Raw genomic sequence first — 138,021 nt, 5'->3', positions numbered from 1 at the left:
AGAACATCCCCTTTGTTTTTCCCCTGTGTGCTCAGGCTAGCTGGCCTTCAATTTGCTGGGATCCCTACCTCCTGTAGGGGTGCTACACAGACATCTCTACTGTGTGATTGTTTTTTTGGTTTTTTTTTTTTTAACATATGGGAATGAGGAATTGAACTCTGGTCTTTATGTTTATATAACTACAGCCATCTCCTCAGCAGCCCCCCTTTTTTGAAACAAAAAACCAAAACAACAAAAACATATATTCTCGTGTATATTTGTACATCTGTGGAGATATGAGGACAACTTGAAGGAATGGGTCCTTTTTCCTACGCTAGGCGTTGAACTCAGGAGTGTCGTGCTTAGCAGCAAACATCTTTACCCAAGTCAGCACCCCTTTCTCTTTTTGTGGTACTTTGGATTGAAACATAACCTTGAGCATGCCCAGGATGAGCCTTCCCACAGTGAGCCACATCCATAACCCCTAACTGGCCTAACCACTGACCTGCATTCCAGCCCTCTTTATTTTTATGAGACAAGGTCTCACTATGTTAACCCGGGCTGCTTTCGAACTTGGAATCCATGCTGGGTGTGGTGGTGCTTTAATCCCACCACCTGGGAGTCAGTGGCAGGTCCATCTCTATTTGAAGGCAGCCTGGTCTACAAAGCAAGTTCCAGGCCAGCTCCAGCTGCACAGTGAGAGACCCTGTCTCAGAGAGAGGGAGGAAAAACAAACAAAAAACCAAAAAAAAACCCACAGACACACAAAGAAACTTGGTCCTCAGCCTCCCAGGTGCTGAGGTTACAAACCTGTGTCACTACATGCAGCTTCTTGTGGGTGTTTGCAGCCTTCCGCACACAGGCAGAAAGACAAGACAGGTCTAGAGGGTGCATGCGAGACCTTAAAACTCCAAGTACTGTTCAGGATCCCTCTGTTTCGAAGTATCCTGGGTGCCAGCTTTGGGAAGAGAAGGACATTAGAGAGCTAGAAGATCCTTCGGATGGTGGAGGAAAGGGAGTTTGGGCAGGTAGTCAGGGTCTTCCGATGATGTGGGTGGGGCTGAGTTGTAGGTGACAGCCTCGGCTTGGGAGTGTGGGCCTAGCCCTCGCGGTGTGGCAGGGCTCATCCAGGCTCACCTGATACCCTCCATCAGCTCTGCTACATTGCCTCTGATGATGAAGTGTGTAGAGGAGAAGAATGGCGTGGCCAAACACATCAGCCGCTTCATCCTTCCCATCGGCGCCACGGTCAACATGGATGGGGCCGCCCTGTTCCAGTGTGTGGCCGCGGTGTTCATTGCTCAGCTAAATGGCGTGTCCCTTGACTTCGTGAAGATCATCACCATCTTGTGAGTGCAGCAGAGCTGTGACAGGAGCCCCGCCCCCCTCCTTCCCCTCCCGGATGCAGCTCTCTCACTTCTCTTCCCTCCCCAGGGTCACAGCTACTGCATCCAGTGTGGGGGCGGCAGGCATCCCTGCGGGGGGCGTCCTCACACTCGCCATCATCTTAGAAGCTGTCAGCCTCCCTGTGAAGGACATCTCCTTGATCTTGGCTGTCGACTGGCTAGTGTGAGTGGGGCCTTGGGAGTTTGGGGGGCGGGGCTGAGGAGTATCCTGGGAAAGGGGGTAAGGACTTCTGAGCATCGGAAGAAAGACATGAGACAGGTCTAGAGGGAGCATGGGGGGACCCTAATTCTTCTGTTCTGGTGGTGGTGCACACCTTTAATCCCAGCACTTGGGAGGCAGAGGCACGTGGATTTCTGAGTTCAAGTCCAGCCTGTTCTAAAGAGAGTTTCAGGATGGCCAAGGCTGCAAAGAGAAACCTTGTCTCAAAAACAAAACAAAGCAAAAATAATGATATTAATTTATGTATTATTATGTGTACATGACAGGGGATGAGATATGTTTCATGATATGGTTGGTTTTCCCCGTTCACTTTTTGTGTGGATTCTGGAGCTCGGTCTCAAGCCTCCAGTCTTGTACAACAAGCACTTTTACCTGCTGAACCATCTTGCCTTGTTGTTGTTGTTACTGTTGCTTTGGGGTGTTTTGTTTGAGACTGGATCTCATTATGTAACCCTGACTGCTCTGGTACTTGCTGTGTAGTCCAGGCAAGCCTCCAACGCATCGTCCTGCTTCAGACTTCAGGGTACTAGAAATACATGTGTGAGCCACTATGCTTGGCCAACCTTTGGGGTTTCATAAGGAACCCCAGAAAATGAGCCATCGTACTTTGCAATCGTGACTCCTAGGACAGGCGGACATGCCTTAAGCTCAGTCTGTCATAACCTTGTGATCTTAATCTTCTTGTGTCTCAATTTCCCCATCTGTACAATGGGAAAAGAGTGAAGTACGTACTACACAAGTCTAAGGCTCTGAATTTGCATCCCTGACACCCATGTACACCCTGGGCCTGACAGAGACAGCTCATTGGCTAGCCAATCTGCCCAACTGATGTGATCGTTTCAACTTAGTGAGAGACGCCATCTCAGAAAATAAGGATGTCAGGTGTGGTGGTGCATGCCTTTAAATTCCAGCATTCAGGAGGCAAAGAGAGGGAGGAGAATCTCTGCATTTGAAGCCAGCCTGGTCTACATAGTGAGTTCCAGGACAGTTATGTAGAGAGACCCTGTTTTACAGAAAACTTTCCTAGTGGAAGAAGCCAGGCCGGCTGGGCCCTGCCCTCCTTCCTCTTCCTTCCCTCTCACTTTGTTACTGCTTGCGCCCTTTTAGGGACAGGTCCTGTACCATCCTCAATGTGGAAGGTGACGCCTTTGGGGCAGGACTGCTTCAAAGTTATGTAGATCGTACCAAGACGCCGAGCTCTGAGCCTGAATTGATCCAGGTGAAGAATGAAATGCCTCTGAATCCACTGCCTCTCGCCACAGAGGAGGGGAACCCCCTTCTCAAACAGTACCGGGGACCTGCCGGGGACGCTGCCTCCTGTGAGAAGGAGTCTGTCATGTGAATTCCAGGACTTCCTATGCTTTGGTGGCATCGCATTGGAAGTGGGGAACATGAGGGCTGGAGAAGGGACTGGTGTGGACTCGGATGGACTGTTTACACAGTCCGTGAGCTCTAGGGGTCCCTCTCCTTCCTGGAATGGGTATTGGGAGCCTCCTTGCTGGGGTATATGTGCTTTATATGAATGTGTCCACAGATCTTCCCCCCATATCACCCAGAGCCATCCAGCCTACCTGTCAACCGCGTAGCGTTCTCTATCCTTTAAAGACAAATGTATTGTGATGTAGTGGCCGTAGGTGTGTGTGTGTGTGTGTGTGCGCGCGCGCGCGCACGTGCGTGTGCGTGAGTTCTCTGACCTTCCCAAGTAGTCCCTCCATGACAACAAGCACTCTCCCACAAGTCCTGAGGGAAAGCCAAAGATGAATATGTCACTCCAGACACATTTTTTAAGCAATAAAATGGTGTCAAGTGTATGGGATGAGGTGTTCTAAGAATCTGACTAATACCAGGTGTGCTGACACACATCTTCAGTTTCAGCATTTGGGAAGCAAGTTCTAGGTTCTTACCTGGGAAAGGACACAGGAAGAAGAATCAGGAGCTAAAGACCAGCCTGGACTATGACATTGTCTCAGAAAAAATAAATAAATAACTAAATTTTTAGCTAGACATAGTGGCACACTATGAATCCTAGCAACTCACAACTGCCTGTCACCCCAGTTCCAGGGATTTGGATCCCTTGCTGGACGCATATGCAGGCAAAACACCAGTGTATAAATTTATTCTAAAACTATATTTTGACTAAACACACTAAGCATTTCAATGCCAAAGGTAAGTTTAGGCTTCACTGAATGAACCCCAGCGATCATGTAGCCGGTGAGATGGTTTAGAGGGTGTAGGGACTCGTTGCAAAGACAGGAACCTGAGTTCCATCCCTGGGACCCACCAGGTTAAAGAACAGAACACATTCCTGCAAGCCACACACCATCCCAATGTGTATACACAAATACTATGTAAAATACATGGCTTAAGAGGACTGGCTGCTCTTCAGAGAACTGGTTCCATCTCCAGCACCCACATGGCAGCTCACAACTGTAAGGGGTGGAAAGTTAAGAGCACTTGTGCTTTCAGGACGCACGTGCTGGCTCCCTAGGGGATCGGTTGTCCTCTTCTGACCTCCATGGGTACCAAGCGCTTCTGTGGTGCACATGCAATCATGAAGGCAATGCATTCTTTACATATATTACTTTATGTATAAAGGAATCAGTTTAAACATGTAAGTGGGGCTGGAGAGATGGCTCCGCAGTTAAGAGAACTGGCTGCTGCTCTTCTAGAGGGCCCATATTCCATACCTAGCTATACAAGATGTTTCATAACCATCTGTCACTCCAGTTCCAGATAATGTGAGCTTGGTCCCTGGATCCCAGTGAAGGTGGGAGAGAATCGGCTTCACAAAGTTCTCTTCTAATCTTCAGTATCGGCTACAGTATTTTTTTTTAATATTCTTGAGACAAGGTCTCACTGTGTACGCCTGACTAACTTTGAGCTCACAGAAATCCCCTGTCTCTCTCCTGAATGATGGAATTAAAGGCAAGCACCACTATACTTAAAATTTTGTTGTTTTAAGTCACCATTGATCCTGGCTTGCTGACAGCAGACTACAGCCTCTTGCATAAAATGAATAATGTATTACCTTTGGGAAAATGAGTGAGCCTGTGCTTAGAAAAATGAGTGCATTTTGTTCTCTCTGTGTTCTGCTTACAAATCTTGTACAGGGCCTGTGGGTGTGTGGCTCAGTGGTAGAGCCCCTGCCTATAATCCTCCAGTGAGGGGCTGGGGCGTGGCTCAGTGGTAGAGCCCCTGCCTATAATCCTCCAGTGAGGGGCTGGGGTGTGGCTCAGTGGTAGAGCCATTCTAATATGCACAAGGTTGTTGGCTTCATCCCCACCATTGGGGATGTGCATCTTGTACAATTTCTAAAAAGTTCATACATACACCACTGTGACTTCCTGCTGCTCTCACTATCCAAATATTTTCCATACAATAATTGACTCTTTTAGGATTCTTCTCTTCCTTCCTTCCTTCCCTCCCCCCCTTCTCTCTCTTTTAAGTCAGGGTCTCTCTATGTAGCCCTGGCTGGTCTTGAACTAGCAGAGGTCTTCCTGTTTTTGCTCCCTAGGTGCTGGGATAAATGTGTGTGCCACCAAGCCTGGTTTAGGATTGTTTTTTTCTTTTTAAACAGGTTTTGCCTGCATACATGTCTGTGTACTGTGTGTGTGTGTGTGTGTGTGTGTGGTGTCTGTAGAGGCCAAAAGAAGGTAACAAATCCCTTAAAACGAGTCATAGACGGTAGTGAGCCACCATGTGGGTGCTGAGAATTGAATCCCAATCATCTGGAAGAGCAGCCAGTGCCCTTAAATGCTGGGCCATCTGTAAAGTCCTAGATCAGTTTTTGGTTTTTCAAGACAGGGTTTCTCTGTGTAGCTTTCAAGTCTGCCTGGTTCTGTAGAACAGGCTGGCCTCGAACTCACAGAGATCTGCCTGCCTCTGCTTCCCAAGTACTGGTATTAAAGGTGTATGCCACCACTGCCTGGCCTTGTTTTAGGATTTTTGAGTTATGTTTCCTATGTATCCCACGCTGACCTCAAACAAAGCAATCCTTCTGCCTTAGCATCCCCCAGTGGTGGAATTAAAGGTATTGACCAGTCACCTGACTTTGATTCGCTCTTTTATTCTTCTTTCTCTTGGAAACCCCAAATCTGCTATGTCACTTAGAGTCTTCCTATGTTTTGGTGATACTCACCTATTTAACCCATGCTGGCCTGAAGCTCTGGATCCTATGGCCTCAGCCTTGGCTGCCTGGATTACAGGTGTGTGCCACATGCCCAGCTGTGCTGCTGTTAAGGATTGTGTGTGTGCAGGCTGTGAGCTCTGCTGCAGTCTGGCACCTGTTTCAATGGGGTCCTGATCTCTGCAGTCTAGTGTGTTAGACATAGCTGCTGTCCTTCCTGTTGTAGGTCACTGTTGATTTATTCCATTTTCCTGGATCTTCTGCCAACCTGGGTCTTAGGATGGAGGAATCTTTGTGTGTGTGTATATATGTGTGGTTTTTCTTTTTTCTTTTTTTTTAAGATTTTATTATGTATACAGTATTCTGTCTGCATGTACACCTGCAAATCAGAAGAGGGCACCAGATCTCATAGATGGTTGTGAGCCACCATGTGGTTGCTGGGTCTTGAACTCAAGACCCTGAAAGAGCAGACAATGCTCTTAACCTCTGAGCCATCTCTCCAGCCCCTATGTGTGATTTTTCAAGACAGGGTTTCTCTGTGGTACAACTCTGGCTGTCCTGGAACTTACTTTGTAGACCAGGCTGGCCTCAAACTCAGAGATCCCCCTGCCTCTGTCTCCCAAGTGCTGGGTTTAAAGGCGTGCGCCATCACCACCCAGTTAGGATGGAGGAGTCTTGAGTCTCTTCAGCATGATTTTTGTTACTCCCCATGGTCATTATGGTTCAGACCTGACTCCATGCCCCATCCTGAGGTATACACAAACATTACTAATGAGTTTGATGTTGGGTCCTTATGAAACTGGGCTTTTTAAATGCTCTTTGTTATGTCCTAACCCTTATTGTGTTGTAATGAAAGCGTAAGAGCATTTTAACAGAGGTGGGTGTAGTGCATGCGCCTGTAATCCCAGCACACGAGAAGCAGAAGGATCCTCAGTATACGGGAACACAGGGCTACAAAGGGAGAGCTACTGAAAGAAATGCTAGCACTTGGAAGACTGAGCCAGGAGGATTGCTGTGAGTTTGAGGCCAGCCTTGGCTATAGAGTTAGACTCTGTCTCAAAACAAAATGAAACAAACAAACAAAAAATATGGGGAAGCGGGGAGAGGGTGTGACTGGAGAGATGGCTCAGTGATTAAGAACACTGGCTGCTCCTGTATAGGACTTGGGTTTGGTTCCCACCACCCACAGCACAGCTCACAAACACCAGTAAATCCAATTCCAAGGGATCTGCCTCAATTCTGGCCTCCATAGGCACCACACACACATACATACACATAACACCCCCACACATAAAATCTTTATAAGGTCAAAATAACAACTTAGGGCCAGTGAAATAGCTCAGTGGGTTCTGGCACTTACTGCTAAGACTGATAATCTGAGTTCAATTCCCAGGATCCACAGAATGAAGAAGAGAAGCAACTCCTGCTTATTGTCCTCTGACCACAACCTACCCTCCCAACTCACTCCGGGGGGAGAGAGAGAGAATACACACACATGGTAGTATATGCCTAGAATTCCAGTACTGTACTGAGGGGGTAGGAGTGCTAGGCCTCACATAGTGAGTTCTAGGCTAGCCTATGCTACATCAGACCTTGCCTCAGAAGAGGGGCAGACCTACGTAGGTGGAGGATATAGCTCTGATGGTAGACTCCTTGCTTAGCACGCGTGTGATCATGGGTTCATTCCCAAGACTCAATTCTATGATATGGTTGGACAATAACTTTACATCAGTGGTTTCAAACTGTTCTAGCACAGGCGGCTGTTTGTTTGTTTTGGAGAGGGGCGGAAGGGAGATAGGTTCTGGCAATGTAACCCAGGTTGGTTCTGAACTTTCCATCCTCTTGCCTCAACCTCCTGAGTGCTAGGACTGCCGATATCCACTACCATGCTTGGCTCAGTGGGTTTCCTTCCTTCTTCCTCCCCCCCCCCCCCCCAGACAGCGTCCCGTTTAACCCAAGCTTTCTTGGCACTATGTAGCTGAGACTGACCTTGAATTTCTGGTCCTCCCGTCTCCACCTTCTGAGTGCTTGGGTTACAGTCATGCGACACTGTACCCAGTTTGATGCGGCACTGGGGACCAAACCCAGGGCATTGTGTATTCTAGGCAAACTTTCACATTTCATACTCAAGCTACCACACACCACATTCTCTTGCTCTCAAAAGAACTCCATACCTGATTCCTATCACCTCCCACACTGGCCGCTTCCCTGGTCCACCTGACCCCTCAACTATCTGAAATAAGGCAGTTGGCTTCTGAGACTCCCAACCTCAGGGCTCTCCTGGTTGAACTGTTCCCCATATGTCCACAAGAGGGCATCAGTTCCCACTTCTGGGAGCTCCCATTCTCGGCTCAGCGGTGTTCCAGTCAGGCGCTCCTCATAGCTTTGGAGACCTTTACAGGATCCCCCATCAGGAACTTCCGTAGCCTACGTAGTCCACCCATCAACCCGCACTCACTCCAGTCACACCGGTCTCTCTCTTTGCTCCGTTTGGTTTTGGAGACAAGGTCTCACTCCATAGTCCTGGCTAGCCTGGAACTTCAGGTCCTAGCCTTCCTCCAGCTTTTCTTAGTTCTTTCTTTAATTTTTTTCCCCCTTCTTCTGAGACAGGGTTTCTCTGTTACTTTGGAGCCTGTCCTGGAACTAGCTCTTCTAGACCAGGCTGGCCTTGAACTCACAGAGATTTGCCTGCCTCTGCCTCCCGAGTGCTGGGATTAAAGGCATGCGCCACCACCACCCGGCTTTCTTTAATTTTTTTTCAGAAGCCAGTCCGTGGTGTGTGTGTGTGTATGTGTGCATGCATGTTTGTGGGCATGTGCATGTAGGTATGTGTGAGTGTGTCAATTTTCTCCCCCCACTATGTGTGGTCTGGGGGTCGAACTCGGGCTTGGTGGCAAGCACTCTGACCCAGTCTTGCCTACTAGTTATTTCTTGCTCATGCCAGGCTGGCTCTTGTTCCAGAGCCCTTTCTCTGGCTGTTCCTTCCCCTAGACACCTTTGGCCCAAATCTCTACTTGGATCTTTCTTCAGCACTTTTGAATCTTTTCTCAAATGTCACCTCAGCAAGGTCTTCTCTCAGGATATTTAATCACTTACCCGCCCATCACCTACTCTAGTTACTTAGTTTTTGTTTTATTTTTTTACACTCAACAGTTGATTTCTGTGCATGTGGCATGCATGCAGAGGTCAAAGGACAAATCCCATTTCTCTCCTTCTGGTCCTGTTCTGTTTTAGTTTTCTGAGACAGGGTCTTGCTTTGTTACCTAGCTGAGAACCCAATATGTAGCCCAGGCTGGCCTGGAATTTTCTATGTAGCTGGGGTTGCCTTTGAGTTCCTGCTTCTCCTGCCTCTACCTCCTTAAGTGCTGGGGGTTGACCCTAAGGCCTCCTGCATGCTAAGCAAACCCACTGTGACTCCACTGCTGACTATAGTCCCAGCCAAAGGCTAGTCATTTTTAATGTGTAAATGTGTGCTCCCCCACCCCACCCTACCCGTTCTTGATATTAGGAGGTTGTTTGATAGTGGTACCCACTAAATTAGTAGCTCCAGATGTGTTGAAAAATGTTCTGGCGGTCAATTGCCAAGTGCCGTGGGCAACAAGATTTTCTGATGTAATGGGCAGGCCTTGGCCAAGTATCTAATGAAAGCTGACACAAGCTTCCCTCATTTTACATGGGTGTTGCATTTCCTGGAAAATCCAGAGGTAGTTAGAGCCTCACAGAGGACCTTGTGTTTACACTGGTGACTTCAATGTGGGGCTTAGATCAACAGTACTTCTGCCTGCAAGGAAAGCTAACATTTAATTGATCTGATCTGCATGTATAGATTATTAAAATGTAGAAATAATTCCTCTTCTGGCTGGTAATTAACTGGTAAAGTAGTAAATTTACATATTCTTTATTGATTTCCTGGGAAAGGAATGAATGTTTCTTCACCATGTGGGAGCTGGGGGTCCGACTCAGGCTGTCAGACTTGGCAGCAGGTTTTTACCTGCTGAACCTTCTAGCTGCCATCATCATCATCATCATTTTATTGTGAGGGAGAGGGTTTACTCAGTGTGACCTCAGGATATCCCTCAACAGTTTCTTTACCCAGCCAAGTGTGGTGGCACACTCCCAGTACTCAGGAGGCAGAGGCAGGTAGCTCTCTGAGTTCGAGACCAGCCTGGTCTACAGAGTGAGTTCCAGGACAGCCAGGGCTACACAGAGAAACCCTGTCTCAAAAACAAATAACAACAACAAAACAAAAACAAACCAGCTCCATGACCAGAGCAATGTGGGGAGAAAGGGTTCATTTCCTCTGATAACTCTCAGGTCACAGTCTGTCACTGAAGGAGGTCCACACAGGAACAAAGAGGTAGAACTGAAGAAGAGACCAAGAAGCCCTGCTTACTGGTTGTTCAGCCTGCCTGCCTTCCTTTCTTCCTGCCTTCCTTTCTTTTTTCCTTCTTTCCTTTTTCAGTCTTTGTTTGTTTATTTTGTCTTTTGAGACAGGGTTTCTCTGTGTAGCCCTGGCTGTTCTGGAACTCACTCTGTAGACCAGGCTGTGCTCAGATTCAGAGATCCTCCTGCCTCTGCCTCTGGAGTGCTGGAACTAAAGGAGTGCACCACTATGCCTGGACAAATAGTTTTGTTTTTATGTTTGTTTGTTTTGAGATAGGATTTCTCTGTGTAGCTTTGGAGCCTGTCCTGGAACTAGCTCTGTAGGCCAGGCTGGCCTTGAATTTACAGAGATCTGCCCGCCTCTGCCTCCCAAGTGCTGGGATTAAAGATGTGTGCTACCACTGCCCGGCAGTTTTGTTTTTTTGTTTTGTTTTGTTTTTGAGACGTGGTCACTTGTAGGCCAGGCTGGCCTTGAACTCCTGCTTCTCCTGCTGAGGTTGTAGGTACAAACCACCACTGCTGGTGGTTTCATTTAGTTTGGTTGAGATGGGGTCTTGCATTGTTGAAGGTTGGCCTTTAACTCCTGGGCTGGAAATACTCCAGCCTCAGCCTCCTAACTAGCTGAGATAGCAAATGCACACAGCTGTGCCAGCTTCCTGTGCGTCACTAGTTATAATGCTATTATCAGTCTGTGGTACAGGTGATCAAGCTTAGGGCCTGTGCACGCTAGATAAACCTGGGGTCTACATCCCTAGCTTTTCTTTTTTAAATCAGGACCAGAGTGCGGGGGCATATCTCTATAATCCCAGCACCTGGAACACTGAGAATTATATAAATTGCAGGCTAGCCTGGGATCCATAGCAAACCTGGGATCCATCCTTTACCTTGGGTCAAGGAACAACAACAAAAATCCTCCGTTGGACCAGACATTTTGGTACATACCTGCAATCCCAGCCAGCACTCCAGAGACGGAGACAGGAGTATCAAAAGTTTGAAACCAGCCTAGGTTACTAAGTTAGACCCTGTCTCAAACCCCTGCTCTTCCCAATAAAATAAATGGGGGGGGGTTGGAGAAGGCACAACCAGGAAGCGTGTGTAGGAAATCCTCAAAGCAAGAAAACAAAAGACTCTATTCATCTTTTATTTTTTAATTTTAAAGTAATATAAATTAAGCATTATTTAACCATATACAGTTGGTAGTAGTGATTTGAACATAAATTTACATGTATAATTAAATAAGGAAAGCTATTATTTTTAACCTGTTAAATGGCACAACTACCACAAGGTCCCACTTGGGTACTATTTCTAGAGCGAGACATAAAATGGGCTTTGAAATGATGACCTGAATTCAAATCTCCTATTGGCTGGCCACTTCCTAAACTATCTGGTCATGGATAAATAACTGTCATTTTGGCCTCAGTTATCCTGCCTGAAAAATGGATGGAATAGCAGCTGTCAATTCAGGGAGTAGAAGTGAGGATGAATCCATTCGTGTGTATGCCTGGGCCCCAATAAGCTCTCCTTAACTATGAGCTATGGCGAAGGTTCACCCCTCTGGCAAGTGGGGGAACAGGGGCCGAGAACTGAAAGAGGTAATAAATATGTCAGCCAGGATCCCAAACCAGAGCCCTGTTAGTCTTCCCGGTGCACGAAAGGGCTAGAAGCAGCAGATACATCACGCAGAGTTCTCTAAGAAAAGTGCCATATTCAAGGAGGAGAGGAGGTGGTCAGTGCTGTCCCACCACCTAGAGCCATTCCAAGAAAACCAGAGATGATGGCAGGACAGACGCGCCCTCTGGTGGAGGAAACAAAGACTACAGCAAAGGATTCTGCGGATTCTAGACACCAAAGGAGGCATTCACAAAACAGGCTGAAAGCAAGACTGTGCAACTGGTCCTGGGCCTCCTAAGTTGTGTGTGGTAGCCTGAGGCTGGCTGGTCTGTCCTCCGGACCTCACTCTGCAAGGGTCTAGGGCTCTTGGAACACAATAGGGCAAAGATTATGTGAAGCCTTGACGATGGGCTCTGATCCCTGGGCTTTTTCATCAAAGGCCACTTTCCTCCATTACTAGGATAGAGTAGGAGGTCTCCACACTCACCCCAGCTCAGGGCTCAAGAATATGTATGTTGCTTCAATCTTCGGCAGGGTTCTGCTTCCTGCCAAAGTCAGACTTTTCCTGCGGGCTCCCTAAAGTCTTCCTTGGGCAGTTCACCTTTTTTTTTTCTCCAGTGCACAGCCTCACCGCTCAATCAAATAAGCTTGTCCTGACCCACAGGGCCTCCAAAGGCAGAGAACTGCTTTCTGTAAATTACCTCTCCCCTAGCCCGAGATGCAAGCACCAGGGTTTCAGCCACCTGTCAAACTTAAGAGTGCAGGGTTGGGGTACTCCGGGTTCTCGATGACGCCAGGCCCGAACTTGAGCTCCAGAAAGCGGCGGTAGTTGTTAGGGGCCTGCGCCATGAAGCCGGCGAAGGGCAGGGGGACTAGCGGCTGCAGGAAGTGCTCTGGGAACTCCACATCCTGCCGGTGGTCCAGCCACGTGTCCTTCGTCATGACCCCGTTGCGGGGGTAGAAGGGCCACAGGTCAACGTGCAGGTGGTTGCTCTCACTGAACTGCACTCGGAAGAAGTCGCCCTCCACTGCTTTCTCCCACACGAAGCCGCGTTCGTCCACTACCGACCCAGCCTCAGCGCCCCGCAGCTGCTCGCAGTTACCCACGTCCTCCAGGTAGATGCCCAGGTCTACGTCGTAGTCCCAAGGGATAATGTCACCGTGGCGTGCTGCACCCAGCAACGAGCCGCCCTCCAGCCAGTATCGCACGCCTGCAGCCTCCAGCACACCCACCACATAGCGTGCAGTCTCTCGCAGCGCACGCAGGCAGCAGGGTGGTGTCCAGCGGCCTTCGTACAGATAGGAAGGTGTGTCGCCCGCTACAGTGCCGAAGCAGCGTGCGCTCTCCTTGCTGCAGCCAAACCACTCGAGCCGCCCGCCCTCCCAGCTCACCAGACGGATACCCAGAGCACGCAGCAACGCCGCCCTCCGCGAGCGCCCCTCGCGATCTGCCTTCCAGCGTGCGTGGGCCGTACCCAGAGGGGGCTGGCGCGCCGCGGCGAAGGTCAAATCCAGTAGCTGCACTGTCCAGCCCCGTAGAGCAGTCTGCAAGAAGAGGCTGGTGGCCAGAGGCCGCGCCAAGGGCACCGAGAGATTGAAGAGGTCGCGGGAGCGCAGTAGCAGCACAGCGTCGCCATCCAGGGCGTCACAGCGCGGTGCGCCCGGTGCTGGACCATAGCGCGCGGTCCACTCCCGCAGGCTGACGTTCAGTGCCAGGCACCGCGCTGGGTTGGCGGTGGCAACCGGGGCAGCTACCATGCGCGCGCTGCTCCCCCGGAGCGCCTCCACCATACGCTCCAGGTGGGTTGGAGACTCGGCCCGCACTCCATCAGGGACCAGGGCCACGAACTCGGTGGCTACATATGTCTCTGGGCGCGAGGCCGCAGCTGGCCGGTCCAGGGCTGGCTGGAGCAGCGCCAAGCGAACGTTGGGGATGCGAGGCAAGGCCAGGGGTGGGTAAGGGAGTGTGTCAGCCGCCACTACCACAGGCTGGGCTGGGTCCTGCTGCAGGAAGGAATCCACCAGCTCTGGCACCGCGTTGTCAAAGGCCTCAAACTCCCGAATCAGGACAGTTACACGGGGTCCAGTGGCAGGAGTCCGACGGGGGCCCCGTGCCCGGGAATTTCTGGGCTGATGTTGTAGCCACGACACGTAAAAGAAGACTAAGAGGTTGAGGATGATGGCGGCTGCCAGGGCAGCCCAGCAGCGGGTGAGCCGCATGGGGCCCGATGTCAGACTCTAGCGGGGACGTCCAGGACATCCTGGGGAGATAGAATAAAAAGGGAGGCTGGTGCAGGTTGTCAGCAGCCCCATCCCTCAAACCCTCAGCCCTTCTTCCTGGATCCGATCTCAGGACTTCCTAAGCCCTCCAGGACTTCCTCAGTGAACAGCTGATCTTTCTGCAGCTACCTCCCAGTGTTGAGTCTACTACAGGTGTGGGACACCACATAGTTGTAAATGTACCACGGAGCTGTGTGTGCAAGACTGGTTAAGATGATCCATTTGATGTTATGTATATTTGATCACCATTTTAAAAAGCCGTAGTACATTGTGTAATCCAGCCCTCAGAAAGCAAAAGCAGGAGGATGGGGAGCTCAAGGCGAGCATGGGCTGCATAGCGAGACTTTCTGTCTCAAGAAACAAAACAAAAATCCAAGAAGAGGAAGAGGAGGAAAGAAGCAGCGGCTTGCTGCCCTTTACCCCAGCACTCAGGCAGAGGCAGGTGGATCCCCAGGAGTTCAAAGCCAGTCTGGTCTACATAGTGAGTTCCAGGACAACCAGGGCTCGGGCCCTGTTTTTGTTTTTGTTTTAAAGATTTATTTATTTATTAAGTATCAGTGTTCTGTCTGCATGTATATCTGCAGGGCAGAAGAGGGCACCAGATCTCATTATATGGATGGTAGTGAGCCACCATGTGGTTGCTAGGAATTGAACTCAGGACCTCTGGAAGAGCAGCCAGTGCTCTTAACCTGTGAGCCATCTCTCCAGCCCCCAGGCCCTGATTTTTTTTTTTTAAATTTTATTTTAAAGAGGGCTGGGGGCTTAGCTTAGGAATAGAAGCCTAGCCTAGAATTCACCATCAAGTAGCCTGCTCTCCTAAGGTGTGGCCTTTAGTGGCATAATTGCATAGCATAAAAATGTTTCATTCCCAATACAATAAGGAAGCGGGGGGCAATCAAACAAACACACATCAGGGCTGGAGAGATGGTTCAGCAGTGAAGAGCACTGGCTGCTTTTCTAGAGCACTGGAATTCAAATCCCAGCACTCTGGAGCTGTTCACAACTGTCTGTAACTCCAGTGCCAGGGGCTCTGATGTCCTTTTCTAGAGCACTGGAATTCAAATCCCAGCACTCTGGAGCTGTTCACAACTGTCTGTAACTCCAGTGCCAGGGGCTCTGATGTCCTTTTCTAGAGCACTGGAATTCAAATCCCAGCACTCTGGAGCTGTTCACAGCTGTCTGTAACTCCAGTGCCAGGGGCTCTGATGTCCTTTTCTGGCCTCCGTGGGTACCAGGCATGCAGGTAGTTAGTACACAGACATGCACGCAGGCAAAACACTTGTACATTTAAATAAAAATAAAGTGAGGAAACTGAAGCACAGAGAGGTGAAGTCACTTGTTCCAAAGTCACACAGCAGAGAAGAAGGACATGGGATTTGATGCAAGAAGTTAGTCCGAGAATCCTGCTTCAATTCAGTAAACCAGAGGGCACAGTGGCACTTGCCTTTAATCTCAGCATTTCAGAGGCAGAAACAAGAGGATCTCTATGAGTTTGAGGCCAGTCTGGTGTGCACAATGAGACCGTGTCTCAAAAACTGAAACACCCTAATAAACTGTTTTGCTTTGTTGAGATGGGATCTCACTGTGTACTGAAGGCTGGCTTTGAACTAAGAAACTCTTGCTCATCTGACTGCTCGGATTATAGACACAGGCCACTATGTCCACCCAACTCAGTTTTTTTTTTTCAATCAATCACATAGCCCAACTCTTCCACTACATCTCTTCCAGAGCTCAAAAGGCTGAATATGGCACATAAAGTTAGCATATTAAGTGGGTACTTAACCAAGTGCTCTGTGCCAGGCTGTTTGTTTTTGAGACAGGGGCTTAATGTGGGCTAGGCTGACCCTGAACAAGGCATACAGCTGAGGATGCCTCTACCTACCAAGGGCTGGGCTGGGATTACAGGCATGTGCTACCATCTTCCACAAGCACTCTATCAGCTAAACTATGCCCTGAGCCCGAACCCCAATCCCAGGCCCTGTGTTCAGAGCTCTGTGTTCAGCAGGCCTGAGAAGATAGGCAAACTAAAACCACTTAGGTACCAGCAGGGGGCATGAGTGAGTAACACAGGACCTTGCCTGGGAAAAGTGGTCAGGGAAGGGAGAACTAAGCTGAGATCTTATTGGCTTTCCATTTCTTCCCCTGAACATTTTACATGCTAGAAGTCATGTTAAATGTGTGTCATCCCAGCTCATGGGAGGTGGAGGCAAGAGGATTAAAAATTCAAGGTCATCCTTGGCTACTGCTTGAGTTGGAGGCCAGTCTGAGCTCCGTGAGACTGTCAGAAAAATTCCAAACCAACAACAATGACAAAACAGTGCACAAAGTCTGGTGTGATGGCCCAGCAGGTAAAAGTGCCTGACACTAAGTCTGACCTGAATTTGACCTCCAGGACCCACACAATAGAAGGAACAAATCAACACCAGCAAGCTACCCTCTGACCTCTACACATGCCCATGCACACAATAAATAAATAAGTGAAAATTTTAAAGTGTACGTAAGTATATCATTTGGATGTGGCCTGAGCCTTGTCACCCAGGTAGGTACAAAAAAAGGAGGTCTATTCAGGAATGCCTTTAAGGACACAAAAAGGGTAGTATCTATGTGATTCTCGTGCCATCAAGGGGACTTCTTACCTCCCTAGGTATCAGACTGAGGGTGATCAAGGATGGTGGCTCCACCTTGAGTCATCTGTCTGCTGCGGGGCGAACCAGAAAACAATCAATGAGCCAACTCCATGAAACAAAGTGCAATTTCATCCTACCCACAAAAGAAGTCAAGGACTCTCTTTACTGTTTCAAATCCATAAGCTGGGTCACAACTTCAGTTGTCTCAGGAGTAGGGTGGGTGGGTGGAAGGTGTGTCAGATATCAGTTGTAAACTATAACTATCCCTCTTCCATGGTGGTGTCCCAAGGAAGGGCAGAAATGACCGGCAGTAACTGTTACCATGACAACCTCTTCCCTAGACACATGCATCCTTTGTAGTAATCCTAAAACATCCCCTCTCTTTCTGGATCACTATAAGGTGGGAGATTGCCCTGCTATAGTAGCCAGGGCATGGCTTTGACTGTTTCTCATCTCCCTGGAAATGGCTCAGTCCCTGTAACCATAGCAACTGTCCCACAGCAGCACTTCTCTAAATAAAAACACCTGGTTGGTTTGTCCATGAACCTCCCATATGAGAAGGGGCCATGGTTACCATGGAAATGCCAACTGGGTTGCTGGAGGAGGGGTGGGGCAGAGGCATTCTTAGAGGAATATCTTTGGGGGCTGAGTTCTTTTCTACCTGAGCACTAGGTGAGGAGAGGTTGCCATGGTAACTGATGAGGATAGGGTCAGAAGAACCACCAGGGACTTAGGTTACCTTAGCAACCTCCTCCTGGTGCAAAGATAGTAGGTTGGGGGCTCCACATATGCAAAATGGGAGGGGGTTGGAAAAGACCTCCAGGTTGGAAAGGGTTGCTATGACAACAGACTTGGTCAGGACTTAGGACAGATCCCACCCGAAATCACCCCAGGTCGTCTATTTTTTTCCTCTTAATGAGTGAAAGTGGTGGGGGGTGGTATTTGCATCTGGAGCAGGCTAGGGCTCTGACATTGGGGAGAAAGAAGGCAGAAAGAAAGAAGTCCCGTTCTGTCTCACTCCTCCAAGAGCGACAATTGCGAGGGGCTCTAGGTCCTTTGCCTAAGTTGAGGCAGCCCCTACTCCTCCCCTGTCAGCATCCCAGAACGCACACACCACCGGGTTCGACCCCGGGTGGGCGAGGCTCGCACCCAACCCTGTGCTCGCCTCCGCTCCCCTCTCCCGTCGAGAGCGCGCGCGCGCACGCGAGGTGGGGGTGTGTATGTGTGAAGCTGCGCGTCCGCGCAGGCGCGAGGCAGAACGGGCGCGCGGGCCGGCCCCGGGGCCTCCATGATGGAGGAGCGAGCGGCCGCCGCGGTCGCCTCGGCCGCCTCCTCCTGTCGCCCTCTGGGCTCGGGCACGGCTCCCAACCCGACAGCGGCGGCCCCGGCCTCCAGCCCTGCTCCTGGGCCCGGCCCGGTAGGTAAAGGAGGTGGCGGTGGAGGCAGTCCGGGCCCCACAGCGGGTCCGGAGCCCCTCAGCCTGCCTGGGATCCTGCATTTTATCCAACACGAGTGGGCACGCTTCGAAGCCGAAAAGGCCCGCTGGGAGGCCGAACGCGCCGAGCTGCAGGTGAGCGCTGCCGCCGCCCTCCCGCGCCCCGCGCCCCCCGCCCCGGCCCTCCCCGGCCCGGCCTCGCCTCACCCGCCGCCGCCGCCGCCGCCGCCGCCATCTTGAAGCAATGGCCGCCGGGACGGCCGGGAGGGGGCGGGCGGGGACGGCGACGGGCCGGCGGCAGGGTCCCCGGGGCCTCGGCGACCGGGCCCGGCCGAAGGAGTTGAGCTGGGCCGAGGCGGCAGGGAGCCGCGCGTGGGAGCGTCGGGCCCAAGCCTAGGAGTGCCTGAGCGACGCGAATCGGGGTCCTTGGGGACAGGGTGCTGAGAAAGTGGATGGGGTCTGGGCGAATAAAAATGCCTCGCATCCGGATCCTAACCAGATGCTAGCTGTCAGGATGGGATGGACGAGGTGACTTTTGGCGCGACACATGCTTGACATCCACTGGGTGCCGGGAGTGAAGAGAGAAAGTCTGAGAGCTGGGATGGGTACCTTGGGGGAGTGTCTGGCCTGAAGGAATTGAAAAGTGACTGAAGGTGGGAGGAAGCTTTATGGGAGGTGTCCCAGGATGAAGTATGTAGCCTCTTGTTCAAGAAGGACACTTTGGGGATGTGTGGGTACCATGTAGGGAAGGGATCATTTGGGTGGAATCACGGAGAGCGCAGAGGACTTATTCTAGGAATCTCTAGGAGAACTTGAGAGTGGGGAGCAGTAGTTTGGGGGCTTGGAGGGAGTAGAGTGATGGTTCTGGTTTGAAGATGTGAGGATGTTAGGTAGTTCTCCTGAACTGGAGAGGCATCTGTTGGATATATACAGTGTGAAGACAAGAGCACCTGTAATGGACAGAGGAACGGGATATGAGTTAGGGGGAAGGCAGCATGAGGGGGAACCCCATGAGAGAAGTGTTTGTGAGAGGTCCTGAAAAGGGTTTGTGGAGAAGAAATGTGCCAGGTGATGGTTCACCGAATAGGAGTTGGGCTGGGCTCTGTGACCTTGAACAAGGTACTGCTTGTGGTTAGTGGTCTTTCAGATCCAGGAATCAGAAAGGTGAACACTTCAAGTCCTTCAGGGATGGGCCACCAAGAGTCAAACGGTTCCTAGGCTGGGATGTTATTAGCAGAAATAGTCAGTACTTGGCTTCTGGCAAACGATTTTTGTGTTTGCAAAGTGCTTGTTCCTGTCTAATTGAAGTAGGGCCCCAAATAAGGGATTGATTCAAATTTTGTCCATGGGATGAACTAAGAGAACATCCTACTTTTCTCCCTTCCTTTGCTAATGGTAGCTGAGGTTGTGGTGGGGAAAGTCCTTATATAAGAGCTCCTCATGTTGTGCCCAATGCTATAACGAAGGCTCTTTCCCAGCACACATTTCATCAGATCTTCTCAATACCCCATTATGTAGGCAGGGCCAATGTCATTACCTCACTCAGCAATAATGACAGCAACTGCTATTTATTCTGGGCATATTATGTGCTGGACACTGTATTAAGTACTATGATACGTGCTATCACAATTTTTGTAGCATTCTGAGAGGGGAAATGGTATCCCTTCTTTTCTTTTTCAACAAGCGGAGGAGGGATGGGGTTTTGAGAAGGCGAATACTGCGGATCACAGCAGTGAGTGGCAGTGCTGATCTTTCCTTTCTCCCATACTCAGTACAGGTGAGGAAAGTCTCCAGGGGAGCTTAGAGGCCTCAGCAGGTCACCCAAGCCATCGTAGCAAAGTGAGGACTGAATCTTGACCTCCAGCACTTGACATGGGCACAACTGACAGCATCCACTATAACAAACATCCTGTCCCCTTGCTGTATAGCCCAAGCTCAACTAAAGCTTACTATCCTCCTGCCTCAACTTGCTAAGTGTTGGGATTACAGATGTATGTTACCTCTTAATGAGAGGTGTGTGTGTCTGTCCCTGCAGTTTTGTGGAACTCATGAAGAGCATCATCACTTTGTACTTTTGTTACATTAAGTCAAACATTAGTGTGTGTGTATATGTGTGTGTGTGTGTGTGTGTACACACATGCACAGAATAAATGGGAATGTGCTTATAAACTATTTTGTGACTTTCCATAAGTCATACATTTAAGTCTCCTTTTCCTATCAGCATAGAGAGCTCTATTTTGATAATGGCATAGCATTCCCTTGGGTATTATACCATAGCTTACTTATTTTGATCCTTGTCAATGGATGTTTAGGATTATTTCCACCTTTCCAACCCTGTCAGAAATATCTCTGAGGCCTCAAGAGACAGTTCAGTTGGTAAAGCACTTGCTGAGCAAAGGAGTTGAGTTTGATCCTCCAGTACCCATGTAAAAGGCAGGCATGGTGACATAGACTTATAATCCGGTAGTGGAGAAATAGAGACGATTCCTGGGACTCACTAACTAGTTAGCCTTCCCACTAAGAGCTCCAGGCTAATGAAAGGGCCTGTCTAAAAAAAAAAAAAAAAAAAAAAAACAGGGTAGAGGGTGTCTAAGGAATGGTGCTTCTAGATACATGCATGCATTCGTAGACACACACACACACACACACAATATAGCTTTGATAACTGACTGAGTTTATGCTGTATGAATGTGTTTTGCTTCAAGATAGGGTCTCACTATGTAGCTTGGGCTTTCCTGAAACTTACTGTGTAGACCAGGCTAGCTTTGAACACACAGAGATCTGCCTGCCTCTGCCTCTGAGTCCTGGGATTAAAGGCATGCACTGCCTCACCTGCCAAATTTTATTTTTAAGTTTAAAAATTAAGTTTGTTTATTGTGGAGGTCAGATGACAAATCGCAGGAGTTGATTTTCTCCTTTGACCATGTGGCTTCTGAGATGGAACTCAGGCAGCAGACTTGGCAGTTGGCATCTTTAGTCGAATCATCCTTGGCTCATGCAACTCTTTCCATTTATTTATTTTAAATATTTATCTGTCTGTCTATTTATTTATTTTTGAGGAAGAGTCTTGCTGTGTGGCTGTGGCAGTATTAGAACTTCATATGTAGATCAAGCTAGCCTTAAACTCACAGAAATACCCCCCCTCACACACATCAACACACACCTCTAGCTCCTGAGTGCTGGAATTAAAAGCACTTGGTACTAACCACATTTGGCCCCTTTTTATTTTTGAGTCAGGTCTTATTCTGTAGCCATAATGGCCTCGAACTCACAATCCTTGTGTCTCAGCCTCTGGAGTGCTGGAATTACAGGTCTGGACCATTACAGGAATAGTCCCATTCTTTGTAGTGGGTGTACATCAACATGTCTGACAAGCAACATCGCTTCTCACTCGCCTTTCTTCCATTCAGCACTCAGACTTTCTGAAGGGCAACTTCCATAAGAACCTTCATGATGGGGCAGTATTGGTACCGAGGAGCTGGCCCTGGCTGTTTATGATACAATGTCCAGGACACAGGTGGGAAAAACAGAGTTCTCAGGAGCAGATGATATGGCCCCTCAGAAACTTCTAGACCAACAGAAGAGGCTGCTTTATTCAGGAGACTGCAGAGAACTGTCTGTACTCTTGCATTTGGTTGTGGGACTCTGCTATGTGCTTCTGAGAGGGGAGCCCTTGGGGAGAGATCTAAACCTGCTGTTCTTGCAATGGAGAGAGTAGATGAGGCTCCAGGGAGAAAGTGTGCAGTTCCCTCCTTCACTCAGCCTCTTGGGCACTCTGGGATCCAGTGAAAGCTCTCCCTGTCAGGAGCTGTGTGAGCTGTCGGCTCCACACCACATACTGAATGGGAGCTTGAGGATGGGAAGATGTGCAGCAGGAGTGGCTCTGAGTTCCAGGAGGATGCTGCCTTAGAGGAGCAACCTGGGAGAGATGGCAGCCCCAAGTCAGAGCTCAGGGTGTTGGGGCCCTATGACTGGAGGGTGTGGCACTTCTAGCTCTCAGCTCCCCTGCTGCTTTCATGTAGGAGACTGACAGGCCGGTGCCAACATTTCCCATTTTTGGTGGGATTCCACCAATCTAAGACACTTCAGCCACATCTTCCTGATTCTCCTTCCTCTCTTCTCTACCAGAGGAACTGGGAAGAGGACAGTAAACCAAGAGGGTGCTGGTGAGGCCCCTACTCAGCTAGTCTCAGTTCTTCTGGGTTTTTATTTATTTATGTGTTTGCTGAGATTACAGGCATTAATGTTACCATGCCCAATTTTATGTGGTGCTGGATATCAAATTTAGGGCTTCATGCATGCTAGGCCAGCACTCTGATATCCTCAGCCCTGTTCCAGGGTTTTGTGGTGTGTTGTTTTTTTTTGGGGGGGGGTGCCTCCTCCTTGAGCTTTGCTAAATTCACACTTGGTTCTCCACATTGTAGCTGTAATGCCTTTGGTACACGCCTTGTTATAGCTTTCTTCTGTGGCCTCCCTGTGCTCTTCCGGTAGACATCATGTTCATCTCTGTGGCCCATGATGTTTACTAACTGTCTCCCATTTTGTTCACTAACCCTAATTCACATTCTGTTGTACCCTTGCTGTACTTTTAAGAGTACCTTTAGTTTGCCTTGCCCTGTTGTCTGTCTTCTGCCTTCTGCTCCCTTACCTAACTTCTGATCAGCCTCAGTCCTCTGTTAACTCTGGGTAAAAAAAACGGAGATGAGGGAGAGCAAGCCTGGGCACAGGGACAGGGAAGATAGATCAAGGACCCTGCTAGCCCTGAGGAGAATGAGCAGCTTGAGTAGGCATTTGAGCACTCCCTGGAGGAACCGGGCAGGTCAGCCTGTGAGCTTTTGGGGGAGCCCTGGAAGCACTTCAAAACTGATGTGCAGGAAGACAGCCATCCTCAAGGGCCTGGCCTCTCAAGCCTTTCTCTCCCTGATGGGTCTTGGTTCAAGGATTAGGTCCCTTTGACTAGCTGGAATTTTGAATTAGTGGCAGGGAGAGAAAAATGAAGAGAGGCAAAGGAAAGGACTGATGTGGCAGCCCTCATTGCAGATTAGAGCTGCATACAAGGGACCGTGCCCATGGTGCTCTATTCTCTTAAAAGAGGAAGGCTCAATGAACTACTTAGTATCTGCAGCAAATCAGTGGCAGAGCCAGGTCTCAAGCTGCTTTGGACTAAAACAGTGGAGCCATTCTGGGAAAGCCAGAAAGAGCCCCATGCTCTGAACTTTGGTAGAAGGGCTTCCAGAACATGATTGGGACTGCCTCAAAGACTGTTGGCTCAATGTCTCTAAATGGTCTGTTGACAGACTGGAGTTGACTAGGGCAGCCCAACTAGCAGTCAGGGAGGAGAGGGTGGCAGGAACCATACGCCATGTCTGTGACACATCTCCTCATGCCCTGGGCAGCATAAAGCTTCAAACTGCTTCTGCATTGCAGCGGGAGCTGAGCCCAGCCTCCTACTCTTGTCCCTGAGTGCCAGAAGTAGCTTCCTACGCCTCCCAGCAACAGATGCTCTGAAGGAATAGTGGGATACCACCTCCACCAGCAACCATAGGGACAGCAGCTTATGGGGGAGGGGGGAATTCAGGGCTGTTAATGCTTAACACCCCCAACACATCCCTGACTTAACTCCTCAGAAGGCCACGGTCAAGTCAGGCTGGGCTATCCCTGTTTGAACTTCATGGCTTAAAAATGGCTCCTCAACTTTTTTCTTTTCTTTTTTAAAGGTAAAGTCTTATCTGAGGCCACACTGGACTTGAACTCATAGCAATCCCTCTGCCTCAGCCTCCCAAGTGCTGAGATTGTAGATGGAGTTCTTTTATGGGTGATACACCTAGAGATTCTGGAGGAAGACTCAGCTTGACCCCACTTCTTATTGAATCCTGGCATCCGTGGGGGAGAGGCTGAAGCTGTGCCTGAATGGGGAGGGAGACACAGCATCAGTGACCCTTAGCCCCTGCTGTCCTCCTTTCTCTTCTGTCCCAGGCTCAGGTGGCTTTCCTTCAGGGTGAGAGGAAAGGCCAAGAGAATCTAAAGACAGACCTGGTGCGGCGGATCAAGATGCTGGAGTATGCGCTGAAGCAGGAGAGGTGAGCCCTGCCACTGCCAGAGAGGTCACTGTTCCAGATAGGGTGGCAGGCTGCTAGCTCACTCCTGCCAGCAAAGGAAATTTCTCCACCTTCCTCTTCCCATCATTCCTAAGAGTGGGTGAAGCAGATTGTAGTGGGTGGGATTCAGATGCCAGCAGCAGCTTTAGGGGCTATGGCAAACCTACTGTGTGCGCCAATTCTGAACAGCTGCTACCTTGCTTATTCTTGCCATAGTCTGATGGTGTTGCTGGCCATGGTTCTGGGAAGGAACTGAGGCTTCAGGAGGAGGGTAACTGAAAATCTTAGAGCTGGTGCCTGTGGGGCAGGGAGTGCCTAAAGAAAGCCCTGGAACATGGGCTTTCTGAGGTGGTCTCTTTCCCTGTCTGCTCTTCTCTACTCATTTGTTATTTACTCTTTTAGGGCCAAGTATCATAAACTGAAGTTCGGGACAGACCTGAATCAGGGGGAGAAGAAGGCAGATCTGTCAGAACAAGGTACCCGCCCTTGCATCCTCCCTTGGCCACCTCCCCGGCACAGCAGCTGCTTGGCATAGAGAAGCTGCAGATGGCCTGTGCTTTCTTATTTTGCTCCATGAAAAGCAGCAGTGGCCATAGGGTTGCAGTGGGGTTTAGTTATATCCTCAGTGTCTCTCCTTCCCTATCAGTCCTGTGTCAGACACTGTGTTCAGCCCTACCCGTCTGCCATCCTGTTGTCCTCAGGGACATTATGGGTGCCCCAGCAGCTCCTGCCTCCTCCTGTTAGGAAAGTGAGTGGGACTATTTGTGGCATGCTGTGGAAAGTGTAGGAAGGCCATCATCGAAGAGCTGGTGTTTGCACTGGGCTGTCATTCAGTCATTTATCTTCAAAATTTGATATGTGATGTGCTGGCTTCCTGTCATAGAACAGGGCACAACAGAGAGCAGAATAGATGTGGTTCTGTTCTGTAGGCACTGGTGGCTTAAGCTTCTGGAAGGAGGGATCAGATGCCCATGGGAGTAAGGGGATGTTTTCAGGTGAGGCACTAGTACTTAGTCAGTGTAGGTAGACCCTGAGACAAGGGCACCAGCATGCTTGACTGTGCTGGTGATGCTGAGAGCTTGGTCCAGGGCTCTGTAAAGGCCTTGCCTGCAGGGCTAAGAAAGGTTATCAGCTATTGCCATGTTTCTCCTACTGAGATAATAGCCCTTGATTGGTGTGGCCCAGGCATGTAGCACGGCCTTACAGATACCCAGTGGATACCTGATAAGCAATTCACAGAACAGGTTTCCCAGCCAGCCTCACCTCATCATGAGAAGTGAAAGCTGTAGCATGGAAGGCAGGCTCATAGACGCTCAGAGCTGCTCCAGGAAGTGCAACCAGACTGCCCACTCCTTGCATAAGAAAGCAGCAGCCAGCCATGCATGTGGAGGCACAGCTCTGCTATTATAGGGGGTGGTGGTGGTTGGCAGTGGCCAGTCAAGAGCCTAGCAGTGAGAAGAACTTCCAAAAGGGGAGTCACTCTGAATGGGAGAGTGGGTGGAGCACACTCAGGAAGTGGGGACAAGGCCTGTGATGGTGGCAGATTCGGACTTGATGGGAGAGGATGGAAGGGTAACAGAAAAGTGTCCGTGTCTTGACTGCGACGCCCTCCTCTTTTCTCTCTCTAGTCTCCAATGGCCCTGTGGAGTCAGTCACACTGGAGAACAGCCCATTGGTGTGGAAGGAGGGGCGACAGCTTCTGCGACAGTGAGTGAGGGGGAGGGGTGGGACAGGATGGGGCACGAAACACACAGCATACTTGGCTCAGAAGATAAACCCAAGGAATCCACAGTCTTTCCTGTCCCCACTGGGACATGAACTATCAGGATCCCACCCAGCCAGATCTGGAATGACCCGTCAGCCCATGGGAACTAGAGGGTAGGCTTGTAGCAGGGGGCACCCTCCCACATCCTGAACTTGACCCTGCATGCCTCTCTGACATTTCCTTTTAAAAGAATAATGTTGGGAAAAATTCTTTTTCAAAGAGTGGAATTAAAGTATAATAGTATTAGTATCTGGGTGCTGTGGGTTCAACCCAAGACCTCAGAGAAGGTAAGCCCTGTTGACTTGCCCTCTGAGAGGTGAGCTGTCCTGCCTCCTCAGAGAAGAGAGGCCCCAAACAGAATCAGTGGGCCACCAGCCTCCAGCCAAGACAGTATTTTTGTTACTTTAAAAATTTTAGCATTTTAGGATACTTGAGAAGTAAATAGTCCCATTTCTGAGGAAATGTGACCCTGTACATATTGGCATCTCCACCATCAGCCCCAACACTTGGAGAGGTGCCCTGAGTCACGAATGGAGTGCTCTGTGCTGTGTTAAGAGCTGCGACTCTCCTTTTACTGTTCGTAGGCTTTGTAATGCTTTGACTTATTATCAAATCCTCCATATAGATTAGCTAGGTTACGTAATGTTAAAAATTTCATGGGTAGAGTGTGGCTTAAGGGTTGAGTCCTTACTTACTGTAGGGAAGGTCCTGGAGCCCATCCCCAGCACCACAGAAATCACCACCATGTAATAGGCACCCTTCTGGAAAGCCAAAGGTCTCGAGAGCCAATCCATTGTGAGACTTAGGACTTGTGACAGACCTCGGGAAGCTGACCTTGACTGCCTTCAACTCAGTCTTTGCAAACCACTGCTAACGTAAATGGGCACAAATAACCCCAGAAGACTGTGAAACAAATATAAGGAGAGCCAATCACAGTGTCTGTACTGTGTAACTGCTAGCTTGCCCCTGATTCACTGGTACAGAGACCATTGAATAAATGCATGGAGGGCCTCCAGTGGGTTCCCAGGCAGTCATCTCTAGAGCTCACCTTCCAGATTGCCAGGCTTCTCTACCTCTCTTGTCCTTTGGGAGATAAGAGCCTGGGCCACACACAGAGATGAGACAAGCAAAGGAGGGTGCAGGCACCCAAAGGGGCCTCTAGCAGAGCAGCGAGGCAGTATTGCCCCTTAACTTTGGGAGCTGCAGATACCCATGATTGACTTTTTGATCTTTTTCTCTTCTTTTTCTTTTTCCTTTAGGCCAGTCTCAGCTGGCTTCAGTTTTTTAAGTTGCAGAAGTAATAAATGCTCAGGTATAGAAGTAAGTAGAACAATCCACAGCGCTCTCTTGCAGGCTGCAGATGTAGTGCAGCGGTAGAGCGCTTGCCTCGCATGCTCAAGGCCCTGGGGTCCATCCTCAGTACCGCAGATAAAAACAGTGTACTTTTGTGTCCTGGATCCTTCCCTGCAGAGGTCACTGTTGCTCAGTTATGTCTGTCTTCTAGGCATCCCAGAAGCAAGCACAAGTGTGTGTCTGTGTGTGATGAAAGCATACACACACCTTCACACTCTTTTTTCCATTTTTATAAAACCTGGAATCACACGGAGCATGGTACATACACCATGTTCGCTGTGCTGCTGATCATAGCCATCTCTCTGTGGCTCTCTGCCTTTGTCACCTTCTGCCTAGCGTCCCTCAATGGACATCTGGCTTTTCCTGCACGTGGGCTCTCCCCTACATGTTGGGGACACCGTGTGCCATAGCAGCGTGCATGGGGACCAAGGCTTCCATTGAGAAGTATCAGAAGCCAGGCTGTTGCTCAGGGGTTGCTTCTGAAAAATTGCCGTCTGCTCTTTGGTGGCCCCTCGGAAGGCTGCTGGGTTCTGTGTGGCATGTGTTTCCTGACTTGGCTCTGCTTCCACAGGTACCTGGAAGAGGTGGGCTACACAGATACCATCTTGGACATGAGGTCCAAGCGAGTGCGTTCCCTTCTGGGCCGTTCAGTGGAACTCAATGGGGCCACTGAGCCTATCGAGGGGGCACCCAGGGCTTCGCCAGGCCCCGGGGGACTTAGTGGTGGCGAGTCTCTGCTGGTAAAACAGATCGAGGAACAGATCAAGAGGTGAGACCCTGAGCAGGAATGTTATTCTTCCTTCCCCTGAGAAAGGCTGAGCAGTAAGTCAGCTGTTTCCAGCTATTCTGCCAGCCCTTCTAGATTATGTTGTGGGCTCCACCATTGCTAGGCTTTCCCTTTAGGTTGTCACACAGTCTTTTTTCCTAGCTGAGGATATACCTCGGGTGGTTTGGTTGCAGAGGGAAACATGTGAGGCCTCTACCCTTGTCTTAGAGGGCTCATTTTGTTCATCTTCCCATCAGTAGTTGGTATTCATCAGGAGCAGTAACATCATCATTAGGTGATGCTAAGTGCTATGAAGAATGTGAAGAGAGTGACAGGAGATTGCCAGGTACTGTGGCACACCCCTGTGGTCCCAGCTGCTCAGGAGGCAGAGGCAGGAGATTGTTTGAGCTCAGGGGGTTGTGACAGAAGTAGTGTCCTGCTTGGTAGCTGGGAGGGAGGGCCACTTTGTAGAGGTAGCATTTGGCCAGAGAGTAGCAGGAAAGAGTGCTCTCCAGGCAAGGGAAGTACTGAGAGCCAGATTCTGAGACAGAAAGGGCTTGATGTGTGTGGGAAGCAGGAGACCTGTGTGGCATGACTGCTGCAGTAAACACATGAGCCTTGTGGCCTGTGGTCTGTGGTGAGGCCAGATCTCAGGAGGCAGATCACGGAGTGCCTCCCAGGCCATGATAAACAGTGGATGCTTACCCACAGGGCTGTGGGAAGTCAGTGGTTTCTAGCAGAGGTATATCATCTGACATCGTAGTCTGCTTTGAGGAGAGATTGCGGAAGCAGGGAGGCCAGGTGGGGGCTTACCATGGGGTCTAGGCCAGAGCTAATGGACTTTAGCAATGGACAGGTAAGAAATGGGCTCTTGTAAAGGACTTAGGGGGAGGAAGAGGAAAAGAAGTCTGAGGAATGGATTGGTACCTTCTGAAGTCAGGAACCTGGGCGGAGGAGAGGGGACAGCAGGAGTTGATGCAGTTGTGCAGTTGTGTTGAGGGTAAAGTATCTGTGTGCCCCACATCAAGAGGCCACATGTAGCTTGGAGCCCTAAACGTCTCTCTAGTTTACAACACACTGATGTTTGGGGAGGGATCTAACTGTGGACCCGGAGGACTCTTAAGTCTAGAGATTGGTGAGGAGAGCTGAAGGAGGAAGCAGTAGTCAGAGAGGAGGCAGAGGTGCATGTGGAAGGAGGAAGTCCTCAAAGGAAAGTGTTCTGGGATGGCCAGAAAGGGTATGCTAAATTGATCTCTGTAGAAAGTAGTAACTGTGTCCTGGCAGTTGACAACTCTGGTGTGACAGTGGACAGCAGGGGAAGGGTGGATACCTGTAAGGAAGGGATGGCATTCAAGTCTGTCTATTCTGCCTGCACTTGGTATTGGGGTCTGGCTTCCCTGGGAGCCAGGAGGCAGAGAAGGAATGCTACCTATATGATGGGACAAGGCTCTCCCATGTCCATGTTAGTTGATAGCAAAGAGTTGGAAGTGTCTGAGTGTTGCAGAGTGGCTACTGCTTGGGCTTATTAGGGGAGGGGCATTGAGCAGCGATGTCTTCTTACCCAGCTCATGTCTGACTTGGCCAGATGTAGGACAGGCATATCCAGGGGTGCTCTGTCAATTAAAGTTGGAATTCAGTGGGTGGGGGGCATAGCTTTAGGTCTGTACAAGGACCCCAGGGATGATAGTGCACGACAGAGGCTGAATAAGAGGCTGTGCATGCTCAAAGCCAAGGCTTCTTGGGGCTTAGGAGCTCAGCTATGTCTGGGATCTTATCTCTGGCCTCTTGTCACCTGACAGGACTGACATCTCTGTTTCCCTTTCTCGGCAGAAACGCAGCAGGCAAAGATGGCAAGGAGCGCCTGGGTGGCTCAGTACTGGAACAGATCCCCTTCCTGCAGAATTGCGAGGATGAGGATAGCGATGAGGATGATGAGCTAGACAGTGTTCAACACAAGAAGCAGCGTGTGAGGGTGAGTCTTCCACTGCTGTCCTAGCCTCTGCCCCGGGCCTTCCCTGGCCCCAGATAATGCCCCATCCTACCTTTCCATTTATGATTCTGCAGGACAGCTCAGTGCCCTCACCCATGCAAGGCTGCTTCCCTTCAACTAACCTGTCCCCAATCCTAAGTGAAATGTTTTTACCTGTGACTCTTGCTTTCTATCACCGTGTCCTGAAAAGGGTGTGAAGCACAGGCTCTCAGTAAAAAATTGTGAATGAGTAAATGTGCCTGGGTGAGGTCTGGGGAGTCAGTATGATCTTGGGGGTTCTGGTCTGCTGTTGTGGTCAGAGCCCTTGCCTGTGGACAGTGACTTTGATGTAGCATCCTGACCTTTTCGGCATGTCCTCACATCTTCCTCCCAGCACCCAGTATGGTCCTGTGCTGTTTCCAGGATTCTGTCCTTGGTTGTGATATAGCCTTAGTTGCCCATTAACATCTGCTAAACCCTTCACAATCCAGCTCTGGGTTGTGGGACAAGATAGAAAGAGGATTTATTAAATGGCTTACAGAATGTGGTCCCACTTGTCCAACAATGACTATCTACCAATGGAAGTTTCAAGAATCCAGTATGCCTGGCAGTGGTGGCACATGCCTTTACTCCAAGTTCTCGGAAGACAGAGGCAGGCAGATCTCAAGGCCATTCTGGTCTACAAAGCAAGTTCCAGGACAGCCATGGCAATTACACAGAGAAACCCTGTTTCGAGAAACTTAAAAAAAAGAAAGAAAGGAAAAAAAGAAAGAAAAAAAGAGAATCCAGTAGTTTCTCTGTCCACTAGACTGGATGTCTCAGCTGGTCTTCAGTATATGCCAGAATCCTGAAGAAGTAGACTCTAATGCCAGTGAAGGAATGAACTTGGTAGTGAGGGCCAGCAGGTAGAGAGCAAGCTGCTTCTTCCATGTCCTTGTTTGTTATAGGCACCAGCAGGTGTGATCTAGATTTAAAGGTGGATCTTCCCACCTCAAAAGATCCAAATTCAAAGTAGATCTTTGATGTGGGATTCCCCTTTGTATGCTGTGATTACCATTAATGAATAAAGAAAACTGTCTTGAGCCCATGATAGGGCAGAACTTAGGTAGGCAGGGAAAACTAAACTGAATGCTGGGAAAAAGAAGGGTGGAGTCAGAGAGAAGCCATGTAGGCCCACCAGAGACAGACAGCCACATGGCGATACACAGATTAATGGAGGTGGGTTAAATTAATATGTAAGAGTTAGCCAATAAGAAACGAGAGCTAATGGGCCAAGCAGTGATTTAAATAATATAGTTTCTGTGTGATTATTTTGGTTCTGGGCAGCTAGGACGAACAAGCGGCCTTCCTGCAGCAGATCTTCCTACTTCAGATGATTTTAATTAAGAAAACCACTCACAGGTGTGCCCAGCTGCTTGGGTTTTAGGTAATTCCAGATGTAGTCAGTTGACAACAAGAGCAGCCATCATAGTTTGCTTTTTGGTTTTTTTGACAGTTTCTCTGTGTAGTCCTGGCTGTCCTTGAGCTTGTGACCAGGATGGCCTGGAACTTAGAGATCCTCCTGCCTTTGCCTCCCGAGTGCTGTGATTGAAGGCTTGTACCACCATGTCTAGTTTGTGTTATTGAGACGATGGGCCTGAACTTGCTGATAAACTTCCAGGCTAGCTAACTAGCCAGCCTCAGAAACGCTGTCTCCTCTCTCCAGCACTTCATTGCAAGTACCCACTGCCATACCTGCCTTTTTTCTGGGCGCTGGGGATGGAACTTGGTCCTGAGGCTTGTTTGGCAGGCAATCAACTGAGCTATCTCCCCAGCCTCTCAGGACTCTTCTGAGCCTGGATGGCGCTTTTTCTAACAACCAGGCCTCACAGCAGAAATGATTCTTCACTTTATTTTGTTTTTGTGTTCTGTGGTTTTGATGCTCAAATTCATGGTCTCACATATGCCAGGCAAGCACTCTGTGCCCAAGCTTCATCCCAGCCCTTTTGTTTCCTTTTGAGACAGAGTTTCATACTGCAATTGAGGCTAGTCTAGTCTTGGCCACCTTCTGCCTTGCTCAACTTCTGAGTACTAAATCAGGCATGAGCGTCACCTCCATCTTCCCCCTCACTGTTGTATACCAAGAGGCCTGTGCATTTCACTGTCTTGTCCCCCATGCCCTGTGGGCTCCCTGGTATGGATGCATGAGAGTTGTTAGTTCTAGATTCAGACCCTCTGGATGACCACCTTGGAGAATCAGCTGTGTCCTGGGGCTCCACAGACTGTTGGTGCTGCCCATTTTGGTGCCCAGTTTGAATTTGGGGGCCTGGGGTAATGGGCTTCATTCTTTATAGCTTATTCCTACACATATAGGATAGGAAGAAGGGTAGTAGTTTGGGTCACTGTTCACAGGATTGTGGATTAAAATGAAGCCATGTCTGTAAACTTCTGTGAGACACTAGTTCTTGCTCAAGCACACAGCTGAGTGACAAGGGTGTATTATCACTGTTAGTTTTATGCCCAGAGTGGAAATAGAGATTCTGTTCATCCCCTTGCAATTGTATGTCTCTGTATACCCCCAGGGCTTTTATCATATGACTTCCTGAGAGCCATGTGCTGGGGAGGGGCTCAGCAAAGCTGAGGAGAGGTGAGAGTGCCCAGTGCTGGCGGTAGAGGAGGGCCCTCTGCAGTCTCCAGATCTAGGCTTTGGGAAATGAGCTGATGGCTTGCCTTTTCCCAAGAACCAGCTGGGTTTGATCTCTGAACTCCAGCTCCTTTTCCCACTTCTTCCCCTACCCTAGCTCCCATCCAAGGCCCTAGTGCCTGAAATGGAGGATGAGGATGAGGAAGATGACTCGGAAGATGCCATCAATGAGTTTGATTTCCTGGGCTCAGGAGAAGATGGGGAGGGGTCTCCAGATCCTCGACGTTGTGCTGCAGAGGGGAACCCCCATGAGCTGGGTGAGCCGGAGACTGACTGACAGGCCTGGCTAAGACAGGATCTGACCCTGCATGCTTCAGGTGCTTCCTGTCCAGGGGCCCGGGCGGATATACTTCCTGAGGTGGGTCAAGGATAGCTGAAGCCCCAAGCCAGGTCCAGGTCCTTACCCTTCCCTGGAAAGTCCCTTTGAGCTGTATTCAAGTGTCCCTGCCAGAAGTCAGCCTGGTCCTCACAGCAAGTGTCCAGGGCCTTTCTAGCTCAAGTAGGGGGCAGGATGGAAACTGATGGTGGAGAGGGAGGATGGGGCTGTGTCTCTTCCTGCCTTGTGACTCCTGACTAGACGGGCCTTGGGGGTCTGTGCCTAGGGTAGAGAGATGCCTCCCATCTCTCACTGGGTCCCTGACAGTCTATTTCCTCAGTCTGTGTCCAGCAGCAGTGGGGTGGGCTTCCCTAAAAGATGGGGTAGAACTGGTGGGCGATTCTTGTTTATGCCTCTTTCATGCAGAAAGCCGTCGGGTCACACTCCAGGGAATTCTTGCTGACCTCCGGGATGTGGACGGGCTGCCCCCCAAAGTGACTGTTCCACCTCCTGGCACACCCCAGCCCCGGCCTCATGAAGGTAATCTCCAGCCCCATGTGCCAGTACCTTGGGGTCCCATGACAGAGGGGGTGCTGCAGAGCTAAGCCCGGGGTCTCTGTGTCCACAGAGGTAAGGCCCAGTCTCCAGTCTGCAGCCTACCTGTCCCAAAAGGTTGTCTGTCTGTCTGTTTCCCTCTCTTTTTGTCTGTCCTCCCCTGTCTGTCTGTCTGTCCATCCCTGTCTTCCTTTCCAGCTACGATTCTTGATCCTGTCTTCCTGCCTCTCTTCCTTGCTCCTCATCCTTTCTGCCTCTCTCTGCCTTTCTTTCTCTCCCTGGCCCTGTCTGCCCCACCTACCCCTCCCCCCTACCAGGTTCCTTTGGCTTCTCCTCAGACGTCTTCATCATGGACACTATCGGGGGCGGGGAGGTGAGCCTGGGGGACTTGGCAGATCTCACCGTCACCAATGACAACGACCTCAGCTGTGATGTAAGTTTTTGGGGTGCCCCATCAGTTCTTAGCTCTGAGCATGTTGCAGGTCTGGGTTCTGTCCCTTTCATGTGAGGACTGTGAGAAGTCATTCCATACCCCAGCAGGAGACCTCAACACACCATGCCTTACAGAGGGGTACCTGGCACTTAGGTGCAAGCTCTGAAAGACACAGGAGTTTCTTCATTTCATGCCTTCTTAGGTGATGTGGGGAGATGATTGCCAGCCATGCTTCCCACTCAGGGCCTCTATTTTGAGTGGAACAGGGGCTAGAATAAAGGGGCCTCATGACTGGTATTCTGTGCTGTGCACCTTGGTCACTGGGACTTTCTGTGGTGGGTTTGAATGCGCTTTTCAGGGCAGAAGATCAGGTTGCTGGCTCCAGTGAGGTTGGAGGCTAGTGTAGAACGCAGAAGTGAGGCTGGGTAGGGTCTACTGGTAGCATACTGCAGGGTTCCTCAACCTGCCCCACGGGTGCTTCAGGGAGTGGGGAACCCACTTGAGCACAAATCCTCCAGTTCCTAATAATCATGGTAGAAATGCCAGCTGAGCCCAGGTGAAGGGGGTCTGATGGTGCTGAGGCTTCCTTGACAGCTCGGTGTCTCCCAAACCTGGCCGTCCCCTCGCAGTGAGCAGCTTCACCTTGTAGGACCCATGCTCTCAGAGCATCTCTCCTGGGACATGATGGCTCTGCTTCCCTGTCAGGGACTGTCAAGACTTGTTCCCTAGGGCTTTATAGCTTAGAGACCTATCTGCAGTTACTCTGACCTTCCCCTAATCTCAGCCTCCTTAGAGAGGCCAAGACCTCTCTAAGGTTCTACAACCTCATGTGGCTTCCCATTTTTCTGGAGCTTTTGCTTAGGATGAAACAAATTGTAAGTTTCTGAATGGAACCCACTGTTCTGCCTGCCAGTGACCTTGCTGGCTTTCTCTTGTGCAACACACTTGGTGTGTATCCTAGCCTTGCTGCCTCCTGCCTCAGGGCCTTTACACACACAGCTCTTTCTTCAGTCCCTTTCCTTTACCTGGTGCTAGTTAAATCCTGCTTGGTCACTACCTCACCAGGGCCTCTTGATCCCTACAGAGGAGGCTAGGCTGCCTTGGTGTCCCTGCCTCAGGCTCAGAGTTCCTGGTTCTGTGTATTTAGGACCTGTCTGTCTCTCTGAGGGACCTCTGAACTGTGAAGCCCCAAAGAATTAGGCTTCCTGACCCCTTCAGAGCCTTCCATGTTGCTGAGACCTGCTGAGTGTGAAGGGCTCTTCTGGCCTGCAGAAGGGAGATCAGACTGGGGCTAGTCAGTTCAGTCTGAAAGGAGTGGTGTCAGTGTCTCTATGAGTGCTGGGATATACAAGAGGACACTGAGGCAGCTTCCCATCCCCAGCTGTCTGACAGCAAAGACGCCTTCAAGAAGACATGGAACCCCAAGTTTACCCTCCGCTCACACTACGATGGCATCCGCTCGCTGGCCTTCCACCACAGCCAGTCAGCACTACTCACTGCCTCTGAGGATGGCACACTTAAACTGTGGAACCTACAGAAGGCAGTTACAGCCAAGAAGTAAGGATGCTACCCTGGAAGGGGCAGGGCCTTAGGACCTGGGGTCTCAGTGACGGGCTCTTCTTTTTCCCTCAGAAACGCTGCACTGGACGTGGAGCCGATTCATGCTTTCCGTGCTCACAGGTAGGGAGGCGCCTGAGCCTGTTGTAAGCCCTGCATTCCAGCAGCATGGGCTAAGCTGCTACCTGCTACCCTGGAGACCTGGAACAGCAGTTTCTGTCCTGGTCCCTCTGTACAGTGGACCCTCAGCACATCCCTTACTCAGGGACATGTTCATTCCCACTGAGGTTTCACTAAGGCCCTTCTGAGCAGTAAAGAAAGAAAGTAGGAGACAGACAGCTTTCCCAGATGGCTCAACCAGAGCGTAGATGCAAAATTTCTTTGACATCCTTAAAAAATACCTAGGAAAGGAGACTGATGAGATGGCTCGGTGGTTAAAGGTACCTGCTACTAAGCTTGACAACCTAAGTTTGATCTCTACAGTCCATCTGGTGAGAAGAGAGAACCAACTCCAGAAAATTGTATTCTGGCCAGGCGGTGGTGGCGCACGCCTTTAACCCTAGCACTCCTAGCACTCGGGAGGCAGAGGCAGATGGATCTCTGTGAGTTTGAGGCCAGACTGCTCTATAAGAGCTAGTTCCAGGACAGGCTCCAAAGCTACAGAGAAACCCTGTCTCCAAAAAAAAAAAAAAAAAAAAAAGCATCACAAAATTGTATTCTGACCTCCACATGCACAATGTTATATGTGACAATAAATAAATTTAAACTATTTTTAAAAGTAGGTAGGAGAAGCTGAGTACTGGTGGTACACGCCTTTAATCCCAGCACTCGGGAGGCAGGGACAGGCAGGTCTCTGAGTTTGAGGCCAGCCTGCGCTACAGAGTGAGTACAGGACAACCTCTAAAACTTTGAAACCCTGTCTCAAACAAAACAAAACAAAACAAAAAAAATAGCTAGGCGAACTGGGCATTGTGGCACAGGCCTTTAGTGCTAGCACTCGGGAGGCAGAGGCAGGTGGATCTCTGAGTTTTAGGCCAGCCTGGTCTGCAGAGTGAGTTCTAGGACTACATAGAAAAACCTTGTCTCAAAAACAAATAGCTAGGAGAAACCCTCAAGCTTCTATGAGCAAGGAAGGCCTGAGCCATATCTTCCTTCCATCACCTACCCTTGCACCCTGCAGGGGCCCTGTGCTGGCAGTCACCATGGGCAGCAACAGTGAGTACTGTTACAGCGGTGGGGCTGATGCCCGCATCCACAGCTGGAAGATTCCTGACCTCAATATGGACCCATATGATGGCTACGGTGAGGACAGATCCTTTCCACCCCCATCTCATGTCACAACCCTGGGGAACAACTGTATAGAGCTCCCAATCTGATTTAGCATTAGTGGGTAGGGCAGAGGGAGATGAGGCAGGAGTGGTAGTGGTGAGGGGAAGGTTGGGCTACAACTGAGAATCAGCATGACCTGGCCTTTTGAGGGAAGCAGAGGCAAGGGAGCCTAAGTCAGGGCCCCAGTGGATTGGACAGCTTGGTAGACTCTGTTCTTGGGGACCAGCCAAGGTCTTATCATGGGTCAGTGGAGGAGTTTATTAGGAGCAGAGGAAATGAGTTGAGAGGCATCAGTGGGACCATATGGCAGGGAGTTTGGGCTTTACTTTTAGCTCTTTAAGAGCTAAATAGAGGAGCTAGGAGCTGGTGGCACGTGCCTTTAATCCCAGCATTCAGGAGGTTGAGGCAGGTGGATCTCTGAGTTGGAGGCCAGCCTGATCTACAAAAGCTAGTTCCAAGACAGCCAAGACTGTTTCACAGAGAAACCCTGTCTCAAAAAACAATGAACAAAAATGTCTTTCACTAGGAGAAGTGAACACCAAATCCCGTCTCTAAGTAAGAAGCTATTTGCAATTGATTCCTACTGAGAAAGGGAAAGTGAGTCTCTCTGATCAGTGTCACTGGGTGTATCAGTCACACTCCAGGGCAGGCCCCATGCCCAGGAATAGTTGGACAGCACAAAATAAACTCCATGTTGTTAGGGTTGATTTTTTTTTTTTGTTTGTTTGTTTTGTTTCTTTTTGGCAATTTTTGCTTTTTTTATCCTCTGTCTTTAGTTTAACTATTTTGATTTTGTTTCTTTTTTTTCTGTTTTTTTTTTTTCTTTCTTTTATTTTTTGAGAGAGAAAGAACATGAAGTTGGGTGGATAAGGAGGTCGGAGAATCTGGGAAGAGTTGGGGAGGAAAAGAATGTGATCACTGGAAGAGCAGCCAATGCTCTTAACTACTCTCCAGGGCTGGAGTTTAATAAAAGACATTCTTTTTTTTTTTTTTTTTTTTTTAATGATACAGAGTGTCTTACCCACTGAGCCATTTCTCAAGCCCCACCTCCACCCCATTTTTTTGTTTTTGTTATTTTGACTGGGTTCAATTCCTAGCATCCATATGGCAGTTCACAACTATCTGTAACTCCAGTTCCAGGGTACCTGACACCTTCATACAGACATACATGCAAGCAAAACACCAATGCATATAAAATAAGGCTAAGTAATTTGAAAGAAAGAAAGCAACTCTAGGTCTGCATGCTTAAAAATGTTTGGTTTGGTTTGGGCGTCTCTTGTGTAGCCTTGGCTGACTTGGAATTCACTCTCTAGACCAAGCTGGGCTCAAACTCAGAGATCCACTTGCCTCTCCCTCCTGAATGCTGGGGTTAGAGTGCACCTCCATTGCTTGGCCATAAAAGTTTTTAAAATTTTTAAGTAGTTAATTTTTTTGTTTTCTTGGTTTTTTGTTTTTGTTTTTTCAAGACAAGGTTTCTCTGTATAGCTTTGGAGCCTGTTCTGGCACTCGCTCTGTAGACCAGGCTGGCCTCAAGCTCACAGAGATCTTCTTGCCTCTGCCCCTTGAGTGTTGGGTTTTAAAGGCCATGTGCCATCACTGCTTGGCTAATTTTTTTTTTCCTAAGTGAAAAGGTACCCAGAGTTTCTTGTACTCAGTGCCTTTGCCCTACTCACTGATACCTGTTTTACTCTTTTTTACATGTATTTGTGTGTGTTATAGAGGGTTGTGAGCCACCATTTGGGAACCAAGGTTGTGAACCAAGCCTGACATAAGAGCTCTTACCCAATGAGCCATTTCTCCAGCCCCACTTCCACCACTTACCTTTTTTTTTTTTTTTTTTTTTTTGAGACGAGATTTTTCTGTGTAGTCCTGGCTGTCCTGGAACTGGCTTTGTAGATCAGACTGGCCTCGAAACTCAGAGATCTGCTTGCCTCTGCCACCCCATTTTTTAGAGACAGGGTCTCACTGTGTTGTCCTGTCCATATTGAAAATCTCTATGTAGACCAGGTTGTCCTCCAGCTCATAGAAATCCTCTTGCCTTTGCCTTCCCAGTGCTGCTTTACTTTTGAATATTGTGGCAGAGTGTGGAGTTGTGTTTACCGTCAAGGTAACAGTTATCTGGGAAGGTCAAGGGTCAGTCTTAAGTGAACTGCCCATACTTCAGGTGTCAGCTGGACTTGACCCAGAACTGTGTTGAGTCCAACAGCTTATGAGGCTACAGAAGGGCCTTTGAGCAGCAGGGGCTGTGAGAAACTAGCAAGAAAGGACATTCCAGGGCTAAAGGGGGACCGACCTTGGTCAGCAGAGACAGCACTGCCCCTCTTGCTCCACTGGTGCCCTGAGCTGCTGACCTTGGCCCAGGGGAGACAGTGAACTCGGAAGCTTCATTTTCTAAGCTGTTGAGCTGCTTCCTGAGATGAGGAATCTGCCCAGGTGAGCTCATTGGCAGTGGGCAGCCACCCAGGTCCCATCAGAACTGCAGGCCCTGGGCTGTCTGGTGGGGCTGACATCACTAATAGCCTATTTCCTCCTGGCCTGCCCAGACCCAAGCGTGCTGAGCCACGTCCTGGAAGGCCATGGGGATGCTGTGTGGGGTCTGGCTTTCAATCCCACCTCCCACCGCCTGGCATCTTGCTCCGCTGATGGCACCGTCCGCATCTGGGATCCCAGCAGCAGTAGTCCAAACTGCCTCTGTACCTTCCCCATGTCTGGAGGTGAGCATTGAGCCCAGTGTCTCACAAACAGGATGCAGAGCTTGGAGTGGCTCCAGAGGAGGGCCTCAAGCCACAGGGCAGGCCTGGCCCGTTAAGTAGCCTTTTCTCCCCTGTACTCTCAGAACACGGGATCCCCACCTCAGTGGCCTTCACCAGCACCGAGTCTGCCCATGTCGTGGCCTCCTTTCGTTCTGGTGACACCGTTCTTTATGACTTGGAAGCTGGCAGTGCCCTCCTCACATTGGAGTCCCGAGGGAGCAGCGGTGAGGGCTCTTGGCCAGGCAGGCCAACGGGACTGCGATTTGAATGCCCATAGGACCCCAGTTCCTCCTGTAGCTTTGGGGACCTAGCCATCAGTGAGATCAGAATGTTACCCATGTGCCCTCTGGGGCCACAAGCAGGAAGGAAATAAGGCTCAGTGGTGGCCAGCCAGTTTGACATAGCGGGCTGGGTAGCATGTCCCCAATTGCAGAAGTGGCCTACTCCTCCTTCCTCTGTCCCAGTCCTCTTGTTTTCCTCCTCAGTCCCCTCCCATCTCCCCACTTACTTTCCAGGCCCAACACAGATCAACCAGGTGGTGAGTCACCCAAATCAGCCCCTCACCATTACTGCGCACGACGATAGGGGCATCCGATTCCTGGACAATCGGACAGGTGAGGCCCAGCCTTAGTTGTCCCCTCACTGTGTTTTTGGGAACACATTTGGATTGCCAAATCCTGATATTTATATTATAGGCTGTCAACCCCAACCCCCCAGCTTCACCTTCCCAGATAAGGCCAGTAGAGGGAGGCCACTGCCAGCCACCCTCTGTCCCTTCCTCCAGGTAAATCTGTGCACTCCATGGTTGCCCACCTGGACGCAGTCACCTGCCTAGCCGTGGACCCCAATGGCGTGTTCTTGATGTCAGGAAGTAAGTTGGGCCTCTTTTGCTGTTCCTTCCTCAGGAGGGTTGGAGGCAAGGAGAAGGGGCTACAGCCATGGCAGGCAACTCCCCTCCTGTACTAGAAGTTCCTGCCTCATCTTCATCGACTGCCCTTGGTATTCCTGCCTGGGGATTTGTCCTATGTTGCAGATGTATGGTGATGGACCCAGATTCCCTTGGAGTTTGAGCACTTGGTCCCTCTCTGCTTTCAGATATGACTCAGCAGCCGTCTCTTCTAGAATGGTAGACGGGTCCCTCAGACCAGTGTCAGCTGTGATGAGTGTGTGCACATGTGCTTGCAGATGTGCAAGTGGTGGTGGAGGCTGTGAGCAGATCACAGCTCGCTTTGCCTGATGTTGCCATGTGCTGGCTGAACAGCCACACCGCAGACCTGCTCCCTGCCAGTGGTATCAGACCCAGCCGTGGTACAGATAAGCTTAAGATCTGAGACACTGCTTTCTGGGCTGAGTCCTTCTACCTGGGCTGACTTGAGGAGCAGAGCCTCAAGCTAGTCATGCCCTCTCATGCCCAGCAAAGTCCCTAGCCCAGCCAGTCTCAATTCCCTGCAGTCATCAGGCCTTATAGGCTGCTTGCGTCAGGCCCTCCTTGGCCATCCCTCTACCTGGAAGGCTTCCCCTCCTTGAACTGATATCTTTTCGCCTATCACCTGGAATTAGTTTCTTCTGTTTTCTTTCTTCCCTGCTATGCTAGGAATAGAACCCAGGACCTTGGGCTGGCCAGGCCAGTGTGCAGCCTCTGAGCCACACCCTACCACTTTAAGCTGTTCTTGCTCAGTGTCCCTACAGGTGGGAGAGCTGCCTGTTTATGTGCATCATTCCTCCCAGGGTTTCTACATATACTTGGCAGTTAGCAGGGTTAGCAGGATGGTGACAGAAGGGTTACCCTTAGGCAGAGCCATGGGAGGAAGGAGGCTAAACTGCCTCCACCTCAAGGCCTTTACATGAGGCCAGGTGAAGGGTTCAAAACCCAAGTCTGAGCTCAGGCTTGGTAACAGCCTCTTCTGCTCTATGCCTGTGCAGGCCATGACTGTTCTCTGCGCTTATGGAGCCTAGACAACAAGACATGTGTGCAGGAGATCACGGCCCACCGCAAGAAGCATGAGGAGGCCATCCATGCGGTGGCCTGCCATCCCAGCAAGGCACTTATCGCCAGTGCTGGTGCTGACGCCCTAGCTAAGGTGTTCGTATGATCCCACCTGGCCTCGCCCTGGCTACACAGTGGCAGGGAGCGGGGCCAGGCCAGTGGGGCTGAGGTAAGGGCCAGAGGCCATTTGTGCAGAATGCACAAACCCAACATCCTTGCCCCCAGAAAATACCCCCATTTGCCTGTCAGTTTGAGTTGTGCCAAAGCCCGCAGTCCTGTAAAAATGAGACTTCCCTGAGAAAATAGGAGGAATGGGGGCTAGAGTGGGACTCTAGCCTAACCAGCTGCTTTCCCTCTCTCTGCAGGCAGCCCCAAGCCTCCCTTGAGAAGCTCAGAGTCTCGGCCTCTTTCATCTTCCTGGAGCCTGGTGGTGCTAATGGCCCTTTCCCCAGGAATCGCCTTCGAGGATGGCCTCTGGGATTTGTGCTCATGCCCCAGTCCTAACTCCTGATACAGCTGTCCTCCTGAGTTCGGCACAGCCAGGGCTGGGTGTCCTTGGGGATCTGTTTTTTTCTAAGACAATAGAAGGTGCCAGGCTCTAACCTAGAGTGCCACCCCTCCCCCGCCCATCAGATGAAGGGCTGCGCTGAAAGGGGTCTCCTGTGGCCCTCATATGTGGACCCCAGGCTGTCCTCTTGGACCTCAGTCCCTTCCTTCTGCTTTCCAACACTAACAAGTATCTGGGGCCAGGTCTTCTGGAAAGGCCTCCACTCCTCTGGGGCATGCTCCCAGCCACAAGCCCTCCTTGAGATACAGAGGGTGGAGTGGGCCCCTGGCCCCTAGCTCACTGTCTATCTGTATAAATGGGATTTTAATGGCATCCACCCCACGTTATCACTGTGTGATAGTCTGTCAGTCTCCTTCCAACTCCACACTTTTGCCTCTATTTATTTCACTCTTTATTTGGGTTCTACCTTGTGCCCTTGGTTCCCCCTTCAGGTTCCTGTTTATAAGCCCCATCCCTTTTGCCCCCAACTTGTATGTGAAAAAAAACTGTCTCAATAAACCCTTTGGAGTAAGATAGATTCCCCAGGCCATCTTTCAAGAGGGTAGGGGACTTTGGGGGAGGGTCACTCTCTCTTCCTTGGCTGAATGGAATCTGGGGAGAGAGAGATATGATGGGATTGGGGTTCTGTCATAGAACAGGGTGGGGGTGGAGCTGGGTGGCACACCAGTGGAAGGGCAGAAGTGGAACATGGGACTGAATCTCTGTGATCCCCTCCTTTTTGTCACTAAACATGTCTTTCCTGGGGGCAGTAAGCTGGTGAACAGATGCTATATTGTGGCAATAAACAATTTAGTTGAAGATCCCATGCTTGCTCAGGAACTAAGAACTAAAGCCCCTTTCCTACCCCATACCCAGTAGTGGACTGACAGAACAGGAAGGGTGTTGGTAGACCAGCAACCTAGGCAGGGTGTAGAGCACATGCAGGGATCTAGTCCTCATAGCAATGCAGTGTCCTCGTCCCTTTCCCTGGGTTTAATGTCAGCTTGTAGGGGTTAGGGCCTTGTCCTCTCACCATCTTCCTAGGCTCAGAAAGTGGGGGAGGGCTGGGAGTCCATACTGTAGTGGAAGAGAATGAGGTCTGCTCAAGGCTGTCAGGCTGAGACTCCAGCCGGTGGGCAGAGCACACCCTGCACCCACTACCTGCGAGCCCCTCTACAAAGGTCATGGGTAAAAGGGGCTGTAAGTCCAGGTCCAGAGGTAGGCCCGTGATCATGCTGGGGACATGCCCGTCTAGGAGAAGGCGCAGGTGGGTGTTTGATTTTTAGGTGACATTCAAGTGGCCAAGCTGTGAGCTCCACGTGGCCTTGCGGCCTCCCCCCCCTCCTTCCCTTTGGGCTCTTTGCAGCTTCCCCAGGTGGTAGTTTGGGTTTTTACTCCAGCCTCAGACTTCCTTCCCCAACCCCTGTCCCCCGGATGTGGTGACAGCCAACACTGTACCGACCTCAGCTGCCCCCAGCAGCACTGAACCAGTAAGGGGGGGCTCTTGTGGACAAATCACCCCTCTCTAAAGCTCCAGCTTTCTGGATGTGAAAACTAACTGATCCCCTTGCCCGATTATTAGAATAGACATCAGAATTGCCCCTGATGGAATTGGGTTGATTACACAGGCCTGGCCACAGACTCTCAATAGATGTTAACTTTTTAAGTTTCCTGGTATTGCACTACTTATTTCGGAGAATGGTAGAGGTCAGAGGATAACCCAGAGGAGCTCATTCTCCTTTGATTATGTGAGTCTCCAGGACTGAACTCAGGTCAGTGAGTTTGACTTCAAATGCCTTTACCCACTGAGCCATCTCATTTCCAGATGCTGGATGTTTCCCTTAACACAATCAGCCAGAAACCCCTGAGTGACTTTGGTGTCTCCTTTTTTCTCTGCAAAATTTAAGGGCAGCCACATCAACTCTACCTTAGCTGTGTTCCAGGCACCTGTGTTCCATCTCTGGAATACAGCCTCATGACAGGGAAACTAAGGTTCACAGTGGTGAAGCCCATACTTCAAGTCACACAGCCAGGAAGATGTAGGTTAGGTCTCATGAGAGGTCTATGAAGTAGTTTTGACCTTTGGCATGTCACCTTGGTTGTGGTTTCAGGCTCTGTACCCATCTCAACTCACTGAAGACAGACCTGAGGCTTAAGCTCTCCCGTGTTTCAGTCTCCCACCTGTGTGCTGGGTGTATTGTTGGGACTTGGGGTGAGGGGAATAGGAACAAGAACAGGAAAGCCACAGGACTTGACACCGCTTTCCGACCCTTTCCCTGGGGTGGGCGCCGGATGCCGGTCAGCCTGACAGCTCCCTCTTTCAACGACCAAGCGCTGCCTCTCCCGCCCGCCTCGGTGGACTGCAGCGAAAAGTCAGCTTTTCAGACTGGAGAAAAGTGCCGAGAAAGCACTGACCCTTCCGCCCTCCTCCCACCCCAGCCACCAGATACCACTCCTCCCCACCCCCCAAACTCCCTGGTACAGGGTCCCGCCTTCCCCTTCCGCCCCAGGCCCCTAGATAAAGGCTCCGCCCTGTGACGTTACGGAGCCCCGTGCTGATTGGCTGGCTGCGCCATCGTTGCGGAGACTTCCTTCTGGGCCGCTGCTGCCGACTTAAACTTTGAAGGGGGAAAAAAAGAGCCACCGCGCTGTGCGACCCTCCCTTGCCCCCCACCCGCCCCGCCTCCGGTAATGGCCCTTCTCCGCCGCCCCTGACCCAACTTTTCTCCAATTTTCGCGACCTGTGAGATTCTCTTCTTTTAGCCCTGGCCCTGGGGACCCCCTCTCTCCCCATCCCTGGGCCAATCGGGTCCCTATGACCTACTAGGTCCCTGACCAAAGACTGCTTTCTACTCACAAGGCATCCTCAGACCCGCTCTGAGTTTGAGCCTACCGTCAAACCTACTGGATCCTGGGATCCCCCTGCTCCGCTCTCAATCTTCTCTCTCCCAGGGGCCTTGGATGGGGGGGGGTCTTTTGATTCTAGAGACCCTGCTCTATCCGATTTTCTTTTTTTGTTTCTTGCCATCTTCCAATATCTGGGTTCCCTCCTTCAAACCATTGCTTTTCTTTCTGTACTGTGCTCCCTTGACTCCCGGCGTTTGACCCACTAGATTCCTTTTCTCTCATTGCCCAGGAACCCGCCATCCTCCAGTCTCTTAACCTGACAGATTTCTCTCTCAAATGTTTGCGTTCTTACCACTACCGCACGAGAGCTCTCGGATCTAGGTCCCAGGTTCCTCGGCGAGCTCCGGGCGGCAGGTCCGGGTCTGACCCCCATGGCCGCCGCCGCCCCCTCCCATCCTGCCGGACTCCCGGGCTCTCCTGGGCCCGGGTCTCCTCCTCCCCCCGGTGGCTTGGAGCTCCAGTCGCCGCCACCTCTGCTGCCTCAGATTCCGACCCCAGGCTCGGGGGTCTCCTTCCACATCCAAATCGGATTGACCCGAGAGTTCGTGCTGTTGCCGGCCGCCTCAGAGTTGGCTCATGTGAAGCAACTAGCCTGCTCTATCGTGGACCAGAAGGTGAGGGCATAGGGGCTCTCCTCATGAAGGAGAGGAGACTTCAGCTGTGGCCTGGGGCTTATTGAGAGGGGAGAGAGGGTTCCTAGGTAACTGAGCCGAGCAGGGGCACTACTCCCCAGTTGTGTCCTCACCCCACCACCGGTTTGAGAGAGGCCCGGGTAGGGGTGGGGTGCCTCAGAGGCCTCCCCAAATTGCGTGTTACTGCTTGTTGTTGTTTTCTGCAACGGGCAGGAAGGAAGGGAGGGGCCTGCTAGGTGTGGAGTGGGGGAGAAGGGGCAAGTGGGAGCTCCGGATCAGGGGGACCTCTCCTTATGGTCTCACTCTTGGCCTCTGTTCTTTGGAAACAGTAGAAACTGAAGCCATGCTGGCCATGGTGATCGGGTGACATGTGTGGGTGTGGGTGTGTGGACAAGCTGCCAGGGGCAAGCAAGGTCTCAGGGTGCAATCTTTACCCTTTCCCAGGCCTAAGATGGGGTGTGAAGGAGCAAGGCACCCCCCAAAAGCTCTGCAGACTCTATCTGCTCTTCTAATCAGTTTCCCTGTAGGTACTCTTAGCTTTAGATATCAGGGTTCCTCCCAAGAGTCATGGCAAGAGGGAACCAGTAAGACTGGATGCCCAAATCCTAGGAACATTAAAAGTTACAACCAGGCCAGGTGGTAGTGGCGCACACCAGGAGGCAGAGGCAGGTGAATCTATGAGTTTGAGGCCAGCCTGGTCTACAGAGTGAGTTCTAGGACGGCCAGGGCTACACAGAGAAGCCCTGTGTCAAAAAACAAACAAAAGTTATGCCCAGGCTGGTAGAGCCCTTGTCTAGCAAGCAAAAGCCGAGGGTTCCATCTCCACCCCACCCTACACCCCTCATCCTGGGGTGGGGGATGCTTTTGTGTAGTTCAAGTGCCTGATTGTGAAGATGTCAGAACCTCTGAGTTCTGAGTAGCTGGATATTGAATCTTTTCATACTAAGGCATCCACACATTAGAGTCTTAAGTTTATCATGTTGCTGTCCCCTAAGAATCCTAGATGACACTGACAGCAGGACACCTACAGTTGGAACCCAGAATGTGTGCTCCAAAATGAGAGCACATCGGAATCCAAAACATCCGGGCTTAGCTTTTCTCAGGCTCCTGGAAATGGATTCTTTGGGCTTTGGGGAAGCAGGAGGAAAAGGATCACCTCCCCCATTTTCCCTAGGGGATGAAACTAGTTTAGAAAAAGGCCTTCCAGGTCTGGCACTTTTGTAACCCCAGCACTGGGAAGGCAGAGGCAGGAGGATCAGGAGCTTTAAGTCAGGCTAGGGCATCTCCATTCCCTAGTCTCAAAGGGAAAAAAGAAAGAGAGAGAGAGAGAGAGAGAGAGAGAGAGAGAGAGAGAGAGAGAGAGAGAGAGAGAGAGAAACTAGATTAACTAGATTAAGCTACTATGAGGGTCAAGGCAGTACTGCTTTTCTGTTGAAGATGGGGGTGCTGTGCCCACCAACTCCCCAAGACAGCCCAACTGCCACTTCTAAATCAGCTGGACTTATGGGAAGCAGGATTGGGGCTCCTGTACATTGAATTCCCTGGCATGAAATTCTTGGTGTGAGAGTTCAGATCCCCAGCCTCCCCTTCTCAGGCCCAGCCAGTTTGTTTTCTGCTCTTCCTGGGGTACAGGTGCTGTTTAGGGCCCCTTCCTGTCTGCCTTCCTTCCCTGTGCCCCACCTGGGCAGTTTCACTTTCTGTTTTAGGTGTTTCATTTCCTGCCCCCCCCTCCCAAGCTGGGACGGGACACCTGGCTCTTTAGAGTACGGGATGAGGGGAGGCCTCCTTACCTCTAGCTATCTTAAGCACCCCCCCACTCAAAATTCCCAAGACACCCCCTCCTTTCTAGTTCATTCTGCCCCAATGCTGGGCTAAGAGCCAGGTAATGGACAATAGAGTCAGGAAGGAAGCAGGGGTGGAGATGTGGCCAAAAGAGAAGGGGGTGAACACTCAGTGCCCCACCAGCTCTGGAAAATTGAAAGTGTCCATTCTGCTCCTGGAGCCTTTAACGCCCCCCCCCTTTACCCTCAGCCCTTCTTTTGACAGTCCTGCTACCAGATTCTTGCCAGTGCCCGTACCCCCACCCCCACTGGCTCGAACTAGGGTTGGGAGAGGCCAAGCAGGAAGCGGTGGGCTGTAGGGTCTCGGTTTCCGGGGGAAATAACCGGTTCTGCCTCTGGAGGGTTCAAGAAGGCTGCCGCTGCTTCAATCTGCTCTGAGCTTTTCTGTTGCCACCTTCCCCTCCCCTTAGTTCCCAGAGTGTGGCTTCTACGGCCTGTACGACAAGATCCTGCTCTTCAAACATGATCCCACATCGGCCAACCTCCTGCAGCTGGTGCGATCAGCTGCAGACATCCAGGAGGGCGACCTGGTGGAAGTGGTTCTGTCGGGTGAGAAGAGGTTGTCACCCCGGGGGCGGGGCCTCGGGCGCGGGGCCAGGCCTCTGGGAGAGGTGGCTGAGGGTGGGCGTGAAGGAGCTCACCTGTGATCCCAACATTCCCGAGGCACAGACAGAAGGGCCACACGTTTCAGGCCATCTTGGGCTAAGAGTGAGACATTGGGACTGGACAGTTGGCTCAGTAGTTAAGAATACTTGTTACTTTTTCAGTGCACTGGGGTTTGAGTCCCAGCGCTTATAGAGCAGCTCCAGTCCCAAGGGATCTGACGCCCTCTTCTGACCTCCACAGGCACAGGCATACATGCTGGCAAAACACCATGCCGCAAAAACATAAAGTCAACAAATCTTAAAAGGGGGGAAGGACTCGTCAAGAGATGTGCCCCTTGGAAGTGTTGGGGAAAACAATTCTCTAATTTTATTTGTTTACTTATTTATTTGAGATAAGATTTTATGATGTCACCCTGGATGGGCCTGGAACTCACAAAACTCCTCTTGCTTCTCACCCTGGAATACTAAGATTAAAGATGTGTACCGGGGGCTGGGGAGATAGCTCAGTGGTTAAGTTCACTGACTGCTCTTCTGGAGGACCCAGGCTCAATTCTGAGCATCCACATGGCAACTCAAAACTGTCTTAACTCCAGTTCCAGGGGACCCGACACCCATGACAAAACACCAATGCACATCAAATTTTTAAAAATAAGTAAATAAATAAGTGAAGATGTGTACCATCAGACCTAGATAGTTAGCCCCTCCTCTGGGGATTGAACCTAAAGCCTTGTACATGTGAGGCACGCACTACAACAGTGAACTATACCCTCAGCCCACCAAAACTGTTTTACATTTAGTGTGTGTGTGTGTGTGTGTGTGTGTGTAGGACAACTTCTGGGAATTGATGCAACACATGGTGCCCATATATCGGGACTCAGGTCATTGGGATTGGCAGCAAGCACCTTTTAATTGCAGAGCTGTTTTGCTGGCTCCGGGGCTGTTTTATTCTATTCTATTTATTTATTTTATTTGTTTTTTTCGAGGCAGGGTCTCACTATGACCTGGAACTCACTATGTAGGCCAGGCTGGCCTCAAACTCACAGAGATCTGCCTGCTTTGCCTCTGCGTGCTGGGGTTAAAGGCATGTGCCACCGCCCAACACCCAGAACTGTTTTAATATTGCAAAAAATATGTGTTCTGCCCATTAAACAACTCCCCACTAACTCCTTCCTATCAGGAGGCATGTAGATTTTTTTGCCCAGTGGGGAGATGGGATTTGTTTTTGTTTTTCAAGATCGAGTTTCTCTGTGTATCGCTGGCTGTCCTAGAACTCACTCTGTAGACCAGGCATCCACTCTCTTGGCTCAAGCGTGTGTCCCTCCTTGCTGCCCACAGCCTCGGCCACCTTCGAGGACTTTCAGATCCGTCCACATGCTCTTACTGTGCACTCATACCGAGCTCCTGCCTTCTGCGACCACTGCGGGGAGATGCTTTTTGGTCTTGTGCGCCAGGGCCTCAAGTGTGATGGTGAGGGGCAAAGGGACTGGGCAGAGCCGGGAAGGTTGGGAAGGCTGCGGTCAAGGGGTGGAGCTTAGATGGTAGGTGAGGTAAGCTCTCAGAGAGAACTTCGGTGGGATACAAGTCTGTAGGCGGAGCCCAGGGGGTGGGATTAGTGGGTTAGGGTTAAGGCTCTAGGGCTAAGTTTGGGGAATATGGGCCCCCCCGGCTCTGGAATGGGTGATAATTGAAGTAAAGGGGTCTGAGTTCAGCGTAGAAAGCACTTCCAAAGTAAGCACTTGGGGAGATTTTTAACTTATGTTTATGTTATGTGCATGGGTGTCTGTTGCACACCATGCATGGGGTTTAGGGGCTGAAACGGGTCACAAATGCTCTAACCGCTCAGATCTCGAGGTGTGGTGATGGAAGCGTGAGCGCGTGTCAGTCAAGCAAAGAAATAGATCCGAAGGAGAGAAATAATAATGATTTATCTGGAGGAACTGGCCTGTAGGACCTCGAGGCTGACCAGGCAGCTCTACAGTCCTCAGGGCAGCCTGTCTGTGGGATCACAGGCACTACAGGCTGAATTTTACAGGCTTGGGAATCTTTACAGCTCTTTAGAGCTTTGGGTCTATTGAAAATCAGGCGTATTCATCAACAGGATGTGGACTTGAATCCAGTACACAAAGTACCTGCATTACTGAATCTTGGGGTTTCTCACCTGTGTGCTTGACGCACAAGGCTGCTTCTTTAGGTGGGGGTCGTGCCTAGTTAGTGAGTACAGGTTTTGGCTCTGATGGTCTTGCGCCCTCTACAGGCTGCGGGCTGAATTACCACAAACGCTGTGCCTTCAGCATTCCTAACAACTGCAGCGGTGCTCGCAAGCGCCGCCTGTCATCTACGTCTCTGGCCAGTGGACATTCTGTGCGCCTCGGCAGCTCTGAATCCCTACCCTGCACCGCAGAGGAGCTGGTGAGGGGCTGGAGAGTGGGGATGGGTTGGAGTCTGGGGGTTGATGGAGCCAGGCAAATGCTAACTCACTCATCCATTCCTTCCACCCTCGCTGCTGGGTAGAACCGTAGCACCACAGACCTCCTTCCTCGCCGACCACCCTCGTCGTCGTCCTCCTCCTCTTCCTCTTCCTTCTACACAGGCCGTCCCATTGAGCTGGACAAGATGCTGATGTCCAAGGTCAAGGTGCCACACACCTTCCTTATACACAGCTACACACGACCCACAGTTTGCCAGGCATGCAAGAAGCTGCTCAAGGGTCTGTTCCGCCAGGGCCTGCAGTGCAAAGGTCAGTGGGACCAACTGGGAAGACTGTGGGTCTGAAAATGCCCCCCAAAGGAGCACAGAATCTCGGATCTATGTTCTGAATCCAGGCCATCCTGGAGGTCTCTGGAGTTCAGAACCTTAAACTCTTGGAAATCTAGATTCCTAGAACAGGATAGAATTCTCACTATAAAACCCAAGAATCTGAAAATCTGGGAAGCTTAGGAGCAGAGATTCAAGACTTCTGGAGCTAGCCATGGTGGTGCATACCTTTAATCCCAGCAAATGGGGAGGGGTAGAGGTAGGCAGATCTCTGTGAGGCCAGCCTGGTCTACAAAGTGAATTCCAAGACAGCCAGGGCTGTTACACAGAGAGACCTTGTCTTGTAAAACCAAATATATATACGAATATGTATTCATGACTTCTGGAATTATCTGGAATTAGACACCTGTAATCCCACCCAGCACTTGAGATGTAGAGACAGAAGGGCCAGGAGTTTGACTAGCCTTGGCTACATAGTTTGAGGCCAACCTGAACTACATGAAATGCTGTGAGAAGGCTGGAGATGCAGCTCACAGAGTAGAGTACCCACTAACATACCAGAGACCCGGGTTCCATCCTTCATGATATTCCTCCCACCTTTTTCTTTTTTTTGCATGGTATTCCTCCCACCTTTTTCTTTTTTTTTTTTTTTTGGTTTTTTTTAAAAATATTTATTTATTTATTATGTATACAATATTCTGTCTGTGTGTATGCCTTCAGGCCAGAAGAGGGCACCAGACCTCATTCCAGATGGTTGTGAGCCACCATGTGGTTGCTGGGAATTGAACTCAGGACCTTTGGAAGAGCAGGCAATGCTCTTAACCACTGAGCCATCTCTCCAGCCCCTTTTTTTTTTGGTTTTTCGAGACAGGGAATTCATGTGTAACAGTCCTGGCTGTCCTGGAACTTGCTTTGTAGACCAGGCCGGCCTTGAACTCACAGAGATCTGCTTGCCTCTGCTTCACAAGTGCTGGGATTAAAGGCGTGCACCACTTCAGTCCTGCTCTGGTACCGCACCTTTGAGCCAGATGGTGGCATACAGGCTTGTAATCAGCCTGGGAGTTAAGTTACCTCCTTTCTTAGCCAGTTCCTGGCCAAACAGGCCTGCAAGAGATCTTCAAAACAACAACAGAAACATCTGGAAGAAAGACCTAATGGCCCATGCTTCTAAACGCAGCACTTGGGTGTTGGAGACGAGACGATTGTTCTTGGCTACATAGAAGGTTCTGGGCCAGTCTGAACACAGGAGACCCCGTCTCCAAACAGCAACATCAACAACAATAAAAATATGTACTTGCGGCTCTTACCTGTAGAACCATCTCCCCAATCTTTACAGTGAAAACCTCTAGCACTGTTGAGGCTGAGGCAGGAGGATCGCCAGGAATTAGATGCTGACCACCTCAGCTTTCCTGTTCATCCCTTTATCCCCTGTCTCCTCAGACTGCAAGTTTAACTGTCACAAACGATGTGCTACCCGTGTCCCTAACGACTGTCTGGGGGAGGCTCTCATCAATGGAGGTAAGATTCTTGTTGTGAGTAATTTTACATCTTACTCTTTTTGAGGGGCCTGCCACCCAGCTCCCAAGTAAACACACAGAGACTTTTTCTTAGTTATCGATGCTTGGCCTTAGCTTGGCTTCTTTCTTTCCAGCTTTTCTTAAATTATCCCGTCTACCTTTTGCCTCTAGGCTTTTACCTTTCTCTATTCTGTATACCTTTCTTTAGTTCTTTCTCCATGGTTTGCTGTGTAGCTGGGTGGCTGGCCCCTGATGTCCTGCTTTGTCTCCTCCTTTCCAGATTTCTCCTTCTGTTTATCCTCTCTGCCAGCCAGCCCTTCCTGTCCTTGCTCCTGCCTTGTTACTGACCGTTCAGCGCTTTATTAGACCATCAAGTGTTTCAGGCAGGCAATCACAGAGTTAAACATATGCAACATAAACAAAAGTCACACACCTGAAAGTAATATTCCCCAACAGACTCTTAACATCTAAGAGAGACAGGGTGGGACTGGGTGGAGACTCTTCTCATGGCCCTGTCCCCACAGATGTGCCCATGGAGGAGGCCGCCGACTACAGTGAGTCTGACAAGAGCTCCCTCTCGGATGACTTGGATGACTCAGGTGTCATCCCAGGCTCCCATTCAGAGAATGCTCTCCATGCCAGCGAGGAAGAAGAAGGCGAGGGAGGCAAGGCCCAGAGGTACCCAGGACTCTTGAGGAGGCTTCCTCACCGCAAGTCTCTGCTTCTGTCTCTAAGATGGGCTGATACTCGTGTATGATTGTATGGGGCTCAATTTCTGAGCCCCAGCCTTTTATCTTTGGGTTCTCTCTCTTGCTTCTTTCCTTTTTTTTTTTTTTTTAAAGGCATTTCATATTTTGGGGGGTGTTGGTTTTGGGGGGTGTTCAAGACAGGGTTTCTCTCTGTGTAGCCCTGACTGCCCTGGAAGTCATTCATAGACCAGGGTAGCCTCAAACTTAGAGATCCTCCTGCCTCTTACCCCACTGGGACTAAAAGTGTGCACCACCACTGCCTGGCTTCTTCCTTCATCATTGAAAAGATTTTGTTTTGCTTTCTCTCTTTTTAAAGTTGCAGGGTAACGTGTTAGTATTTGAAAGAAAAACAACACGGGTAAACTGTAAATCTCATCCACTCCCCTGCGAGGTTAGGTAGAAAAGAGAGAGCTGTGCCTGTTTGAGCTAGGATCCGAGAAAGATGCAGGCTCAGCAACAGAGACGAATACACAACTCAGTGGTCAGAGGGGGGGCAGGCCTTCAGAGCTGCCAAATCAGAGTCTAGATGCCAGTTAGTACTTCCTGGAGAGCTTCTGTAAGGCAGGCTCTGTGCCAGCTTCTAGGGGCTGGAGACACACAGAGGCTAGGTATTTGATAGGCAGCCTGATTTCAGAATATTGTGGATTGGGATTGGAACCCAGGGCCTTTCGCATGGTAGGCTCGCGCTCTGCCTCCAGAAGCCTAAACCTATAGCTAGCTTTGTAAGATGGTTTTCTCAAGAGTCACCTTCCTCCTGGGCACATGGCTCAGATGTGTACAGTGCTTGCCTGGCCGGCAGGAAGTCCTGGAGGACCCTCAGCACTGTTTGAACAAAGTGTGGTAGAGTACACCTATAGTCCAGTACACAGAAGGTTGGGGTAGGAGGATCAGGACTCGCTCAGGATTCCTCAAACTAACTCAGAAGGCAAAGTCGGGGACTGGAGAGGTAGCTCAGCAGCTGGGTGCAGTTCCTAGCATCCCTGTGGCCACCATCTGTAACTGCTGTTTCAAGGGCTCTGACACACTTTTCTAGCTCTTTCAGGTACCACGCTGTGCAAACAAAACACTCATATACATAACATAAAAGATTTTTTGTTTATTTGTTTTTTAGGTTAGACTTTTTGTGTATAGCCTTGGTTGTTCTAGAACTTGCACTGTAGTCCAGGCTGGCCTTGAACTCAAGAGGTTCACCTTCCAAGTACTGGGAATAAAAACATGTACCACTATGCCCTACTAAAACAAATAAATCTAAACAAAACAAAAAACCTAAACAAACAAAACAGCCAGGTTAGCAAGTTGGCTCAGTGGGTAAAGATACGTAATCCCTGTATGCCACATAAAGGTGTGAGGAGGAAATAGACTTCACAGAATTGTCCTTCAGACCCCCCCCCCACAAAATAATATAACAAGTTAAAAGAATCCTTAGTGGGGGGAGGGGCTGAAGAGTGACTTAGTGATTAAGAGCTCTTGTTGCTCTTGCAGAGGACCTGGGTTCGGTTCCCAGCTCCTGTGTCATCGTTGCCATCATCATCGCCATCATCATCGTCATCATCATCCATGCCCGGCACCGCTAAGCATGCATGGGCAGCCCGGGGGCGGTTCTCCAGTTGTTCCTATCCTGGGCAGTCCTAGATGCTTGTGTTATTGTTATGCCCACGGTTCCACAGTCTTCCTTTATGCTGTCTAGCAGTGTTTTTGGGTTCTTCCTCTTCACCTTATTCCATGCACTCCTCCAAGCAGTGCTATCTTTGGGGGTCTGCCGTCTTTTATTCTCATGACATGGCCGCTGCATCTCTAGCACCTTTGCTGTATCCTGTAGTTTACTTCCTTCTGTAGATGGGGTGTTTCTCAATGTCCTCATTGCACACCCATGTCAAGAGGCTTACAATGACCGTAACTGTAGCTCCGACTGACACTCTCCTCTGCCCTGAGGCACACCCACGCACATCATACATTTACATAAACACCGAAAATATTTTTTTTTTAATGAAAAAAGTGAGAGTCCCTTTGCTATGAAAATCTAAAATCTCAGTAGGGAAAGAAACAGCATTTTCACATGACTGCTCAAAGATGTCCCTGTGGCCCCAGGCAAGACATGTGACATGTAACATCTGGCCTGTTCCCTGCAGCTCACTGGGGTATATTCCCTTGATGCGGGTGGTACAGTCTGTGCGACACACGACCCGGAAATCGAGCACTACCCTGCGGGAGGGCTGGCTGGTCCATTACAGCAATAAGGACACACTGGTGAGTTGGGGGATGGGTGGGTGGGCGTGGCTGTTCTGGGTGCTTGTGGACAAGTGGGTGTGGTTAAACTTCTGGGTGGGCTGAAAGAACTAGAGTTGACAGGGGTCCTGAAGCCTGTGTAGGAGAGATTCCTGGTGGGCATGGTCAGAATTATGGGCGGGCCCGGAAAGTGGGTAGTTGAGTCCAGTTGGGTGTGACTAGATTTATAGGTTTGTTAAAAAGCTTGGGCAGATGGAGAGCTCAGTAGCCAGATGGGTGGGGCCTAGGTGGGCGGAGTTAGAGAGGGGAGGGCTGGGAAAGTCCAGGTTAAGTTGCGTCTAGGAACAGGGGCTCTGCAGGCAGTGCTAGAATCGAGGATATATTAGAGGAAGGAGGCTGGGCAGGATGTACAGCTGGGTGGGTGAGGCCGAGCTGAACCACAGCCCCAGCTAGGGGAGAAGCTAGGCTGGGTAACACGCTTGTAAACCGCCTGGCTGTCCACCTCACCCTGTCCGTGTCTTTCTGTCAGAGGAAGCGGCACTACTGGCGCCTAGACTGCAAATGCATCACCCTCTTCCAAAATAACACGACCAACAGATACTACAAGGTGAGTCTATGTCCTCTCTCACTGCTCCTCCAGTGACCACTCCAAATCCTACGACTCCCACAATCTCCTACCCACTGTCTCCTGCGTCTACTGTCCACTTGATTCCAGCCTGGGTGCTTTGCAGACCAGGGAGCGGGACTGGTTCATTAACCTCTTAGGCCTCCTGTGTCTCCTGTAAAGAGTCTCTCGGGCCAGTGTGAGAATTCAAGAGTAGTCCATGGAGAGCAATGAGCTTGGGGCCTGGTGTGTACAAGACTCAATGATGGAGCTGGACTGGCCTGGAACTTAGAGATCTGCCTGCTTCTGTCTCTTGAGGGTTAGGGTTAAAGGCGTGTTGCACCATGCCCAACGAGCCTGTTATTGTTTAAAATTAGCTGGTGGCCTACAGTTTGTCTTTGCTGCCACTCCCTGTGAGACTGTGGCTGCCACTGCTTCTACGTGGCTCTTCACAGTCGGCTCTGTAGCCAGGGTCTTTACTAAAGCCTTCAGAGGCAGCCGGACACAATGATGAGTGAGCTCTGATCTGGCAGGGAGAGTTCAAGGCCAGCCTGGGCTCCATGAGACCCTGTCTCAAAAGTAACACACACACACACACACACACCGAGCCGGTTCTCCCACCTCCCTCCAGGTCCTCCTTGACATGCCCAGGCCTGCTTCCTTCTTGCCTTTGCATACCTCTAGCTCCCACATAGCTTGTTGTGTAACTCACTTTTTCTTTTTATCTTTTTGGTTTTTCAAGGCATGGTTTCCCTGTGTACTCTTGGCTGTCCTGGAATTCGCTCTGTAGACTAAGCTTGCCTTGAACTCAGAGATTTGCCTACCTCTGCCTCCTGAATGCTGGGATTAAAGACGTGCGTCACCACTGACTATAAGTCACTTTTTCAAACCCAGGGTCCAACTTAAGCACTCTACTACTGAACCACACCCCAGCCCCTCACTGGGGGACTCTAGATAGGGGCTCTACCACTGAGCCACACCCCCAGCCCTCTTCCTACTTTTTGTTTTTGAAGCAGGTCTCCAATTTGCTTAGGCTGGCCTGGAGTTTGTATTCCCCCTGCTGCTGCCTTCTTGTGACTAGGATTCTAGGCTTGTGCCACTGAGCCTGGCTGTTGTCCTCTCCTCTTTTCTCCCCTTCCTTTCTTCCTCAGTGCTTTGCCTACACAACGGTCCGTGCACTTTCTCTTCCACAACCTCCTTCTCATCTGCTATTTTGACCTCATTTTGTCTTATGGACTTTCCTCACAGAACCATGAGCTGCATTTCCTTGCTCCAAACCTTTTTGCTGCTTCCTAGGGCCCTTAGACAAAACCCAGGCTTCTTTATTTGGCCCCTGATGTCCTTGTGGAGCCTCATGGCCATCATTTATACATGTGTCAGATACTTATCAGGTGCCAACAGTGTGCCAGGTACTGTCCCATGTGGTGGGCACAGTGGGCTTTCCTCAGGGCCTTTGCAAATGCTGTTCCTGTCTCCTGCCAGCTAGCTAACTGTTCTTATAGTTAATGTGGGTACTGCTTGGAGACCTTTCCTGACCTCTCCATGTAGACCAGGCCCGTCCTTATTGATCCTGGCTGTTATGTGGCCCTCTAGGAGCAGGAAGCTTCAGGGATGGCCTACTAGGCTTGCCTGTCCTGACAGTTCCATCCCTTGCCAGGAAATCCCACTATCAGAAATCCTTGCAGTGGAGTCGGCTCAGAACTTCAGCCTTGTACCTCCGGGCACCAACCCACACTGCTTCGAGATCGTTACGGCCAATGTCATCTACTTTGTGGGCGAGACACCTGGCGGCGCCCCAGGAGGGCCGAGTGGGCAGGGAACAGAGACCATTCGGGGTTGGGAGACAGCTATCCGCCAAGCCCTGATGCCTGTTATCCTCCAAGATGCACCCACTGCCCCAGGCCACACACCACACAGTAAGTCCCTGTCCAGGGTGCTAAGATGTGACACTCAAAGGCTCATGGGTATCCTGGGGAAACCTAGGTAACGCTGAGTGGGCTCAGACCTGGATGTGAGTCTCTGTGAATCCCTTACCTGCCCTGGGTATGTCGTTTCTGAGACTAGCCTTGGGAATTTTCCAAGTGCGTCTTCTATGCCAATCAGTAGGGCCGGACTGAGATGAAGAAGCTAGGAAGCCAGGGGCATTTTACTGGGAAAAATCCCATCTCTGGCACAGTGTGGACCACAGAGAGGAAGCAGGGGAGAGCCTTCTGCACATGAGCGCCAGAGGGAGGCCAGTATGTCAGGAACACACACCTGGAGTGTGTCGAAGCCACAGGTGATGTCTGCATCAGCGTATGTGTCTGTCACAAGGAAGGTATGGAACAGCTGTGGCAGAGCGTAGGAGAGGGCCAGGGTCAGGTGTGTGTTTAACAAGGGCCCTCTGGCTACATACGGAAAATGACAGGAGCGGGTCAGGTGTAGATAGCACCACACACTTGGTATTCCAGCTCTTTTGAGGTAGAAGCGGCAGGATTGTTGTGAGTTTGAGAGCAGCCTGGGCTAAGCAATGATTTCAAAGCTAGACTGAGCTATACAGCAAGACTCTAGCAAGGAATAAAGAGTAGGAGAGGGAGGAAGAATGGAGAGAAAGGGCCTGGAGAGACGGCCCTGTGGTTAAGAGGACTCGCTGTTCTTACAGAACCCACATTGTGCGAGTCACAACCGCCTGTAACTCCAGGGGACCCTAGGCCCTCTTTTGGCCTCTGTAGACAACTGTACTCATGTGTGAACATGCATGCGTGCATACACACACACACACACACACACACACCCCTAAAGTAAAAATAAAATCTCTTAAAAGAGGGGTGGGAAAGGCGCAAGATTCAGGGAAGAGTCTGGAGTAAGTTGTAGCTGTTGGGGGTGGGGAGAGGTGGTGAGAAAGAAAAGCATTTGAACGACAGAAGGAACAGGACTTTGTAAATGCCTCCGCTGGGTTTGTAATGTGATGGGGTGGGTTTCAGGGAAGTTGTTGAGGTCTGTTGCAGCTGTACCTCTCCAGCCTCAGTTTCCTGCTTTCTCTCTCTCTCTCTTTTTTTTAAATTTTATTTATTTATTATGTATACAGTGCTCTGTCTGCACGTATCCCTGCAGGCCAGAAGAGGCACCAGATCTCATTACAGATGGTTGTGAGCCACCTCATGGTTGCCGGGAATTGAACTTGGGAAGAGCAGGCAGAGCTCTTAACCACTGAACCATCTCTCCAGCCCAGTTTCCTGTTCTTTTAAGTGGGATCAATATGCCTCCCTTCCTTGGCACTGAGGACAGTGGGTACAATGCTAGGTGTAGGATTGCAAGGTCCCATTTGGAGTCTCTCAGTACATCTTGTTTACCTCCCTGCCCTGACATTACTCTTGTATTCCCCCTCTTTTTTTTTTTTTTTTAAGATTTATTTATTATGTATACAGTGTTCTGTCTGCATGTATGCCTGCAGGCCAGAAGAGGGTGCCAGATCTTACTACAGATGGTTGAGAGCTACCATGTGGTTGCTGGGAATTGAACTCAGGACCTCTGCAAGAGCAGCCAGTGCTCTTTAAGCCATCTCTTAACAGATGGCTGTTGAGCCATCTCTCCTGTAGTCCCATTTTACAAATGAGAAAATTAAAGTTCCAAGTGTAGCTTTGGGAGATACAGGTTACGGCTATGCTGACTTGTCTCTCCTCTCCTCCTAGGACGAGCTTCTCTGAGTATTTCTGTGTCCAACAGTCAGATCCAGGAGAACGTGGTAAGTCTTCTGCCAGCCTGGGGCACCTTCCTTCTGACTGAATTTCATTTTAGGTCACTATGTCAAAATATCCTGCTGAAAGCAAAACTTGGGGAGCACCCACATTGAGTAGCTCACAACCCCATGTAACTTCAGCTCCAGAAGACCCCATGCACTCTCCTGGCCTGTTCAGTGGCCTGCACTCATGTGCACACACATATTTCAGATAGACTAAAAATAAAACAATTTTTATTTCACTAAAATTAGAAACTGAGGTGTTGATCTTGTTCAAATTTAAAATAAAGCAAGCCTGATTAAAAAATAAAATAAAAGATTTCAAAACAACTTAGGAGAGAAAGGGTTTATTTGGGCTCAGAATACAGTCCCTGGAGGCAGCTCAGTCTCTGGAGGCAGCTGGCTACATCTATAGTCCGGAGCAGAGTGGAACGCAGTCGTGCCTGCCTGGTGCTCAGCTCACTTCCTCCTCCACCATATAGTCTAGGAGCCAGAGCCAGAGACTGGTGCTGCTCAGTTTGCCTCGGTCTGTCTTTCTGTCTTCCTTTCTTTCTTGCTTTTTTTTTCTTTCTTTCCTTTCTTTCTTTTTTAAAGATTTATTTATTTATTATGTATACAACATTCCTTCCATGTATGCTTGCATGCCAGAAGAGGGCACAAGATCTCATCACAGATGGCTGTGAGCCACCATGTGGTTGCTGGAAATTGAACTCAGGACCTCTGGAAGAGCAGTCAGTGCTCTTAACCTCTGAGCCATCTCTCCAGCCCTGCCTGGGTCTTTCTACCTCCATTATAAGATAGCTCTCATGCCTCAGGCCAGCCTGGTCTGAACCATCTCTCAGTGGAGAAAACTGTCAAGCCTGTCGGCTCTCTTGTGACCTCCTGTCTCCTTGGCCCTCTTTCATCTCCCATTGCACCCATGACCCTGCTGTCTCCACCTACAGGACATCGCCACTGTCTACCAGATCTTCCCAGATGAGGTGCTGGGCTCTGGGCAGTTTGGAGTTGTCTATGGAGGTAAGGATGCCACAGGCCTGGCCCAGAGGCTGCCCAGGGTCAGGTGGCGCTGTGTCCTCCTTGCTGCCTGCCTCCTGCTTTGTTTGGGTTGGGAAGATGAATCCCAGGTATGGGATTTGAAGGTTCCTTTTCTCATCAGGAAAACCAGGGACTTCTTGCCTGCCATTAATAGGAGATTTCTTAGGGTTTCTATTGCTGTAATGAGAGAGACACCATGACTAAAAAGCAAGGTGTGGAGGAAACGGTTTATTTGGCTTATATTTCGTCACTGAAGGACAGGAGCTCAAACAGGGCAGGGTCCTGGAGGCAGGAACTGGTGCAGAGGCCACGGAAGAGTGCTGATCACTGACTTACTTCCCCTGGCTTGCTCAGCCCACCTTCTTCTAGAACCCAGGACCAGCAGCCCAGGGATAGCACCAGCCACCGTGGGCTGGGCTGGGCCCACCACCCCCATTGACCACTCAATGAGAAAATGCCTTACAACTGGATCTCATGGAGGAATTTCCTCAACTGAGGCTCCTTCCTCTGCTGACTCTAGCTTATGTCAGGTTGACACCCAGTAAAGGAGATGTCCATTTTGGCTTCTGCTTGGTCGTGAGTGCAGTTGTCCATGTTGTCCATTCCATTGCCCTGCCCCCAGACAAGTTGTGGGGTTTTTTTGTGTTTTGTTTTTTTTTTGTTTTGTTTTGTTTTGTTTTGTATGGCTCTGGCTGTCCTGGAACTTTGTAAACCAGATTGACCTCAAACTCAGAGATCCATCTGCCTCTGCCTCATGAGTGCTGGGGATAAAGGTGTGCGCCATTGCATCTGGTTTACCCTTCTTGAAGCTCTCTCTGTTCCTATCATTTGAGACTCGGGGTGGTCTCAAGCATGGGATCCTTTTACCTCAGTCTTCCAAAGGCTGGGATAACAGGATTGTACCACCATGCCTCGCTCATTTATCTCTCTTCTGTCTTTCTTTTTCTAGGGGTGAAACCCAGGGTAGCCTGAATGCTAGGCAGGTGCTGTCCCACTGAGCCACGCCCCTAGCCCCTCAGTGGGGGATTCTAGGCAGGGGCTCTATCGCTGAACCCTGCCTCCGCCCCTCCTACTTTTACTCACTAGTCCTGCCCTCCCACCCCTCATATTTGAGAACTCCTCAGAGAAACTTTGGAGGCCTCTAACATCTTTGCTCAGTTGCAACTGGGTCTCCATAGAGGGGTGGAAGGAACTGGGAGGTCTTGATCTCTGATCTTTCCCTTTTCTATGCCCTGCCCTCAGGAAAACACAGGAAGACTGGCAGAGACGTTGCAGTAAAAGTCATTGACAAACTGCGCTTCCCCACCAAGCAGGAGAGCCAGCTCAGGAATGAAGTGGCCATTCTCCAGGTGACTCCTTTTAAGTACATCCTGAGCCACAGTCTAGGGGTGATCAAGTTAGGCTTCCTACAAGAGAAGATGTATATGTCAGAACTGAGGGATGTTCTGAGCAGAGAGGGACCAGGACCAGCCTGTGCAGGTGACAGGGAACCCTAGAGCCATGAAAGAAGTGAGACCAGGGAGGAGGGTAGAAAGATACCAGCGGGCTTTCTAATACAGGAGCCATAGGAAGATCTCGCGGGCTGGGGATCAGCGGTAGAACACTTGGTCTAGCACGCACGAGAACCTGAAGAAGAAAATCAAATAGAAACCAAAGCAGCACAGCTTGCTGTTTTCCCAAGCTTCCTGCTATACTTTCCTCCCGCCCAGGCCCTCCCTGTGAGTTCTCATGCAAAGACCTCTCCAAGTGCTTTCCACCTCTTGCCATGCTGATCCTCAGCCCTGACCCCTCTTCCCTCATTCCCGAACAGAGTCTGCGGCACCCCGGGATTGTGAACCTCGAATGCATGTTCGAGACCCCTGAGAAGGTATTCGTGGTGATGGAGAAACTGCATGGGGACATGTTGGAGATGATCCTCTCCAGTGAGAAGGGCCGACTTCCTGAGCGCCTCACGAAGTTCCTCATCACGCAGGTGCGCTGTGCGCCTTGGCCTTGGGAGCCCCCTGGTGGAGGCCTGGAGAACAGGCTGGTGCACTGGGAAGTCAAGAGGGCAGAGTTAGAGAAATAGATGGAAATCTTATTAACAACAATAAGAGGAAGGGCTGGAGAGATGGCTCAGGGGTTAAGAGCATTGCCTGCTCTTCCAAAGGTCTTGAGTTCAATTCCCAGCAACCACATGGTGGCTTACAACCATCTGTAATGAGGTCTGGTGCCCTCTTCTGGTCTTCAGGCAGAATATTGTATACATAATAAGTAAGTAAGTAAGTAAATAAATAAATAAATAAATAAAACAATAAGAGATGGAGGGGCAGAAGCTGGGTATGATAGCACACACCTTTAATCCTAGCACTTGGGAGACAGAGGCAGGCAGGTATCTGTGAGTTCAAGACCAGCCCTGGTCTACATAGTGAGTTCTAGGACAGCCAGAGTTGCACTGTGAGACCCTATCTCAAAAAAAAAAAAAAAAAAGTAAAAAGAAAAGGACAGTCAGGGCCCAGTCAGCACGTTATTGATGATAACTAGCCTCCCTGTGAAGCCCTGCCCGCTGGTGACAACACCCACCATCCAAGGCCAAGGGCTGTCTTGTTACCACTATGTGTCTAGTACCCCAACCTGAGTCAGGCATGGAGCAGAATCTGGGGGAGTGTCGGTTAAAAAGCCTACTGGAAGGACTGAAAGATTGAGAGAAAGAGGAGGGAAGCCAGTTTCCCCCTTTTATAATATCATTGGCACTATTTTAGTGAGCTTCCAGAGTGCTAAGATTAAAGTTCTGTACTACCTCTCCTGGCTTTTTTTTTTTTTTTTTTGAGAAAGGATCTCATGTAGCTTGGGCTAGCCTGGCACTTACTATGTAGATGAGGATGATCTCAAATTTTGGATTTTCCTGCCTCTGTTCCCTGAGTGCCGGGATTATAGCCTTGTGGCACAGAGTGCTACAGGAGGCAGGGAGATCAGGGGTTCATGGCCATCCTTGTCTGTGTAGTGTTTTCAAGGCCAGCCTGAGCTACCTGAGATCCTGTCTCAAAAAGTAAAAAACAATGTTTATTGTCTAAAACCTTTTCCATCTTTTTTCACCAACTAAGTGGGAGGATGCATGCTTTCACACTTCTTACTAATGCTGGATAAAAATAATTGCCAGGCTCGGAAGATTTCGTGTTAGCTTTCGGCTTCTGAGACAGAATCTCTGCTCCCTCTGTGCTCGCCTCACATGCTTCTCCTGCATCGTCCTCACTGCTGCTGGGCTCACACGTGTGTGCCACACTTTCCTTATTATTTTCGTATGTTTTACATCAAATTAGTATTTAAAAAAAAGTTTTTTCATTTTAAGGCCAAATCTTACTGTGTAGATCAGGCTGCCCTGGAACTCATAGAGATCCATCTTCCTCAGCCTCCCAAGTTCTGGGATTAAAGACATATGCTACCATGACAGACTTACCATTTTCTTTTTCTTTCTTTCTTTTTTTTTTTAAAGACTTATTTATTTATTTTTACAGTGTTCTGTCTGCATGTGTGCCAGCAGGCCTAAAGAGGGCACCAGATTTCATTACAGATGGTTGTGAGCCACCATGTGGTTACTGGGAATTGAACTCAGGGCCTCTCTGAGCCATCTCTCCAGCCCCCAGACTTACTATTTTCTGTGTGTGAATGTTTAATTAATATATATATATATATATATGTATGTATGTATGTATGTATGTATGTATTTGCACCGTGTGGTATGTGCAGTACCTGAGGAGGCCAGAAGAGGGCATCAGATCCCCCCCAACTTGAGTTAAGAGCCACCATGTGTATGCTGGGAATTTAATCCTGTTTCTCTGGAAGAGCAGATAGTGGTCCTAGCAACTAAACTGTCTCACCAGCCCTTTTGTTTGTTTGTTTGTTTGTTTGTTTTTGCTTTTGGAGACCAGGCCTTAATGTGTATCCTTGGCTGATCTGGAATTCTCTGTTTAGACAAGGCTGGCTTCCCACTTGCAGCAATGCCTATGCCTTCAAACAACTGGGCTTATAGGCATGGGTCACGAAGTATGCTTATTGCATTATTAGTGCTCTTTGCATATGACAGATGTGAGATCATTGTCCTTTATGCTGCTCAATATTTTATTACATTTACTGTGTAAGTTTGCATATGTTTGTGGACATGCATGTGCTACAGCTTGAGAGCCATAGTGCACATATGGAGAGCAAAGGACAACTTGTAGGAACTGACTCTCTCCTTCCACCAAGGGGATCCCAGGGACTGTACGCAGGTTGTCAGGCTTGGTGGCCAGTGCCTTTGCCCACTAAGCCATCTCTCAAGGTTTATTCAATCCTTTTTATTCCAATATTTACTTACAACTTTTCTCTCTCTCTCTCTCTCTCTCTCTCTCTCTCTCTTTCTCTCTCTTCCTTCCTTTTCTTTTCTTTTTTTGTTTTATTTTGTTTCCGAGACAAGGTTTCTCTGTGTAGTAGCCCTGACTGTCCTGGAACTCCCTCTGTAGACCAGGCTGGCCTCAAACTCACAAAAGATTGACCTGCCCTGCCTCTTGAGTGCTGGGATTAAAGGTGTGTGTAGTAGTATCAAGAGTTCCATAACAGTCTGGAATGGAGTGTAACAAAGGCTTATTTATGTGGGGATAAACTCACAGTAAGATAGTGATCCACAGTCCTCTGCGAGTGCTGGGAACTGGAATCAAATTGGGGGGGGGGGCTTTTCATTTGCACTTATACTACATGAGACCACGCCCAAAGTGGGCCGGTATCTTAAAGGCTATTGGCTGAAGGAGCTCCCACAACAGGCCTGTGCCACAACCCAGCTCTTTCTTTCTTTTCTTTTAATTTATTTTATGTGTGTTGGTGTAAAGGTGTCAGATTCTCTGGAACTGGAGTTACAGACAATTGTGAACTGCCACGTGGGTGCTGGGAATTGAACTCAGGTCCTCTAGAAAAACAACCAGTGCTGTTAACCACTGAGCCATCTTTCCAGCCCTTTTTTATTGTTATTATTGTTTGAGACATGGTCTCCTATATCCTTGGCTGACCTTGAACTTGCTGTGTAGTCAAAGAAGACCTTGAATTCCTGAGGAAGTTTCCAGGCATGAACCATCACATCCACCTATGCAATACTGGGGGTGGAACCAGGGCTTTGTGCGTGCTAGCCTGGCCATCCGTCCACCCGTGGCCTTCATTCACCGTGGAGTTTTAACCTTTGCGGTGTTGGACATTCCCTGGTGTGCTCAGAGTTTCAGTTTTCCCTGGAGAGGCCTCCCCTCTGTCTGGGACTTCCTTCACTCTGGGACAGATCTTCTGTTGGTATTAGGCATCCTGCAGTGTAGTTTGCTGCTGCTCCGGCTCCACGCCCCTGTCAGTATACCTGGATTCGCTAGGCATGCTGGGAGATGGAGACAGAGACACATCCTGACTGTGGAAGAGGGAGTTGAATGCGGTCAGCAACCAAAGTAGTTTCTCTACAGTCTTCCGTTTTGTCCTGTGTTCTCTCTCTCTCTCCCCCCACTCTTCCCCTCCCCCCTCTTCCCCTCCCTCTCCCCCTCCCCCTCTCCCTCTCTCCTTCTCCCTCTCCCCTCCCCTCCCTCTCTCCCTTTCCCTCCCTCTCTCCCTCTCCCTCCCCCTCTCCCTCCCCCCTGTCCCTCTCCCCCCCTCTCCCTCCCCTCCCCCTCCCCCTTCCCTCCTCCCCTCTCCTCTCCTTTCCTCCTCTCCTCTCCTCTCTCCTCCCACTCTGCAGATTTCTGTCTTCAGGGCTCTTACCTGATCCACCTCTAAGAGCTGGACCCTGTTCTTTGCCTCAGGGACTTACTTAGGCGCCACCACTCACCCTTCCAGGTAGGTATTATTAGGTGTGGTGCACAGGCTTGTAACCCTGGAATCCGAGAGGTACAAGGATCAATCACTTAAAGGCTAGCTTTGCTTACATAGTGACTTTGGGGCTAGCCTGGGATACATAAGACCCTTTCTTAAAAATAAAACAAGAGGCCATGCAGTGGTGGAGCACGCCTTTAATCCTAGCACTTAGGAAGCAGAAGCAGGTGCATCTCTGTGAGTTTGAAGCCTGCCTGGTCTTCAGAGAGAGTTCCTATACAGTCAAGACTGTTACACAGAGAAACCATGTCTCTAAAAACAAAACAAAGCAAAACAAAAATCTAAAAATTCAATCGTGTGTGAGGTGGGGGAAGGGCACATGCCACAGCACACACATGGAGATGAGAGGACAACATGCAGAAGTTGCTTCTCTCCTTCTCCCACTTGGGTTCTAGGGGTTGGATTTAGGTCACCTGCCTTGGTGGCAGTCTCCTTTACCTGCTGAGCCACCATCTTGCCAACCAAAACAAGGTTTTCTGTTTGTTGTTTTGTTTTCTTTTTAAACAAAGTCTTATAGTGTAGCCCTGACTGTTGGGGAACTCCTTCCATAGACCAGGCTGGCCTTGAACTCACAGAGATCCACCTGCCTCTGCCTCCCAAGTACTGGGATTAAAGGCATGCACCACGACATCAAGCGTCAAAATATTTTTTAATTGCACCACATAAAGGAAGTGTCTTGGGAGCTCCTGCTGTTTTAACAGCTCGTGAGGATTCTAAGCTGGGTCTCCCCACCCTCCCCACTGTAGCCCAGCCTTTCTAGAGTTCGATATCAGGCTCTTAACTCTGGGGGGTAAATGGTTCTACCATTTCTGGATTCCTTACTTAATGACTCCCTCACCCAGGTAGCATCCTCAGTGGGGCAGGGGAAGACTGGGTGGGGCTCATGGATGGACTTCAGGATTGGTTCTATCTTTCCTTTCTCACTGGCCCTGCCTCCTCTCCTCAGATCCTGGTGGCCTTGAGACACCTGCACTTCAAGAACATCGTCCACTGTGATTTGAAGCCAGAGAACGTGTTGCTGGCATCTGCCGATCCGTTTCCTCAGGTCCGTTATGTCCCCTCCTAGCCCTGACAGCCAGGGGTGAGCAGTGACTCAAAGTCTAGTTGCAGGTGAGCTTCAGACCCTAGGTGACATGGCTTAAGACAGGAGCTTGATCTCACCTGGATTGCATCTGGCCTAGGTATTCTCAATCTGCAAAGGTACTTCATAACATTGGGCACCCTTTTCTTGGCTGTTATGTTTAGGACAGTTTGGTAGTACTGCTGGCCTTCACAGCCCATGGTCTAGCTAGAACAAAGGAAGAAAGACAGGAGGTACAAGAAATGTATTATCACTTTCCTTCACTGATGTAGTAGGGAAAGTGGCCCACCTCACTTCCCTCCTTCCCTCGTACCCCATTTGCCTCTCACCTTCTAGGGATGGAACCTAGGCCTGTGCTCTACCACTGAGCCCACATTCAGCCCCTCACTGGGGGATTCTAGGCAGGGGCTCTACCACTGAGCCACACCTCCAGCCCTTTACTGGGGGATTCTAGGTAGGGGCTCTACCACTGAGCCCACATTCAGCCCCTCACTGGGGGATTCTAGGCAGGGGCTCTACCACTGAGCCACACCTCCAGCCCTTTACTGGGGGATTCTAGGTAGGGGCTCTACCACTGAGCCCACATTCAGCCCCTCACTGAGGGATTCGAGGCAGGGGCTCTGCCACTGAGCCACACCTCCAGCCCCTTACTGGGGGATTCTAGGCAGGGGCTCTACCACTGAGCCACATCCCAGCCCCTCATTGAGGGATTCGAGGCAGGGGCTCTACTACTGAGCCACACCTCCAGCCCCTTACTGGGGGATTCTAGGCAGGGGCTCTACCACTGAGCCACATCCCAGCCCCTCATTGAGGGATTCGAGGCAGGGGCTCTACTACTGAGCCACACCTCCAGCCCCTTACTCGGGGATTCTAGGCAGGGGCTCTACCACTGAGCCACACCTCCAGCCCCTTACTGGGGGAGTCTAGACGGGTACTTTATTATCAAACTACCCTCCAAACTCCTTATTGGGGGGTTTTAGACAAGTCCTTTTTAATCATTAAGAGAATCCAATCCCTTTTAATTTTTATTTGAGATAAGGTCTCAGTATTTTCCTTGAAACCCCCTCTCATGCTCAGGATTTCTTTTTCTTTTTTTTGCAGAGTAGGCTGGCCTCAAACTCACAGAGATCCACCTGCCTCTGCCTCCCTGAGTGCTGGGATTAAAGGCGTGTGCCACCACTGCCCGGCTCCAGCTCTTTTTCTTAATTTATGTTTGTTTTGCGTTAAAAAGTAAATTGAGTTGTTCAGGCTAACTTTGAACTCAGTCTGTAGTCCAGGCTAGTCTTCAACTTATTTGTTTTTTGTTTTTTGACTTTGTGATCCTTCTAGCTCTGCCTGTAGGTAGCTGAGATTATGTGCCTACACCTGCAGATCCTGCATGCCTGCTCCTCTCTAATCCCCAGAAAACCCTAGAAGTGAGCCCATTCCCAGTGTGGAGAGACCAGAGCCCTTATTAGAAATCATGTGTTCAGGGCTGGAGAGATGGCTCAGAGGTTAAGAGCACTGGCTGCTCTTCCAGAGGTCCTGAGTTCAAGTCCCAGCACCCACATGGTGGCTCACAGCCATCATTAATGAAATCTGGTGCCCTCTTCTGGCCTGCAGGCACACAAGGAAGGAATGTTGTATAAATAAATTAAAAAAAAAATAACATGTTCATTCCAGCTGGACAAAGCTTCTAGAACATTGCCTGTGCCACTTTCAGTCCATACACTTGTCCAGTAGGAAAGACGATTTTAGAGAGCACTTAATAGAGATTTCTTCATACAGGTCAATGAGCTGCATGTGGATTGACTCATGTCACCCTCACAATAGTCCTTTGAGACAGGCGCTGTTATGTTCTTCCTTGTGTTAGAGATGTGGAAACTGAGGCACAGAGAGGGGACTTCACTTACCTGAGATCAGTTAGCTAGTGAGATTTGGAATACTGAGGACTGAGGTGGCAGTGGTCTGGACATACAATGGGGGAGGTGACACCATCGTTGCTCACAACCTTCACCTGTCACCTTCGCAGGTGAAGCTGTGTGACTTCGGCTTTGCTCGCATCATTGGTGAGAAGTCCTTCCGGCGCTCCGTGGTGGGCACACCCGCCTATCTGGCACCAGAGGTGCTGCTCAACCAGGGTTACAACCGCTCTCTCGACATGTGGTCTGTGGGTGTGATCATGTACGTCAGCCTCAGTGGCACGTTCCCCTTCAATGAGGATGAGGACATCAATGACCAGATCCAGAACGCAGCCTTCATGTACCCAGCCAGCCCCTGGAGCCGCATCTCATCTGGAGGTGAGCCTCGGTAGACAGATTGGGAAACAAGAAGGTGGGGATGGAGCCAGGCCTCAGATTTCATGGGCTGTAAGTGTGAGTGCGTGAGTGGGTGAGACTGTAAGAGAGTTGGGGCAAGGCTGGGCCTGGGTGGGTGCCAAAATGTGGGTGGATGTGGCATGAATTGTAATTGGTCTTAATAAATAAAACTTAGAATCAGATATTAGAGGGTGAAAGTTGAAGGACCAGAGAAGCAGTGCAGTCAGCCCCTAGAGAGACCTTTCACCTCTATCAGTGCTCAGACCAAAGAGGTGACCCTGTCTTCAGTCAACTGCTGTGAGCTCTTGTCTCCTCCTGCCTTCTAGACACACCACTCCTGTCTCCACCTCCCTAGTGTTGGGGTTAAAGGCGTGGTATTCCAAGTACTGGGATCACCTTTGTGTGAACTCTGTTTCTCTTTTAGACAGATTCAATCTTATGTAGCCCAGGATGGCCTTGAACTAACAGAGATCTCTCTGCCTCTGTTTCCCAAATCCTGGGATTAAAGGTGTGTGCCACCAGTCCCTGGCCTCTAGTGGCTTGGCTCTACACTCTAATCTTCAGGCAAGTTTTATTTGTTAAAACACAAAACAAAATATCGCCACAGGTGGGACTGTAAGAGAGGGGTGGTCAGAGAGGCAGGGCTGGGTGAGTGGGTAGAGCTGAGAGTGAGACCTGGAGGGGCAGGTGACTTGTGGGTAGACCCTGGTGTCCAAGGGGTGTCATGGCGGCTTGAGACTCTGAGACAAGTACAGAAACAAGTACTGAGGAGACAGTACTTTTTCTTCTCTCTCTCTCTCTCTCTCTCTCTCTCTCTCTCTCTCTCTCTCTCTGTGTGTGTGTGTGTGTGTGTGTGTGTCTTGTTGTTACCTTGTTTTATGTGTATGGCTAGATTGCTTGCATGTATGTATGTACGTCATATGCATCATGCCTGGTGCTCCTGAAGGCCAGATATGGGTATCAGATCCCCAGAACTAGAGTTACAGGTAGTTGTGAGCCTCCATGTGGGTGCTGGAAACCTAACCCAGATCCTCTAGAAGAGCAACCAGTGCTCTTAACCACTGAGCCATCCCTCCAGCCCCATCAGATGTACTGTTTTTCTTTTGCAACAGTAGGAATTGGACCCAGAGCCTCCAGCATGGTAGATAGTGCTCTATGACTGAGCCGATCCCCAACCCCTCTCCAGACAGTGGCTGGAGCCAGACTCTATGAATGGAGCAGAGAGGAGCCTGAAGCTTGGAAATGTGTCCAGTGACAAGGCAACCCAATCTAGGGGTGTGGCTATTGGATTGTCCAGCAAAGACAAGTTCATCACCTGGCCACTGGGCCTGGGAGATAAACCCTGAGGCATGGGGTTTGGGGTGAGGTGTGGGGTAGGACATTTGAGAGGATGAGAGTCATGGGTGGGCTTGTTTGGTTTGGTTTGGCTGGCTTTGGACTGTGTAGCTGAAGTGGACTTTGTACTCCCGATCCTCTTGCCTTCACTTCCCAAATGCTGGGATTACAGACTGATGCTAGAAGAACCTGGTAAGGCTTTATTTGCATTGTTCCTGAACAACACAATATGACAATTATTTATATAACAATCCATTGTATTAGTAAAAGAAATCTATGTGAATGTATAGGGCAGTGATAGAGTTCCTACCTATAATCCTCCAGTGAGGGGCTGGGGTGTGGCTCAGTGGTAGAGACCCTGCCTAGAATCCTCCAGTGAGGGGCTGGGGTGTGGCTCAGTGGTAGAGCCCCTGCCTAGAATTCCCCAGTAAGAGGCTGGCAGGGTGGGGGGCGGGGCATGGCTTGGCATTGGAGCACACATCTAGAAACCATCCTGAAAGGTTGGGGTGTGGCCAGGTCAGTGGAAGTTCTCTTGCCCTGTACCTGTGAAGTGCTAGGTTCCCTCCATAGCAATGTAACAAGAATACTATTATAAGTTATCTAGAAATGGTTCAGAGCAAGCAGAGGGAATATGCGGACGCTGTAAGCAAATACTCTGCTGTTTTATATAAAGGACTGAGCATCTATGGAGTTTGGTATCCATGGAATCCTTGAGGATATTGCCCCTAGGCAAGTGAACCTTGTTCTTCAAGATGCACTGCCAATGACAAAGCCTCAGTGGGACCTTGGCTTGAGACCTGATACTCATTACAGTCTTTTTCCAAGGACCTGGCTTCTATCACTGGGTCTTCTGCAGGCAACAGGGACTTCGTGGCTAGTGGCCATTTTCCTTTTGTCAATATGGCACATTATTGTTAGCTCCCTGCTGATCTCAGTGATGTCAGTATTCCATTGGAAATAAATATGCTTTCACCTCAAAAAGCACACTTTTAAAAAGTGGAACTAGCAGCTGAAGAGACAGCTCAGTGGTTAAGGGTACTGGCTGCTCTTCAAGAGGTCCTGAGTTCAGTTCCCAGCAACCAGATTGTGGCTCACAACTGTAATGCTATCTGATGGTCTCTTCTGGCATGTAGGCATACATGCAGACAGAACACATATATTTATAAATAAATATTTAAAAAAAGATTTATTTAAAAAAATTAAGGAGGGCTAGAGAGATGGCTCAGAGGTTAAGAGCACTGGCTGCTCTTCCAGAGGTCCTGAGTTCAGTTCCTAGCAACCATATGGTGGCTCACAACCATCTATGATAGCTGGTGCCCTCTTCTGGCAGGCAGGCACACGTGCAGACAGAACATTGTATACATAATAAATAAATAATTTTAAAAAAATAAAAATAAAAAAATTAAGGAAAAAAATGGACTTAGAAGGGCTGGACAGATGAATCAGCAGTTAAGACCCGGAGTTGGGGTCCCAGCACCCATGTTAAGTGGCTGACAAACTGCCTGTAACTCCAGCTCCAGGGGATTCCAATTCTCTCTTCTGGCCTAAGGGGACACCTTTATCCATATACACAGACACATAAATACATACATATATATATATATATATATATATATATATATATATATATATATAAATTTTGTTTGGTTTTTGATATAAATAAAAGTTTTGTTTCATATGGTTTGTTTCTTGATACAGTGTATCACTATGTATCCCAGGGTGTCTGTCTTTGAACTCACCTGCCTCCCCCTCTGCCTCCCTAGTGCTGGGATTAAAGGTGTGGACCACGACAATCAGTCCAAAAATAATTTTAAAAATTTGAGCTGGTGGGGCTGGAGAGATGGCTCAGAGGTTAAGAGCATTGCCTGCTCTTCCAAAGGTCCTGAGTTCAATTCCCAGCAACCACATGGTGGCTCACAACCATCTGTAATGGGGTCTGGTGCCCTCTTCTGGCTCGCATACACATAGACAGAATATTGTATACATAATAAAATAAAAAAATAAATATTAAAAAAAAATTTGAGCTGACCATGCTGGCATATACTGACAATTTCAGCAGTTGCCAGGTGTAGCCCAGGCTGGCCTCGAACTCCATATCTTCTAGCTTCCACCTCCCAAGTGCTGGAATTGCCGGTGCTGGCCACCATGAGTGACAAGATTTGGAATTTAATGAGAAAAGCAGGGATAAGTGTTTGGTCACCTGGGCCAGTGCTGGAGATACGCCTTTGAGGCAGGCAGGGTGGAGTGCCCTACTGGAACGGGCCACCTATCACTCCAGTGGAGCTTCATCTGTCTTTTTCCCCCACAGCCATCGACCTCATCAATAACCTGTTGCAGGTGAAAATGCGCAAGCGCTTCAGCGTGGACAAGTCTCTCAGCCACCCCTGGTTACAGGTGACGTATGGAGGTGGGGCTCAAGAAAGCAGCAGAACTAGGTCTTTAATTGGCTGATTGACTAGCCTATTGCTGGGCTGTGGTTGGAGAGGGGTTTACACTGCTATTGGTCGAGCAGGTTGTGGGGTGTGGTACTTTACCATCATTGGTCCCAGCGGAGTCCAGACTGTTGCTAAGACTGCAGTACTCTGTTCAGCGTGAGGTGCCCAAGCTAACCGGGTTTTTCACTGCCCAGGAGTACCAAACATGGCTTGACCTCCGAGAGCTGGAGAGAAAGATGGGCGAGCGATATATTACACACGAGAGTGACGACGCGCGCTGGGATCAGTTTGTGACAGAGCGGCATGGGACATCTGCAGAAGCGGACCTGAGTGGCGCCCGCCTGCCGCAGGACCACGAGATGCAGGGGCTGGCTGAGCGGATCAGCATCCTCTGAGGCCAGCGGTTCACTCTGGGCTACTTTCTGCGGAATCCTGCACTCCATCCCTGAAGCAAACTGTTCTAGGGGCAATGGCTTCCTGCACAGACTGCATGAGGCGCTATGCAGGGCGACGGGAATGGGGCATCAGTCACCGGAGCTGTCTTTCAGTCATTGAAATAGACTCTTCTGGGGGCCATGGTCTCAGTCTCTGATGCCACTGCCCTAGAGTCGTTAGACTGTTGCCCACAAGAAGGACTGTATGAAAAGGAGGCTCCAAGGCTGGAGGATGGCTCGGTGGCTAAAGGCACTTGCCACCAAGCCTGACAACTTGAGTTTGATTCCTGGGACACACCTATTTGAAGAAGAGCATCAACTCCCGCCTGTTGTTCTCCGACCACCACAAGTGCCCACACAAACACATACAATAAATAAATGTACTTTTTAAACAGTGAGGCTCCCACTGGCCATGGTGATGCGAGTCTATGAACCCAGCCCTTAAAGAGACTGAGGAAGGAGGATTGCTTTGAGTTCAAAGCCAGCCAGGGATACAGAGTACAACTTGGTCTCAAAAAAGACAGTCTTTTTATGTGGTGGTTCCAGTGTTTGGGAGGTGGAGTCAGAAGGATAAGTGTTCAAGGTCATACTTAGGTACCTGGTGAGGTTTAGGCTACTGTGGGCTGTTAAGATCCTGTCTCAAGGGCTGGAGAGATGGCTCAGTAGTTAAGAGCACTGGCTGCCCTTCCAGAGGACCAGGGTTCAATTCCCAGCACCGACATGGCAACTCACACCAGTCTGCAACTCAGTTCCAGGGGATCTGACATCCTCACACCATAATGCACATAAAATTGAAAAAGATCCTGTCTCAAAAACAAAGTGGGTGCTACAGACAGTAGGAAGACGGGCAGAAGGGGAAGCGTTTGGGGAGGGTGACTCCCTAGAGTAATACAAGAGAAGGACACATCACCTGTGCCAGGAAGGGAGAAAGTGTATAGCCCCGAGAAGGAAGAGTTCACCAACAAGCAGCCAGGCATGGTCCTGCACACCTTTAATCCCAGGATAGATCTCTGAGTGCAAGACCAGCCTGGGCTACAATGAGACCCTGCCTCAAGAAGAGGAGGAAGAGGAAGCACCATGATAGGTGAGTGGGTACAGTTCTCAGGATTATTATTTTTTTTTAAGTTTTATTATGAGCTGGGCGGTGGTGGCGCATGCCTTTAATCCCAGCACTCGGGAGGCAGGGGTGGGTGGATCTCTGTGAGTTCGAGGCCAGCCTGGTCTACAAGAGCTAGTTCCAGGACAGGCTCCAAAGCTACAGAGAGACCTTATCTCGGGGAAGAAAAAAAAAAGGTTTATTATGTATAGTGTTCTACACTTGATCTTAGCCAAAAGGCCGAGAAGCGATTATGTATAGTGTTCTATCTATAGGCCAGAAGAGGGTACCTGACTGCATTACAGGTAGTTGTGAGTCATTCTGTGGTTGCTGGGAATTGAACTCAGGACTTCAGGCAGTGCTCTTAACCACTGAGCCATCTCTCCAGCCCCAAGACACCTATCTTAAGTCATAAGTGCATTTAAGGGGCAGCCATTGGAACCCTTACCTAAATCCCACCAGTGAGAGGCTGGGGGCCTGCCTTAGCTGTAGGACATTTGTCGAGTATGTGCCAAGGCTGGTGTCCCACCACCTAGCACCTAGGAAAGCGAAGCAAAGCAGGTGCTATACACCAGCAGTCATAACACTGTAGGTGGAGAAGCAGGAGGATTAGACATTGAGATTGGCGGGCAGATGAGATGGCTCTGGGAGTAAATGTGTTTGCATTTACTCAGTCAGACCTGAGTTCAAGCATCCAGCCTAAAGGTGAGGTGAGAACAGACTCTGGGAAGTTGTCCTCTGACAACTACAGTAGTGCATGCCAGCCACCCCCACCTCCCACTCACACACAACACACACACACACACACACACACACACACACACACACAATGGCAAAAATAAAAATTAAGTTCAGTATCATCTTTGGTTACATACTTATTTTTTATTATATTTTAATTTGAGATTCTGGTCTTTCAGTACAATACAGAAAAGTGAGATGGCTCAAAGGTAAAGGTGCCAGTCACCAAGCCTGATGACCTAGGTTCTATCCCAGGAACTGCGCTACAAGGAGAAGACTGCTCCCAACGCAGTCTGACCTCCACACGTGCCTGTGGCCCCGTTCGTTGCCTCAGAGCCATCTCTCCAACCCCTGTAGGCAGGATGTCTTTGAGTACAGAGCTCCCTGTTAGGCTAGTCTATCTCTCCAGCTTGCTCTGGCTCCTCTGTCTTTGCTTTCCAAGGTGCTGGAGACATGGAAGCTGCTGTGTGCATCTATCATTTCCACGGGTTCTGGGGATCCAAACACCCAGCCCGATGCTATGCAGCAAGCTCTTTAGCCACGACATAACCCTCCAGGCAATGTAAAAAACTTCCCTCCTTCCTTCCCTTCCATTTGTGGTTTTGGAAGTGGAGTCTAAGCCTTTACAAATACCAGGCAAGCATTACACCACCAAGTGCCAGTGAGTGTAGTCATGTGTGCATGTGTGTGGAGTGTGCATGTGTGGAGTGTGCATATGTGAAGTGGGCATGTGTGTGTGTTCCTCTTTCACCCTCTGCCTTATTATATTTTAATTTGGGCTGGGGGTATATTGCAGCAAGCCTGCAAAGATCAGTTCTCTCCTTCCACCATGTGGGTACCAGGAATAGAGCTCAGGCTTGGCAGCGAGTCCTTCTACCCATTAAGGGCCATCTTACCAACAACTTTGTCTCTCGAGACAGAATCTCTTGCTGAACCCCAAGGTCACTAATTGACTAGACTGGCTTTAGTAATCCTCCTTTGTCCATACCCTGGCACTAGAAAGTCAAGTGTGGAACCATTTCATCTGGCCTTTGCATGGGCCCTGGGAATGTGAACGTGGGTCTGCATGCTTTCATGTTTCCCACTGAACTGTCTTCCCAGCCTTAATATTTTCTATTGCAATGACTTCTTGACACACTATAGGCAATCCTTCACTCTTGTCTGTTTTTGTCACCATGCAGAGTAAGGCAGGGTACACGGTAGTGATCATAACACCTCAGGCCCTGCAACCATGGCATGGAGACAGTCATGGAGACTGGTCAGTCCTGGGGATAGTGCTGATCCCGAGTGGACAGGGAAGGGGCCAGCCAGGCAGGGTTGGGGAACACAGAAATAGGGCAACCTGAAGCAGTCTGAGAGCATGGGCAGGCTTGTCTAGGGGAACCCTCAAATTTCACCCTGAGGCTGTAGGGAAAGGAAATGACCTGAAGGATCATCCACTTTTTTTTTTTTTTTTTTTTTTTTTTTTTTTTTAGTTTCTCAAGACAGGATTTCTCTGTATAGCCCTGGCTGTCCTGGAATTCGCTGCTTTGTAGACCAGGCTGGCCTCAAATTTACTGAGATCTGCATGCCTCTGCCTCCCAAGAACTGGGATTAAAGACATGTGCCACCACTGTCTGTCTTCCTTCCTTCCTTCCTTCCTTTCTTTTTTTAGATATGGTCTCTCTACATAGCCCTGGCTGTCCCGGAATTCACTATGTCAACCAGGAAGCCTGGAACTCACAGATATCCACCTGCCTCTGCCTCTCCAGGGTTGGGATTAAAGGTGGGTCATCATGTTATCCTTTCCAATTTTGGATGCCTGCCCAGTTCTCCAGTTGCTTGGTCACCCTGACTTTTGGCCTTCATCCTTCTACAGCTAAGAGTGAACTGAGGATTCATCTGGACATGGCCGTTCATTTATTGTCCATTATTACTGTAGCTCTGGGGACTGAAACCAGCACATGGCGTGTTCTGGGCAAGGGCTTTACTTTGAAGCCATGCCCCAACCCCTCACTGGTTTATTCTAGGCAAACCTTCTATCACTGAACCTCATGTTCAGTCTTTGTTTTGTTTGGTCTTGCTATGTAGCCCAGGCTAGCCTGAACCTATAGGTTTTCCTGCCTCATCATTTACAGGACTGGGGTTAAAGGCCTGAGTCACCATACTTAGAATCATGAGAATTTGGGTTTTTGTTTTGTTGGTTTTGTTGTTGTTGTTGTTGTTGTTTTGAGACAGGGTTTCTCTGTGTAGCCCTGGCAGTCCTGAAACTTGCTTTGTAGACCAGGCTAGCCTCAAATTCATTCACTGAGATCCACCTGCCTCTGCCTCCCAAGTGCTGGGATTAAAGGTGTGTGCTACCATTGCCTGGCAAAGACTTTATTTTTACATGTATTCATGTTTTGCCTGCATGTATGTCTGTGTGAGGGTGTCAGATCCTCTGGAACTGGAATTACAGACAGCTGTGAGTTGCCATGTGGGTGCTGGGAATTGAACCTGGGTACCCTGGAGCAGCCAGTGCTCTTAACCACTGAGCCATCTCTCCAGTGGTGAAATTTTTTTAAGATCTAGTTTTATTTATGTTTAGTGTCTTATATAAAATCTAATTAAATTAACCATATGCATGTCTTTGCTAGAGTGCAGTTTCATGAGGTGACCAGAAGAGGGCACCAGATCCACTGCTGCTGGAGTTACAGGGGCTTGTGAATGTGTGCCAGGAACAGAACCTAGGTCTTCTGGAAGAGCAGCGAGCACTCCTAAACCGCTGAGCCATCTCTCCAGCCTCAGTTCTGGGGCTTCAGGCATGAACCACTATGCCCAGGACTCAGCTCTTAATGAACAGTAGAAGCCATTGCTCCAAAAAAGCTAATAAACAGGGCCATGTGTGGTAGTCCATGCCTTTAATGTAAGCACCTGGAGGGCGGGGGCATTGAGGTAGGCGATCTTTGTAAGTTCAAGGCCAGTTTGGTCTACATAGTGAGTTCCATGCCAACAGGGCTACTTAGTGAGACTCTCAAGACGCAAAACAAAGCTTAATAATGTCATTTAACATTGAGAATAACTCTCTGAGATGCAGATGAAAAAAAGGAGACAGAGAGAGACTACATACATTTCCTGGCGCTACTCAGCCCAGACTCACCCACCATATCCCGGTCGCTTACAGCAGCGAAGATCATAAAAGGTGGAAGGTTTCACACAAGTTTTTTTCTTTTCCTGACAGGCTCTCATTGCTATCCCAGACTAGCTTCAAACTCATGGCAATCCTCCTGCCCCAGCCGCCCTACCAGATCTGAGTTTTGATTTTGGGTTTTGGTTTTTGAGACTGGGTTTCCCCGTGTAGCCTTGGCTGTCCTGGAACTCTGTAGACTAGGCTGGCTTCGAACTCAGAGATGCGCCTGCCTCTGTCTCCCGAGTGCTGAGATTAAAGGCATGCGCCACCACTGCTTTTACCAACTTTTAAGGAGTCCAAAGTCCGTCTGAGAAATGGGTTGTTTGCCGATTGCAAACACACTGTAGTGACACAGGCCGGCCGCCTGAGGGGGCGCTAGCCCCGCTTGCCCAGCGAGGGGAGGCAGCCTTAGAAAACAGAGAGGCTCACTCAGACTCAGGACCACAGAATGTTGAGAATAGAGCATCTCAGAAGACCGAGAACAAAGCCTTTTAAAACCGGGAACAAAAGGCCCTGCCATCTCAGACTAGTGGAACTCACAGCCCCACAGCACCTGGGAGACAAAAGACCTCAGATTCTTTCTGGTCAAATCGTAGAATATTTCATCCCAGATTTTGTAATTCCAGAGTGTGCTGTTTTAATGAGATAGAAACCCGCTGTGTAATTCAGGCTAGTTTGTCGCTGTGTAATCAGACTAGCTTTAAATTCACTTACGTAGCTCAGGCTGGCCTCGAACTCTCAAGGCTCCTTCTGCCTTAGCCTCCCCTGGATGAAATCACAGAGCTGGTTTGAGCCGGTCCTGCTTAAAAGCATCATAATTGTATCATAAGATGTCCACCACTTCATTTTACTTCTGAGTGTCTGGGAAAGCTTCCTAGGAGAGGAGGCGTGATCCGAATTTCATCCTCGCTGAAGATTCTCCTTCTGCGCAGACTCAGAAGCTGAAAGTTGGGGAGGGTAGACAGGAGCAGCTGAGGAGCTGTCACGTGGATTCAGTCTCTATTTATAGACCAGCCATCCCCTCTACCCAGACAGTCCAATAGCAGCAAGAACTCTCCCGCAAGAGGGCGGGACCAGCTTCAGAATCCGAGCGACAGACACCAATGGAATTGGAGCAAGGGCGGACTTGTATTATTGTGACGTGTGAAGGGCGTGGCCACAGCGCCTTAGTCAGTGCGCGAAGGGGCGTGGCGAGTCTGATCTCGTAGGTAGTCGGGAGCATGCGTTGTGGGGGCGGGGCAGGGTGGGGCGGGGCGTTGCGTCACGGAAGGCAGCAGCCAGTAGATAATCGTTGTTGTGCCATCGGGGGCGTGGTCATGTAGATACAGCGCGGGTGGGCGGCCCAATGGGCGGGCGCCTATGCAGATGAGACGGTGACAGCCCGGGCAGCGGGCGGGCGGGCTGCTGGGGCGGGGAGGTGGGACCGGCGAGAGGGGCGGCCGTGGGGCCCGGCCGGGCTGGGGCGGGGGGCCGCAGCCATGATCCGGGCCTTCTCGTTCCCGGTGAGCCCGGAGCGGGGTCGGCTGCGGGGATGGTTGGAAGGCAGCCTGGCCGGGCTCTGCGAGTTGCATTGGCTCCGAGAGAGGCAGGAGTACCGCGTGCAGCAGGCGCTACGGCTGGCCCAGCCCGGGATGGGGGGCGCCGAGGCCGAGGACGAGGAGGACGCCGAGGAGGACGAGGATGCGGCAGCGGCACGCAGGGCCGCGGCGGCCCTGGAGGAGCAGCTGGTGAGGGGGGTCTCCTGTCCGTGCATCCATCCGTGCATCCCTCCCTCCCCCATTCGTTCCCCCACCTCCCTGTCCGTGTGTCGGTCTGTCTGTCTCGGTAGTGTACGCGCAGGACATCGATCCTAGGGTGGAGGAAAAGGCAAGGGAAAAGAACGAGAGATAAGACTGGAGATCTGGCCTCCCCCACCCCCAAATTGAGCTGATGGAGAGGATGCACGGCCTCCACTAGACCCTCCGCATGGACCCTGCTGTTAACCATCCTGGACGCCTAGTGTGTGTCAAACCGAACACTCCGGTTCTTACAATCTTCCCATCTCATGAGAGGTTTAGAGTCCCCATTTTACAGAGAAAGAAACTGAGGCTTAGAGACAGGAAGAGACTCACCCAAGGTCACACAGCCGGCATTCAAACATAACCTCCCTCTGGGCCCCACTACCCAGGCTCCATCTTCCCTTAAGTCTCCGGGGTGCTTGGAGATCGCTGGAGGGGGCGGGATGGGGGAAGGGGAATCTTCTGGCCTCTGGAGAGAGGGACCCACTGGCTCACAGTCCCTGAGGACCCTCGGAGGCATTTTGATCCACCCGATGACACTCTCTTCTACTCGGTCCCATGCCTCAGTAACATAAGGGAAGGCCAGGTGAAAGTAGCTGGGGGTGGGGGGCAATAACTGACTCTGGGGCGGTCTAATGATGACTTTCAGATTGCAGAGGCCCCAGCTCTATCTCCCTCGCTATATCACTGCTTGAGTCTGGAGACCCTTTCCGGGTGTCCCTCCCATCTTTCTATACCACAGCATCTGTTTCCTTTTCTTAACCCTGTCCCTGACTCGAGTCTTAATAGACCTGCTTAGCTTCCAGAACCAGGGGATATCAGAAATGGGGCGGTAGTCTGGCTCTAGGCTCTCAATGCTTCCCTCTACCCCACTGTCTCTGTTTCTCTTCCCTTCCCCCAGCCCACTCCCCTGGCCCATCTCGGTCTCTAAGCCTCTGTGTGTGTACATGTGTGTGGTCAGAGCTTCCCGTTTAGAGAAACCTGAGCCAAGGCTGTGGGGGTGGGGAGGGGGCTCTGGCTGTTGTTGACCTCGGCTGCCCCCTCCCCAGATGGGAAGTGGGAAAAGGGGCTGAGGCCAGACGCCCAGCCCCACCCCCACCGGCCTGACCGTGCAGGGAGTGGGACCTTACATTCTTCTCGAAGCAGAAACAGCTGTGCGAGGCCCCGCCCCCTCCCAAAGTTACGGACGTGGGGGGGGGAGCTTCAGTCGCTCCCCCCACCCCAAGCTGCCTGGGCTTTGCCAGACCCCACCATCCAACTAGGAGAGGGAGGGAGACGGCACCACGGCATCCCAGTAGTAGCTGGTCTCCTCTCTCTCCTCACTCTGCCCCTCACCTTCTATCTGTGTTTGCCTTTCTGCCCCACTTCTCTCTGCTCATTCCTCCCTGCTGTCATGAGGTGGTGATGGAAGAGAGGACCGTCCCCTCACACTCCACCCCTTCCCCACTGTCAGCAATCAAGGCTCGACCCAGCCTCAAAGAGGAGGCGGTGGCGGACTGGGACAGAAGCCTGGCTAATGGAGGAGTAGAAAAGCGCTAAATATAAACATCTCTGGTGTCGAGGGTCCCTGGGTCCTTCTGAAGAGGGAATGGGGCCACCTCTGATCCCAGAACCCCTGCCTTATGAGACAACCTACATCTCCATCCATCTCTCAGAAACACACTCCCTTTGAAGCAAGAAAAACTGAAGTTAGACTGGGTAACTCTGCTAGACATGATGTGGGATGTCAAATAAAGAGTAGAGGTATTTCAGAAAAGAGAAGGGTGGATGTTGTGTGTGGAGGGTTCTATTTGCTCCTAGAAAGGAAAAAAGATCCCTTCCAGCAAGGAGGATTTGCGTTAGACCTGCAGGACTTCTTAACATAGATGAAATTGCACTGGAATGTAAGGAGAGGAAAAAAGATAGGGGGAAGTTTGGGCAAAGAAGTCTCTTAAAGATGAAGGAACTCAGGTTCCCCCAACTCTTGACTCTTCCCTCTAGTGGAAAAACTGAAATGAGAGTTGTGGAATTTATTCCCCCATTCACCATTTTACATATATTTTTAATTATGCAAGCTGTATTTGAAATTATTCCTGCTAAAATACTGAGCTTTCTTGTGAGAAGGTAAGCTAGCATTAATGAAGCACAGAGAAAGAACAGCTCTTTGAATTCATTTTAGCCCTTTCAGCGAGCTTATGAAAGACCTGGTTGTATGATGTCCGTCTTTCAGATGAGGAAAATGAAGACCAGAGAGGTCAAGACATCTACTTAAGGTCTTACAGCTGCACAGTGGAACAGATGAGTTTGAATCTTGGCCACTGGGTACCAAGTCACACCTTAAATATCATCAGCCTATACAGGGCCCCTCATCTCTCCTTTGATTCCCTGTGTTAAGAAGACCACTATCATTTGACCTTGGCTTGAGTTCATTCTGATGGTTTACATAGCAGAAAAGAAATGAAGAGAACCCAGCAAAGCTTTGCTTTTTTATTTACCAGTACAGGGGCTGGAACTAAGGGTTAGGAGCAGCCTAGGCAAGTGTTGTATCCCTGAGCCACACCCCAGCCCCTCACTGGGGGTTCTGGCAGGGGCTCTACCACTGAGCTACACCCCACCCCCTCACTGGGGGATTCTAGGCAGGGGCTCTTCCACTGAGGAATGTCCCCACCCCCCACCCCCTTTTTGTTTGTTTGCTTTTAATTTAGTTTTGGTTTGGTTCAGATTTTGAGACAAAATCTGGTTGACCCCTGTGAGATTCACCTGCCTCTACTACCCTGTCTAGCCCTAACCCTCTTTTTGAGACTGGATTTCTCTAGGACTCCTATATAGGCTTTGAACTTCGTATACTCCTGTCTCTGCCTCCCAGAGCACTGAAGTATCTCAAACCCCACCCCTGGCCAGCCTCATAAAATTCCAGTTTCTTGGGTGAGATCCCAAGTCTTTTCTTGTGGCCTTCAAGACAAGCTGTCAAGCTGGGACTCAATAACTTTGTTTTTTACAGGCCCTCCAGGCTTGATTAGGCTTAAAATACCCTTGCCAACTCCCATCAGCAGCAGCATGCATATAGGATGGTGGCCCCCATATGATTTTGTCGTCACTGTGTATGGTAGTGCCTCTCCCTCCCTCCCTCCCCCTCTCTCTCTTTCTCTTTCTTGGTTTTTTGAGACAGGGTTTTGCTGTAGTTTTGGAGCCTGTCCTGGAGCTTGCTCTGTAGACCAGGCTGGCCTCAAACTCACAGAGATCCGCCTGCCTCTGCCTCCCCAGTGCTGGGATTAAAGGTGTGCGCCACCACTGCCCTGCATGCAAACTTCTATTATGAGCACTTGAGAGCACTTTGGAGGTGAAGGCAGGAAGACGGGGAGTTCACAGTCATCCTTCGCTCCATTGGGAATCCAAAGTCAGCCAAGGCTACCCAAGACTCTCTCCAAACCCAAAAAGAATGGCCACCTGGTGGCATTGTATGCAATGCCCCTCTTATGATGAAGTCACAGGACGACACCTTTCTCGGAATGTGTCCCTGTGACCGTGATTCTGACTTTCTCTGTCCCCTGCTTGTTCCTTCTGTTCAGTACTGTGTCTTAGTGACAGCTCCACAGAAAATCTGCCTTCGTCCATCTTAACAGCTGTATAGTATTCCTCTGTGATCACAGGTGTTCATTCCTTCATCAGAAATTTCCTAAGTGCTAAGCCCAAGGGAGAAGAGTGTGCTGTGAACGAAACAGTCAGAAACCTCTGCCTTCGTGAGAAGTCACTTCCTAGTGAGAGAGATAGATAAACAAGTGATAGCCGGGTGGTGGTGGAGAGTGGTGATGGTGGCAGTGCAAGCACTTGGGAGGCGGAGGCAGAGGCAGGCGGATTTCTGTGAGTTTGAGGCCAGCGTAGTCTACAAGAGCTAGTTCCAGGACAGGCCCCAAAGCTACAGAGAAACCTTCTCAAAAAACCAAAAACAAAAAACCAAAACAACAAGTGATACCCTTAAGATATTTTAATGTCTGGAGGCTGGAGAAAATGCAGAGTGACAGGGTGCAGAATGGCAAAAGAACTATTTTAGAAAGGTGGGGGATGGGGATCTCATTAGAAAAGAACGGGCATTAGGATAGAGTGGGGGCAGAAGCACAGAGCTCATGATCCTGGTGGTAACCAGGGTCATGTAGCCAACTGGTCTGATCCACTTGGGACCTACATTGACCATTGATGGCAGCCTGTGGCTTTTTTTTTCCCCACAGAAACTTCCCAATACTGTGTGCATGGGCTTCTTTTTTAGGTTTTGCTTAAAGTTGATTGATTGGGCTGTGGGCATCTGCACATACCCAAAGTAGAAGCCTCCAACTGGAGGCTTTGTTGACACAGACAGGGCCACATGGGGCTTCTGTTCAGGGAGGGGAGGAGGGCAGACCTGGAGGAGTCAAGGGCGGGGGGTGGGGGTGGGGGGGAACTGTGGCTGCAGCCCAGAGCCAGGCCAGTCTTTCTGCCCTAAATAGGCAGAGCTGGGTGATGGCCCCGCCCTCACACCACGGCCAGACAAGCCGCTTTTGTCTGAGGGTCAACCGTCTGCCCCAGGCAGCCTGCTACCTCTGGTCTCTGGTCTCACCCAGTGTCTTGTGAGACATTCCCTGGCCCTGCCTTGGTGCCTTTCAAAATAAGATGAAATCCTGGATTTTTATTTTTTAAATTGTAGAGACAGGGTCTTGTTGTCCAGGCTGCCCTCAGACTCACTAGGTAGTCAAGGATGGCTGCGAACTCCTTATCCTCCTGCCTCTAATGAGGGACCACAGGTCTGTATCACCACCCCAGTTTTATGCAAGACTAGGGACTAAACCCAGAGTTTCCCTGCTAGGCAATCACTCCTCCAACCCAGCCCATCCCCCACCACAGTCCTGGGGCTCTTGGTCAGGGATCACTGTTGTAGCCACCAGCAAGGCTAGACTTGCAGAAGGACTTCCTGAGGAAAAAACGCAAGGAAGTGTGTAAATTCTGCTGCATGTTTTTATGTTCTTTTTTTGTTCTGTCTTTTTCTTGGTTTTTTGAGACAGGATTTCTTTGTGTAGCCTTGGCTGTTCTAGGAGTAGCTCCGTAGACCAGGCTGGCCCTAGTGCTGGAATTAAAGGCATGCACCACCACTGCCTGGCCATGCTGCATGTATTTTCTATGAGACAGCCAGTCTGCAGCGGGAAGCACTAAGAGGAGACTTCCACAAGAACATAAGATTCCCATAAGGGGCCATGCCAGGGAGAGTAAAGTATCTGAGGAACTGAGGAGGAGGCAACCCATGGCCACCCTTGGATCTGCCCACTCCTACAAACCCCCTTTTAGCATTGAACTCTTCTACAAGACCTAAACCACCAGGCAGTGGTGGTGCATGCCTTTAATTCCAGCACTCGGGAGGCAGAGACAGGCGGATCTCTGTGAGTTCGAGGCCAGCCTGGTGTACAAGAGCTAGTTCCAGGACAGCCAGGACTGTTACACAAAGAAGCCCTGTCCTGAAAAGAAAAAAAAACTTGTCACAAAAAGTTGCAGCTGAAGTGTAGTGGGTTGCCACCAGCAATACCCTACTCAGAAGGTGCAGGCAGGAAGGTCATTAGTTCAAGTACCTGTTCCTCTGCATGGCAAGTTTGAGGCCAGTCTTGGCTCTGAGAATGAGGCCAACCTGGGCTATGTGTGAGTGAGGGGCTGGGGTGAGGCCAACCTGGGCTATGTGAAAGTTAGACATCTAGGAAGATGTCTCAGTTAGGTTTCTGCCACTCAGGCATGAAGATCTGAGTTTGAATCTCTGGTACCCACATAAGAAGTCAGATAAAAGGCTTGGTTAAGCTGAGATTCATGGTACTGGAAAGGCTGAGTCAAGAGGACTGGGGACTCATCAGAGTCAGGCTGGCCTAAGCAGGTGAGAACTTGCCTTAAAAAAAAAAGGTAGAGACAGAAGCAGGTAAACCTCTGAGTTCAAGGCCATCCCAGTCTACAGAGTTCCAGGACAACCAGGATTACACACAGAAACCCTGTCTTGAAATGCCAATCAACCAATAAATTGATTAAACTAAATTAAAATACGGTGGAAGGGCTGGAGAGATGGTTCTGTGGTTAAGAGCCCTTCTGAGCAATCTTAAGGACTAGAGTTTGAATCCCACTCCCACAGGTGAGCAGAGTGGTTCACATTTGCCTCTGACCTTAGCTCTGAAGAGGACAGAGATAGGAAAATCACTGGGACTTGAACTCCAGATTCAGGGGTGATTCCTCCACTAAGGAATAGGCCAAGAGTGGTAGAGTACACTTGATGCCTTCCTCTGCCTCCACACTCAAGTACAGGTGCACATCATGCACAGACACTTACATGTATAAAAAATAATAAGGTGGGAACCAGATGGTGGTGGTACACAAATTTAACCCTGGGAGGCAGAGACAGGAGGGTCTCTGTGAGTTCAAGGTCTGCTTGGAACATAGTGAGTTCCAGAACAGCCAGGACTACATATAGAGAAACCTATATAGAGAGTCTCAAAAAAAAAAAAACTCAAATAATAATAATAAAATAAAGACAAGCATGGTGGTGCTTTTAATCCCAGCCCTGGGGTTGAGGAGAGACAGAGGCAGGAGGATCTCTGAGAGTTAAAGGCCAGTCTGGTCTACATAGTGAGTTCCAGGACAGCCAGGGCTGCATAGGAAGACTCTGTCTCAAAATACAAAAAGGCAAAACAAAGATGTGAAGTAAGACTGGAAGAGGAATATTTTTATAGGGGTTAGAGCACTGTGCTCACAGATGGGGGGGCACAGCTGACAGAGAACGGACAAAAGGTGGGTCCTTCTAAAGTCTCAGCACACATAGTTGGGGCTACAGCATGAAGATATGTTAGATAGAAGGACTTCCTAACAGGAACAAGAAACAGAGCTGACATTTCCCAGTGGATCTCTTGCTAGGAGCTCATGAACAGCAGGCTGGTGGGCTCTGGAGCCTTCTGACCACTCTGTTCTTGTGCCTCAGGAGGCCCTGCCTGGGCTCATCTGGGACCTGGGCCAGCAGCTGGGAGACCTGAGTCTGGAGTCTGGGGGCTTGGACCAGGAGAGTGGACGCAGCTCAGGTGAGTATGGGGGCAGGGTGGGGTGTCTCTAGGAAGCCCCGTCCTCCTCAGTGTCCTCTACCTCTCAAGCAGTTCCCTTCTCTCCCAGACCCACCTCTTCCTTTCCCCACCCCACTCCCTAATTCATTCTGCTTCTCCCTGGAATCCAGGCTTCTATGAAGATCCCAGTTCTACCGGAGGCCCAGATTCACCACCATCTACCTTCTGTGGGGACAGTGGCTTCTCCGGATCTGGCTCCTATGGACGCCTGGGTCCCTTAGACCCCCGGGGCATCTATGCCAGCGAGAGACCCAAGTCCCTAGGTAAGGTGGGTGAGGTGAGGCCCTGTGACAGTCAGAAGATGGCTTCCTGCATTAAAAAAAAAAAAGAAAGAAAGAAAAGAAAAAAAGAAAACAATTAAGTCCACATTGCACTCCAAGTTCTGGCTGGGACCTTCAGTCTTGACGTTGTCTTAGCATCTCTTCCTTCTGGGCTTCTGTTCAGCTAATGGGGTCCTAAGAGTGTCTACATCAGTCAGGCATTTTGGTGTATGCCTTTAATCCTGGCACTTGGACAGGCCAGCACTCAGGAAGCAGAGGCAGGCAGATCTCTGTGAGTTCAAAACCATCCTAGCTACTGGGAAACTCTGTCTCAAAAAAACAAACAAATAATAAATAAAATAAGATAAAATAAAATAAAGTCCTAGTACTTGGGAGGCAGAGGCAGAGGAGCCATGCAGACCTCTGGGAGTTCGAGGCCAGCCTGGTCTACATATCGAGTTCCAGACCAGTGAGAGTCCCTTCTCCCCCCTTTTTTTTTTCCTTCTTGTTTTTGAGACAGGGTCTCTCTGTGTAGCCCTGTCTGGACTTGAACTTGCAGCAATTCTCCTGCCTCAGTCTCCCCAGCATTGGGATTAAGATGTGGGCCACCACACCAACTTAATTATTATCGTTGTTTGTTTGAAGCAGGCTCTCATGTAGTCCAGACTGGCCACTAACTCGCTATGTAGCTGAGAGTGACCTTAAATTCCTGATTCTTCTACCTCCACCTGCCCAGTGCTGAGTGTACAAGTTTGTATCACTATGGCCATCTTGGGTTTGTTTTTTTTTGGGGGGGGGGAGCGAGGGTGTTTTGAGGTAGGATCTCCTGTAGCTCAGGTGGCCACCAAAGTGTTAAGTAACTGAGAGTGGCCTCTACCCTCTCAGTCCTGGGTGGATCACAGAGGTGCACCACCAAGCCCATTATTTATTTATCTATTTTACACTATTAAATTGATACATAGCTCAGACTTGCCCGGAACTGGAGGCAATCCTTCTGCCTCAGCTACTTCAGTTCTAGGCTAAGAAAGGCCTTTGAGTGCCCTTCCTCTTTCTCCCTCTGTCTCTCTCCCACAGGTGACGCCAGTCCCAGCACTCCGGAGTCGGTGGGTGCCCGGGCTGCTGTGCCTCGCTCCTTTTCAGCTCCCTACCCAACGGCAGCAGGCGCTGAGGCCTGCTCGTCCGCGGAGCGACGCGCGCGCGCAGGGCCCTTCCTGACGCCTAGCCCACTGCACGCGGTGGCACTGCGCAGCCCACGACCAAGCGGGCGCGCGCCTTGTGGCTCCCCCGACGGGGCGGCCCGTCGGCCCCTGGACGGCTACATCTCGGCGCTCCTGCGCAGGCGCCGCCGCCGGGGGGCGGGCCAACCGCGTACGAGTCCCGGGGGCGCGGACGGGGGCGCGCGGCGTCAGAACGGCGCGCGCCCGCGGCCGCCTGAAGCGTCCCCGCCCCCCGGAGGCGCGCGACCCGCGCGGGAGCCGTCGACAGAGCGCGCGTGGGCCACGGCGTGGGAGGCAGAGGTTGTGCCCGAACCCGTGCCTCCAGCCGCCGCGTCGCCGCCCTCCAGCCCGGCTGAGGGTCGCCTTGTAAAGGCACAGTACATCCCGGGCGCGCCTGCAGCCTCCAGGGGCCTCCCGGGCCGCGCCGCCCGCCGTCGGGCTCCGCCGCTCACGCGAGGTCGCAGCGTGGAGCAGTCCCCGCCGAGGGAGAGGCCACGTGCTGCGGGCCGTCGGGGCCGCCTGGCAGAGCCGTCGGGGCGTCGGGGATCACCGAGGGCGAGGAAAGCAGCGCGCTCACAGTCCGAGACCAGCCTGCTGGGCCGCGCGCACGCCGCTCCGCCGCCCAAGTACCCCACGGCCGAGCGCGACGAGCCCCGGCCGCCCCGACCCCGGCGCGGTGCCGCACCCACACCGACCGTCCAGGCCTGCCGTCGGTGGCGCTCCACCGCAGAGATCGATGCGCCTGACAGCCGACGCGCACGAGCCCGCGTGCCCGCGCAGCGCGGCCCCGTGCCCTCGCCGTCCGCGCCCTCACGCCGGCTACTGTATGGCTGCGCAGGCAGCGACTCCGAGTGCTCAGCCGCAGGGAGGCCGGTGCCGCTGGGTCGTCGGATTCCGTCAGGGTGCGGCCCCGGAGGTTATGGAGAGAGCGAGTCGAGCGCCAGCGAGGGCGAGTCGCCTGCCTTCAGCTCTGCCTCCAGCGACTCCGATGGCAGTGGAGGCCTCGTGTGGCCTCAGCAGCTGGTGGCGGCCGCCGGGGCCTCGCCGTCTGGGCCCGGGGGTGCGGCAGGTGTTGCAACCCCCGCGGGCCCCGCCAAGGTCTTCGTGAAGATCAAGGCATCGCACGCGCTGAAGAAAAAGATCCTGCGTTTCAGATCGGGTTCTCTGAAGGTCATGACAACTGTGTGAGTTGAGGGGGCATGGGCTTGGGATCCACCTCCATGGCCTCTTCACCCCCATACTTCTCATCCTCGACCCCCCCTCCACGCCCATTTTCCAAAGACCACCGGTTTTCTCTGCTTCCAAAGACCCTCCTCACTCTCTGCCCGCCGTCCATAGCCGTCCTGGGAAGGCTGCCCCTCTCCCCACAATGAGAGGAGTCCAGATTGTCCCAGTACAGCTGGTTTTCAAAGTCTTGGACCAGGAAGTGCCCTCCGTGGGCCTCGCTCTCCCCATCTGTACAATGGATGTCCATGTATGCAAAAGAAGTAATTCAGTTCGGGTTCCCCCACCCCGTTTTCATTCAGAGGTTTAGTCTGTTCCCTCTCCTTTGCTCACACATGGCTTTCTCATTCCTCTTTTCCTTGCCCAGACAGGGCTCCCTTCTCATTCACAAAGTGCCCCCTCCATGTCCCTGGACCCTTAGGATATGCCCTGGGGCCCCGGTCAGAGACTCTGACTCAGGTTATGCCTGCAGAGTGCCCTGGAAGAAGTGGCACTGTTTTAGGGGCTTTGAGGGTCAAATAGGAGTTGCCAACACCTGGAAAGGACTCTTTCTTTCCATCCCTGGACACTTATGGAGGATTGGGAGGTTAGAGAGAGGAAGGAAGATGGTTTCAATCTCGTGCCTCTCCCCACGGGGAGTGGGGAAAGCTGAATGACCCTCAGCTGTTCCAATCCAGTGGGTTTTTTTTTTAATTTGTTGTTGCTTTTTTTGATTTAAAAAGAAATTACTGTATTTATTATGACAATGGTGACTCCCCAGTGCATGGGGGGCCAGATTCTGTGTGTTTCTCTAACCTCTTTGTAAATAAATACACAATGTTACATATTCCCTGGATTTTTGTTCCCTATTAAAATGAGAGATGTGACCTTTTTCCTTCCAACCAGCGTCCATGGAGCATCTTCAGTTTGCTGTGGAACCAGCGATGTGCATATCCCAGGGGCGGGGCCCAGGTGAAATTTCAGCATCACCAGCATCACTTCGTGACCACTGACTCTGTCTCTGGTGACTGACCTTTGAGTTATATTTGGACATCATTATGTTTTCATAAAAATGGCAAGTCGTGGAGAGCAGGGCTGAGATGATAGTGTCTCGGGTGTGAGGACCTGAGTTCAGGTCTTTAGAACCCTTGGAAAGCCCAACGGAAAGCCGCAGTCTGTAGAGCGACCCCAGTGCTCTTACACAGCAGTGAAAAGTGGAGACAGGAAGCTCAAAGCCAGCCGCACTGGTGTATGCAGTGGCACAGACGGGAGTCAAGGGCTGACATGCTAGATTGTCCTCCGGCCTCCATGCTTGCAGCATTGCTTGTGCGCACACACACACACATACACACACACACAGTTACAAAGCAGTCATCAAGATCAGGGCTGGGGCGCTGACTGCTCTACAAGCATGAGGACCCAAGTTTGGATCGCTAACACTCGTAGAAGCCAGGCATGGTGGGAAAAGCTGGGAGATAGAGGTGAGCAGATCTATGTGAGCTCCAGGCCAGCCAGGGCTACATAGTGAGCTCCAGGCCAGCCTGGGCTACATAGCCGTGTCTCAAAATAACTTAATAATAATAATAAACAACAACTGCTGTTTTATTGAGACAGGGTTGTTCCTGGGCAGTCCAAGCTGGCTAAACCTGTTATATACCCCACATTGGCCTGAAGCTGGAGCTCCCCCTGCTTCAGCCTCTGAAGTTTGGAATCATTGGCATGCCCCCACCACATATTGCAGTCGTTCATTTTAACAATCTCATGGGGGTGGGAGTGGGGGGGTACTGTGTTAATTAGCATGTCTGCCAATCTGCTTTTAATTTTACTTTTGTTGTTTTTTCAAGACACAGTTTCTCTGTATAACCACTGTGGCTGTCCTGGAACTCCCTCTATAGACCAGGCTGGCCTTGAACTCAGAGATCTGCCTGCCTCTGCCTCCCGAGTGCTGGGACTAAAGTGGTGCACTACCACTACCCTGCTATTTTTCCTTTTTATTCTTATATATACGGATTTTTTGCCTTGATGTATGGCTGGTGCCCACAGAGGCCAGAAGTCATCAGATCCCTTGGAATTGAAGTCAGGTCCTTTGGAAGAGCAGCCAGTGCTCCTGAGCCATCTCTCTAGCCCCTATTTTTCTGCTTTGGCACAGCCTTCTGTGCAGAGTTTGGCCCTTGTGTTTCTTTTTTTGCCTGTTCATATTCTTTACACATTTTTTTCCTACGGAATAAGCCCAGAAACTGTGCCCATTTCATGGATGGGTAAACAGACACCTGGAGAGGCCATCACGAGCCCTGGTACACGGCCTTAGGACCGTCAGGGTTCAGAGCCAATCCCCACCTGCTTCCACAGTTGGTGGATATGTGTATCTGTCCAGGAAGGTTCATGTCCCTTACAGCACTGAGAGAAAGAATCCAGGTTTGCCACGCTCTGGAGGACACAGCAGGGAACAAAACAGAGTCCCTGCCCCACTGTAGTGGGGGGCAGAGGAGATCAGTAATAGGAAATGATGGGCTGGGGTTGGGCTCAGTAGGGAGAGCACTTGTCTAGCATGGATAAAGCTCTAGGCTCCAACTCAGCACCCAGAAACCAGGCCTGCAGGTCTGTAATCCCAGCTCTTGGGAGGTGGAGGCCAGAGGATCTGAAGTTCAAGGTCATCCTCAGTTTCCTAGTGAGCTAGCCTCGGCTAGATAACTAGGTAAGTAGATAGGGGCTGGGAGCTGGAGGTGTGGCTCGAAGATAGACCCCTTGCTTAGCAGACGCGGGCCTTGCCTTTGACCCTCGGCGCTAGGGAGTGGGAACGCTGTTTATTTTCAAAAGCTGTTGCTTGTAAGGCCCCGATAGTGTTTGTTCCACCGAGAGGCAGCTGAGGTCAGAGTAGGGAGGGACTTGGCCAGGGTTTCACAGGTCCTTAGCCATGGTCCAAGTAAATAGGAATGGTTACACCACTCCCTCCCAGCCACAATGATTTTTTTTTTCCAAGACAGAGTTTCTCTGTGTAGTTCTTGCTGTCCTGGAACTCCTTCTGTAGACCAGGTTGGCCTCAAACTCACAAAGATCCACCTGCCTCTTCTCAAGTGCCCATGGAACTTTCTACGTAGTTGAGACTGACTTTGAACTCCCGATTCTCCTACCTCTCTCTCCCAACTGGTGGCATCTGGGATTGTAGGTTTATACCACTAAGCATATCTTCCTCCCCCTCTTTGTATGTATGTGTTTGAAATGGGGTCTCACTCACTCTGGGGACAGGCTGGCCTTGAACAGGCAATCCTGCCTCAACCTTTTTTTTTAAAATATTTTTTTATTTATTATATATACAACATTCTGTCTGTGTGTCTGCCTGCAGGCCAGAAGAGGGCACCAGATCTCATTTCAGATGGTTGTGAGCCACCATGTGGTTGCTGGGAATTGAACTCAGGACCTTTAGAAGAGAAGGCAATGCTCTTAACCGCTGAGCCAACCTTCTTGAGGGAGTTCATGCCTGTCCAATGGCCATGTTCTTGATTCTGCCCTCAAAGTGTCTGCTATACTCATCTCTTCCTTGGTCACAGGAGGAGATTTTCAGGTGTGGGGAGGGAGTGGCTTAAAAGTTGATAAGGAATGTGGGAAGGGGACAGGAGATAGGCATGGTGACATTTGTACCTGTTATCCCAGCACTCAGAAGACAGAGGCAGAGGAATTGTTTTGAATTTGGTGAGCTGGCCAGCCTGAGTCACAGGGATATCCTGTCTCCATAGTCCATCTCCTCAAAAGGAGGCACAGCAACATTTGAGCAGCTGCCTGAGGAAGTGGCTGTGCAAAGGCCCTGAGGCAATGCTGTACCGAGCAGATTAAGTAGCCAGCACCAAGGCCAGGGAAAAGAAGAAGGAGTACAAGAGACACTAGCCATGTTGGGCATTGAATAGGAACCTGAAGCCATAGACAGGGCTCTTTCTTCTTTCTTTCTTCTTTTTTTTTTTTTCTTTTTTCTTTTAGTTTTTTTGAGACAGGGTTTCTCTGTGTAACAGTCCTGGCTGTCCTGGAACTCATTCTGTAGGCCTCGAACTCACAAAGATCCACCTGCTTCTGCGTCCCGAGTGCTAGGATTAAAGGTGTGCGCCACTACCACCTGGCCATTGGCAGGGCTTTAAGTATGGAAGACGCTGGAGAAACCTGGGCAGAAGAGAAATTTGTTTTTCATTTTACCAGTCAGTTTTCAGTTTTGTCTTGTTTCATGAGAGGAGTTAAAAACCTCATTGAAATGTAATTTGTACACTATAAAATCCACCCATATGAAGTACACAGTTCAGGCCAAGAGTGATGGTGCCCATTCCAGTGGTCAGGAGGTAAAGACGGGAGGATCTCCTGAGTTTATGGCCAGCCAGTCTATATAGTGAGTTCCAGGCTAGCCACCTCACCAGCCTCCTGACAACACCTCTACTTGTTCTGGTCCTCTTAAGCTTGCGATAGAAGCTGGAAATTTGGCTCAGTGGTTAAGAGCACTTTTTGCAGAGGACCTGGGTTCAATTCCCAGCACCCACATGGTGACTCACAACTGTCTATAACTCCAGCTCCAGGGGATCTAACACCATCTTCTGACCTTCATGGGCTTGAGATACACATGTGCACAGGCATACATTCAAACAGAACACTCATACTCAAAAATAAAACTAAAAAATTTTAATAATAAAAATTAATCTTTGGGGGAAGGAGAAATGGCTCAATGGTTAAGAGCACTTTCTGTGATTGCAGAGGACCTAGGTTCAGTTCCCAGCACCCACATGGTGGCTCACACTTCATGGGTACCTGCATGGAGCACATACATACATACAAGCAAAACGCTTTTACATATAAAATAAATCTTTAAGAAAATAAAATATGGGGCTAGAGAGATGGTTCAGAAGTTAAGAGCATTAACTGCTCTTTCAGAGGTCCTGAGTTCAATTCCCAGCAACCACATGGTGGCTCACAACCATCTGTAATGAGATCTGGTGCCCTCTTCTGGCCTGCAGGCATACATGCTGGCAGAACACTGTATACACAATAAATAGTAAATCTTAAAAAAAAAAAAAAAGAAAGAAAGAAAGAAAGAAAAGAAAAGAAAAAATTGCTATGTAACTAAGGCTGACTCCATACTGAATGCTGGCATTACAGGTATGTGGCATCCATGGTTTCCTACATGCTAGGAGACACTACCAGCTGAGACACACCCCCCAGTCCCCTCTCCCACCACCCTTTCTAGGCAGAGTCCCACTCTCTAGCACCAGCTAAGGTGGAATGCACTGTGTAGTCCAGGCTATCCTGGAATTTCCAGTCTTCCAGGCTCATCCTCTGCAGTGCCCCTCAGTGCCAGGATTGCAGGTACTCTGAGACTTGTTTTGAGACAAAGGCCTTGTAACTTCTCTACAAGAAACAGGTCGACAGGGTCAGAGGAAAAAGGCCAGATGTGGGAGCCAAAAAGAGTGAAGATGGAGGGAGTTTGTGGGTTCTGGATGTATTTAAGATGCTTATAATACTTGAAGGCCTTTGCCACCAACCTGAGGACTTGGGTTCCACCCTGGGACCCACATGATGGGAAGAGAACCAAGGTTCACAACATGTCTCTGACTTCTACACCACCGAGGCTGTGGTGTAGTCACACACCTCTGCACACACACAATAAATAAGTAAAATATAAGTTCATATAATTTAAATATATATATTTAAATAATGGAGAGGCTGCTGAGGTCTGTAGATTAGAAGGGAGCTGGAGGTTAACCATTCCGTGTCCGTCTGTCCTCCCTTTTCCTTCCTCTAGCCTTTGGTCTGGAGACGGGGTCGTCACCCCACCCTGTCTTTCCAGCATTAAGTAAGCTGGGTTTCCTCCTCTGGGGCACCCTAGGCCAGATCTGGGGATGAAAACCAGCTGCAGGAGGCGCCGGGCTCAGGGCAAGCCCAGGCCCCTCCTCGGCGCCGGCAGACACCGTTTGGCTGGTGTGTGTGTGTGTGTGGAGGGGGGAGCTCTTTGACTCCCCTCCCCCTCCCGCAGCCCCGGCCCGGGGCCCTGGCACGTCCGGCGCGCCTGATGTTTTCCAGATGTGGGCCGTGTTCTCCTTCCAACCTGGCCCTGTGAGCCCACGAGGGAGGGGGCAGGGAGCCAGGGTCCCATACTCCCAGTTCCAAAAAGCCATCAACGCAGCTCAGGCCTGTCGTCCCAGCTCCCTAGGGATGGCTGTGGCAGGAGGGTCGCCTGGGCCACAGAGTAAGTTCAAGGCTATTCTAACGCAACTAAAGAAAACTGTCTCAAAATGAAAAAGTCAAAAGAGGACTGTAGATGTAGCTTAGTGATAGAACTCTTACTTAGCGCGAGATAAGACTTTGGATTCAGTACTGGGGGCGCGGGAGCTATCAGAGACTGATATCTTTCCCCGACCAGTCTGGCTTCCCGGTACAGGAGGTGAAAACCGAGTGGGGTTTGAGCGGTCTGCGACAGAGACACCTCTCCCGACTCCACCTTTTCCCAGGGTTCCAGATCCCTGCGAGCCAAAAAGGGAAGGAGCATCAAGCCCCGCCCTCACTCCCCTACAGGCCACGCCCCGTCCAACACACCCCCGCTAAGTCCCGCCCTTGGCCACACCCACAGCACGTCCCCTCTACAGTCCGGCCTCGCCCTGTGGGCCGGCCGGGAAAGCGCACTATGAATTTCTTGTCCTTTGACCGTCCTGGCTCGTTCTCTGAGTGTCTGTCTCCAAGTCCCAGTCTGTGTGTCTGTCTCCTGCCACCTCTCCCTATCCCTCCCGTCTGTCCTGTCTCTCTCCGTACTTAGTTTCTCTGCCCCTCTCACCTCTCTCTGAAGTTCTCTTCCACTCCCTCTAATCCCGCACTTCTTTCGCCTTCGTAGGAACCCACCTCCCTTCTCTCACATGCTTCTCGGGTCCCCTAGATCTCCGGTTTCTATCTTCTGCAAAGCGGGTGGGGATGCCTTGTCTTCACTGCTTCTGCTATCGCTCCTCCAGAGACTTTGGCTCGAGGGCGCCCCCGTCAGCAGTGGGGCCTTGAGGGCGGCGAGGGTGAGCGACCATGCAAGTGATGGCTGTGGTGTCCCACGCGACGTTCAGTGTGAGGGCACGTCTCAGACGTGGTGTGGGACTGTGTGACACAGTGAGATTAGGAATGACAAGGAGGGATTGAGTTGGACTGTCAGAGTGAGGTGTCATGTGACACTGAGATTATCGGTGAGATTGTGGGCCACTATGTGTGGCATTGGGTCTGAGAGAGAAACTTCCTGGAGCCTGTCCGTATTGTCAACTGTCTGTAAGGAAATCCATATGTGTTACAGGAGCAGAGTGAAGTCACCCAAGTGATGGCACGAGGTGAACCTGGTGTGGTCAACTGTGTGAATGTAAAACAGTGTGTCTGCTACACTGGTGGATCTTAAGAAACTGGGTGATCACGTGACAGCGAGAGGTTGTTGGCCTGTGTTTGCGGTTGCCGTTGCAAAAGTGTGTGGTTGGGAACTCAAAGGTGAGTGAGGACCAGAGAGACAGCGTGTGAGGATGATAAGCATTTGTAATATAGACTGTGAGGCCCAGCAAAGACTCGTGTATGTGTGTGTGTGTGTGTGTGTGTGTGTGTGAACTGTGTGCCATGTGTATCAGCAAATTGACCAAGAGCAAACATTGCCCCACACAGGCACCCGTGGAAAGAAAACCATGTGGTCCTATGCTGCACTAAGCAATGGAGTGCTTGGCAGACATTCTGAACGAGTTATTGTATGTCACTGTGTGAGATGTTGAGAAAGTGTGAATGGGACCTTCAAGAGAAGCTAAAACTGCACTTGTGGCTGGCAACATCCATACACTTGACACTCTAAGATAGGGTACCTGACTGCAGTGGTGCAAGCCGTCATTGGCGATGGCGTGCTATGCTCTGAGACATCATGAGTGACAGCGGCAGTTGGTATGTCGAGACCTTTGGCATTGCGCGCTGTGTCGAGCACTGTAGCACTATCCAGTGGCCCAGCAAGGTAGTGAGCATCCCTGTGTGAGTGACTTGAGTCTGTGTGCCGCGGAGTGAGTCACTGAGATGGGGGGATGCTGAGGTGACTGCTTTGCGTGTGAAGGAGTGAGAGGCTGCGTGGAACACCCGGGAGAGGCTTATGTGCATAGATACATACACCTGAAGGGTCCGTGTTTTCCTGCCAGTGTGAAAGAGGGACTCCAGAGAAAGACATGTGGGAAACAAGAGTGACTGAAAAACGGAGAGAGAGGGAGAAAAGGAGAAGATACATAGCAAGGAGAGGACTCAGAGAAACAGACCTAGGGCGTGGAGACAGGTGGTGCCTAGGAGAAGGAGGCGGTCCTGAGGGGCTGCACCCCAGGGGAGAGGGCGGGACTGAGAAGGGGACCAGCCGCTGCCTCTCTCAGCCTCTGTCGCCCGCCAGTCATCCCAACCCTGAGCTGCAACAGGTAGGAGGCTCCTGTCCGGGTCAGGTAGCTGCTTGGTGGCTGCCATCTGTCCGTCCGCGATTGAATGAGTGAATGGTTGAAGGAAGGAATCGATGACTTTATAGTTCTCTGTGTCCTCACCATCCTCTCTGTCCTTCTACTTATCCCTCACCGCCCCTCTCCTCTTTCCTTGTTCCATTTTCTTTCTAATCCTGCGGTGTCCTCCTCTCTCCAGGTCCCTTCTCTCCTGTCTCCTCTGTTCCTCTGTTCCCGTTTCCCCTGTATCTCCTTCTTCCCTATACCTTCCTTTTCCCCTCCTCTCCCTATCATCTTCCTTCATCATCTCTCCCCCAATATCTCTGTCTCCATCTTCAGTCTATTTCCCTTCTCCATGCCTGTCTCTCTTGTCACTGTGTCCCCTCCCCCGGCTTTTCCTCAACACCCTTTTGTGCCCCTCTCTATCCTCAACACCCCTTTGCAAAGCTGACTGGGTTGACTTGCCCCAACCCTTTCCCCCTGCCTGCTAATGAGCAGAGGAGCCTTTGAGGTAGCCAAGGCTGGGGCAGGGGTGGGTCCCTGAGGGTGGCAGAGGGGGGCAGCTGCTGTTGAGGCCCTAATGAGGCCCCCTCTGCTCCCCTCCCGCCGAGATCTTAATTCTCAGTTCTCCCTGGAGTCGCTGCTAATTGGCCTGGGGAGCTACCCCCTCCCCTTGGCTCAAGCTCTATCCCCAGGGGGTGAGGGCACCTGGATCAGTAGATTCTGATCAAGCACCTGTGGCCCTGTCCTTCTGGCCCTGCCTCCTCCACCTGCCTCTCAGTCTCCCATCTGTGTCTCCCTCCTTCCTTTCCTGGCCCCTCTGCTCTTCCTTCAGCGGCCTCTTGGTGGGTATCCCCATCCGGATACCCCTCCATCTTCCTGTTCTCCTCTTGAGTCGTCACCCTTTCCTCTGTCTCTGGGACCCCATTTGCTCGTAATCCCAACCACTTCTCCTGTTACTGGGTCGCACCACTACTTCTCACTACTCCCCGGGGGATCCAGACGTGTTCCAGGCCCCAGGCCCCAGGCCCCGCTCCTGCCAGGCATTTAACCCTTTTTCTGCGGCAGCCATGTCCAACAACATGGCTAAAATCGCTGAAGCTCGCAAGACCGTGGAGCAGCTGAAGCTGGAAGTGAACATCGATCGCATGAAGGTGCGCAGATCCGTGGGGGAAATCGTTTGGGGGAGGGTCTGCGCCAGGCTCTGTTGGGGGAGGAGCCTGGGAAATGAGGAGGCGTGGGAGGGTGGGGCTCGACCCGGGGGCGTGGTCAGACAAGGCGTGGTCAAAACACGGGGCGGGGATTTGGGCGTTCGCCCGGGGGACCAAGTAATTAGGGCGGGTCGACTGCATCTCTACACCTCGCCTGCAGGTGTCGCAGGCGGCGGCCGAGCTTCTGGCTTTCTGCGAGACGCACGCTAAGGATGATCCACTGGTGACTCCTGTTCCCGCCGCCGAGAATCCCTTTCGTGACAAGCGACTCTTTTGCATCCTTCTCTGAGCTCTCAAGACAGCTTTATCCTCCCCTGCCGAAGTATGAATCTAATAAACTTGATGACTTGGTGGTGCCTGCACTTTAGGGGAAGAGGCAGGGGCAGAGCATAGGGGCCACCTTTGGGGGAGCCTGAGTCCGTCCCTTCTCTTTCTTTCTGAGCGTGTGTGGAGTGTGAGCTATGTGGATGTGAAGCACTGCAACCCCACAAGAAATGAGTACTCAGCCCTGCTCCTTTTTTTTCAGTTCCCATCAGCTTGAGAATAGCTGGCTACCTGCAAGATACCATTTCACAGCTGAAGGAACTGAGTCAAGGGTAGTCCTCTTCTTAGTTACACAGCTGAGAGGTCAAGACTGAGGCACGAACTTCAAGCTCCCTGTAGCCTAGCTGCCTCATCTCCTGCACTCCCTCCTAGCGGGGAATTAGGAACCTCTGCTCAGCCCCTGAAAAATCCGTTCAGGTTTCACATCTTGTTGCGCCTACCACTGGATTACTTTAAAAACAATTTTTTTAATTTTGCATATGTGTATCTGTGTGTGGGTATATGCACATGAGTGCGGGTGTCTAGAGAGGCCAGAGGAGAGGGTGTCAGATCCCCTAAAGCTGTAGTTAGAGGAATTGTGAGCTGTACTATGTGGGTGCTGGGAATCAAACCCTGATCCTTTGGAAAAGCAGTATTTGCTCTTAAGCACAGAAAAAAACTTTCCTGAAACACCCACCCCCCTTTTTTTTCAGGATCTCATTTCATAGACCTGGCTATCCTGAAACTTGCTTTTTAATCCAGGTAGACCTCGAGTTTACAGAGATCTGCCTGTCTCTGACTCCTGAGTGATGGGATTAAAGCAGTGCACCAACATGCCCAGCCTCCCCAACTTTTTAGGTACAGGATTTGAACCCAGGGCAAACAAACTATTAACTACTGAGTCATGCCACAGCGACTCACTGGGGGATTCTATGCAAACGCTTCCCGTTAAGCAATTTCATCAGTCCTTGTTTTACTCTTTTTTTTTTTCCTTCAAGTTTTGTTTTCTCTTGAGACAGGGTTTCTTTGTGTAGCCCTGGCTGTCCTGGAACTCTCTCTGAAGACCAGGCTGACCTGGAACTCAGGGATCCACCTGCTTCTGCCTCCTGAGTGCTGGGATTAAAGGCCTGCGCCACCACATCTGGCTCTCCTCTTTCACGGAGCAAGCTGCTGCTGCAGGCCTCTCTCCTCTAACCTCCTGTCTTCAAGCACTGACCTTCTTAATCCATCCACTCACCCACCCATTCACTCTTCCAAAGCGTCTCTGGATATACACTCTGAATAGTCCTGTCTTGGGCAAAACTGGGGTTGTGGCTATGGCAGAGGGAGCCCTGGTTCTGGGGACTCTAGATGGTAGCCTCCACTGGGCAGAACAGAGGTGAGAGAGTTCAGAGAGAGAGCTCCTGGCTCAGCTTGAGGGGGCCATAGAGGGGCTCCTTGTGGAAGGAACATCTGGGCTGGGGTGCAGGGTTGATAAAATTTGGGAACCTAGGTAAGAATCATGTGGTTAGATGGCAGAAGGAACAAATAATGTGCCCCCTCTGCATCCCCCTGCTGTTATCCTAATCTGGGGTCCTGTGGGACCCAGTTCAACTATTTTTTCTAACTGTGAGGACAGAGGACCCCTGCTGTACTTTCCAAAGCACTCTCTGGAGCAGTGTCTATGTGGCTTGCTCTTGTGGTTGGAGGCTATTTTTGGCCTGGATGATGGTTAAATATGTTGATTTGGTTGCAACACAGAAATGATACTTCTCATCAAAGCACTTATTTCCGGCTTTCCTGAGGGTAATTTTTTTGTTTTGTTTTTCAAGACAGGGTTTCTCTGTGTAGCTTTGGAGCCTGTCCTGGAACTCACACTTCAGACTAGGCTGGCCTCAAACTCACAGAGATCTACTTGCTTCTGCCTCCTGAGTGTTGGGATCAAAGGCACGTGCCACTGCCAGGTTCTTTTTTTTTTTTTTTCTTTTAAACATGGGGTTTTACTATGCAGTCTAGACTCACTATCTTCTTGCCTCGACCCTTCGAATGTTAGAATTACTGGTGTGTGTCGACATGCCTGGCCTTCCCTGGAACTTCATAAGGCTTCAAGCTGGACAAAGCTCCCAGGGTGCGTCATTGAGCCCTTGCCATGTGACTCTTCCTTGGGAGGCATCCACAAACAAATATCTGTTTTATCAGTGACAGACAAAAAAAAAAAAAAATGATTGCACCTGGATCTAGCCTGGGGAGTCAATTAGTTTATCGAAGTCACTTACAGGAACGTTAGTGACTCAAAACTGGCCACATCACCAAAAATCCACCATGGCGTGGGTGATGACTCAGGAAAGCTGCGTCTCTGGAGCTCCCATCCTCATGTGTGATCAGCTCCATGAAGGGGCTCCTTCCCCAGCAACTGTGCACTTCTGTTCCCCGCAGAGGGGGCCTTGGGAATTTAATGAGTTTCTGAGCTTCCTGAGCCTCGAAGTTTCCTGTGTGTTAGGATGTTCTTTCCTTCTGTAGAGAATGACTTTGGCTGGAGGAATAGTTACAGAACAGCGGGCTAAGGAGTCTGAGTTGTCACTCCCCTTGGGGGCTGCTTAAGGACTCAAAGTGGAATGAAAAAGGAAGCGTTGCCATTGAAACTAGCGAGGGGCTGGGCAGTGGGGACGCAAGGCTTTAATCCCAGCACTTGGAAGGTAGAGGCAGTAGGATCTCTGTGAGTTCGATGCCAGTCTGGCCTACAGAGCGAGTTCCAGGACAGGCTCCAAAGCTACACAGAGAAACAGAGAAACCCTGTCTCAAAACAAACAAACAAGCAAACAAACAAAACAAAAAACAAAATAAAAAAAAGAAAAAGAACAACAACAAGAGGAAGAACAAGAGGAAGAAAAAACTAGTTAAGGGACTAGGATGATGGCTCAGGTAGCAAACTGTTTGTCACATGAATAAATGGGCATGAGTTTAATCCCTAGCACCCACTAAAGAGCTGGGAATGAGGCCAGGTGGTGGTGGTGCACACCTTTAATCCCAGCACTTGGGAGGCAGAGGCAAGCAAATTTCTGTGAGTTCCAGGTCAGCCTGGTTTACAAGAGCTAGTTCCAGGACAGTTAGGACTGTTACACAGGGAAACCCTGTCTTGAAAAACCAAAACCAAAACAAAACAAAAAAAAACAAAACAAAACTGGGAATGGGGGGTTGGAGAGATGGCTCAGAGGACCTGGGTTCAATACCCAGCAAGCACATGGTGGCTCACAACCACCTTTAATGAGATCTGGTGCCCTCTTCTAGTGTGCAGGCATACAATGCATACATAATAAATAAATAAATCTTTATTAAAAAAAAAGTCTGGGAATGGTAGAACACAGTTGTAATCCCAGGCAGAGACAGACAGGTTGCTGAGACTAGTCACTGGCCATGCAGTCTAGCTAAACTGGCAAGCCTAGGTCCTAAGGAGAGACCCTTCACAAAAAAAGGTGGGGGGCGGGAGACTGTGGTGGTGCATGCCTTTATCCTAGCACTAGGGAGGCTGGCGGATTTCTGTTAGTTCCAGGACAGCCAGGGCTACACAGAAAAGCCCTATCTCAAAACAAAACAAAACAAAACAAAAAAAAGGGAAATGGTTTTTGAAGAACAATGTCTAAGGTTGTTTTCTGGCCTTCACATGCACACATGCGTGTGTATATGTGCACTTGCACTCGAACATTTACTATGCACACAAAGACATGCTTGCATACCTTTGCACGCACGTATGCATACACACACATGAGCAAACATGCACCTATGCATACATGAACATATACATATGTGTATGTGTGTGCACACACATGCGTATACACACACACACACAAAACCAGGGGGGAAAGGCTTTACTTATTTAGTTCAAAACCATTCTACTCAGACTCCCATAGACTCCACCCCATTCCAGAATCAGACATTTTTTGCTAATGGAGACTGGCCTCTCAGTCTCCTGAAGTGGCTCACTGGGGTTTCCTCCCCAGAAGGTCTTGGGGGAGTCTGGCAAGTGCATTGGATTAGGGTCCCCTGGGCCCCAACTCTGAGCTTCCTGTAGAATGGAGGCAGAAGCAGCTGTAATTACATCTCGCTCCTGCTCCCACCTCTCAGTCCGCTCCAGTCTGCTTGCATCATGTCTGTGGGAGCCACAAGGGAAAAGGGGGACAGAGAGAGAGAGAGAGCCAAGGATGAACTGGGGGTGGGGAAGGATACAGGGCCCAGACTACAAGGCTTCTGGATCGCCAGAAACCCAGCCCTTCACATCTTAGAACCTGAAGGAATCTGAGCCCAAATTTTATTTGTTTCTTTTTACATTTTAACTTTTAGTATGTGTGTGTGTGTGTGTGTGTGTGTGTGTGTTTGTGTGTGTGTATACGTATGAGAGTATATATAGAGGTCACAGGACAGCTTGTGAGAGTTGGTTCTCTCCTTCCACCATGTGGGTCCAGAGGAATGAAACTCAAGCCATTAATTAGGCTTGGTGTCAGGCGCCTTCCCCTGAAGAGCCATCTCACTAGCCCTCCCATTTTTTCTCCCTCCCTCCCTCCTCCCTCCCTTCCATCTTCTTTCCACAAGATCTTACTTTACAGTGTAACCCTGGCTGATATGGAGCTCGCTCTGCAGTCCAAGCTGACAAAGAACTTATGGATCCTTTTGCTTCTGCCTCCAGAATGCTGGGATTACAAGTGGGGGAAGAAATCTTGCCCCGCCCCAGGTAGGACCTAGCGTTGTAGTCTTGACTTGCCTCAAAGGCCCCAGCAATCCTCTTGCCGCCTCAGCTTCTCTGATGCTACGATTACAGATAAACACATTATACCTCGTCTTTTTTTCTTTTTCCAAGACACAGTTTCTCTGTGTAGCCCTGACTGTCCTGGAACTCATTCTGTAGACCAGGCTGGCCTTGAACTCACAGAGATTCGCCTGCCTCTACCTCCAGAGTGCTGGGATTAAAGGTATGTGCTACCACTGCCCAGTTTCTTTCTTCCTTCCTTTCTTCTTCCTTCTTTCCTTCCTTCTTTCCTTTCTCTCTCTCTCTCTCTTTTTCTGTCCCTCCCTCCCTCCCTCCCGCTCTCGCTCTCTTTTTCTTTCTTTGTTTCAACGGTTTCTCACCCTGTAGCCCAAGTTGGCCTTGAACTCAGAGCAATCCCTCTGTCTCCTGGGTTCTGGGATTAAAGTCTTGCACCACCACTGCCCAGCCCAAATGCTGGGATTAGAGTTGTAGACTCTGCCAGGCTCTCATATTCCAGGGTCTTCCAGTCCTGTGAGGAAGGAAGCCTAGATTATTGGTTCTTACTTAACCTGTAGGTCTCTACCCTTTGGAATCATCGGAAAACACAGATATTTACATTACGATTCATAACAGTAGCAAAATTACAGCAACAAAAACAATTTTTTGTTTTGTTTTGTTTTTGAGACAGGGCTTCTCTGTGTAACTTTGGAGCTTCTCCTGGAACTTGCTCTGTAAATTAGGCTGGCCTCGAACTCACAGAGATCCTCCTGTCTCTACCTCCCAAGTGCTGGGATTAAAAGTGTGCACCGGGGGCTAGAGAGATGGCTCAGAGGTTAAGAGCATTGCCTGCTCTTCCAAAGGTCTTGAGTTCAATTCCCAGCAACCACATGGTGGCTCACAACCATCTGTAATGGGTTCTGGTGCCCTCTTCTGGCCTTCAGGCATACACACAGACGGAATATTGTAGACCTAATAAATAAATAAATATTAAAAAATAATAGTAAAAATAAAAGTGTGCACCACCACCACCACCTGGCACGAAGATAATTTTATGGTTGGAGGTCACTACAACATGAGGAACTCATGTTGAAAGGCCGCAACATTAGGAATGTTGAGCACCACCAGTGTAGACTATTGGGATATAGGGTCCTTCCAGACTGGAATCTGTGTTGTTGGCCTTGGTGAGGCTGTTGAGAAAGCTCTGGGGGCTGGCCAGCAGAAGGGAGGCCAGGAGACTTGGGGGAGGGTGATAGAAACTGGGAAGATCCAGAAACCTGAAGTGGGGACAAGGAGACAAGGCTGGTCCTAGAGTATCAGCCGCCAGAAGCTCTGGATTAATTATCTCATTAACTACAGAACTCCTGATGGCATTGTCTCTGGTCACCCCTGCTCTTTCCTGCCACCAGCTTTGTGAGGTCTTTGGGGACCAGGATTTAGCTGGGGTCAGACCCAGGTCAAGAGGTGTGTAGTGGTAGATGCCCGAGGAAGTGCTTGCTTCCTATCTGTCCCTCCCAGGCTCCCATCTCTGGGCTCTCCTTGTCCTTTCTCATTAGTTTCCTGCTCTTCATTCTCCCCGTGTGTGAGCCATGCTGGACTGGCTCAGGAGACCTGGGAGTGAAGGAATAGGAAGGCCCTAAATCAGGCTGAGCCAGGCAGACACACAGCCTGGAAGGGTCTAGCAGCTTCTTGAAGTGGGGCTAGGGCAGAGCCAGACAAGCCAGGTATAACAGCAGACATGGGCACTGGTGGCGCCTATATGGACTGCATGGGTTGAGTGGAGCACAAGCTCCCAGGGCCTGCGCCAGGAAGAAAGGGACGGGGACTGAGGAGTCAGGACAGGTGGGCCCAGGGCAAATGGGGTCTGCAGCAGGAACGAGAACTCAGCCAGGCTCTCCACACCACGTGGCAGTGCACACCCTCATTGTGCAGCGTCTTCTGAACCCTTCTCTGTCTCTCTGACCTTGGTGCACAATGATAGGTTTGTCAAGTCAATAATAGCACCAGCAGCTATCTGAGAAGAAGGCAGGATAAAGAGTCTTCTTATTTTACATAATACCCCACTGCTGGGGCATTTGTTGAAAATCAGGGGAAGCCTTTTCCTAAGATCACACAGTGAGTGGTGAGTGGTGGGGCACCTGCCACCACGCCCAGGGACCTGAGTTCAGTTCCAAGGACTCACAGGGTGTAATGAAAGAACCACCCCCCAGAGCTGCCCTCTGGCTTCAGCTTGCCTTGGTACATGAGTCAAAGCAGACATAAGCTCAATAAATACAATATAAAAATAAACCTTTAATCTCGACACTTGGGAGACAAGTGGATCTCTGAGTTCGAGGCCAGCCTGGTTTGCAAAGGGAGTGCCATGACAGCAAAGGTTGCACAGAGAAACCAAACCAAACAAACAAAAAACAAAACTAAACAAAAAGAAACAACAACAGACATTGTGAGCTATGACATGTTGATACACGTCTACAAATAGACCTATGAACTGGCAGTATATAGACCCTCACACAGTTCAGGAAGACATATCTCTCCATGCACAATACACAGAAGCAAAACTATGTCCACAGAGAGCTGGAGAGATGGCTCATTGGATAAGAACACTTGTTCTTGCAGAGTACCTGGGTTTGATTCCCAGCACCCACATTGAACTCCACATCCAGGGGATTCAACATCTGCTTCTGACCTCATTGGGCACCGGACGAGCACATGGTACACAGACATATATGTGAGCAAACAGTCAAACACAGAAAATGAATAAATCTATTTGGGGGGCCAAATTATATCTCTGTATACCTGTCCATACCTATGTACCATCTGGCCATATCTCTGTACACCCTACCTATGAGCCCGATGTCCTTGATCTGCACAAAGTAGGCAGCTATGAACCTGGCCAATGAAGAGCAGGAGAAAATATCCATAGAAACTGTACGGTGTTACACACACACACACACACACACACACACACACACACACACACCACTCACCTTAACTTACAGTCTCACATGCCAAGTCCCCAGCTCCCATCCTCCTCTCTCTTTGATCCCCATTTCCCATTTCCCTCACTTCTGGGGGCTGTGTCTCTGAGTCAGTCACCATTCTCTGTGCTGTCTGTCCTGTCCTTCCTCTTCTGAGAGCCCTGGGGTCCCTTGGGGAGGTTGAGTCCTCTTGCATGTGGTGGGCAGAAAGCGATCTGCTGAGTCACGCTCCCAGGGTAGCTCCCCACACCATGCTCTGTTCTTAGAAGCCCTGTGAAGGGTGCAGATGGCCCACCCCTCACACGAAGACATCTCACACTAGGCAACGAGGTACATAGAGCCATGGGTAACCTTGGCATAGATTCCAGGGCCCCTTTGTCACCTCATCAGGAGACAGCTATGGTTGCTGTTACCCTACCTGCTTCTGTTTATTCTCTGACCTTGTGAGACAGAGTCCTGTGTAGCCCAGGCTAGCCTGGGGTGCTCTGGGTTGTAGCTAAGGATGACCTTGAACTTTTCTGATCTTCTTTCCCACACCTCCGGAGAAGCAGGATCACGGGTACACAGTCCCATGGTCTGAGAGATCTACTTCCGACCCAGGAGCAGGGCAGCGGCACCTAGAGCAGAGGCTGGCATCCACTGGGTATGGCTCCTAGAAGGGTAAGAGGGGAAATCATGGCCTAGGCGGGTGCAGGGGCTTGACTGAGGTCCCTGGGCATAGCAGCCAGGGGACTTCCCGAATGCTGATGGTGATGGGGACAGGAAATCGGCACGAGAGAGCTCCGGGAAATGGAGGTCCCACCTCCAGCTAGGAACTCCCCTGATGCCAAGACAGGACGCCGAGCCTGCCAGGCATCATCCTTCATTAATATGATATGACTTCCTGAGTTCCCTCTGCTCTTCCTGGGAACCAGAGACTATGACAGGGACCACATGGCCCTCAGGCCTGCCTCCCTCTTCGGGCTCTCCACCCCCCAGAGCAGAGCTGGGTGGTCCTTAGGGATCCCCAGGGCGCCTGGGACTGGGGATCCATCCTGTCGGAAACTAGGGATACCAGCTGGGTGGCAGCTGGCCAGGGGTGATAGGAAGATGTGGTCATGGGGGTGGGACACAGAGGGCAAGGCGCAGCTGCCTGAAGTCTAGCCTTGGTGTCAGGAGCACTCCTGCCCCCGAACATGAAACATTTCTGAGCAGGCTTTTTCCCTGCTACAAGGCAAGCCTGCGGTGGGTGGGAGGCTGGAGTTAGTGAACCCATGCCATGGAGGAGGAGACTGGAGCAAACCAACCTTCTGCCCTTGCCTGGTACCATCATGCATAGGAAGGTGGTCACACTGGTATAGAAATGAAAGTCAAATGGCTTTGAAATATTTTTACTAAATATCTCCCTGAAAAATAAGGGGTCACACCTGGGTGGGCTGGGCACAGAATTATAATGCTAACATGCTGTGGACAGAGACAAGAGAATTGCTGGGAATTTGAGGCCAGCCTGGGCTACATAGTGAGAATTCACCTCACATAAACAAACAAGAACAGAAAACAAAACAAACTGGGCTTGCTGCCAAGTAGAAGACCTGAGTGAGTTTGATCCCCAAGACCCGTAAGGCAGAGAGAGAGAGAGAGAGAGAGAGAGAGAGAGAGAGAGAGAGAACTGACTCCTGCAAGCTGTCTTCTGAGTTCTACATATGCACTGTGGCATGCAAACATATACATATATACATAAGTATATACGTACACACATATATGCATCATTTTTTTTTAAAGTTTAAGATCATTTTTGGTCACATAGAGAATTAGAGGCCAGCCTAGACCACATGGGATCATGTCTCAAAAACAGCAGAACAAGTACTGATAAAAGAGCCACAAAGGGCTAAGTGGTAGGGGCACATGCCTTTAATCCCAGCACTTAGAAGGCAGAGGCAGGCAGATGTCTGTGAGTTCAAGGCCAGCCTGGTCTACAAAACAAGTTCTAGGATAGCCAGGGCTACACAGAGAAACCCTGTCTCAACAAAACAAAACAAAACAAAACAAAAAGCCACCAAGGGTGACTGGGAGTCTCCAAGGTCCTCTTTGTCCCTCAACAGTGAGACGACAGGAACTGTGCGGTCAGGGAGAACAGGGGACTGACACACTAGCCTGAGGGAGATGGGCATGTTGAGGGAGGATGAGCAGCAGCCTTGTGTGTGGGATCAGTACTGGAGCCTGGGGTGGCCATCCGTGTCAAAGTGTCATGGCAGGAGGTCAATGTCATTAGCTCTGGCCTGGGGCCTGGGAGTGCTACGATGAGAAGCAAGAGGTCAGCTTTTAAAGATGGGTCACCAGAGCCCTGTAAACTGGAGATGGTGTCCCAACACAGGACTAGGGGCCCCGGGATGAGGTCTGGCCAGGCCGCCTCCTTCCTCAACTCCTGGAAGGAGTGAATTGTGTCCAGGGTCCATGGCTCTCTGTGATGTCTGGAAAACACTACATCATGGAGGAATTTCCTGATCATTTCTCAATCCCAGGGCCAGGCCCTCACCCCAGGGCCTGAAGCCCAGAATAGCTCTCACAGGCCACTCACAGACAGTTCAGGCCACAGTTAAGCTGGAGAACCACTCAGTACTAGGGCCTGCCTGGCTCCCACAGGGGGCTGAACCCCAGTGACACGAACAGGAACTTATATCTGAATAGAGAGAAAGACACACACACACACACACACACACACACACACACACACACAGATGCTAGAGGGTATGCAAAAGAACAGAGGCTGAGTATGGGGTGGTGGCAGCAGGTGACATGGGGGGGGGATTGTGTGAGGAGGGGACTGGGCAGAGGCAAGGGATGGATGCTCAGAGAAGGTGATGGGTTACAAGCCAGGGAAAGCAGGCAGGGAGCCCAAGGGGGCCCCTGGAGACCAGCACAGGGGAGGAGGGCGGGGCGGAGAGGAAATGAAAAAAAGCTGGGGCAGCAGGCAAGATGAGGAGGAGGGCGGGCCCTAGGAGGGAGAAGCTGACAGAGACCTACACAGACCAGCAGACAGGAGACTGTGGGGCTGGACAGCAGAGAAGGCAGAAGTGCTGAAGGTCCGGAAAGCAGAAATGTAAAGGGGTGGGCAGAGAACTGTAGAGGGAGGGACTGGGGATAGTGGGAACTCAAGTGTACAAGGGGACGAGGGAGAGACATCAGAAGGAAGGGCTGACAGAGAGGGGAAGAAACAGGAGAGTGACAAGCACTGGAGAAGACAAACCACGAAGACTGAAAAGCACTCGGGAAACTGGGGACCGACTGGCAGATCCTGGTTGCTGTGACGACTGTGGCCAGCAGTGGACATCCTGGTACCACTCACCCACCTGCCACCCCTGGGTGTCAGAGAGTGGCAGGGCATGGCAGATTCTTGCCGGAACCTCACCTATGTGCGAGACTCGGTAGGACCTGCCACCAGCACCCTGATGTTCGTGGCCGGCGTGGTGGGCAACGGGCTGGCACTGGGCATCCTGGGTGCGAGACGGAAGTCACACCCATCGGCCTTCGCAGTGCTGGTCACCGGGCTGGCGGTGACAGATCTTCTGGGCACGTGCTTCTTGAGCCCCGCGGTGTTCGTGGCCTATGCTCGAAACAGCTCCCTGCTGGGCCTGGCCCACGGTGGGTCGGCGCTGTGCGACACTTTCGCCTTTGCCATGACTTTCTTTGGCCTGGCCTCCACGCTCATTCTCTTTGCCATGGCTGTGGAGAGATGCCTGGCACTCAGTCATCCTTACCTGTACGCCCAGCTGGACGGGCCACGCTGTGCCCGCTTGGCCCTGCCTGCCATCTATGCTTTCTGTTGCCTCTTCTGCTCACTGCCCCTGCTGGGCCTGGGCGAGCATCAGCAGTACTGTCCCGGGAGCTGGTGCTTCATCCGCATGCGTTCCACCCAGCCTGGTGGATGTGCCTTCTCCCTGGCCTATGCCAGTCTCGTGGCCCTGCTGGTGACTTCCATCTTCTTCTGCAACGGCTCTGTCACTCTCAGCCTCTGCCACATGTACCGCCAGCAGAGACGCCACCATGGCTCATTAGTGCCGACCTCTCGGGCACGGGAGGACGAAGTTGACCACCTGATTCTGCTGGCCCTCATGACAGGCATCATGGCTGTGTGCTCCCTGCCTCTCACGGTAAGTGTCTCTTGGAACTGAGGTGCAGGAGGAGGGGAGGAGGGCAGCTCTGTTCTTCATCTATCATGCCCACTTGGCAGATGTGGAAACCGAGGCTCAAAATGGGTGAGACAGTAACTGTGTGCTCCGCCCAATATCTGACTACTTTAAGAAGTCTCCCCACTTTCTTTTCTCCACTAGACACCTCCCCACCCCCCAGCCCTTAGCTTCTCCTCTCAACCCCGCTTCCCAATCAAACACACCATTATGGAGAGAACAGGATCCACACGATTCATGAACACTTGCTTTCTGCCAACACAATGCTTAATGGCTTCCAAATGCCTCTTCAGATAAACTTCAGGTTGACCTTACACAATCATTTCAGAAGCACCAGGCAGGAAATGACACCAAAGTCCCATCCCCTTTTACAGGAGGATGATAGTGTGTGTTGCCCGTGATCACACAAACGGAGCCTCCATCCTGCTCTCTCATGTAACCATACAACCACGAGCTCCCATGCTCTGAGCCCAGACCCCACCCTTGTCTTCCCCACCCTTTTGGCTTCCCACTCTCGCTGCTCCCCACAGGGACCATGTGCTGTCCCTCCCACTCTAACAGCCAGTGCGGGTGACACCCTCTAGTCACACTTCTATGCTGGGTCTCAGAATAGGGACTGGGATGGATTTGGAGAGTTTAAACCTTCTGAGGGCTAACAGTGACTGTCAAACCCACCCCTAAGGGTGGCTCTACATGAGGTTTGGGGAGCCCTAGTGGGCTTAGGCACCTGTGGGGGTTGGGGGAGGTCATCTTAACTACAAAGGGTGGGTCTGGTAGATGGGTGGCCTTTGCCCCAGCCCCGTCTTTCCTCTGCCTGCTGTTAGCTGTTTCCTGGGGGGTTTTATGTCTGTCGCTTTCCGGATGCATGCGCACATTGGCAATCCAGTCTGCATCTTTCTTCACTGTATCTCATTTCCTTCCTCTCCGACCTGCCACAACTCCTCATCCCTGTGGGCAAGAAGTGTGAGGTAGGGTATAGGGATGAGGGAGAACAAAACCATGATGCATCTGCCCTGCCCCTCAGATCCGAGGCTTCACCCAGGCCATTGCCCCGGACAGCAGTGAGATGGGGGACCTCCTCGCCTTCCGCTTCAATGCCTTCAACCCCATCCTGGACCCCTGGGTCTTCATCCTTTTCCGAAAGGCTGTCTTCCAACGCCTCAAGCTCTGGTTCTGTTGTTTATGTGCCCGTTCTGTCCGTGGGGACTTACAGACAACCCTTTTCCGGCCCTCATCGGGGAGAAGAGACCCATTGGCTCCCACTGCTCTCCAGGCTAAGGAAGGGAACTGGGTGCCCCTGACATCCTGGGGCACCGGGCAGGTGGCACCATTGACTGCTGTGCCTCTGTCTGGGGGCGATAGCTGCTCTGTGGGAAAGCCATCCAAAAGAGAAGCCATGGTTGCTTGCTCCCTCTGCTGACATCTTAGCTGGTCCTGCATGCCATCCTGGGCCCAGTGTCACAGGATCAGAAGCCAGAAGATCAGGGACTCAACTGATGATGGTGGGAGACACATATCTAATCCTCAAAGTCTGGGAGTGCCTGCTGCTGTTTTCCTCCTTTGGGACGGAGGCTACAGGCCTTGGGAAGAGGGCGAGGGATGCTGGAGGCACGTTCTGTGGCTCTCAAGAAAGATTCTCTCAAAATAACTGGGGCCTGGCCGGGCTGCTCTGGCCCTGAGTTCTCCCATCTATCTCACTGTCCAAATATTTAGGGAACAGAAAAGTTTCCAGTGGCTTCTGTGGACTCCAGTATGCTGGGGTTAGAGTCTCTGATCTCCACTTCCACCAAGGGGACCCCTGGATGCCTACTCCAGATCCCCAGGGGGCACACAGTCATGCCCTGTCCCAAGCCATTCCAGCAACCTCTCTCAGAACCATTCCTGCCCTCCTCCATTTCCCATTCCCTATCTGACTTGGGGGTCCTGAACCGCAAAAGGAAATGAGAAGGGAAGGCCACTTCACAGTCGATGACATTACTGGACATGTGTCTGGCACAGAAATGGCCTGAGAAACACCACAGCTCGAGAGAATTATGCTATGTGAACTTTGGGGGAGGGGGCAGGGGGCAAGCCAGAGATGGTGCTAATGTATGTCCCAAACCTGTCTCTCCATCCTGGAACGGACAACTGCCTCCTTTTAGAACTGGACCTCAACTCACCATCTTCGGAACCGCCACAAAGATTTCACTCATTCACTCAACAAACTCCTGCGGGAACCTGAAGGCAGCAGGCATCCACTCTCCCTGGCCTCCAAGCATGGAAGGCAGGGAGCCTGGGAATGAGTTGACTAGCATGAAGGGAAGTGAGTCAGTCAGCTGGAGGGAGGGTGAACAGAGATGCTCCTCATTGCTGCTCTGGTTCCCATTTCTCAGCTACTCGGGTCATTCACCCTCCCACTCCATCTGCTTGGCACCATGTTAACCATATTAATGGAGCCTTTCCGGGGAAGCGGGGACCAAAGCCCAGAGAGGCCAATCTCATAGCCTGGTCACGCAGTGGGAATGTGGAGAAGTCTACGTCAACCGTTTTCTTAGGCCTCTCTCTGTACCTCAGTTTCCTTTTCATTATTATCTGACAGGGATGCTGTGAGGATTGAATAACACACTCCCCCACCCCCCAAAAAGAGCAACTTAGCACAGGACCTGGAAGGAAGTTGCTGTCAATATTGTCATATGGGCAAACACAATTAGAAAACAAAGGATTTGTTTTAACTTTTCTTACCCCTAGTAAATATGTTTCTGATCACTTCCAGCAAGAGGCAGGAGTGTCAGGAAAGGTGAAAACAGGTAAGCTGGGTGCAGAGGTGCAGGCCTGCGATCCCAGCATGCACATGCTCAGGCAGGAGGGGTACAGCTCAAGGTCATCCCCAAGTATTACATAGAGCGTTCAAGGTTCAAGCCTGGGGTACTTGAGACTCGGTCTCCAAAACCATGTAACAACAGAAAAAATCACAAAACAAGCTGGACGTGGTGGTGCACTCTTGGGAGGTAGAAGCAGGCAGATCTCTGAGTTCAAGGTCAGCCTGGTCTACAGAGCAAGATCCAGGACAGCCAGGACTGTTACACAGAGAACATCTGTCTCATAAAACCAAACCAAATAAGCAAACAAACAAAATTATAAACCCAACTAGGCTGAGTCGATCAGTCTGAAGGCACTGGAAGGTACAGTATGTCAATAGTGGCTGACAGTCAATGGCCTAAATACCATTGAATCTATAATTGTCTGTGAGTAGTAAATGGTTAAAATGGTCATTTTTATTTACGGGTATTTTAACAGAATAAAAAAATGTAATGCTGAAAAATAATGAAAACTTCTAGAAACGTTCATGCTATTTTCTTAGATTTGTGTGTGTATGCGCGTGTGTGCATGTGTGTGTGCGTGTGCATGCACATGAGCTCGAATGTGCATCTTTGCATGTTTAGAAGCAGGAAGAGTGCACTGGATTCCTTGGGGCTGGAGCTACGGGTGCTTTGGGACACCCGGCTTGCTTTGTGGGGCTGGGATCTGGCGCTCATGACTCACGGAACCGTCACCCCAGAGCACTTTAAAAATCTTCAGATGAGTCTCATGGAGCCCAGGCTAGTCTGGAACTTGCCAGGCAGCAGAGGATAATCTTGGATTCCCGATCCTTCTACCTCCCTAGGCTGGAGTTATAGGTATAGATTACCATGCCTAGCTTCAAATCAATCCTAGCAGAATAACAGTATATTAGTTGAAGTTATTAATAAAAAGTCAGCTGGCTGGGTGGTGGTACCACACGCCTTCAATCCCTCGGGAGACAGAGGCAGATGGATCTCTGTGAGTTCGAGGCTAGATTGGTCTACAGAACAAGTTCCAGGACAGTCAGGGAGGTTACATACAGAAACTCTGTTTTAAACAAAACAACAACAAAAAAACCCCAAAAAGGTCAGCTGGGCACAGGGGCTTATACCTATAATCTCAGTGCTGGAGAGGTTGAGGCTAATTTTGACTATACAGGAAGGCACTGTCTAAAAACAAAGGAGCAAAGCATGGTGGCGTACACCTGTGGTCTTGGTTTTGGCTGTAGAGTAGGAGGTCCAGGTCTATCCCCAGCAACAGAAAATGTAAGGCCAGCTCTGGCTTAAACGAATGTGGTTCAAGTCGAGAGGTGGTGGCACACGCTTTTAGTCCCAGCACTCGGGAGGCAGAGGCAGGTGGATCTGAGTTCGAGGCCAGCCTGGTCTACAGAGTGAGTTCCAGGACAGGCTCCAAAGTTACACAGAGAAACCCTGTCTCGAAAAACAAAAACAAACAAAAATGTGGTTCAGTAGCCATCGCTTGCCTAGTTGGGGCCCTAGGCTCCATATTCTATTCAATTTTCAGAACTGGGTGGAGGTGGGGGCTTTCCTGCTCAGGGGTGGAGTGTGTATTTCACAAGTGTGAGCCTTGGGTGTCAACGCCTAGCACCCTAGAAGATGGAAAAAAGGTCACTTAAATTTTGCTTCCTCCCCCACCTTTCTGACCCCTTTCAATACCACGATGGCAGCCTGCCAGGATACATCTGTGTCTCCTTCTCACCTATCTTGACTTGGGACACGCCAGTGACAGACACAACCCTGATTCTGCTCTCTTGGGGCTCCCTGTTCAGTGGGAAGACAGCCCTGTGTTCATGTGGTCAGGGCTCAGATGGACAGCAGTGAGGGCTTCTTGGAGGTGGTGACTGCACTGGGCTAAGGATTTAGGAAGCAATCCAGCAGAGTAGCAGGGAGTGTTTCTGTTTTGTTTTAAGTTCTGACTTTGAGATCTAATGCCTCACTGGTTTCTCGGGCCTCTCATGTGTTACTAATTCGTCATACTTTCCCTTGGGTCCACTGTGAGCCAGAGGCTACTCAGTGTCTGACGGAGCAAAAAGGACACAGCCTTGGCCCACTCTGCTCACAGTCCAGTGGGACAGCGGCTGAATACTCACATCAATATGTGCTAGAGGAAGCATCTTACACATGAAGTTATAAGTTGTGCTGTGGACAGAGAACATTGGACATGGATGTGTGGGGAAAAAAAGTCCCTGACACCTGTTGGGGGTGGGCCTGTCGCCATTTCATAACATGTACAATGTAGTGCAGTCAATTCATCCCAGAACCCTCTCATACTCTCCCACTCTGTTGACCCCTTCTCCCAATTAACCCCTTTCAACTTCCGTGTCTTTGACTTTATTAATGATAAAACTTCTCTATTCATTTCTTTACAAGTCTTTTACACTTACTGTGTGTGTGTGTGTGTGTGTATGTGTGTGTGTGTGTATACATGCCACAGTGAGCATATAGAGGTCAGAAAACAACTTTCAGGAACCAATTCTCTCTCTACTATGTCGGTTCCAGGAATTGAACTTAGGTTTCAGGCTTGGTGGCAAGCACCTTTATCTGCTGAACCATCTTGTCAACCCTCTTTCTTTTCTTCCTAGCACTGAACTGACAACACGTACAAGCTGGGCGTATGACAAATACCTTTCATTTTTGCACTTGGAAGGCAGAGGCAGAATTGCCTGAAGCTGGAGGCTAGCCTAGGTTACATAGCAAGATCTTGTCTCAAGAAAATCAGAGGCAGTCTGGGGATGTGGCTCAGCTGGTAGAGTTGCTGACTTTGCATGCTCAAAGCCCTGGGCTCCATCTCCAGCACCTTTTGAAGCTGGGTGTGGTAGTACAGGTTTGTAATGCCAGCACTCAAGGTAGAGGCAGGAGCATCACGAGTTTAAGGTCATCTTCAGTTGCATAGTGAGTTCTAGATCAGCCTGGGCTACATGAGACCCTCTCTCAAACCAAACCAAAGAAAATAAAAAGTAGCTGGGTGGTGGTGGCACCTGCCTTTAATCCCAGCACTTGGGAGGCAGAGGCAGGTAGCTCTCTGAGTTTGAGGTCAGCGTGGTCTACAGAGCAAGTTCCAGGATAGTCAGGGATATACGGAGAAACCCTGTCTCAATAAAACAAATACATACATACATGACTTTTTAAAAAAGCAGCACACCACTAAGTTCTGGAAATGTGACTCAGAGGGAGATGGCTTGCTTCCCATGCTCGTGACCATGGGTTCCATGCCCAGCACAAAAAAGAACAGTTAAACAACAGACTACAGATAGGGTTGTGACCTGATAGGAGTAACTCCACACGGTGACCCAGAACCTATGGGGGAGCTGACTAAGGTCATGTAGAACAGAAGTTAGAACTTTCTAGGAGCATGATGGATGGATGGATGGAGGCTGTGGAGGCAGCGCCACTAAGTCATTATCATCTTCTAGTTGTGGCTGTATTGTAGAGAGAACAGACATGCAACAGGAACAGCAGGAGCCATGCTGAGGTGCAGGGCCAGTTTGCTGAGAAGGAAATTAGTGAGGCCAGAGAGTGAGCGAGCCTAGCCAAGGCAAGCATGTGCTTCAGCTCCAAGGCCAGTCACACCACCCATCTTCCAACTGCACCGAAATGCAGACGGCGGTGGTTTAGGGCTTCCTGGGTTGCTAAACAAGCTAAGTTATAATAAACTGTTAAAGAATGCAACACTAATAACACACACCAGTCCCAAGGGCATGAGCAGCAGGCCTTCTGGCCTCGTGGCTCCACCTGCTGGTCATACTGAGAATGACAGAGGTGGCTGCCTGGACTCTGTGAGGGGACTCTGCCTGGCACCTCCTTGGCTCCCCTGTCTCAGGCCAGGGACCTAGATCGGGGAGCCTGACCTGGACACGACTGCTTCCCTCAAGTGCTTCCTTGGCCTAGAGTTGTAGCTGCCTGGCCTCACTGTTCACCCTGGGACTGTTACAAACTCTGTGTGGGGTGTCTTTGTTTTGTAAGAGGGGGCAGTGTGATGGCTATTTAATAATGTGTCTTCGAGTAGTAAGTTTTCCCAAACATTGGTAGGGATTCGTTGTGGTGGGGGTGGACTGGGGGTATGCTGTGGTTAAATGCTCAGCATCTGGAAACCCAGTGAGTAGGAAAGTTTGATTCTACTGTCACTTTCAAGTAGCAGGCTTTACCTGCTTAGGCTTCCTCTCTGGAAAAAACAAAACCAAGTCTCCAGCTCCTAAGCCAAAGAAGAGTGAGGATATGAACATACGGTGGCACAACCTGGAGGTTATTTCTAATAGTTCAGGAACTACTTTCCATTTTAATAAACTGAGACCCAGGGAAAAAGCCACCGCTCCACTAAGTAGGGCGTGGCCCCATCTACCCTGGAGGAGTGCAGGTGTGCTCAGGCTGTAATGCAAGTGGCCAGCAGGCTCTTCACCTGCTTTGAAACAGGGTCTCCCAGCAGACTCTGATCTCAGCAAGGGCGTGCTGGGACTACAGACATGCCCTACAGCAATGGGCTTATGTGGCCCCAGGGAATTGAATTCGCTTGAAATCAGGATGCAGAGGGGCCTGCAGCTGGGAGCTCTTCATGCACACTCTACCACATCCCTCTGCTGCAGCTCCAGAGAACTGGGAGACCTCTCTCCACAGCCTCACGAAGTGCAGGAAGTCAGTGAGCAGCTGGGCCTTGCAACTGATTGGAGTTTTTGTTTTTTTAAAATGACACTAGGTCTCTCTGAAGCCCAGGCTGGCCCTGAACACGGCCCTAGGGATAAGTCACAACTGCTCAAGACCCTCTGGGGCACTCCTGCTATTACACATGCTGTCAGTGGTTAACTGGGTGTCATAGTTGGGAGGCTACCAGTGAGGCTCACCCATGAAGAACCTGTCACCCTCTGTTCCAACCAGTCTTTGGCCCCTCACAATCTGTTTCCCAGTCACAAGGTTTCCATAGTTCCCTTTGGCTGTAGTATCCTTTCTTCATGTTGGGTCAGGTGCCTCTGGGAGCTCTCCTAATGGTGGGCCTATCTCTGAAGTCCTCACACAGACAGACCCAGACTTCTGGGCCAGGGTAGTACCTATCCTTGGTGACCTGTCCATAGAGGAAGACTGAGGGCAGATGGAAGAGTCCAGACAGGTAGTCACTGTATTTTATTGGAAAACATTGATATATATTTTTCTTCACAGCTTGAACTGAACACAATATTGCCCGGTTTAAAAACAAAAACAAAAATAAAAAACAAACAAAAAAAAATCACAACCCGAAACATTCCGCAAAGTCCACAGCCTCACGCCTACCTGCCCTTACCCTCAGCTCTTGGCTGGGTCTCCCGATATGCCCTGTACCTCCCTCCCTCAAGGCTGGTGCCAAGGGGTGGAAAGGAGTCTCAAAGCTGGGCAGGTCCCAGCAAAAGCAACGTGATCGCCCTGGGGGGCCAGATGAGAACAGAGAAAGGAAACGAACCCAGACTGAACTGCCCACGTTGACTGACATATGTCCCAGAGGCTAGAGTCAGAAGCAAGGGCGCGGATCATGCTCTCCGCTGGGGAGTGGGGCAGGCAGGGCGAGGAGGGCAGAGGCGGGCAGAAAGCAATGCCAAGTCACCACGGAGGGGCAGGAGGTGCCCGCTGCGTGCTCTGCGCGGTGGCCCACAGAAATGTTTATTGCAGGTTGGTTCTTGTGAGCGTGGTGGGGCTCATCTCCCCTCTCCCCACCCTTCCTTTAGTTGGCCCGGCATGTTAGGGACAAAAATCAAAGTTTTAAGGGGCATAAAGGGAAAGAAGAAAAAAAGATCACCAGCACATTACACAGCGACCATCCCCCACATCATTCTTGGACCAGCCCTGAACTGGGCAGGTGGCTGGGGGCGCCACGGGGGAGCGGCATGGGATGTTAGCACCAGGTATTTACAGAACAGCGTGAGATCGCTGGAGGGATGAGGGCAAGTGTGATCGGCAGCATGGCCAATGACAGTCCCCCACCCAGCTTGACCTCAGAAAGCCAGCCAGATGGTTTCAGAACAGACCCGAGTGCTGTCCTCTCTGTCCGTCCCCCTCTAGTAGTGAAAGCATGTTAGCTTCCAAGACCTTCCTGCTCCTTCCCAACCCTCCCACCCCCCACCCCCCCACCCTGGGTCACATCCTGTCACTGCCACACTTCCTCGACTCTCTCAATCCTGGAACAACCCCCCTCTTGGCACCCCGCCCCACAGGCTGCTGGGTTTGCACATAGAATCACAGGGCTGGGGTGCATGCAACAGTGGCAGAGGACATGCTCCTCCACTTGGCAAAAGCCTGGCTCCCCTCCCCACTGGGCAGGGACAGGACTGGTGGTCACCCCAGCACCCAAAGAAGGGCAAACAGAAGGAAACAAACCAAAAACGGAGGAGAGCCATCTAGGCTGGAGGAGGAGGGCAGAGGCTCCCCAGGGCAATGGGGTTCACCTTATGAATGCATCAGGCCTGGAAAATGGGAACGGAAGTGGGGAGGCCAAAGGAAGCGATGAGGGGCATGGAGGGACAGTCAGGAGGACGGGAAAGAGCAGTCATGCAGCTTGGGACAAATCTTTTGTTGCTTTATCAGATTCTCAGTCAATCAATTGGTGTTTGCTAGAACCGGGTACGCAGGGGAGTGTTGAAGAGAGGAGAGCGCGAGAAGAGATCAGGAGAACGGGCATGGCCAGCTGCCCGGGCCTTCACTTCGCAGTCATCATCTGTACAAACTCTGCCAAGAGATGTGGAGTTGAGTCCACCACAAGCTAAACCCCTGTGAGCCTCCCAGCTCCAGGGCATGGAGGAGCTGCACAACACAACTCACCTTCATAATTGACCTGGCCATCTCCATCAATGTCAGCCTCTCGGATCATCTCATCCACTTCCTCATCCGTCAGCTTTTCCCCCAGGTTCGTCATGACATGACGCAGCTCGGCGGCACTGATATAGCCATTCCCATCCTGGTGTTTGGGGACAAAGTGACAAAGACTTGTCACGCAGCTTCCCCTGCTTGGAGAGTTGTAGTGGCCTCCCCCGCATACTGGGTGAAGGGGTTCTGGAAGTGCAGAGGGGACTCTGGCTTTACTGTTTAGGCATCTGTCATAGGGACTGACTGCTTACCTTGTCAAAGACACGGAAGGCCTCTCGGATCTCCTCCTCACTGTCTGTATCCTTCATCTTTCTGGCCATCATGGTCAGGAACTCTGGGAAGTCAATGGTCCCATTGCCTGGAAGTGCAGAGAGGTGGGTGTGACCGAGAGCCCTGTAGGAGAGGCAACAGTCCCCCGAGGTCACAAGTGAGCAGAGTGGGTGAGCATACTCTTAGGAGCTCACCATCAGCGTCCACCTCATTGATCATGTCCTGCAGTTCAGCCTCAGTTGGGTTCTGCCCCAGCGATCTCATCACAGTCCCCAGCTCCTTGGTGGTAATGGTGCCATCTCCATCCTTGTCAAAGAGGGAGAAGGCTTCCTTGAATTCTGGGGAAAGAAAGAAATGTGCCAGCAGCCAAGTGTTACAGTAGTCACCTATTTTCAGGTGGAGGAGAAAGACACAGGGGTCAGCCCCCCCTTCAGTGTACCCCTGCCTTCTTTCACTCTTTCCTCCTCAGCCCATCAAGCCAAGTGATCTGGCCTGACAGCTTCCCTCTCATAGTTCTCCATTTCTTTGTGGTCCCTGGCTTGGTCTCTCTCTCAAGTGATGCACTGGACCAAAGTGATGGAGCGGCTAAGAGGCAAGACAATTCTCCATCTGAAGTTCACTAGCCAAGGTCAACTGGCAGGAGGGGAAGGGGAGACTGCAGAGGCTTTGTGCCAACCTCAAAAGGAAATGTGACATCAAATTCCTTCTGTTGTACACTGCCAGCCCAGTCCTCAGTCGCCGTGGGTGCTACCAGCTTCCAGAGGAGGCGTCAAGCCTGTGGGGGCGGTGATGTGTGGGGCGGTCCGCAGCAGGGCTTGGTTGATGGGCAGTATGTGGGGCTGAGGGGCTGGGAGGCAAAGGGGGATGCCTGCCAAGTCAGGAGGACCAGGAGTGTGTGGTGCTGAGTGGGAAGGCCACAGCTGGGGCCGCATCAGGAGAAGGGAAGAGAAGCATGTGGCTCCTGCCCTCCCACTGGGCCCACTTTGGCACCCAGAGCTCCCCACCCCCAAACCCTCTGAGAACAGATGCCTGGCAGCCTGTTCTCAAATGGGTGTGGGCTGGGGGTGGGGGTGGTGGACATTTTTCTAATGGGCTCAGGGTGAAAAGTGAAGTGTTTGTGTTAAAGGAGGGCCAGACTGGGGATGGCAGGTGGGGTGGGAGGGACACACACTGCTGGGCAGTTGAGACCTGAGCTTCTGGGCTTGGGGAAATAGCTCAAGTCTCCTTGGGGATGCTGTCATCTCTCCATGCTGAGGCCTGGCAGCTGGGGGTGGTGGTGGTGTGTTAGGCAGTCGAGAGCTGGTCATATGACCCATGAGCTCACGACCAATAAACAATTCTAATCTTTCAGCTTTCCTTGGTGGGTCTCTAGCTGCCCAGGGCCAAAGTGCGACCCTGAGAAAACAGGTCCTTTCCTGACAGATGGAGCAGCAAAGCTGGGGGCAGAGACCTTCTCTTCTCTTACTTTGGCCTCTGGTCAGTTATGTAGCGACCTGTGGTTAGGAGATATCCCAGGAATGCCTCAGGCTGTGGAAGGGGGAGGGGCAGAAACACGGAAACCTAGTCTACTGGTTCCATCAGTCTGCAGCTGGTCTTCCTGGGGGCTTGGGTTGGGGGCAGAGCCACAAAAATAAAGCCACAGGGGTCTAGGGGGATTTGTTTAGCTTATGTGAGGCACAAGATTGCTGTTTATGCAGGAAGAATTTATGGGGTGCCCACTATGCTCCAGGCATTGAGGACAAGGCAGCAACTAACACAACCAAGTCCTGTGCTCTAGGAACTGATTCCTGGTGCCAGGCAGTAACAGGGAAAAAAATCAAACAGAACATCTGTGGCCCATCAGACAGGCTTGTACCACACAGGCAGGAGTGATGGAGAGAAAGGAGTGCCCTGCTTGAGGTGGAGTCAGGGAAGCTAAGCTCTATCAGAGACAGGGTAGGAAGAGGAAAAAGGAAGCAAGTGAGCGAGTAGAGGTGGGAGTGGCCAGCCAATAGCAAGGGAGGTAGGGGTACACCTCCTTAGTCTGGTTGGCCAGAACTGGGAGGGCCAGCTGGGCAGGACTGCAGGAGAGCTTCATTTCAAGGCCTTAGTGAGCTGTGTCAGGAGACTGACAGCCCTTGCAGCCCGGCCTAGGGCTGAGGGGAAGGTGTGGCAATGCCCGCTAAGCTTTTCTGCACATTCACCAGCATTCTAGCTGCAGGCCTGGACACACGTCATCAGATCGGGGCTAGCTAAGATCCGGCTCCAGACAGTGGCACTCACCTGCAATCTGTTCTTCAGTCAGCTGGTCAGCCTGGAAAAGGAGGAAGGAGAATAAGTCACAGGGCTAAGCCACCCACCTGGGATGTGGCTTCCTGCCCCTGCCCAGACCCCTCTGCTGAGGCCACTTTCATAAGGTGCACCTGCTGGGTGAGGGAAGCGCGTGCCAGAGTCAGGGCCTAGGACAGTCAGGTGCTAGGGTGGCTGCAACCACAGGCGGGCTGAGGAAGCACCCAGCCCGGGGAGCAGGGCTGTTCCAACACCAACCTGGACACAGAGCAAGCAGTGCTAAGCAAGAAGCAGCTGCCCTAGAGGCCTCATCACGTGCTCTAGAAGGCTCCAAAGCAAAACAGGCCAGTCCTTGGGTAGGGTGGAGGGAAGCTGCCTGGGGCTATCTTTGCTAGCTTCTCATTTGGAGATACTAGGCTGTGAGTGGCAACACTTCTTTTAACTGGTGTCTCCAGGTTGCTTCAGGGCCTGAAAGAACCCTGGTCAGGGGAGAGGATGCTCTAGCCACTCACCCACCTGCAAGGTAGGAATAGGGCACCATTCTGTTCTGTTACTTTTGGGTAAGAGGGGCAAGCGACAGGAAGTGACTGCAGCAGGCAGTCATGGTGGCAAAGGACAGAAGTCTGCTTGGGCTTCAGCCTTTCCAATTCAGCACTGCAGTTTTTAACCCTTTCCAGTCCAAGCTACAGCCCCTGCTGCACCTAGGATTGTATGGAGGAGGTAAAGTGCTCAACTCTTCCTTCACTACAGTCCTGGTTATTTGCGGTGCAGAGGTCCTAGAGGGAGGAGTGAATGGGGGTTGGATCACAACTTCGAACAGTTATAAGGCTGGTTTTATTTTTTGCTGTGAGAATCCCGCCAAAGACTCTCTACCATCCCTGGGCCACTGTAGTTCATGATGCTTCCTTTCCTTTTTCCAAGAGGGCAAGGAGTATAAAGGCCACAGCAGGGTCCCAGCCTGGACGTGACTACGGCAGGCATGCGTATCATTCTACTAAGGTTCTGGAGCTTCTAGCCGAGGCCACAAACACTAGCCCACCCCACTCCATATTCATAATGATGCACATTGGAGGATACTGTTTAATCTGGAGGAAGAGAACCCGAGACCAAGCCCCAAACATAAAGTATCAGAGGAGTCAAAGTGATGGGAACAGGGGGGAGATGCCTGTGTGGGGCGTGAGAATGGGGAGTAGAGATAGCAAAGGCAAAATGGATAGTCCTTGCATGGCTATCAAAAAAAGTGGTGGGCTTTCTAACCCTGACCTGGTGGCCTGGGCCGAGGAGCCTTTGTTCTAACTGCCCTCCTGAGCTCAAGTGTGGGAGAAGGCGCCCAGACCTACCCCTTGGTTCTGACACCTGAGGACACTGCTGCTGGCTGCTCCCAGAAAGTGAGAAGAGAATGGGCTTCTGGTTACCGAGGCCAGCCTGTGCTGGGGGAGGGGAGGAGGAAGCAGAGAGGAGCAGCGGGGAGGACAGCTATGGAGCCCATCTGCTTTTTATTCTCTTCCATGGGCCTAGTATGGGAAAAGCCAGCCCACTTGAGGACCTTCCCATCACACAGTGCTGTCTGTAAGAAGCCCTGCTCTCTCTCCTTTTTGGTGACACTAAAGGGGAAATGGGGGCAAAGAGGCCAAAGCAGGTTGCAGAAGAGCCAAGGATGCCCGGCCCTGGAGGCTGCTATGTGCTATTTCTCCCCAAAGGGCTGGAAGCTGCAGAGGCACTGTCACGGTTGCTGCAAATAGGCGTGGCTCTGGCTCTGTGGAGGGCCTGTCAGACACTCTCCCTGACATCCGGGAGTCCTTTCCCCCTGCTCCATCAAGGGAAGGCCACAAGATATTCAGGCAGGGCTGTTGGCCTGGAAAACAAATGGCCCAAGAAGAAGGCTGACTATTGCTGGAGGCCCTTCCCAGTCTAGATCATTAGCTTTCACCAGTTAGAATAACCCTGCATGTCTCCCGTTTCCCGAACCTTCATCCAGAGAGAGGCTGGATAAGAAAAAGCAACTTGAGGTAGGGAGGGAAGAGGGGATTATTTCTCTGTCTTGTCCCAGTCCCCAGCGGGTGCCAGAAAAGCAGTGTTAAATGAGCTCAGAAACCAAGACCAGGGCCCCTCACTCCGGCCAAGGAGGAGCCACAGAGCTCAGGCCAAAGTCCAAGGCCAGTTACCAGGGATTCTTCCCTCCAATATCCTGCTGATTACAAACAGAAAGAGAAAAACTGGTCAGGGCCAAAGCTGGGACCCTCCTTTGGAGGTGGGGAGTGGGGGTTGCTGGCAGTTGCCCAAGCTGCAGGGCCCCTTTAGCAAGGTTCTGCTGGGGGGGGGGAAATGGGGGTGGCGGCAAGAGGAGCCCTCAGGTCTGTGTCAGCAGTATGAGATCTGATACATGGTGGCGGCTGCCTGTCCTCCCCAGCTTTGCCAGGGAGGGTGGTGCACACGGTTCCCAGGCTGAGCCTGGGGGGCTGGGGATGTTGTGGGTGGCAGGACCAGGGGAGAAGTAGTCTGCTGTTTTGCCTCTAGAAGCTCTAGCTGTGGGGAGCTGGGCAAGAGGCCTTTAAAGAACAAGTGGCCCTCAAGCCAATGAGAGGGTCCCTTGAAGGTCTTCTCTGGAGAAGCACTGCAGCCCCCACCCTGAGAGGATGGGACTAGGCGTCTGTCACTGACACCACACTGTACTGTATTGCACTGTCATTTGGCACAGTGAGGAGAAGCAGGTGCATGGAGCTGGAGGAAAAAGGCAGTTCTGGCTTAGAAGCGACGAGGGGGGCCAGGCTTCCTGGCTTAAGCAAGACAGTTTATCTGGTGAACCCCAAACTTTGACCCCACTCCCATTTCATGCAGTTTCAGTGCGCAATAGGGACCTGAACAACTCCGCCCACCCGCTCCCGCTGCCGCTGCTATGGTGCCTTCAGCCTGGCCTAGCCCCATTCTTCCCAGGGAAAGGGGACCTCGCAGCCATTCCTTCAGATCCTCTGCAGGAGCCCACTACCAACCCAGGCTCTTCATCAGTTTTTGTGTGGGACCTTTCCCTGGAGACAGCCGCCTCTAAACCTAGGCCTACCTCAGTTACCATTCATTGTCTCCTCCACCATTCCTCTAGAAGCCTGCCCAGTCTCACCCCCACCACCCAAACGCAAGTCCTCCCCCATCCCTCACCTTGGAAACCCCGTTTTTCACCGACCCAAACAAAACACGCCTCATCAACCCTCCCTTCAATCCCTCTTCGTAGTGCAACAACCTTAACCTCAGAATCCTTTCTACCTACCCTCCACCAAGTTCTCCACAAGGCTCCCTGGTTCCCCCACTACCCTACTCCTTTAAAACATCTCTAAGACCCCAATCCTTCTCAGTCCCACTGTGGGTTCCCGCAAGCTCCAAGAGCATCTTCTAGCCTCTGCGGCCACCCACCTTGGCTCCTCCTTACCTCAGCCTGCACCTGACCCACCTCCTCGGCAATGCTTGTCCTTGGACACCCCTCCCCCACCGGGGTCTAGTATGCAGAAGTGATCCCGGATCCCATCTCCATCTATTCTCTCCTCTGCAGAATAGCCCCTAGGAGCCGACCGGGTCCCCCTCTCCCACTCAGGCTGAGCTACCCACGGCCACCCCTCCAGGAACAGTCTCCTGCATTCTGACAGAAACTAACGCCTTCATCACTGGCGTTTTCTATTTTCTCCTTCCTTGGTCGGGGGGTAAGGATGTGCTTCTGAGATCAATCGTCCCGTGATGGATCGGAATGCTCCTTGCGCGCGCGCGCGGGGGGTGGTGGTGGTGGTGGTGTCCAGTGTTCCCCTATTTGAAGTCTCAGATTATCTGTTTGGGGGTCCCACCAATTCAACCTGATGATAAAGTAGAAGTCCCAAGGGCCGCCTGGGAGATCCCAAGGGGCCCGGTCTCTGTCTCCTACGGTTCGCTCGCCATCTCGGGGGGTCCCCTCCCGACATCGGCCGCCTCACTCACCATGGCGAGGCACCGGGTGTCCGGAGCTCGGGGATCGAGGTTACTCTGGCGGCGGCAGCAGCTGCAGCAGCTCGAGCTCCGCCGCGCGTCCGCGCCTCCACACTCTTTGCCCGCAGCGCGCGCCGCCGCCGCCGCCGCCCGCCCCAACGGTCCCTCAACGGCAGCCTCGCGCGCCCCGCCTCGCCCGGCCCCGCCCCACCCGGCCCGCGCGCTCCCGCTGCACTGCGGCTTTCTCTGGATTCCTCCGCGCCAGGACCGCGCTCTTCGCCCCGGGAATTGGCCGCCGGGCACGCGCACGCGCGCTCCCCACCACGAGGACTACTTTTGGTCTCCGCGCTCTCAGCCTTTCGTATCCGCTCAGCTTTCCTCTTTGGCGGAGGGGCACCGGGTGGCGGAGAGTGACGCGTCCCTCTGTGAGCCACGCAGCTATTGGACCCGCCTCGTGGCGGAAATGAGAACGCAACTCCGATTGGTCCGGCCTTCCCTGCAATGCGTCAAACCGGGACGAGCCACTGAACGGTGTCGAGGGGGTGGACTGCACGAGCTGTGTGGCTCTGTGGGGCCGCGCGGCATAAAGAGGCGAAGACGGAAAGAGTGTCGGTGTTGCAGACGCAAATACATTGTCTCTGAGGCTTGGAAGTAGCAAAAAGGCTGGAGAAAGACGCAGAAGGACTTTCTTCTTTCTCCCTTTGAGCAGATACAAGATGGTTTAATCCAAAACCTTGCGGTCTGGGAGCCTTGCCTGGCCCGGCTCTTCACAGTGGCCGGGTCTTCTAGGTTCCGTCCGTCTCCTGAAGGTTCCATCCTCTGCCGGTACAGTATGCTGGGATGACTCAGCGGGTGAAAGCACTTGCCGTCAAGTGCGATGATATGAGTTCGATTCCGAGGACTCACGTGCAGAAGGGGAAACAGACTCCCACAAATAGTCCCTTGACCTCCATTTACGCGCTGTATAAATGTAAACAAACAAATGGGAATTTAAAAGGTGCACTAGAGCAATATGTAGGAATCTCCACTTGACTCTTGATTCTCTCAGGATCTGTACCCAGGACAGTCTCTAGATGCAAACCTTTTCATTCATTCATTTAAAAACATTGGGCACTGCAGTATGCAGAGATTTGGTGCTTGAGTGGGCTGGGGCCACCACACCTCTCAATCCCTTTCTGGTCCTTTAGACAATGTGACTCCTTATTCTAGGGTTCAAGACACGGAAAGAAAAAGAACTGATATAAGGGTAGCAGAGACTACTGTACTGCATAGCACAGTATATGGTACTGCATACTAACTACTATACAGTTCCCCCATTTAGAATAGGAGGTGGCGACTGGCGATGATGGTGCACGCCTTTAATCCCAGCACTCGGGAGGCAGAGGCAGGCGGATCTTTGTGAGTTCGAGGGCAGCGTGCTCTCCAAGAGCTAGTTCTAGGACAGGCCCCAAAGAAAAACTACAGAGAAACCCTGTCTCACAAACAACAACAAAAGAATAATAGGAGGTGACATTCATTCATTCTCTCTCTCCTCCCCCTCATTAATTCTCTATCCTCCTCCTGCTCCTTATTCATTAATTCTCTCTCCTCCTCCTCCTTCTCATTCATTCATTCTTTTTCTCTCCTCCTTCCCCTCCTCCTCCTCCTTTTCGAGACAGCGTTTCTCTGTGTAGTCGTAGCTGTTCTGAAACTCACTCTGCAGTCCAGGCTGGCCTCCCGAGTGCTGGGAGAAAAGGTGTACACCACATTGCCCGGCCAGAGTTGACTCTTTCTTGTCCATCAGCTTCTCGCCACTGTGATTGGCTGAGAGACAGACCTGTTAATCCAGTCATGACGCCCCATCCAGAATAGGATGTAGGCTAAACCAATGAGAAACCTGCCCTGGATTTCTGACTCTGGAACTTCTGGGATCAGAAAACTTTCTTTTGAGGTAGGGGGAGGCCATGGGAAAATTTATTCTTTCTGTAGATGCTGTCTGTGGCCATCTCCCAAATCTGCTCTCATCTCAGGAAAGAAAACGTGTCTAGAGCAGAAGGGAATAAACTGACATAGAGCAGAGGCAGAGAGGAGGAAGGATTTTGGGCTTAAACCGCAGCCTCTACCGCAAGAATGACTACACATGACAGTGTATCTCAGCATGTGAGTCGCAACCCCTTGGGGGTTGCATATCAGATATTTACATACGATTCATAACAGTAGCAAAATTACCGTTATGAAATAGTTACAAAAATAATTTTATGGTTAGGTGGGCCACCACAACGTGAGGAACTGTATTAAAGGGACGCAGCATTAAGAAGGTTGAGAACCGCTGAGATATGACGTTAAACTGTGCTCTCCGGGCTGAAGAGATGACCCAGTCGTTAAAAGCTAGGTTCACAACCAATAAAATGTCCCCACATCTTTCTGAATCGGGTTTGGTTTCTATTGCTGTAGTAGAGGCCACGTCCAAAAGCAGCTGGAGGAGGAAAGGGTTTATTTAGCGTGCAGTCCTTCTTTAAGGGAAGTCAAAGCCACAGCTCAAGGCAGGAACTGAAGGAGAGGCCATGGAGGAATCCCGTGTCCTGGCTTGCTCCTTATGGCTTTCCAGCCTGCGCCCCTCCTTTTTTGTTTTTGTTTTTCGAGACAAAGTTTCTCTGCTTTACAGTCCTGGCTGGATGTCCTGGAACTCACCCTGTAGACCAAGCTGGCCTCAAACTCACAGAGATCCACCTGCCTCTGCCTCTCGAGTGCTGGCATTAAAGGTGCGCACCACCACTGCCTGGCTCCTAGCCTGTCTTCTTATATCGTTCAGGACCACCTGCCCAGGGGTGGCACCTGGGTTGAGCCCTCCCACATCAATCATCAATCAAGAAGATTCCAAATGCTTGCCCACAGGTCAGTCTGATGGGGGAATTTTTCTCAATTGAGGTTCCCTTCTCTCAGATGATTATAGCTTGTGACAAGTTGACACAAAACTAGCCAGCACAGCTGGGCAGTGGTGGCACACACCTTTAATCCCAGCACTCAGGAAGGCAAAGGCAGACAGATCTCTGTGAGTTCGAGACCAGCCTGGTCTACAGAGTGAGTTCCAGGTCATCTGGAGATACACAGAGAAACCCTGTCTGGAAAAACCAAAACAACAACAACAAACCACCAAAACAAAACAAACAAAAGCAAAAGCAAAAAAAAAAAAAAATCAAAACCGCCCAAACTAGCCAGCACACAGGGTCTTGCTATGTAGTCCAGGCTAGTCTTGCTGCTTCAGCTTCTTCAATGTTGGGATTGCAAGCATATACCATTCCTTTTGCCTTCAAACCACACACTTTTAAAAAGACTTTGTTGCTGGGTGGCGGTGGCACACGCCTTTAATCCCAGCACTCGGGGGGCAGAGGCAGGCAGATCTTTGTGAGTTCGAGGCCAGCCTGGTCTACAAGAGCTAGTTCCAGGACAGGCTCCAAAGCTACAAAGAAAACCTGTCTTGAAAAAAACCAAATAAATAAATAAATAAATAAAATAAAAATAGAAAGATTTTGTTGGCTGGAGAGATAGCTCAGAGGTTAAGAGAGCACTGGCTGTTCTTCTAGAGATCCTGAGTTCAAATCCCAGAAACCACATGGTGGCTCACAACCATCTATAATGAGATCTAATGTCCCCCAGTGCGGGCAGAACACTGTATACATAATAAATAAATCTTTTTTAAAAAGGTTTTGTTTTGTTCTTTGAGATGGGTTTCTTTGCATCGCCTTGGCTCTCCTGGAACTAGCTCTACGTAAGGGGTCTTTTTCTACCCCACGAGCCAGCTCCAAAATAATGACACGGCGGTTTATTATTAGTTATGAAAGATCGGCCTAGAGCTTAGACTTGTTTCCAACGAGTTCTTATGACTTAAATTAGCCCACTTATATTAATGTATGTTCTATTTTGTGACATTGCCTCTCTTCCATCCTGCACTTCCTGTTTCCTCTCCCTGTCTCCTGGTGTGTCCTGTGGGCCTAGATTCCTCCTCTTCTTCCTTTCTCTCCCTGAAAATTCTACCTATATCTCCTGCCGTTCAGTTTTTTGTTATACCAATAACAGCAATACACCTTCACACAGTATACAAATATCCCACAACAGCTCTGTAGACCAGGCTGGCCTCAAACTCACAGAGATCTGCCTGCCTCTGCCTTCCGAGTGCTGGGGTTAAAGGTGTGCACCTCCTGACTATATATAAATGAGACAAGGTCTCACGTATCCCAGAGTAGCCTCTAACTCATGCATATCAAAGATGATCTTGATCTTCTGACCCTTCTGCCTCTACTAAATGAGTGCTAAGATTACAGATGTGCACCGCCATGCCTGGTTTAATCAAAGCTTAGATTGAACTCAGGACTGTCTGCACGCTAGGCAAACATTCTACTGAGGCTGTCACGTTCCAGCCCTAAGCCTGAATTTGAGCACTGCTCTGAGCTGCCAGTCTTTGGAAGATGCTGTGAGGGATCCCAGGAGCAGCGCACGTATTCTTCTCTGATGTCCTGTCCTTCCCACTTTCCAGAATAATTGATGTTTGTACTAGCTGCATTGCTAATCAGAGTAAAACCAACATTTCCCAAATGACCTGCCAATTAGGTGTGACTCCTAGATTGAATTCTACTGAAGTACGCAAGTGGAAATTATATGTTCAATTTCTGGACAGTACCTTTAAGAGAGAGTGTGTTAGCTTTTATTGTTGTTGTTGTTTGTTTTGGCTTTTCTTTTCTCTTTTTTCCTTTTTCTTGTCTCCCCCTTCCCTTTATTTTGGAGACAGTTTCTTTGTATAGCCTTGGCTGTCCTGGAACTACCTCTGTAGACCAGGCTGGCCTCGAACTCAGAGATCCTCCTGCCTCTGCCTCCTGAGTGCTGGGATTAAAGGCGTGTAATCTCATGTTTAGCTTTTCTTTGGTTTTGAGACAAGAGGTCTGAAAATTTGAGGTCACCGGGGCTATATAGCAAGACTCTGTGTCAAAGGGAAGTTTCTTTTTTATTAATTAAAAAATTAAAACTATTTTATTTATTTATTATGTATACAATATTCTGCCTGTGTGTCTGCCTGCAGGCCAGAAGAGGGCATCAGATCTCATTTCAGATGGTTGTGAGCCACCATGTGATTGCTGGGAATTTAACTCAGGACCTTTAGAAGAGCAGGCAATGCTCTTAACCGCTGAGCTATCTCTCCAGACCCTTATTAATTTATTTTTATGTCTGTGGGTATTTTGCTTACATGTATGTCTGTGCACATTTATGCCTGGTACTTGAGGAGGCCAGAAGAGAGCTTTGGATCCCCTGGGATTGGAGTTACAGATGTTTGTGAACTGCCATGTGAATGTAGGAATTGAACCCAGGTACTCAAGAAGAGCAATTAAGTTCCTAGGCAGTGCTCTTAACCACTGAGCCATCTCTTTAGCTCCAAAAAGAAGTTTCTTTACGCAAATGTCATAGCAGATTATTTCTTTCTTTAAAAGTTTTGTTTCGGTGGCTGGAGAGATTGCTCAGTGGTTAAGAGCATTGCCTGCTCTTCCAAAGGTCCTGAGTTCAATTCCCAGCAATCACATGGTGGCTCACAACCATCTATAATGAGGTCTGGTGCCCTCTTCTGGCCTACAGGCATACATGTAGACAGAACACTGTATACATAATAAGCAAATAAATAAATATTTTAAAAAAGTTTTATTTCTGGGGCTGGAGAGATGACTCAGAGGTTAAGAGCACTGCCTGTTTTTCCAGAGGCCCAGATTCAATTCCCAGCAATCACATGATGGCTCACAACCATCTATAATGAGATCTGGTGCCTCTTCTGGCATACAGGCATACATGCAGGCAGAACACTATATACATAATAAATAAATACATCTTTAAAAACAAAAAAAGTGTTAAGGAGGCTCAGTAGTTAAATATAGATACCTATTTTCCAGAGGACCCAAGTTCTGTTCCCAGTACCTATCTTGGACAGTTCACAAACACCTGTAACTCCAGCTTTAGAGGGGGAATCTGTCTTAGTTAGAGATCTTATTGCTGTAACCAAAAGCAGCTTGAGGAGGGAAGCATTTATTTCCCCTTGGAGTCAGGGCAAGAAGTAAGGCCAGGTACCTGAAGGCAGGAGTTGAGGTGGAGGTCATGGAGGGGTGCTTCTCACCGGCTTACTCTTCATGGCTTGCTTGCTCAGTCTGCTTTCTTCCCAAGTGTCAGAATTAAAGGTTTTTGCCACAACCATCCTGAATTTTCTCTTCTTTCTTTTTTTTTTAAAGTTTTATTTATTTATATTATATACAGTGTTCTGACTGCATATGTGCCTGCAGGCCAGAAGAGGGCACCAGATCTTATTATAGATGGCTGTGAGCCACCATGTGGTCACTGGGACTTGAACTCAGGACCTCTGGTAGAGCAGCCAGTGCTCTTAACCTCTGAGGCATCTCTCCAGCCCCTCAGTCTGTTTTCTTATAGAATGCAGGATCAGCACCCTAGGAATGGCATCACCTACTGTGAACTGGGCCCTTCTGCCTTAATCATCAGTCAAGAAAATGCAACACAGGCTTTCCTTCAGGCCAGTCTGGTGGGGGCATCTTCTCAGTTCAGGGTCCCTCTTCTCAGATTACTCCAGATTGTGTCAAATCGACATAAAACCAGCCAGCACATGATCCAACACCTCTGGTTTCTCTAGACACCAGCAGCCACCTGTCCATATCTCTTCTACACAGACATAAAACAAATTAAAAACAAATAAATACAATACGAAAATTTTGGGGGCTGGAGAGATGGTTCAGCGATTAAGAACACTGGCTGCTCTTTCAGAAGACCTGTGTTTAATTCCCAGCAAGCACATGGTGGCTCACAACCATCTATAATGAGATCTGGCAGTTGTAAGCTACCCGATGTGGATTCTGGGAACGGAACTGAAGAAGTAAATGCTCTTAACCACTGTGCAATTTCTCCAGCCCCCAATATAGTCTTTTTCTTGTTTCTGACACACGGTCCCGCTGTGTGGCCCTGGCTGGTCTGGAATGCACAGAGACTCTGCCTCTCAAGTGTTCGACAATCTATTCTTGATAGTACACTGCAATTATCTAATTGCAAATTAGATATATACAAATTACTAATTCTGCTGTGTTCTCCTTCATTCTTTCTTTTCCTTTTCTTTTTTCTGTAGCCGTTGTCCTTGTCACAGCCAATCCTCCTGCCTCAGCTTCCTGAGTGCTGGGATAACAGGCGGGAGCTACCACTCTGACTCAATGCAAGATCACTTCTTGCATTGAGTCAGCTTCACACTTGGCTCACTGTCCATGTCCCTTCCTAAACAGTGTTGGGGAGAGCAGAGGTTTCTGGCAAGTTCCCAGTTTTGTTGTTGTGTGATCTTCAGTGATTTCACAGGTGTCTCTTTCTCTGTGAAATGGGTACTGCAATAATTTTCTTCTGAAAACTATCGGGAGGATTTCTTGGGATGTAACATCTCAGAACATGATTTATGGCAACCTTAACTGGCTGTTGAGTGTCTCTTGCCAACAGAGATGTCTGCTGTGACCCCTGTAAAGTAAATGTGTGAAGTGTTCTATCAGAGAGACCCGAGTTTCTTGTGTTTTGCTTTTTAAAATCTGCATCTTTATTTATTTACTTCCTTATTTTTATCCCATCTGTGTGGGTGTTTTGCCTGTATATATGACTGTGCACCATGTGCGTGCCTGGTGCCCTTGGAGGCCAGAAGAAAACATCAGATCTCCTGAGACTGGAGTTATAGGTAACTGTGAGCCACCGTGTGTGCTGGGGCTTGAGCCTGGGTCCTTTGAGAGAGCTGCCAGAGCTCTCGACTGCTAAGCCATCTTTCCAGTCCCAAGACCTGGGTTTAAATATGGAAATAATCACTCCTTTGTTTCCTGTCTGTGTGGTTTCAGGCAGAAGAGTTAACCTCTCTATTAGGTGGAGAACATGGTGGGTGTGGGGGGTGGGCACAAGCAATGCTAAGAGAAGTCCAAAAGGTGTCCTGCAGTTCACGCACATGCCACAAGAGGGCGCTCTGGCGAAGAGTCTTACTAGCTCTCCTAACAAGGTTGATGGAACCCTCAACCGGGGCAAATACCTTGGATTCTGTTCTTTTTGTGGGATAATATAACTGATGATCCTCTTCTTATTTGGTGAGGGAAAAAAATCTACCAGTGTGTATTTCTTTTTAACAGCTTTGGAAGTAACGGCTATCACCATGGCCCCAGAGGAATCACTGGCTTATACAGGGTGGCGATTTGCCTCAGAATATAGTAATGTTTTACGCTAGAACTTCACAAGACTCCTTTATGTTTTCAAGAGTTGTCTTTATTTATTTCATTTTTTTCAGATGCTGGGAATTGAACAGAGCCTAGTACAAGCACTCCACCGCTAAGCCATATATCTCCAGCATCTTTACTTTTACTTATTTACTGTTTTTTGTTTGTTTGTTTTTTTGAGAAAAAGTTTCTCTGTAGTTCTGGTTTTCCTGGAACTCCCTCTGTAGGTCAGGCTTGCCTTGAACTCAGAGATTTTCCTACCTCTGCCTCCTGAGTGCTGGGATTAAAGGCGTGCACCACCACCATTCCTATTGTCTGTCTGTCTTCTCTCTCTCTCTCTCTCTCTCTCTCTCTCTCTCTCTCTCTCTCTCCTCCACCTTTGTGTGTGTGCGCGCGCCATAGTGAATGTGTAGAATCAGAGGACAGCTTGTTGGAGTCGTTCTCTCCTTCTACTATGGTTTCTAATTTATGCCGTCAAATTTGCACAGCACGTTCTTACCCACAGACCCACCTAAAAGACCCCCCCCCTTTTGAGACAAGGTCTTTCTACATACATACATAGCCCTGGCTGTCCCAGAACTCGCTTGAGACCGGGTTGCCCTCGAACTCACAGTGATCCGCTTGCCTTTGCCTCCTGAATACTCAACTTCATTTTAGTTTTGAGGTTCCATCTTCATAAGTGGTCCAAGCAGACCTTGAGTTTGTTACATACAGAGGTGAGGTGGGCCTTGTATTCTAATCCTCCTACCTCAACAACCTGAGCGGCTGACAGGATAGATACTGCCTGAGCCGTAGAACCCAATTGCATACTTCGATGTCTCTCTCAATTACGGTTAGCCGCCATTGTCCTCAAGGTGGCGCTATGGGCACATTTATGATCATCCTGCTGTCTCCCAAGGTTTAGGACCCTCGGGACTCTAAACCTCTTTGAATGTATCTTGGAATGACAACGTCCAAAAAATTGGGTATAGCAAGTAGGGTGGCTGTCAGGAGTCGGATGAAATTACAATAAGAATCTGGCTGTGTCACACATTTTCTGGCCGCTGTTGCGGAGAGTCACCGGGAGGGAGAGAAGAAAGAACATGTCT

General features: G+C 50.5%; 8 protein-coding genes, 1 long non-coding RNA gene and 1 pseudogene across 13 annotated transcripts in view; 6 read left to right on the top strand and 4 right to left on the bottom strand.

Annotated features, from left to right (window-relative positions):
* Slc1a5 (solute carrier family 1 member 5) overlaps positions 1-3,416 on the top strand; it is a 14,435-nt gene extending 11,019 nt beyond the window's left edge. Inside the window, exons 8-10 of the mRNA XM_048431674.3 lie at positions 1,134-1,328; positions 1,414-1,548; positions 2,713-3,416. Of these exons, the coding sequence (XP_048287631.1) occupies positions 1,134-1,328; positions 1,414-1,548; positions 2,713-2,947 (565 nt within the window). The 3' untranslated portion in view covers positions 2,948-3,416. The remainder of the gene's footprint in view (positions 1-1,133; positions 1,329-1,413; positions 1,549-2,712) is intronic.
* A 7,825-nt stretch (positions 3,417-11,241) lies between these two features.
* Fkrp (fukutin related protein) lies at positions 11,242-18,322 on the bottom strand. 3 transcript variants are annotated; one of them, XM_087908732.1, is made up of 3 exons: positions 18,275-18,322; positions 16,642-16,700; positions 11,242-13,986 (listed from the first exon to the last, which is right to left on the bottom strand). In XM_087908732.1, exon 3 carries the CDS (start codon positions 13,943-13,945, stop codon positions 12,461-12,463), a length of 1,485 nt encoding a protein of 494 aa, XP_087764858.1. In that variant the 5' UTR covers positions 13,946-13,986; positions 16,642-16,700; positions 18,275-18,322; the 3' UTR covers positions 11,242-12,460. The 3 variants fall into 3 exon arrangements, with proteins under 3 accessions (XP_087764858.1, XP_085548968.2, XP_087764857.1); XM_085692842.2 differs by having other exon boundaries at positions 16,642-16,703; positions 18,275-18,318; XM_087908731.1 differs by having other exon boundaries at positions 16,642-16,704; positions 18,282-18,312.
* Positions 17,892-42,714, top strand: Strn4 (striatin 4). 3 transcript variants are annotated; one of them, XM_087908727.1, is made up of 18 exons: positions 17,892-18,202; positions 24,044-24,147; positions 24,568-24,641; positions 25,794-25,872; positions 27,855-28,052; positions 29,880-30,021; positions 32,799-32,958; positions 33,444-33,557; positions 33,911-34,005; positions 35,387-35,562; positions 35,638-35,685; positions 36,743-36,864; positions 39,435-39,605; positions 39,728-39,868; positions 40,160-40,258; positions 40,429-40,515; positions 41,568-41,800; positions 41,997-42,714. In XM_087908727.1, the coding sequence occupies exons 1-17, from the start codon at positions 17,921-17,923 to the stop codon at positions 41,735-41,737; spliced, it is 2,262 nt and encodes a 753-aa protein (XP_087764853.1). In that variant the 5' UTR covers positions 17,892-17,920; the 3' UTR covers positions 41,738-41,800; positions 41,997-42,714. The 3 variants fall into 3 exon arrangements, with proteins under 3 accessions (XP_087764853.1, XP_087764852.1, XP_087764854.1); XM_087908726.1 differs by having other exon boundaries at positions 33,890-34,005; XM_087908728.1 differs by lacking the exon at positions 17,892-18,202 and adding an exon at positions 18,572-18,595 and having other exon boundaries at positions 33,890-34,005.
* Positions 42,715-44,768: 2,054 nt separating this feature from the next.
* On the top strand, positions 44,769-74,599 carry Prkd2 (protein kinase D2). Its single transcript, XM_048431670.3, has 18 exons — positions 44,769-45,699; positions 47,969-48,107; positions 49,499-49,630; positions 50,418-50,572; positions 50,675-50,900; positions 52,358-52,435; positions 52,959-53,112; positions 55,313-55,430; positions 55,939-56,016; positions 57,671-57,929; positions 59,685-59,737; positions 60,676-60,748; positions 62,009-62,115; positions 62,577-62,738; positions 67,566-67,664; positions 69,712-69,979; positions 73,641-73,726; positions 73,962-74,599. The coding sequence occupies exons 1-18, from the start codon at positions 45,457-45,459 to the stop codon at positions 74,160-74,162; spliced, it is 2,631 nt and encodes an 876-aa protein (XP_048287627.1). The 5' UTR covers positions 44,769-45,456; the 3' UTR covers positions 74,163-74,599.
* Positions 60,968-73,991, bottom strand: LOC125398739 (uncharacterized). Its single transcript, XR_007231525.3, has 4 exons — positions 73,867-73,991; positions 66,509-66,620; positions 65,950-66,164; positions 60,968-62,800 (listed from the first exon to the last, which is right to left on the bottom strand). It is a non-coding gene; the product is annotated as an uncharacterized LOC125398739 (long non-coding RNA).
* Positions 74,600-75,400: 801 nt separating the features above from the next.
* LOC125398774 (U2 spliceosomal RNA) lies at positions 75,401-75,549 on the bottom strand (annotated as a pseudogene).
* A 5,050-nt stretch (positions 75,550-80,599) lies between these two features.
* On the top strand, positions 80,600-91,576 carry Dact3 (dishevelled binding antagonist of beta catenin 3). Its single transcript, XM_087908722.1, has 4 exons — positions 80,600-80,910; positions 87,914-88,010; positions 88,160-88,312; positions 89,384-91,576. The coding sequence occupies exons 1-4, from the start codon at positions 80,662-80,664 to the stop codon at positions 90,712-90,714; spliced, it is 1,830 nt and encodes a 609-aa protein (XP_087764848.1). The 5' UTR covers positions 80,600-80,661; the 3' UTR covers positions 90,715-91,576.
* A 6,304-nt stretch (positions 91,577-97,880) lies between these two features.
* Gng8 (G protein subunit gamma 8) lies at positions 97,881-100,757 on the top strand. Its single transcript, XM_048431731.3, has 2 exons — positions 97,881-100,321; positions 100,539-100,757. The coding sequence occupies exons 1-2, from the start codon at positions 100,238-100,240 to the stop codon at positions 100,665-100,667; spliced, it is 213 nt and encodes a 70-aa protein (XP_048287688.1). The 5' UTR covers positions 97,881-100,237; the 3' UTR covers positions 100,668-100,757.
* Positions 100,758-111,305: 10,548 nt separating this feature from the next.
* Positions 111,306-115,866, top strand: Ptgir (prostaglandin I2 receptor). The gene is made up of 2 exons (XM_048431668.3): positions 111,306-112,506; positions 113,567-115,866. Exons 1-2 carry the CDS (start codon positions 111,739-111,741, stop codon positions 113,960-113,962), a joined length of 1,164 nt encoding a protein of 387 aa, XP_048287625.2. The 5' UTR covers positions 111,306-111,738; the 3' UTR covers positions 113,963-115,866.
* A 4,613-nt stretch (positions 115,867-120,479) lies between these two features.
* On the bottom strand, positions 120,480-128,853 carry Calm3 (calmodulin 3). Its single transcript, XM_048431667.3, has 6 exons — positions 128,700-128,853; positions 124,737-124,767; positions 122,669-122,812; positions 122,456-122,562; positions 122,160-122,295; positions 120,480-122,066 (listed from the first exon to the last, which is right to left on the bottom strand). The coding sequence occupies exons 1-6, from the start codon at positions 128,700-128,702 to the stop codon at positions 122,038-122,040; spliced, it is 450 nt and encodes a 149-aa protein (XP_048287624.1). The 5' UTR covers positions 128,703-128,853; the 3' UTR covers positions 120,480-122,037.
* Between the last annotated feature and the right edge of the window lie 9,168 nt (positions 128,854-138,021).

This window comes from Myodes glareolus, chromosome 1, assembly GCF_982192425.1.
Source record: "Myodes glareolus chromosome 1, mMyoGla1.1, whole genome shotgun sequence".
Taxonomy (NCBI): Eukaryota; Metazoa; Chordata; class Mammalia; order Rodentia; family Cricetidae; genus Myodes; species Myodes glareolus.
Note: the sequence above shows the minus strand (reverse complement) of the source record. Positions and strands in the feature narration are given on the sequence as shown.

Bases quoted from the DNA above. Each gene is read 5' to 3' on its own strand.
- Fkrp (XM_087908732.1), bottom strand. From the start codon at position 13,945: ATGCGGCTCACCCGCTGCTGGGCTGCCCTGGCAGCCGCCATCATCCTC.
- Ptgir (XM_048431668.3), top strand. From the start codon at position 111,739: ATGGCAGATTCTTGCCGGAACCTCACCTATGTGCGAGACTCGGTAGGA. The intron at 112,507-113,566 runs GTAAGTGTCTCT...CCTGCCCCTCAG, and splicing joins TGTGCTCCCTGCCTCTCACG to ATCCGAGGCTTCACCCAGGC.
- Prkd2 (XM_048431670.3), top strand. From the start codon at position 45,457: ATGGCCGCCGCCGCCCCCTCCCATCCTGCCGGACTCCCGGGCTCTCCT. The intron at 55,431-55,938 runs GTGAGTTGGGGG...TCTTTCTGTCAG, and splicing joins ACAGCAATAAGGACACACTG to AGGAAGCGGCACTACTGGCG. The intron at 57,930-59,684 runs GTAAGTCCCTGT...CTCTCCTCCTAG, and splicing joins CCCAGGCCACACACCACACA to GACGAGCTTCTCTGAGTATT.
- Strn4 (XM_087908726.1), top strand. From the start codon at position 17,921: ATGATGGAGGAGCGAGCGGCCGCCGCGGTCGCCTCGGCCGCCTCCTCC. The intron at 18,203-24,043 runs GTGAGCGCTGCC...CTTCTGTCCCAG, and splicing joins CCGAACGCGCCGAGCTGCAG to GCTCAGGTGGCTTTCCTTCA. The intron at 25,873-27,854 runs GTGAGTGAGGGG...CTGCTTCCACAG, and splicing joins GGGCGACAGCTTCTGCGACA to GTACCTGGAAGAGGTGGGCT.
- Dact3 (XM_087908722.1), top strand. From the start codon at position 80,662: ATGATCCGGGCCTTCTCGTTCCCGGTGAGCCCGGAGCGGGGTCGGCTG. The intron at 80,911-87,913 runs GTGAGGGGGGTC...CTTGTGCCTCAG, and splicing joins CGGCCCTGGAGGAGCAGCTG to GAGGCCCTGCCTGGGCTCAT. The intron at 88,313-89,383 runs GTAAGGTGGGTG...TCTCTCCCACAG, and splicing joins CGAGAGACCCAAGTCCCTAG to GTGACGCCAGTCCCAGCACT.
- Gng8 (XM_048431731.3), top strand. From the start codon at position 100,238: ATGTCCAACAACATGGCTAAAATCGCTGAAGCTCGCAAGACCGTGGAG. The intron at 100,322-100,538 runs GTGCGCAGATCC...CCTCGCCTGCAG, and splicing joins TGAACATCGATCGCATGAAG to GTGTCGCAGGCGGCGGCCGA.
- Calm3 (XM_048431667.3), bottom strand. The intron at 122,813-124,736 runs GTGAGTGCCACT...TTCTTTCCCCAG, and splicing joins GACTGAAGAACAGATTGCAG to AATTCAAGGAAGCCTTCTCC. The intron at 122,296-122,455 runs GTAAGCAGTCAG...CCCAAACACCAG, and splicing joins CCTTCCGTGTCTTTGACAAG to GATGGGAATGGCTATATCAG.